The sequence below is a fragment of the Quercus lobata genome, chromosome 3 (assembly GCF_001633185.2).
Source record: "Quercus lobata isolate SW786 chromosome 3, ValleyOak3.0 Primary Assembly, whole genome shotgun sequence".
Classification (NCBI taxonomy): domain Eukaryota; kingdom Viridiplantae; phylum Streptophyta; class Magnoliopsida; order Fagales; family Fagaceae; genus Quercus; species Quercus lobata.
Window position 1 is genome coordinate 54,386,903 of NC_044906.1, and position 102,360 is coordinate 54,489,262.

A 102,360-nucleotide genomic window follows, 5' to 3' on the forward strand; every position below is an offset into this window, starting at 1 on the left:
CCTAATGCATAGAGTTTGTTATGTGTTTTACAATTAGCTGACGACCAGTCAAAGAAACCAAAATTAGGGTTAGAAAATTACATCTTCTTCACTTTTGTCTAGGAGACTTTGACTATAAAAGCTACACGCCACATTTTAATCAATTGATTGAAAGTGACCATAAGGACATGTTATTGTCTTTGAGAGGTAGAAAAAAAGCTAGTCAACCTAGCTTTCATAACGTGATATATGTAGTTATGATCCTGTTAACGGATTCTTTTAGGTATTCATTAATCAATTATTTTAGAAAAAAAATTTATGAGAAATTGAAACAACGATAAAAAATTCCAGTTATTTTTTATTTTTTTCATAAAAAAATTTCCAAAATGGTTTATTAGTAAATGTCCCAAGGGTATCTATTAGTAAAATCTCTTCTATTATTTTATTATTTGTTAATATTTTTGTTAGCAAATTCAATTGATATAGGAAGAAGTTTTCAAGAAAATTAAGCGAGGTCACATTACATCCTCAAAACTTTTGTCACTTTGTTGGAAAAGTTAGTCATGCACTATGGTCTTTGTGGTCAATATATTGTCTGCCAAAATTAAGGCATTGAAAATTTTAGATAGAGATAGCATTTGACTAATTTTACCTATAGATGATGACCAAAAAACTACATTATTTTTGTGTAGTGCTGTTCATATTACTTCCAATATTATCTACTTATTACACACACTTTACTATGGATTCCAATATTTTTAGATAAGTAAGTTTTGGTCCTAAGGGAGAGGGGAGAGGAGATTAATTCTCATGTTAATATTATCTTCTTACACTCACTATTCATTCCTTTTAAATGGAATTACTAATGGGATTAGAAAAAGACTAATAATAAAAAACTTCCTATTCTATTAATGACAAAGTTTAGCTACAAAATTGGTTGTAGCCTAAGCCTACAAACTAACTCAATATCTTTTATTAGAGGTGAATTTTAACAAATCAACTATTGAATTACATTTTTTTTCTTATATCCTCCATGCTTACAAAATTTCTAGAAAATTAAAGATCAATAACTATATCATCAATAAATTATTTAAATTGCAAGTTTTTGTAGTTTAAAATCATGTATAAAAATATAATCTTTTAGATCTTATAGTAAATTATATCTATTTGGCACAAAATTTGATATGTATATTAAGAGTGTAAAGAACATATAATCTAACGGTTAAATTTTCAAAATATGTAGTAATGTTAATGATATTGAGTAAGGTTGTACCCTTAGACTATAACGAATTTTGTATCTAAACTTTGTCCTTCTGTTAATTTCTTTTGTTAATTGTTTGCCTTTTCTAAAATATTTCTTTATTACATGCTTTTGTAATGTATCTTATAATAACATGCAAATTAATTTGAAATCCTTAAAATACCTTAGAACCAGATATGAAAGGATTATGCTCTAATATGATCATGAAAAAGTGAGCAAACTGTAATGCAAAGAAAAACTTGCAAAGAGTCTTGTAATGCAAAGAAGTGTCAATTGAGTTATAAAATCCTTGGCAACTAATAAAAAAACCTATTTTCTACAGATAATTGTGTTTAAAAGTATGGCTTTTAAATTTTGAGACTTCTTATTGGAAAAAAATCATGACAAAGTGAGCGAACTACAAAATTAAAACTTATATAAAAGTGCTAAATGAGCTATAAAAGTATAAAACACTTGACAAAATAAAATTCATATTTGAAACAGATAATTGAAGAAGTATGGCTTTCAAAATTTTAATACAAAAAAAAAAAAAAAAAAAAAAATCCTGACTCTAATATGTAACTATTGCAAACCCCTTCAATTACTAAATTTGTAGAGTTACGAGGAAAGAGTTTTTTGATAAGACAAAACTTAGGTATAGTATATTAGGTGCTCATTACCTTATGTGTTGTTCTTTTGGTTTCTCTCTTAGAATTCAGTCATGTGACTACTTAACTAAAAAATACATTTTCATCTCATAAGAAAAAATCCACATGATAGAATCTTAAAAGGGAAACCTAAGGAATAACTCCTAAGTACTATACCTAAGTCTTGCTCTTTTTGATAGGATATTTTGCCACCTCAACAATCAAAAAATGCCACCGCTAAAATTACTTTTAAATAAAAACAACAATTCTTAAGCCTTTTGAGAAAATATATTTGGCATTTGTAATGCTTAGGTCCATTACACCGAGAATACTTATTAATATTAGTAACATTTGTTAATGTTTATCACTCAAAATCTGTTAAAAATAATCCTCCCTTCTTTTTCTTGTTTTCTTTTGAGGGGAGAAGGACAGAAGATTGTAGCTAAACTACAATGTTCTTGGTTCTTTTTATTTTTCAGAGTACATTATTTTTAATTATTATTATTATTTTTTAGGTATATGGGGAGAGAAGTGAAAAATGAGGTTCAAATCAACATATATAGACACAACAAATGATGTAATTACACATGAAATTTTACTCTTTATCCACATGAGGTTATCTTAATTAGATTTCCACAACCCATCTCTATTAAAAACAAGGCTAAACAGTGGGTTCCAGTTAGCTCAACTGGTAAAGTCTCTGATGGTTGTATAAAATATCTGGGGTTCAATCCCCACCTACACCAAAAACTGATTAGTGTCTTGGTCTGATGATAAATAACTATCATCAAGAGCAGACGCCATAAGTTGAAACTTTCTCTCAAAAAAACAAGGCTAAACATGCAATTTTGCTCCACTTTTATGTCTCTCTCTTCCAAAAACGCAAAATACATAAAAATATTAGATAAACTAAGATAAAATAAAAATTCAGCAAAATACTTGTATCATGGGATTTCAAACCACAGGTAGGCAACTTAAATTTCGATCAAACCTTAGACGGATAAAGTGTCAAATTTCAAATCATAGATAGGTAACTTAAATTTCAACTAAATCATTAGTAGGTAAGTTGTAATTTACCCAATTAATTTTATTGACAGCTTTTTATATTTTTAATAAAAATTTTGTCAAAATTTTTTTCATTTAGTTTATTAACAATTTACCTAAGCACAATCTATTAACAATTTTCCTAAAAAGCCCTTGCTAACGTTGTCCTTTATAAATTTATAATATTTGTGTGTCAAATTTCAAATCATAGATAGGTAACTTAAATTTCAACTAAATCATTAGTAGGTAAGTTGTAATTTGCCCTACTAATTTTATTGACAGCTTTTTATATTTTTAATAAAAATTTTGTCAAATTTTTTTTCATTTAGTTTATTAACAATTTACCTAAGCACAATCTATTAACAATTTTCCTAAAAAGCCTAACGTTATCCTTTATAAATTTATAATATTTGTTTGTCAGGAGACATTTTTGTCTTGTTTGTTAGGAGACATTATTGTATTTTAAACGTAGAAGAAAAGCTAGTCAAGTCAATAGAATCTACCTATCATGATTCATGACGTGTTCTATATTTTCTTATTTTACAGACTCTTTGATATTTTACAGTTCCTTTAATTTTTCTTATTTGATAGAATAACCACTCTGAGATGTGGTTGCACATGAAATCATGGGTATTGATTTGGAATGCCACTGAAAGATTTTTTTTTTTTTTTTTTTGAGATAAAAGATATAATTTTATTTGAGTAAGAGAACTATAACCAAATTACAAAGTCTGGCCATTGAAAGAAATTTTTGTTTGTTTGTTTGTTTGTTTATGTAGTATTATAATTTAAAATCATAGTCGGATTGCAAGAAGCTAACAAGCAAAAATTGAGATCAAAAGGCTATATAGATAGTAGAATTTTTAAAAATCAAAATTTATTAGTTTAAAATTATAATTTAGTGACTGGAATGTAACACAAAGGAAGGAATTTAGTTACAAAAAATAAACTAAATATTAAATGTTAGAGGGAATTTGTTTTTCTGCTTATAAAAAAAATTGTCGTCTTCATATATATATATATATATATATATATTTTTGATAATCTGTCTTCTTCATATTTTTATGGTTACAGGAACTTTTTAATCTAAAACCTTCTAAATATAAATAACTTTTTAATATGTTATCACAATCGTGTATGGAAAGCAATTCCAGTCAATACTGATGACTCATAGATTCAATTATTTCAGACCTTTCAAATCAATATATTTAAAGCCCTTGAAATCCAAATTGATTTAGACCACAAAAAATAATATAAATATCCAATTACCTTTATTCCTTTCAAATGGTTGTGTGTATATAAATATCCTCACAGGTCATTAGTTCTTTATCTCCTCATAACACATAAGCCACCCAATTTTCCATTTACTTCGTCTGCTGTAAACATGTGGAAAATGAATCAATACCTGCCCTTATTCCTTATTGCCTCTTGTTTGTTCTTCATTTCACATTCTCAAACTATTTCTAATACTTCCTCTCAACATCGTTGCCTCCTTGACCAGAGCTCTGCTTTGTTGCAACTGAGGAAAGAATTTGTTGAGAAGAGAATTTATTATGATGAATATGATCTGTTTGATTACTATAATGGTTCGTATCCAAAGATGAAGTCTTGGAAGGCAGACAGTGATTGTTGTTCCAACTGGGATGGGGTCACATGCGATGCACACAACGGCCACGTCATTGGCTTAGACCTCAGCAAAAGCTGGCTTTGTGGGCCTCTCAAGTCTAACAGTAGCCTCTTCAGGTTGCACCATCTTCGAAAACTCAACCTTGCCCTTAACAACTTCTCTTCCTTCACCACAATCCCATCTGAGTTTGGGCAGCTTGTGAGGTTGACCCATCTTAATCTCTCTCGTTCCTTCTTACATGGCCGAATCCCGTCCGAAATTTCATGGCTCTCCAATTTGGTTTCACTTGATCTCTCTTTCAATTATTTTCAATACTTTGTTGCTGCTGATTATCATTATAAATTTTTGAAGCTCAGAAGAATTGATCTCGAAGCACTTGTCCAGAACGTGACATATTTGAGAGAACTTCATCTAGACGACGTGGACCTTCCATGGTCACTACCTCAGTCCCTCGCAAATTTGTCTTCCTTGACTTCTCTTTCTCTGTCTTGGTGCATTTTGCTTGGCGAATTTCCCTCAGATATTTTCCTACTGCCCAAGATACAAGCCATTGATGTGTCAGGTAACAACAATCTCACTGGTTTTCTTCCCAATTTTCGATCTGGTAGTTCCCTAAAGCAATTGCGTCTTTCCTCCACGAATTTTTCTGGAGAATTGCCCAATGCAATCGGAAACCTTAAGTCCTTGAACTTTTTGGATCTTTCTGGAACAAATTTTTCTGGGGAATTGCCTGAATCAATCGGCAACCTTAAATCCTTAAGCCATTTGGATCTTTCTGGGGCAAATTTTTTTGGGGAATTGCCCAATTCAATCGGAAAGCTTGAGTCCTTGAATGCTTTATATCTTCGCTCAACAAATTTTTCTGGGAAACTGCCCGATTCAATCGGCAATCTCAACTCCTTGAATTATTTGGAACTTGATTTAAGTAAATTTTCAGGAGAAATTCCCCCTTCTATTGGGAACTTATCACAGCTTACTTATCTTTCTCTCTATTGGAACAATTTTAATGGTCAGCTTCCATCCACATTAGGAAATCTTGCAAAACTCACTTCTCTAGATCTTGGCTATAACCTTTTCTTTGGCAAAGTACCATCTTCACTGGGAAATCTTACACAACTAGAAGAATTATTCCTTCCATATAACAATTTTGAAGGCAGGTTCCCAGTTTCACTAACAAATATTACCAAACTCACTAGGATAGGTATATCAGGAAATCAATTGAAAGGGTCAATCCCATCTGAAATAAGTAAACTTACTAATTTGTCTCTCCTTGCCTTGTCTTATAATTCACTCACAGGGGCTATCCCTTTGGTTTTGTATACAATGCCTTCATTGTCTGAACTGATTCTAAATCAAAATCAGCTTACTGGCCCTCTCCAATTCCAAAATATCTCTTCATCACAATTAAATATCCTGGGATTGAGTGGAAACAAATTGGATGGACCGGTTCCAAGGTCAATTGCCAATTTCACTAAGCTACGAGAGCTATATCTTTCTTCGATCAACCTAAAGGACAAGATGGAGTTAAACATATTCTTCCAGGTTAAAGAGCTTCAATATCTCGATCTTTCAGGTAACAATTTGTTGGTTTCAAAAGAAAATATCAATTCAACCCACCCCAAAATTTCATATTTGTTGTTGTCTTCTTGCAATTTGCGTGAATTCCCTGATTTCCTAAAAGCCCAAAATGAATTGAATACATTAGACCTTTCCAACAATAAAATTGAAGGTAAAATACCCAAATGGTTTTGTAATGTTGGAAAAGGGACACTACAATACCTGAATCTTTCTTTTAACCTTCTCAGCGGTTTTGAACAACCGCTAAAAGTTCTTCCTTGGAAATTCATTATCTATTTAGATTTACGTTCCAACATGTTGCAAGGGTCACTCCCAATTCCCCCATTGTCTACATCATATTTTTTTGCCTCAAACAATAATCTAACCGGGAAAATCCCTCAAATGATTTGTAAGGTGAATTCCCTCCAAGTCCTTGATATTTCCAACAACCAGCTGATTGGTCAGATTCCACAATGTTTCGGTCACTTTAGCAATTCTCTTTTAGTATTGAATATGAGAAACAATTGCTTTCAAGGAAACTTGCCTAAATCATTCATGAAAGGATGCAGTTTGGTGACACTTGACTTAAGTCACAACCAAATACAGGGGAAGATTCCACGATCATTAGCACAATGTCGAATGCTAGAGGTCTTAAATCTTGGAAATAACAACATTAATGATGCATTCCCCTTCTGGTTGCAGTCTTTGCCAGAGTTACGAATTCTAGTCTTGCGAACAAATGGATTCCATGGTCCTATATGGACTCCTCATACCAGTTTTGGCTTTTCCAAGTTACATGTCATTGACCTCTCTCACAACAATTTCTTTGGTAGGTTACCATCAGAATGCTTTAAAACTTGGAATGCAATGCTAATGGTCCCTACCAAAGATTACTCACAACCTGAATACATGGGAAGTCAATTTAATTATTATGAAGACTCAATGACAATAGTGAATAAGGGGTTAGAAATATTTTTGGTAAAGATCTTGACCATCTTCACAGCTATTGATCTCTCCAATAATAGGTTTTACGGAGAAATTCCGAATAGTGTGGGAAACTTAAAGGGACTAATTTTACTCAATTTATCAAGCAATAGCTTCATAGGCCATGTCCCTTCATCCTTAGGGAACCTAACTTCACTTGAATCGTTGGATCTTTCTCAAAACAAGCTTTCAGGTGAAATCCCTCAACAACTAATAGGTCTTACATTTCTTGAATATTTAAATTTGTCTCATAATCAACTTATTGGTCCAATTCCACAAGGTGGACAATTTTGGACATTTGAAATTTCAACTTTTGAGGGAAACTTGGCATTGTGTGGCTCTCCGTTGCCAAAGAAATGTGGAATTGAGCCACCAACTTATGAAACAAGGCAAGAATCGTCAATAGTAGAAGGATTTGATTGGAAAGTGATTGTGATAGGATATGCCTGTGGATTGATGATTGGACTAGTTATTGGGCATTTTGCCACCTCAAGGACAGATTGGTTTGTGAGAAATTTTTGAGTGCACTTACGAAGGTGAAGATGAAGACAAGTAGAGGCAGTTACTCTTGATTTATAGTGATTGTAATAATTGTACCTATGTGTGGAATAATACGGATTGTCACCATCAAACAGTACATGGCCAGCCCGATCCAGGCCTTGATATCTCTTATAGCACCTTCCAAGGTACTCTACCTCTTTCTCAAATGACGCAGTATAATTCTTTTTTTTTCCTTTTGTAATTTTTAAAATGTTTTGATATTAGGAATAGAATTCTCAATTGAAAAGGAAGTGAAACTCATATCACAATTTTGGCTTCCTAGAATATGATATATTGATTTTGATTTCATTGTAGGTGCTATATATATATATATATATATATATATATATTATGAATATACATTTTTTTGGGTCAAAAATTCAATTTACAAGTTGAAAATTTGTCATTTCAGTTTGTTAATTTTTACAAAATAGTCATTTTAATTCTTTTGTCTATTGTGAACTAAAAACCACTGTTAACTTTTCTAAAACTATGTTTTTTTTTAAATCATTGTCTAATGCTACAAATGTGAATTGGTATCGTTTTAAGAGTTATCTGTGTTTTACCAAAAAAAAAATGCGACAAAGGTAAAAATACAATTAAATTAAATTTTGTAATATGAGTTCGTTAACATTCTCATTTATTGTTTTTAAGATGAATTTATACTTATACAATTGTTATGGCCTATTTAGATGGAGCTGAAGGGAGGGGAGTATAGTAGAGTTGGTTAGAAATTTGTTAATGTATCAATATCAAAGATGAAGTTCCATCATCCGGTACTAGATACTTTCTCCCCAAGGAAATCTGATCATATTAGTCCGCATAAACAGCATATGGATAAGTTGACGTGCATGCTTACTGATTTCCAGGTTATCTTTTACTCTCATTTTTGTGCCAAACGCTTTTGGGAAGGTTGTAAATATTTGTTTGATGCTTATAATTATGTGATAATCATCAATGATGTGTGAATTTACCATTAGGCAGACCCAAGTTGTGATGCATATATAACTTCACCAATTTGGATATCATCAACAATTCCAGCTTATTGGATATGGCAATTTCCAAGTGAATTTGAGGCTTCCTCACATCAGAATGTTTATTGCAATAAATGTTAAAGTATCTGTGAACTTGAGGGGGATGCTTCCATAGATGGTTTGTTTGACTTCACAGTTATATGATATAAATATTCAAGATTTTTATAGCTCAATGTAAGAATTGTTCTTTTGGGTTTTGCAGAGATTCTTAACCAGCAGTTTAAAAATTATTCATCCCTTTCAAAAACCCGTTTAGAAGTGAAAATGGTTCAGTCACTTGCATCAATATGGGAGGTTTGTTTTGGTCACATCCATTTGCTGCTTTTTATGAGTTTGTTGGAATTTTATCTTGTTGGTCATTCATTTGATGAAATTCTCCTTGGTGTTCTAGGAGTATGAAAGGACTGGAATGCATAAGGTGACAATGCCTCCTAATCCTGGCCTACCACCTCCACAGGATGTTCTTAAAACTCTTTGGCTAAGTCTTGAATTTGTGAACAAACTTATTGAATTTTGTAGTGAAGCAAAAAACTCTTTGACTCTGACTCCATTTGAGAAAAAATGTAAAGTTAAAGCAGTCAATGACATCATCAATTGATGAGGGAAACTTGGTTGGAATTGGACATGTTAAGCCTAACAATATAGATGGAGAATTTGAAGAATGCTAAAGAAAAAGAAATAATTGGATCTTTGTCACCACAAGTTTTCAATATGTGTAGAAGATGGTCCAATACTCACTAAAGGGAGAAATACAAGTATTGAACCATTGTCTTGAGGTTGAATAAATGTGGTCATCAGCAATTATTGAAACATTAGATCCAAAGGTAATTCATCATGAGGTTGCATGTTTATCCTCTTGGATATTGGCCTTTTCACTTTTAAGCATAAGTTTTCTTTTGATCATGTGACATGATGGGGTCCTTCACTATATCGGATATTAAAGCTGCAATACTGTCTTATATACCTTTTGGTTTTAGTGTTTTCTTAAACCCCTTCTCTCTCTCTCTCTCTCTCTTTCAGATTGAGATATTCAGAACTCATGTAATTGTACCACAATGGTGTTTGTTTGTTTTGTGAAATAGTGTTCAAAATTTACTAAACATCTCTCATGTGTTCTTATAATCCATGCGTTGTATTCAGGCTGCAGATAAGGAAGCCCTCTGTCTTCTACAATGGCTAGCCACATCTCAGGTTGATGAAGATGAACTTGCTCGTGAGACTGGAGAAGGCCAATAAGGATTGTGAGAGCAAGTTTCAGGAGTGCCAAGACATTCTTAATTCAATTGCTGGACAGCTTACTTTGAAGCTGATAGCAAATGTAACATATGGCTATACAGCTGCTGGATTTAGTGGTCGCATGCCTTGTGCAGAGCTTGCAGACAGTATTGTTCAATGTGGCCGTAGTACCCTTGAAAAGGTAATTTCATTTGTGAATGCACATGATAAATGGAAAGCTAAAGTTATTTATGGTGATACTGACAGCTAGTTTGTCCTCCTCAAAGGACGCACGGTCAAAGAGTCTTTTCGAATTGGGAATGAGATTGCCTCTGCAATCACTGCTATGAATCCAAACCCAGTTACTTTGAAAATGGAGAAAGTATATCATCCATGCTTCCTCCTTACTAAGAAACGCTATGTTGGTTACAGTTATGAGAGCCCAGAACAGTCTGAACCTGTATTTGATGCTAAAGGCATTGAGACAGTACGCAGGGATACATGTGGAGCTGTTTCCAAGACACTGGAGAAGTCGTTGAGACTCTTTTTTGAACATCAGAACCACGCTATGCAGAGCGAATACCTTATGTTGTAATCCATGGGGAGCCAGGGGCCCGCCTCATTGATATGGTTGTGGATCCATTGGAACTTTTGGCAATGGATTCCCCCTTTAGATTAAATGATTTATATTACATCAGCAAACAAATAATCCCTGCTTTGCAGCAGATATTTGGACTTGTTGGAGCTGACTTGATCCGGTGGTTTATAGAGATGCCCCGCCCAGTCAGGGAAGCCTTTGCTAAACGCCCCTTCTCTGCTCCAAATGCACAACAAACTAGAATTGATTATTACTATCTCTCAAAACATTGTATACTTTGTGGTGAGTTGGTCCAGGCATCAGCCCATATTTGCAATCAAAGTTTGCAAAAGGGTGCTTCTGCTGCAGCAGCTGTGATTGGAAGAACTCCAAAATTGGAGAGAGATGCAACACCTTGCTGCTATTTGTCGACATTGTAGAGGCGGTGACTGGGTTGTGGAAAGTGGAGTCAAGTGCACTTCACTAGCGTGCTCAATGTTTTATGAGAGGCGGAAAGTTCAGAAAGAACTACAAAGTCTTTCTTCTGTTGCTGCAGATGAAGGTTTCTACCCGAAATGTATGGTTGAGTGGTTTTGAGCACTAGTCATTCCAACATGTTCTTCGACAGTAGGAATTGAAAGGAAGGATTTTCCTTGTTCAATATTCCAATATTCTCCAATCCACACATATCTCCATTCTTTGAATGAGGTTACTGTTGTACTTGTACATACCTTATTCTTTACTTAGGGTCCGTTTGGGAGTTTATAAAGGAATGAAATGGAATTGAATGAAATGATCATTAAAGGAATGGAATGGAATAGAATGGAATGGATTTAGTAAGGAAAGGAATGGAATGGAATGTGATTTAAAAATCTTGTTTGGATGTTATAAAATAAAGGAATGGAATGGAATGGAAAGTAAGTAACGCTGTTTGGGAGTGACATTGGAAGGAATGGAATGAAATCATTTTATAATAACATTACTATTATACCCTTCATTTTAAAGAACATAAAAAATAATCAATGAGAACTTATAATTGCTTTGAAATGCTTAGTATTTAGTGGATGATGTAAAACTAGTTAGCCACAATTGGGTCTGTGTTAGATTATTGAATTACAATATTGTTTTGTCAAGGTGAATAGATTGTATCACGCTAATCAATAATTTAACAGATGAAGATAATGGCATGAAAAATTAACAATAGTACAATTTCTTTATTTCAATTTGCAAAATTTTTTTAGGGGTTGCTAGTTTTAGATTGGATCTTTTTTGGTTGGTATGCTTTACAATGGATTTGATAATTTAATACATCTCCATCTCCCAATTTAATTAAGGAAAAAAAAAATTATTGTAGCTAAAAAACAAGTTATGTATATTTCTATGTTGTAAAGCAATTCATGCATCACATATTTATTCTCAACAAAATAAATATTATCTAACAATGCAAACAAATATCTTAAAAAAAAAAAAAAAAAAAAAAAAAAAAAAAACTCCAGTAATGAGTCATGCCAAAACAAAACAAAATAACATAATTCATTCCAAAACTCAGGTTGGCCAAAACTAAGGTTAGAGCTATTAACTAATTGGATGGTTGACTTAAAACTGCAAGTGTACATAACACACCACTTGCTTCGTAAATAACAGAAGAATCAAAGAGGAAACAGAGTAAAAAGCAAACTTGAGTTCTCTAGCGGTTCTCAGTTTCAAATTCACAGCAGTTCTACAGCAATTTTCCAACAATTCTCACTTTCAAATTTCTAAATACAATTTTTTTTTAGCTATACAAGTAACATCAGTTTTCGTTTCTTTTCACTTTCAAGGTTTTTTCGTTTCTTTTCACTTTCAAGGTTTTTAGTTGTACAAAATGTAGTTTGTTTTGGTTTTTAGGTGTACAAAAACACTATATATCACTCTCATGAATCACTAGCAAATAGTTCATAAAAATTAAAAAAAAAAAAAAAGAAAAAGACTAGCAAACAACTGAAAAGAAAAAGAAAAAGATAGACATACTTGGTTTGAGCAATATCTGAAAATTGCAGGAAAAAAAAAAAAAAAAAACCAGCGGCAGCAGCTTCACTTTGTAGAGGACGGACAATATTGTGCAAGAATTATAGCTTTATTTTTCTTACGGCTGAATGAAAAAAAAAAAAGGTTGATATTAAAGGGGTATTTTAGAGATTTTAACAAAAATTTCATTAAACCCAAATTCATTCCCTCCCATTCCTCTCAATTTTGAGGGGAACAAAAATTTGAGGTTTTGAGGGAAAAGGGAGGAATGAGCATTCCCTCCTAACCATTCCATTCCCTCCCACTTAAACTCCCAAACAAGGAAATGGATATTCCATTCCCTCCGTTAAAACTCCCAAACAAGAGGAGGGAAGAATATTCTAAAAATATTCCTTTTATTCCATTCCATTCCATTCTATTCCCTCTTCCCAAACGGAGCCTTAGTCCTGTGTTGTAAGTTGTATTTTGTGTTTTTTAGGTGATTAATCATATGTTGTATATAACAAAGAAGTCTGATGCCCAATGTAATCCTCTGTTTTGCTGTGATGTTAATACCGTGCCTTGCTGATACAAAAGTGGTCAATGCTAGTAACCCACAAGACTCTTATACGTTGTTTTTTTGTACTTATACATAGCAACAAAGAAGTCTGATGCCCAATGTATTTTATGCTCCGTTTGTTTCATTGGAAAATGTGAAAATAGTTTTTTACATAACTATAAAAAAAATAATAATAAATAAAAAAGTAGAAACAAGTGAAAAGAAAACTATCTTTGATAAACAAAAAAAGTATAACTAAATAAGAAAATTTAGGAAATTATTTTTTAACTCATTTAAAATTACTACCGAACATAGAAAAATGAGATAATTTTATAAAAAATATGTTTTGGAAAATGACTCATTTTTGTAGTTTTGATGGGATTTATGTAGTGGTTTGCATTTATGGTTTTTCTGGGCTGAATAATAAAGTATTTTAGAGTAAACACAACAATCATTAGAAAGAAAGTGTGGGTAGAAAAACAAGTATGCCATGAGGTCCTATCATTTAGCTCGTCTAGTATGGCCCTGGAGACGGTTTAAGCTCTCTCTCTCTCTCTCGTCTAGTATGGCCCTGGAGACGGTTTAAGCTCTCTCTCTCTCTCTCGTCTAGTATGGCCCTGGAGACGGTTTAAGCTCTCTCTCTCTCTCTCTCTCTCTCTCTCTCTCTCTCTCTCTCTCTCTCTCTCTCTCTCTCTCTCTCTCTCTCTCTCTCTGCACAAACCAGTCTAGCCATAACAAAATTTGAGACCCAAAATTAAAGTGATTATTCTTGTTCGAAATGAACCAAAACCTTCAAATTTTAAATTCACTAAAATGTTAGTTAAGCTTAACAAGAAAACTCAGTTGATTATTCTTAAATATAAGACATTTATGAGTTGGAAATTGGAATCATTTATCATCTTGGTCAAGTAAAAGGCTCTTAGAAAATATACAAAAAAAATTACATCTAGGCTTTTATATATAAGAATTTATAACTTAAAAAATAGATCTGGTATAAGGAATGAAAATTATGAATTTATTAAATTCAAAGTTCCTCTCAACATCAAGATGTGTGATACACACCAATGAATCTCACTTAATCTAAAAGAAATATGACAATTGTATGAGATATCACCTCTTTTGAAGGGTTTGGAGAGAATCTGTCATTCTCCAAAGTTCTTATAGTAACTCTAGTATGGCAATTAAAATCTTATTTATTACACATTGAAATGAGTGGATTAGTATCTGCCTTACCATCAAAATTATAAAAAAAATAAAAAATAAAAAAATAAAAAAAATAACTGTCACCACTATAATATTTCTTTGAATTATTAACTGGGCAAAATTCAACCATTATTTTTCAAAATAGATGGATATGATTTTAAACATTTTACAACAGAGTTACTCTAAAATCTCTAGAAGATTGTCAACCCTTGAAAGCTTTTACACTTTGTTTGGAAAAGAGGGATAGGAGGGAAGAGAAGAGAAATGAAGGAAAGAGTAACATTTCCATTGTTTTACTAGCAAGAAAGAAGAGAAATAATGAAGAAATTGAATCACTTAGACCCACACTTTGGTTTTCCATTTCCGCCTAATTTGGGCAAAAATTGAGGGAAACACAATTTTTTTTTAGAAAAAAAAATTGCAGCAACAGAGTTTGACTTATAAGTGCTTCAAAATTAAAAATTTTCCCATTAGTTTCTTCTTCTTCTTCTTCAGACCCTCCTCCTCCTCCTCCAAAACCCTCCTCTCTCTCCGCCCGCCTCAGCTTCGTCTTCGACCAAATCGACACCATCGAAAAACAGCAGCATTCCCTCCTCTCCCAAAAGGATCAAACCCTCCAACGCATCCACGCTTGGCGCCAATCCAGAAACCCCCAAATTGACCACCCACCTCATCCCCAATCGCAACTAGGGTTGGGGATTGATAGCAGCAGTGGTAATGCCGATTTGGTATTGGAGGATGCGAATGAGAAGGTGAAGAAGAAGGAGGGGATGGTGGTGGAGGTGGTGCATCCATGGCCTGAGTGGATTGAGCTGATGGAGAGGTTGGAGAAATTATTTGAATGATAAGATTATTATTGACTAAGTGAGCATTTGGATTATGAATAGTATTGGTTTGGTCTATGGGAATGTTGAATTGTGCAGAAATGGATTTGGTATGGAGTTACAGGTTTTCTTTGGTTTTGAAAATTTGGGTTTTGAGTGTTCTGTGGAAATGCTTTTGTGGGTTTTTGGTGGATGGGATTTTATTTATAGTATGGTTGATTACTGTTGGTTTTTATGAATCATATCAAATGGCTTTATACTGTGATCACCTTTTAGGGAAATGATCATGATGCTAATAAGTGTCCTTTAGGTTGATTTGATCCATTCCATGCTTGCTGTTGCTAAAAGTAACCAAGCTGTTTCTTGTAGTAGTGAATGTAGGAAAAGAGACAATTCCAGCTTTTGAGTCTTATAACTTTATTGTTGTTCATCAAATAAAACAACTTAAATCATGTAAATCAAAGTGAGTGTCCGCTAGTTCAGTTGCTAAAGTTTCCTGTCATCAGTCATCACACATTAGGCTTGAAATTGAATCCGGCTTACACTAAGGGTGAGGGTTAAGGGAAGGAAGAGTTCTACCACCTGTTGTGTGCCTCACAGACCTAATGATCCTTCAAATGGGACCAAAGAAAAAAGTCTTACTTTATTTTTTCCACAACCAATTTGAAGGAAAAGTGAAAGGATGATATGCCCCTTTTAGTTGATTAGTGTTTGACTGAGGTACTGAACCCACTTAAGTGCCCAATTTATTTTCTAGGACTCTATTAATGCATGTGATGGATAACAATAAAGAAATTAATGCCACTTTGCTTTGCAAGTGCTGAGACAGAAAATTTTATCTATGAAGATGAAGACAAGTAGAGGCATTTGCTCTAGATTTATAGTGATTGTAATAATTTTATCTATGTGTGTAATAATACAAGTTTTATTGAGTTTAATGAAATAATTGTAGTGATTGATACAATTATATTTAAGTGTACAATAAATAACGCATGCACTCTACCATTAATATTGCATTGATTTCCATCACCATAGTATAATACAAATCACTAAATCACATTTACAAATAAGGAAGTAAACCACAAGGGATAATCTAGAATCATGACCATTGTTAGAATCTTTGCATACGTTAAGTTTTAAGTTTGAACCTTCATGGACAACATGTGACACAGTTCAGACCATTTGGGTAAATAGCAATTCTCTCCATGGACAACATGATAAGAATTTTTTTTTTTTTTTTAATTTTTTTGATGAAATAAAATAAGAATAATAATCCCATATATATATATATATATAAAAGAATAAATGAATAATAATCAGAGGAGGTTAAAGTGTCATTTTCAAATATAGAAGGGGGTTTTTAACATTTCCTAAAGCCTTATAAGATGTTAGTGTAATTTATTATTAAAAATAAATTCCAACAGTGGACTACGGAGAATTTAACAAAAGAAATGGGGACAAAATTGTTATATTCACATTCTCTGGGATTACAACTTTGCAATAAGCTTTCAAGTTAATATCATGACTGCCTGTCTCTCTAATTTGCACCTAACAAATAGAAACAAATTTTCATTTTCCCTCGATAGACCCCAAATTCAAAACCTTCCTTCCTCCCTCTAGGCTTCTATTCCATTCCTTGAAGCAAGTTCCCATGGCATTCCTGTAAATTCAAAGAGAATCAGCGGCAGATTCAGAGTCAGATATAAACGCCTTCAGCGAAAGGATTGTCACCATTGACCACTACATGGCTCTGCCGATCCATGGCCTTCGTCTCTCTTATAGTACCTTCCAAGGTACTCTACTTTCACTCTCAAACCATTTAATTCTTCTTCTTCTTTTTTGTAATTTCTTTTATTGTTTGATATTAGGAGTAGAATTCTCAATTGAAAAGAAAGTGAAACTCATTTCACAATCTGATATATTTATTTTGATTTCATCGTAGTTGCTAAATATATATATTATATTATTATGAATATTCATTTTTTTGGGGGCAAAAATACAATCACCAAGTTGAAATTTTATCATTTTAGTTCTTCTGTTCTGGCCATTGTTAACTGTTAACGACTTCTAATGTTACAAATGCAAAACAGTGTCATTTTAAGAGTTAACATTGCGATTTTAAAACTCAAGACGTTGTTTTGCATTAGCAACTCTTCATAGTGTTTTTTTACAAATGCTCATTTTGAACCCAGAACTCCTCGTAGCGTTTTTTACAAATGCTCATTTTTATAATTTTAGTGGTGTAACTGTATTTTTATCCTTTTGTTTTTAAGATGAATTTTATACTTATGCTTATTGTTAGAGATGTTAGGAAAAAAAAGGTTTAAACTTGTTGTCCCCACACTTACATGCAGAGCAAGCATACTAATTCTAGGTTAGTCTAGGGTTAAATTAAAATTGGGTTCTCTAGTATATAACTCTAAATTTGTCAAAGTAAAAAGATTCTAAAAAGAAAAAGTATATGAACTTAGGATTATGAGAAAAAAGTAAAGATGGTGTGGACTGGGTGAGGGTAATATTAAACTATTTATAACTGCACAGATTGTAGGGAAGAATTTAATAATTCCTAATGCTTACAATAACTAGGTAATAGATTTTTTTTTTTTTAAATTAAAAAAAAAAAGTGTTTAAGAACCCCTGAAGACTCTTGCACACTTTGCTGTGGTGAAAAATTGTTTTAAGTTAAAATGTAGTTATTCATTTTTCCAAGGAACCAAACCTAGGACTAGGAAAATGGTATTCATAGAAATGTACAAGATGTGTTAATTTGCTTCTCTAAGTGGATTCTTGAATTCTTGAAGGTGGGAAAGTGAGTGAGGTTCCTGTTATAAGAATATATGTTTCTACAGTGTCTGGTCAGAAGACTTGCTTGCACGTCCAAGGGGTAAGATCATTCCTGTTTTTCTGGCGTCTTATTGAATGATATCAAAAGCTTGGATTCGTCAGTGTTCCTTGAATACAGTAGTTGAAGTAGGCATATCAAAGTTTATGAAGTTATATTTTTCTCCTTTTGGTTATGTTGAGAAAATGGAGGAAAATTAGGACACACGTTTTCTTCTTTAATCTCAAAATTTAAGTCCCACCTACTTTGAAGTGAAATTTGGTGGGACTTAGATTATATTCCAAATCCATCTTTCATTTTTCTCTCTTTTCAATTGCACACTGGAAAAATATATTTCTAAAAAATTTTCTTTGTTTTCATTTTCTGGTGGTGAATAAGCATTGTGCTAGAGGTGATTCCAAAGGGTTCTTCTCTAGAAAGGGTCCCTACGTTATTAAGGAAAAAAAGTTTGAAATAACAGAGATCGCATGCTATGTAAAGCAATAATTCATGTATAGCAAATAGTAGTACGTCAAGCATATGAAAAGTGTTTGAAATTTACTCTTCCATTTTTTCTTTATTACTACATCATTATTCTTGACTAAATTACCCATATTTTTTTGGAGGTTTTACCCTATTTATATGTGCCTTGGGGGCAGATATATCGCTTCAACCACACTAGGATGGTAGATAACATTTTTTGAATTTAGCCAATGGAATAAAAATTGGATTTATGTAGCTGGTCCTAATTAGTCAGGATCAAGTGTTTTTTTTTTTTTTAGTTGATATTCTGAATTTTTGCTATATTTTTTATTTATCTCTTAATTTCATTTTGCATGTGATATCCTCTTCCATCCTAATGTGAAATTAAGTTTGTCTGTCCTAATGTTAAAATGTTCTGTGCTTTTTGTTGTCTGGTTTTCTGCTTTTTCTATGCTTTAGATATGATTCCTATTTTAAATTTCTGAGTTTATCCTTTTTCTTGTTAATTTGCATAGGTGATGCATACACACATGCTGTATCTCTTGCTCTTGAGAAAGCTTTGAAGGTATGCTTGGTTGCAACAGGTTTTGTTCTAACCTCTGTCCTGTTTGTAATTGGTCTTTCTGGAATTCGTTGCTGATCCTGTAGGTATCAATTGTATGTTTTTGCTTTGGCCTGAACTCTTACAGCTTAAAGGTAATGCTGGTTCAAAGCAACAGCATGTATGTGGTTGCAGCCTTGTCTGAGCAAGGAAATTTTATGGTTACCATTCATCTGAAGAGCTGTTTGTGAAAATAGATTTGTATCCAAACATTATACTATCTCTCTTAGAGTTCTCTCATATTCATATAATAGTTAAGAGTATGTTTCTTGAACACCTTGACAAAGATATAGCTATTATCCACATGTTGTCTCCCATGCTGCCAATCTTCTTTTGGTACACTTCCTGAACCTTTGACTGATGCTCGGTTGTTTTTTGGAATCCTTTTGTGGTTCTCTTTTTACTTTTTTCTTTTTCATCAACCCCTTTATTGATTCTTGCTCACTTAGAGGAGCTTTTTTCCTTTGCCACTGCTCTTTCATGGCATTTTCATCTTCTGTACGATACAAAGATTCTTGACTTAAAATGCATAGTTGTACACTTAAGGTTTGTGTTGTAGACTTTTAAGAGTGATGTATATTAATCACTGCCCTCATTTCAAAAGTTGCAACCAATTGGTTGGTATTTGCTGTGACTTTTGCAAGTTAGATTAAGAAAAGTATTGTTTGTAGAAGTTTTTGTGCTGTTCTTGATAGAAGTTTACAGCCCCATGAATTGCATATTCCCTTTATTCTCCAGTTTCGGGTAAATGCATCCCTATGATTGAATCATTGAGGAATTTTTTTTTTGGGAGATGTTCAATAAAAAATAAAACTGTGGTTCCCAAATGAATCTTGGTTTTGTGTTCCTCACTAGACATGAATGAGGTGAGTTCCATTGTGATGCTTGTGGCTGACTCTCGATTGAGATTCATTATTGTGCAATATTTGAACACTTCGAGTCCATTTAAAAACAACTTATTTAGCTGAAAGTGAAAATTTTTGCTGAAAGTATTGTAAATAAAGTTAAAAGGTAGCTGAAATAATACCGTGAGACCCATGAATAGCAAAAATAAGCTTAATAATAAAAAAAGTTGGCTTTTTAAGCTAATGGCAAATGCAACCTTCAATTCATTTTTTTATTGATCTACATTTTATAAGATCTAAGCTTTTCTTTTTGTCAAATTGATTGTAACTTGTACGGGATGGGCCATATGCATTTATCAAAGATGAAGTTCTATCATCCAGTACTGGACACTTTCTCACCAAGGAAATCTTATCATATTAGTTAGCATATGGATGAGTTGACTTGCATGCCAACTGATTTCCAATTTATCTTTTCTTCTCCTTTCTGTGCCAAATGCTTTTGGGATGGGCTTAAATGTTTCACTGGTGGTCTTAATTATGTGAAATCACTAATGATGCGTGAATTATACCACTAGGCAGACCCAAGTTGTGATGAATCTTAAAGTTCACCAATTTTGATATCTTCGATATTTCCAATAGGCTCATTGAATATGGCAATCTGCTTTTGAATTCGAGGCTTCCTCGCATTATGATGTTTATTGCAATAAACATCATAGTGTCTAGGAGGAGTATGAAACGACTAGAATGCGTGAGGTGGCAGTGCCTCCTAATTTTGGCAAGGCACTTCCAAAAGATGATCTCTCAATAGGTCTTGAATTTGAGAATAAAGATAAGGAATTGTATGGGGAAGCAAAAAACTCTTTAACTCTTGACTCCATTTGAGAAAAATGTAAAGTTAAAGCAGTCCATGACATGATCTGCTGATAGGGGAAATTTATTTGGACTTGGACACATTCACCCTAATTGTTGGGAAAAACTACCCATTTCATGGTGAGACCAAAGTCTCTCCCAATATTGTCAACTAAGTGTGAATTTACCAACACAAAGGTAATGGAGGTTAGACACAAAAAATACTGAGCCTAAGCTAGCAAGATATGCAAAATGGAATCCAAAAGACAAATTATCAAACACTTAGAAGGCCTACACAATGCACACTCAAGAATTACGCAGTTCGGCGCTAAACATATATCCGCAAGTCAAGTGCCTAATAATCCACTATAAACAACAAGTTCCAATGGTCTTTTACTCAACTTTTATAGCACGACTTGAGTCTACACAACAAACTTGGAGAAATATAAGGTTATGTCTTTAGGAGTTTTACAAACCCAAATCCACCACAATGAAATCTTCCAAACAACTAGTTGAAAGAAACCCCAAACACCTTTGAGACACTTGCTTCAATAGGTTTCAATGGCCATGGTAGGAGAAAGTTAAGGGGCTATTTGGTTTTTGTGTTTCCATCACTCATAACTCAAAAATTGTAGAATCCAGGAGAGAAAGCTTGTTTGGATTTGTTTTCAAATTTTGTTTTCATCACTCAATTCTCTGATTTTTTAGTGATGAATTATGGAAACTGAAAACACATTTTAGGTGTTTTCAAGCTATGGAAACAGAGTTATGATGACATTTTGATAAATACACACAGCTTTTGAAATTCCAGCCTCAACTTTTGATTTTTAAGGGTTTTTTTTTTTTTTTTTTTGAAACAAAGCCAAGAAACCTCCAGCTGCAACTTTTGAATTTTTTTTTTTTTAAATTTTTTTGAAACAAAGCAACAGTCAGAACTGAGTTTAAGTGCCAAACGGGTGAGGTTTGGGAAATTGGGGTATTTTAAGTGATGAGTGATGAGTGACGAAAATTGAGTGAGGAGTGATGAGTGATGAAAAAAAAAAAAGCCCCTAAAACTCACAGCCAAACCCTTGGGTCTTTCTCTCTTTTGTGTATTTTACCATCTCTATGTTTTGCTGCTGTGCTCTCTCTGATGTGCTCTCTCTAAAAAGGCTTAAGAACATGGGCCTAATAAACACTAACAGAGCCCATATGGGCCTGGACCTAAAAGGCTTAACAGAATAGATGGAGAACCTTTGAAGTATTCTAAAGAAAAGAGAAACAATTGGATCTTTGCTACCACAATTTTCAATATGTGAAAAGGAAGATGGTCCTATAGCCCACTGAAGGGAGGGATACAAGTATACCACTATTTGGAGCATTAGATCCAAAGATTACCACGAGTTCACATGTTTTTCCTCTGGGAGCATTTACACTCCCAAGCATTTTGGTGCAGTTGTGGAGTTTTTAGCCGATAAATCATGTGAAACAAATCAACAATCCATTTTGCTAAGTATGCTTATTTAATTAGTAATTAGTCATTCATCTAAGTCAGGGTCTTGTGAAGAATTGGCTTCTTTCATATTGTGGCCAAATAAATTTTGCATCCCTCCAAACTTTGAAATTGGTTAAATCTTGTGATAGACAACATGATTTTTTCAATATCTACATATGAATGTATAATAATAGAATGAGTTATCTTATGACAAAAATTGCTATATGTACTGCAACTTTTTACTACAATTTAGCTATAGCTAGTGGTAAAAAAAAATGGACGTTTTATCTCTCACAAACATTAAAGCACCTTAATATCGTAACAAGTTCTACATTTTTTGAGTTTCTAATTGGAACTAAAACTATTCTACAAATTAGTACCGAATTGTTTTGATTAGGTCCTCTCTTTAAATGAGAGCCAATTTCCTTAGAAAACTCTGCTTCTCGTGAAATTATAGGCTATCAATAATTTGGATATTGATTACCAATATAAGTACCCATGACTCAATTTTCCATCTCCTACACTTAACAAATTTCAGCTCATTTAGGGTCACCAATGAGGACATGGAAGAATCTCCTAAAGAGAAAAGAGCTTGTCATTGGATGGTATGGATATAAGTCCAAGAGGGAGGATGAAAATTGAGCGGGGGTTTCATCACATTCACAAAAATTTTTGTCAAGTGGACTTGCAGAAAAGTTAGTTAATATGGTCTTTAACGTACATTATCTGTCAAGATTAAGGCGCTGAAAATTGTAGATAGAGATAGAATTTGACTCATTCTTTCTATTATTGTTGGACTGAGATTTTCATAAATAATAGCTTATATATACTTATATAAAAAAAAAAATAGCTTATATATATATATATATATATATATATGATGTTTCTCAACATTTTGTGTTGTGTGTGTGTGGAGAAACCTGCCCTTGATGGGATTTTTGATAGATAAGGTGATTTAAGTAATAATATGGTGTACGGAGTAGTTTACTAGGATATAAAATATACCATTTCCTAAATCAACATGTTGCCTTGGAAAACCATCAGAGGTGGAATTGTTTGAAACTTTTGTCAAGTGGGCTTTACAAAAAGCTAGTCAATATGTTGTCTGCCAAGATTATTAAGGTACTTAAATTCTAGATAAAGGCAGCTTTTGAATAATAAAATAGTAGTAACAAAAAATTTTTAAATTATAATACTTAATGCTTACTTTTAGTATTTTCTAGTAAACATGTTTGCAAAAAACAATGGGTGTATATTGGTTTGCTTGTCTTTTTTTTTCATATTACATCCGTGTTATTTATTTATTTATTTTAAGGTAAATAGTGTGGGAGAGGAGAGATGGAATTCAAGCCATAGATATAATATGCCATAAAAAAATGTCATTACACTTTGGAACTTTTTTTTTTTTGGTAATTCAAGATAGTAAAACAATCTCCCCTTGCTTGGGAAGGACGCCATTTGTTAGAGATATAAGTATATAACATCATTGAAGGATATGAATGAGGCTAGACGAGGGGGATGAGAATTGATGGGTGAACAACTTGATGGGGGAATGACGCCATTTTATCCTAATATTTCTATAACTCTTATGGCCTGTTTGGAAGTTTAAAGAATGAGGAGAGTAGAGAGGAGGAGAGTAGTGGGGATGAGAGTAGAGGAGAATAGTTATTCTCCATCTTGTTTGGATGTTTTTAAAATTAATAAGGGAGAAGGGAGTAATTAGTCATTTTTCTTGTTTGGATGTTTTAAAAATTATGAGGTAGAGGAGAAGAAATGATTTAAATAGACAAATTTACCCTTATTTGAAAATAAACTTGTAATATTGGTTTATGATTAATTTATTAGAATAAATAATTATTTAATCAACGTTCTCATTCCATCAAATACCACTAATAAAAGTATAAAACTACTATTAACTATTATAAAATAATTTTTATTACCTCAAAAAAATTATAATAAAAAATCAAAAACCTCCCCCAATTTCCTCAACTTTCCCGAGAAACAAATAATTCCCACAGTTTCTCACTCAACCCAACTTGCCTCACTTAATGAACCTACATAGATTGGGTCAGGCGGGTTGGCGAGTCTGGCACATTTTTATGAACAATCATATCCTTAGCTATTGTTATTGGCTACTTTTTAAATTCAATTATTATCTTTAGCCATACGCTTATTTGTTTCTTGTTCAAAAAATATGGGCATGTTGCTCAATGAAATAAGTCTTTGACCCATCACCCATTAACTACATTATAATCTTTTTTTGATATTGTGGCAGGAATTCCCCAACATCTAGGTAGAGTTTGCTTTTTACCAAATCAACCAATGCTATCTACAGAAGATCTACCATGGCCGATTGGAACTCTTCCAGCAAGAAAAGCAAGATTCAAATTTTGGACCAGGACCTTGGATCGATCAAGAACTCTTAGATGGCTCCTAGTGAATTCCCTTCCTGATGAATACATAGATGGAAAACATACTCAATCGGTCAAAAGCTCTCAAGATCATCCACGTGTGTTCTCTATTGGACCTTTGTCTAACCATGTAATGTCCAAGAACCCCAGCTTTTGGGAAGAAGATAAGAGTTGCTTAGATTGGCTAGACAAGCAAACGGAAAATACAGCTGCTCTGTTCTTATATACGGGAAACAGAGTGTAACAGAGTTTGGGGAATTCACCCTCCCTTGTGTCTTGAACAGCTTCTTTGTTCTTATATACGTTAGATAATTACTGTATACTAGCTAGCCGTTGGATGATTGTTACAACTATCCCACTAAAATTGCAAGGCCGTGTTGCTATTTGTTGGGAAGATTTGTCATTTGTAGTGTTAAATTTTCTCAGGAAACAAACAAAGATTATTTATATAATCGGTTTATAATTTTGTTAATTTAGAAATGATAAATTGAGGAATTCATTTAGTTAATAATTTATCTACTCTACTCTCTTTCCAAATCTTTCCAATTTGGAAGAATTAAAAATGATGGGTTAGAGGTAGTTGAAATCCTTCCAAACCCCTCCCCCTCTTTTCCTAAAAAACTTTCAAACAAGGTAATTGAATTAATCTTCTTCCCTCTACTCTACTCCCCTTCCTTTTTTAAACATCCAAACAGGCCATAAAGTTTAGTGTGGCACGCATGCTGACACAAAACTAAACGCTGACGTTTTGTTTAGTGATTATCAATCAAAAGAACACCAAACGGTGTTGTCCCAAACTATATAGCCTTTGGTTCCCAAAAAGTCTGTTACAGATACAGCGGAGCATGCAGAAAATTATGTTATAGGAGATTAAAGTTTGTTACAGGGTTTTAATTACAGGGTTTTAAAGCAAAATATTTTCCAAGGGGGTCGATTTTTGAAGCTCATGTAACAGGGGGGTCATATGCCTGGCAGAGTATTCTTAAAGCAAGGAAGGTGATTTCGAAGGGTATGAGGTGGAGGATAGGGGATGGAAAAAACATAAATATTTATAATGATAATTGGCTGCCTGGGAACGGCTCGGCCAAAGTGGTATCTCCTCATGTGCCTACACTGGAAGGTGCACAAGTTGCTGCTCTCATCAACCCGGACTCAATGACCTGGAATCAGAATATGTTACAACAGCATTTTTTAAGCTTTGAGACTGACAGGATAAAAACCATCCCACTGTGTTGGACAGTACAGAGTGATCGTCTACTATGGCCGTTTTGTGGTAATGGAGATTACTCAGTCAAAACAGGGTATAAGCTCTTGTGTGAGGATGAAGACTTGGGTGCCGCGTCTAGCTCGGACAGGTCGGAGCAGGCTCTCTTCTGGAAACGCATTTGGAGACTACGGGTACCCAACAAGATAAAATTGTTCCTGTGGCGAGCATGTTCTAATGCTTTGCCCACAAAGGAAAATTTGAAGAGGAGGAAGATCCTGGACGATGCTAAATGCTGTGCTTGTCTCTCGGCACAAGAGTCCACTTTTCACACCATATGGAGTTGTGAGCTGTTACAGCAAATATGGAGCCCCTGTTTCAGCTGGGTCCGAACAGAGCATCCTCGAGTTCAAGATATGCATGAGCTTATTCACCTTGTGGGGCAGCAGACTGTTGATCTTGAGCTGTTTGCAATAGTGGCGTGGTTTATTTGGAACCATAGAAACCGGTTGAGACTGAATGAGAAGGGAATAGCGACGGATAGAATTCTTAACGCAGCCAAGGAGTATCTTTCGGACTTTCAGTTGAAATTTCTGCAGACCGTAACAAATCTGTCAAAGGCGAGAATAAGGTGGAGACCTCCGCTGGGTGAATTATACAAAAAAAATTATGACGGGGCTGTTTTCAGTGAGTCGGGCGAGGCAGGTATCGGAGTTGTAGTGCGAGATGCAGAGGGGTTGGTCTTAGCGGCCCTTGCTGAAAAAATTACATACCCGGGGTCAGTGTTAATGCTAGAAGCCTTAGCTGCAAGACGGGCGGCAAAATTTGTTATGGAATTGGGCATATCTTTATCGGAATTTGAAGGGGATTCGGAAGTTGTGTACAGGGCATTGCGGACAGCGGATTGGAGCCACCCGTACATTGGTCAGATTATAAAAGACACTCTGTCTATTGTGGGTTCACTCAGAACCTTTTCTTTCTCTCATACTAGGCGGCAGGGAAACTGTGTTGCCCATGCTTTAGCTAAGAGAGCTATTATTTCTTTTCCTTTATTAGTGTGGATGGAGCATGTTCCATCTGATGTTGAACAGCTTGTTGTTTTTGATTCTGCAACTAGTTAATAAAAGTTCTTGATGTTGATTCTAAAAAAAAAAGGGTTTTAATTACAGTGTTATTAATGTATTAGTGAATCGGTGTGAGTGCGTGGAACTATAGAATAATATTCAGTTTTTACAATCTCTCTCTAAAGCTATCTGTTTCTTTTCTCAGAATTTTCCTTTAAATAGTTTCTCTCTTTTTCTTTCACTTTCTTTCCTTGATCAATTGTGAAATAGTGTTGCTTTGCTTCAATCTCTATCTTTTCCAAAGATTAAAGGTTTACAATTTTTCGAATTAGAGGGAAAAAAAAAACTTTTTGACCACAAGATTCACGTGTAAATTAAAATAGAATAAATGGTTTTCACATTTCAGTGCAGTTCAGTCATGGTCTGCCACAATGAATGAATGCGTTGAAATAGTTGCAGATAGATTAGAAAGTGGAAAAGGAAAATGGTATTGGTAGGTAGTAATCAATTTGGCCATAATTGACTATCAAACTTTGTTTAGAATTACATTTTGGCAGTGTTATTCACATTGGTTCATTGTTCTACTATTATCTTCTCATACTGGTAATCAAAATGACTATTTTTGTGCAACGTTATTCACATTCTCTCTATTTTTATGAATTGAATTCTAGTTCACTACATTGGAAAATATTTTTCAGCGTGTCTGGCACGATTTTAATCATGAATTTATTGAATTTTTTTTAATTAAAAGATGATATCTCTAAATGTTTCATAAATTGAACAAAAATTGTGTATCAAGAACTGTTAATCAAAATTCAATTCTAAAACTATTATAAAAAGAAGTATACGTTAGAATTAATTAAAAGTGTGGTATCTAATTAACTCAATCGGTAAAATTTCTTGTCAGACAAATAATAGATCTGTGGTTCAAATTCCACTTACATCAAAACTAATTAGTGTCTTGACTTAAGTGACCTTCCATCATGAAAAATTGATAGAAAATGAAAGCAAGCTAAATAATAAGATATAAATGATTAAATCTTGTTTAAGAACCATTGATGACAATTGAATAGCACAAGCCAGGGTAAAAACTTATTTATGGAATAGTTTTTTTTTTTTTTTTGAGAAAGTATTTATAGAATAGTTAATATATTCTTTTAAAAAAAATAGTTAATATGAATTAGATAAGAGTAAGAGAATTATAGATATATAATTCATAACCGGTTATTATTTTTTAGAATTTAATTCTATCAAAACTTATTATAAAACACCATACGGCATTTTCTAGTTTAAAAAAGAATGTCGTGTTAGTATGTGATTGTATGATAGTGTAATGAGTAAAAATTATTTGAACTCAACTACAACTTATTTTGTAACTTATTTTGTTTTCTAGACTGAATAGACTCACTGTAGTTCCAAAAAGATAAATGTCCATAGGGAGCCTAGATCACCTCCCAGCATAAATGTCCATAAACATCAATACATATAAGAATCTCCCAACATCATGTTATTGAAGTTAATTATGATGAACGGTGGCATGCATTTTTCGAAACTACAAATCTTGAAGTCCTTTTTTTATCTTTTAATCTCTCAACATTACGGTTATATGTTGGTTTTTTTTTTTTTTTTTTTTTAATATACTAAAGGATTTGAACCTATACCATCATCAAACCTAATGCATAGAGTGTGTTACATGTTTTGCAATTAGTGGACAATCAGTCAAAGAAACCAAAATTAGGGTTAGAAAATTACATCCTCTTCACTTTTGTCTAAGAGACTTTGACTATAAAAGCTAGTCGACACAATATTTTAATAAAACTCTTGGCAACCAATAAAAAAACCTATTTTCAACAGATAATTGTATTTAAAAGTATGGCTTTTAAATTTTAAGACTTCTTATTGGAAAAAAAATCATGACACAGTGAGCGAACTACAAAATTAAAACTTACATAAAAGTGCTAAATGAGCTATAAAAGTATAAAACACTTGATAAAATAAAAATCATATTTGAAACAGATAATTGAAGAAGTATGGCTTTCAAAATTTTAATGCATAAAAAAAAAAAAAAAAAAATCCTGACTCTAATATGTAACTATTGCAAACCCCTTCAATTACTAAATTTGTTGAGTTATGAGGAAAGATTTTTTTGATAGGATATTTTGCCACCTCAACAATCAAAAAATGCCACCGCTAAAATTACTTTTAAATAAAAACAACAATTCTTAAGCCTTTTGAGAAAATATTTATTTGGCATTTGTAATGCTTAGGTTCATTACACCGAGAATACTTATTAATACTAGTAACATTTGTTAATGTTTATCACTCAAAAATATGCTACAAATAAACCTCTCTTCTTATTCTTCTTTTCTTTTGAGGGGAGAAGGACAGAAGGTTGTAGCTAAACTACAATGTTCTTGGTTCTTTTTTATTTTTCAGAGTACATTATTTTTAATTATTATTATTATTATTATTATTATTTAGGTATAAGGTGAGAGAAGTGAAAGATGAGGTTCAAATCAACATATATAGACACAACAAATTATGTAATTATACATGAAATTTTCCACTTTATCCACATGAGGTTAACTCCGTTAGATTTCCATAATCCATATTTGTTAAAAACAGAGCTAAACATATAATTTTACTCCACTTTTATGTTTCTCTAGTCCAAAAACACAAAAAACATAAAAATACAAGGTCAAATAAAATAAAATAAAATCCAATAAAACACTTGTGTCATGGAATTTCAAACCGCATGTAGGCAACTTCAATTTCGATCAAATCTCAGCTGGATAAAATATCAAATTTCAAACCATAGGTAAGCAACTTAAATTACAATCAAATCATAAGTAGGTAAGTTACACTTTGCCCAATTAATTTTATTGATAGTTTTTTATATTTTTAATAAAAATTTTGTCAAAACTTTTTTTATATAGTTTATTAACAATTTCCCTAAAGAGCCCTGTTAACATTATCCTTTATAGATTTATAATATTTGTTTGTCAGTATTTTAAACATAGAAGAAAAGCTAGTCGAGTCAATAGAATCTAGCTATCATGATTCATGACGTGTTCTATATTTTCTTATTTTACAGACTCTTTGATATTTATCCCGTGTCTCACACATCAAAATCTTAGTATGATGTACAGTTCCTTTAATTTTTCTTATTTGGTAGAATAACCATTCTAAGATGTGGTTGCACATGAAATCATGGGCATTGATTTGGAATGCCATTGAAAGATTTTTTTTTTTTTTTTTTTTTTTTTGAGATAAAAGATATAATTTTATTTCAGTAAGAGAACTATAAGCAAATTACAAAGTCGATCTGGCCATTGAAAGAAATTTTTGTTTGTTTTTTTGTTTGTTTGTTTATGTAGCATTATAATTTAAAATCATAGTCGGATTGCAAGAAGCTAACAAGCAAAAATCGAGATCAAAAGGCTATATAGATAGAAGAATTTTTAAAAATAAAAATTTATTAGTTTAAAATTATAATTTAGTGACTAGAATGTAACACAAAGGAAGGAATTTAGTTTAAAAAAATCGACTAAATATTAAATGTTAGAGGGAATTCGTTTTTCTTTTTATAAAAAGGATTGTCCTCCTCATATTTTTATGGTTTCATAAAGGAACTTTTTAATCAAAAGCCTTCTAAATATAAAGAACTTTTTAATATGTTATCACAACCGTGTATGGAAAGCAATTCCAGTCAATACTGATGACTCAAAGATTCAATTATTTTAAACCTTTCAAATCAATATATTTAAAGCCCTTGAAATCCAATTCGATTTAAACCACAAATAATAATATAAATATCCAATTACCTTAGTCCTTTCAAATGGTTGTGTGTGTATAAATATCCTCACGTATCATTAGTTCTTTATCTGCTCATGATACTTAAGCCACCCAATTTTCCATTTACTTCCTCTGCTAAAAACATGTGGAAAATGAATCAATACCTGCCCTTATTCCTTATTGCCTTTTGTTTGTTCTTCATTTCACAATCTCAAACCACTTCTAATACTTCCTCTCAACATCGTTGCCTCCCAGAGCAGAGCTCTACTTTGCTGCAACTGAGGAAAGAATTTGATGATGATTACTATGGTGTTTCTAATCCAAAGATGAAGTCTTGGAAGGCAGATAGTGATTGTTGTTCCAGCTGGGATGGGGTCACATGCGATGCACACAACGGCCACATCATTGGCTTAGACCTCAGCAACAGCTGGCTTTCTGGGCCTCTCAACTCTAACAGCACCCTCTTCAGACTGCGTCACCTTCGGAAACTCAGCCTTGCCCTCAACGACTTCTCTTCCTCCACCACAATCCCATCTGAGTTTGGCCATCTTGCATGGTTGACCCATCTTAATCTCTCTCGTTCCTTCTTACATGGCCAAATCCCGTCGGAAATTTCATGCCTCTCCAATTTGTTTTCACTTGATCTCTCTTTCAATTATTATGAAACATATTTGAAGCTCGAAAGAGATGATCTGGAAGCACTCGTCCACAACATGACATATTTGAGAGAACTTCATCTGGATGAAGTGAACATCTCATTGTCACTACCTCAATCCCTCGCAAATTTGTCTTCCCTGACTTCTCTTTCTCTGTCTGTCTGTAATTTGCTTGGCGAATTTCCCTTAGATATTTTCCTACTTCCCAAGATACAAGCCATTGATGTGTCAGGTAACAACAATCTCACTGGTTTTCTTCCCAATTTTCGATCTGGTAGTTCCCTAAAGCAATTGGATCTTTCCTCAACGAATTTTTATGGGGAATTGCCCAATTCAATTAGCAACCTTGAATTCTTGAGCCATTTGGATCTTTCTAGGGCAAATTTTTTTGGGGAATTGCCCAATTCAATTGGCAACTTTGAATCCTTGAGCCATTTGGATCTTTTTGGGAAAAATTTTTATGGGGAATTTCCCAATTCAATCGGCAACCTTAAATCCTTGAGTCATTTGGATCTTTCTAGGGCAAATTTTCTTGGAGAATTACCCAGTTCAATCGGAAAGCTTGAGTCCTTGAATGCTTTATATCTTCTCAAAACAAATTTTTTTGGGAAACTACCCGATTCAATCAGTAATCTCAACTCCTTGAATTATTTGGAACTTGATTCAAGTGAATTTTCAAGGGAAATTCCCCCTTCTATTGGGAACCTATCACAACTTACTTTTCTTTCTCTCCAGGAAAACAATTTTCATGGTCAGCTTCCATCCACATTAGGAAATCTTGCAAAACTCACTTCTCTAGTTCTTCGCAATAACCTTTTCTCTGGGAAAGTACCATCTTCACTAGGAAATCTTACACAACTAGAAGAATTACCCATTTCATATAACAATTTTGAAGGCAGGTTCCCAGTTTCACTAACAAATATTTCCAAACTTACTACTATAGATATATCAGGAAATCAATTGAAAGGGTCAATCCCATCAGAAATAAGTAGACTTACTAATTTGTCTTACCTTGACTTGTCACAAAACTCACTCACAGGGGCTATCCCCTTGGTTTTGTATACAATGCCTTCATTATCTGAACTATATCTAGATCAAAATCAGCTTTCTGGCCCTCTCCAATTTCAAAATATCTCTTCATCACAATTAAATTCCCTAATATTGAGGGGAAACAAATTGGATGGACTAGTTCCAAGGTCAATTGCCAATTTCACTAAGCTGCAATGGCTATATCTTTCTTCGATCAACCTAAAGGACAAGATGGAGTTAAACATATTCTTCCAGGTTAAAGAGCTTCAATTTCTAGATCTTTCAGGTAACAATTTGTTGGTTTCAAAAGGAAATATCAATTCAACCCACAACAAATTTTCATATTTGTTGTTGTCTTCTTGCAATTTGCTTGAATTCCTTGATTTCCAAAAAGCCCAAAATGAATTGGATAGATTAGACCTTTCCAACAACAAAATTGAAGGTAAAATACCCAAATGGTTTTGTAATGTTGGAAAAGGGACTCTACAATACCTGAATCTTTCTTTTAACCTTCTCAGCGGTTTTGAACAACCGCTAAAAGTTCTTCCTTGGAAATTCATTGTCTATTTAGATTTACGTTCCAACATGTTGCAAGGGTCACTCCCAATTCCCCCATTGTCTACATCATATTTTTTTGCCTTAAAGAATAATCTAACCTGAAAAATCCCTCGAATGATTTGCAACGTGAATTCCCTCCAAGTCCTTGATATATCTAACAACCAGTTGAATGGTCACATTCCTTAATGTTTAGGTCACTTCAGCAGCTTTCTTTTAGTATTGAATATGAGGAACAATTGCTTTCAAGGAAGCATGCCTAAAACATTCATAAAAGGATGTATGTTGATGACATTGGACTTTAGTCCAAATACAGGGGAAGATTCCACGATCCTTAGTGCAATGTCGAATGCTAGAGTTTCTAAATCTTGGAAATAACAACATGAATGATGCATTCCCCTTTTGGTTACAATCTTTGCCAGAATTACGGATTCTTGTCTTGCATGCAAATCGATTCCATGGCCCTATATGGAATCCTTATGCCAGGTTTGGCTTTTCCAAGTTACATGTCATTGACCTCTCTCACAACAATTTCTCTGGTAGGCTACCTTCAGAATACTTTAGAACTTGGAATGCAATGCAAATGGTTCCTACCAAAGATGAAGCACAACCAGAATACATGGGAAGTCAATCAAATAGATTTGATGGAGAAATTCCAAATAGTGTGGGAAACCTAAAGGGACTAATTGTACTCAATTTATCGAGCAATAGCTTCATGGACCATGTCCTTTCATCATTAGGGAACCTAACCGCACTTGAATCTTTGGATCTTTCTCAAAACAAGCTCTCAGGTGAAATTCCTCAAAAGCTAATAAGTCTCACATTTCTTGAATATTTAAACTTATCTCAAAATCAACTTTTTGGTCCAATTCCACAAGGTGGACAATTTTTGACGTTTGAAAATTCCTCTTTTAAGGGAAACTTGGGATTGTGTGGCTCTCCGCTGTCAAAGAAATGTGGAAACAATGAGACACCAACTTATAAAACAAGACAAGAATCATCAATAGTAGAAGGATTTGATTGGAAAGTGGTTGTGATAGGATATGCTTGTGGATTGATATTTGGAATAGTTATTGGGTATTTCTACACCTCAAGAAGGACAGTTTGGTTTGTGAGAAATTTTGGAGTGCACATACGTAGTTGAAGATGAAGGCAAGTAAAGCCAGCTACTGTAGATTTATAGTGATTGTAATCATAGTTGTCAAATCGTGAATCGTATCATGAATCGTTTTTTCATTTTTATGTATCGTGTATCGTATCGTATCGTGTATCGTAAGATATACAAACACTATATAAAATTTATAAAACATTATACATATACATATATTTATTATAAAATTGAAACATATGCAAATAATGACTACTTTAATTATCACTTATGTTAAAGTATTTGACTAAGCTAACCAAATAAACCAAATGGAAATATATTTTTAACATCCATATCCAAAAGATAAAAATATCCATATCCAAATTTATTAGAGTTCAAAGTCACTACATATTATATTAGTCAAAATATTTTTTTTCCTAATCATATTCATTACTGCCTAATCAAAATCATCTCCATAGTCCAAGTCAATGAAGTTATCATCTTCATCATCTTGCAAAATCATTACATCATTGGCATCTTCTTGTACGTCTTCTTCATCATCTCCAACATCCACTATCTCTTCTGGTTCTTCAACTTCAATAACTTTTTCTTTACTTTTCTTTTTGGCATTCAAATTTCTTGGACCTATAAAAATAATAACAAAAAATATATATTGTCAAAATTAGCATTTTATTCATAATATAGAAAAGAAAATTTCAATTTGCTATAAATTTATACCTCTCTTTCTTTTTCTACTACATCCTTCCTCATTAACTTCAAAGCATTCATGAATGTCCATCCATGAAGTATCTTCTGGCAAGCAAGGTTCTTCCTTTTCGGTAATCCATTCATCATCAGATTCCATATCCGATAGACAAATTGGATCATATGAGTCACCATTCTCTTCTCTCTTTATTTGTCTCAACTCCGAATTAATATTATAGTTTACAAACACCAAAGCATTCACTCTTTGTTGCTCGAGATGATTTCTTTTTTTAGTGTGTACATGATCAAAAGTACTCCAATTTCTTTCACATCCCGTTGCACTACAAGTTAGGCTTAAGACACGTATAGCTAAGTTTTGAAGCTCTTTGCAATGTATTCCATAACTTTCCCACCACAAAAGCTACATTAAGATGATAATGATAATAACAATAGCACATACCTGGCTACTTCTTTGCTCTTGTAAGTATAGTCATTTCTTTTCCAAACAAACCCTCAGCTTTATCAAATTTCTCCAATTGTAGATCAATCCTACACCTCTCTAAAGTTGTAGGACACATCCTTTCAATCACTTCATAAAGTCCAACTCTCACTTCTTCATTTGCAACGAAGTTGGGATCATAATGAAACCTATCACAGTTTTATATCTTATAAATAAATAGGCATACAAAATGTAAAGATAAAGATTAAAATATATAACAATTCAAATAATGAACTTACTTAGGATTGAGAAAATAAGCTGCTACATGTAAAGGCCTATGAAGTTGAAGCTCCCATCTAGTTTCAATAATTCTCAATATAGGTCTATATCTCCTTTGCATATCATTAAAATTTTTCCGGATTTGCTCTTTTGCTCTATCCATAGCTTCATATATGTAGCCCATTGCTGGTTTTGCATCACCATCTACAAGCCTTAAAACTTTTACTAATGGGATCACACATTTCAAGCAAAATTTAATAGCAGGCCAAAACTTTGGATCACTCAAGACAATTAATTGGACATTAATGCCATCACTTTTCTTTGCATAGGGACTCTTAGCCCATTCCTCAGATGCAAACATAGACCTTAATCCAATCTTTTGTTGATATATATTCTTCAAAGTTAAGTAGGCAGTGGCAAATCTTATGACACCTTGTCTTGCCAATTCCCTCCCTTTTGTATATTTTCTCATCAAATCAAGCACCCAAATATGACGGTAAATAAAAATAGTGATCTTCTTTGCTTTTTTTTATAGTATTTGCATGCACAGGCAAATCACCAATGTCATGAAGCATCAAATCAATGCAGTGGGCAGCACAAGGATTCCAAAAGATCTTAAGTCTTTTTTCCATTAATTTTTCACCAGTTGAAACATAAGCTGAAGCACTATCTGTCACTACTTGTACCACATTCTCCTCTCCAATTTCTTGCACCAAAGAATCAAGCAATTGAAATAAATTTTCAGCATTCTTGGAAATATCAGAGGTGTCAATAGATTTAAGAAAAACTGTTCCCTTTGGACTATTGACAAGGAAGTTTGTGATAGACCTCTCTCTATTATCCGTCCATCCATCTAACATTAAAGTGCAACCTGTTTTTTTCCACTCATTTTTATACTTATCCAATGTGAAGTGCATATTTTCTACCTCTTTTTTCAAGAAAGTCACCCTTGTTTCATGATAAGTAGGGAGTTTCAATCCCTTGCCATAATTAGCAACTGAATCCATCATTTTTTTAAACAAAGGGCTCTTAACTAAATGAAAAGGTATAGCATGAGCATAAAAAAATCTACAAATAGCCAAACAAGTTGCAGTACGATCTTTCACCAAGGAAGGTAAAGTCACTTGTTTAGAATTTGATTTCCCTTTTAAGTATGCATCCATGGTTCCCTTTTTTGCATTATCACCACCAATCTTTTGTAATTCATCTTCTTGAAGACATTCAACATCAAACTCATCATCAAGTTGCTCATTTTTTTTTTAATGTTTTCCAAAAGTTTGGCAAAATAATTTTTAACATCTTCGGGCACCTTCAAGCATGGTTTAACATCCTTATGTGTATGTGCTAAATGGTTTTTCATTCTTATGACTTCACCCCAATATTCATTTAAGCAATAATTACATTTAAGCTTAAGCCTACTTGTCTTATCATCATTGATACGTAGACAATGATCCCAAGATGGATCTTTCTCCTTATTTCTTTTCCTCCTATCACCCTTTTTTTTATATACCTAAAAGCAAATATGAACACATGAATTTAAAGTCAATCAACAATTTTTATGTACACAAATTAAGCATCACAGTCATAGTTACACTATCACAAATTCACAGCATTAATATTAACATTACAAAATACATATATAAATATAAATATATATATATATATATATATATTTATATATATATATATATATATTTATATATAAACACTCATATACATACATTGATACATATTCAGTTATACTAAACTAATTTTTATAAGCCACTCGGTTATATTAAACTAAATTAACTAATATAATATGTTAATAACAATAAATAATTACAATAATTTTTCAGTATAAAGAATTAATCAAAAAATTTTATTAAGAAAAAGAAAAACTAACCTTACACACACAGTGGACCCAACATGAGGCAGCACTTGTTGTTGTTGTTGTCTTGCTCTAGTAGCATGTGAGAGTGTGGGACTTTTGGGTTAGGAAAAGGAATAGAAGAAAAAGACAAGATTGTGGTCCTTTGGAGCTTGTGGTCCCTTGATGAGAGATCTCCTGAAACTTGATGATCTAAAAGTTAAAAAGATGAAAACAAATAGAGAGGAAGCCAAAGGGGTTTTGGGAAAGTTGAGAGCTTGAGAATTGAGATACAAAGGAAAAAACGTGTGGGTGAATACTGAGTGGTGTGGCTATGTGGTGGGTAAATATATTTAATTGTGGTTTAATTTTTTTAGGGCTAAAAAAAAAAAAAAAAAAAATTAAGAAGGCTTTTGTATTGGGCCAAAATACCAAAACAGCCCAACTTGCTTTTAAAAAAATGGAAAAACGTTTTGGGCTAAATTTGGGCTGAAATTTTGGTTAAAAAAGCCTATTTAAGCCTATTGTTTATGTATCATCCGATACAACCGATACGTACGATACATACAACTGTATCATCCGATTCATATGCACTTACGATACGTATCAACGATACAACACTTTTTTCAAATGATACGATACGTATCGTACGATACGTATTGCGTATCGTATGATATTGACAACTATGATTGTAATAATTGTATCTATGTGTGTGATTATATGGATCATCACCATCAACCACTTTGTGGCCCTGCTGATCCATGGCCTTGATATCTCTTATAGCACCTTCCAAGGTACTCTACTATCCTTGGGTAATTTTTAAATCTTTAATATTAGGAATAGAATTTAGAAAAGGAATTGAAACTCATTTCACAATTTTGGCTTCTTAGAATATGATATATTGATTTTGATTTTATTGTAGGTGCTAAATATATATTATTAATATACAATTTTTTTGGGCAAAGATACAATTGCCAAGTTGAAATTTTGTCATTTTAGTTTCTCAACTTTTACAAAACTGTCATTTTAGTTCTTCTGTCCATTGTGAAATGAAAACCACTATTAATTTTTCTAAAACAATGTTGTTGTAAGTCATTGTCTAATGTTAAAAATGTGAAATGGTGTCATTTTAAGAGTTATCGGCGTTTTTCAAACTACAATGGATAATAGGACTAAAATGAGAACATTAAAGGACTTATATTACAAAATTTAATTTAATTGTATTTTTACCTTTTTGTTTTTAAGATTATACTGACTTTTACTGTTATGGCTAGTTTAAATGGAGTAGAGTAGAGTTAGCAGGAAATTGGGTGCATTTATCAAAGATAAAGTTCTGTCATCCAGTACCAAACACTTTCTCACCAAGGAAATCCGATCATATTAGTCCGCATAAATAGCATATGGATAAGTTGACTTGCATGCCTACTGATTTCCAGGTTATCCTTTCCTCTCTTTTCTGTGCCAAATGCTTTTGGGATGGTCGTAAATATTTGTTTAATGCTCATAATTATGTGATAACCATCAATGATATGTGAATTTACCATCAGGTAGACCCAAGTTGCAAGTTGTGATGCATCTTTAAGTTCACCAATTTGGATATCGTCGACAATTCCAGTTGGTTGGATATGGCAATTTCCTAGTGAATTTGAGGCTTCCTCACATGAGGATATTTATTGCATAAAACCTCAAAGTGTCTTTGAACTTGAGGAGGATGCTTCCATGGACGGTTTGTTTGACTTTGCATATGTGACGTAAGTTTTTTAAGATTCTCTTTATAGGTTAATGTGGGAATTGATCTTTTGGGTTTTGCAGACTTTCATAGCCAACAGTTTAAAAATTATTCATCCCTCTCACAAACCCATTCAGAAGTGAAAAGGGTTCAGTCACTTGTACCAATGCGGGAGGTCTGTTTTAGTCATATCCATTTTTTGCTTTTTAAGAGTCTGTTGACATTTTATATTGTTCAGTCATTTGATGAATTTCTCCTTGGTGTTCTAGGGGCATGAAAGGACTGGGATGCAAGAGGTGATAATGCCTCCTAATCTTGGCAAACCACCTTCACAGGATTTTCTTAAAACTCTATCACTAGGTCTTGAATTTGAGAACAAACTTATTGAATTGTGTGGTGAAGCAGAAAACTCTTTGACTTTGACTCCATTTGAGAAAAATGTAAAGTTAAAGCAGTCAATGACATCACCAGCTGATGAGGGAAATTTGGTTGGACTTGGACATGTTAGGAGAACCTTTGAAGAATGCTAAAGAAAAAGAAATAATTGGATCTTTGTCACCACAAGTTTCAATATGTGAAGAAGATGGTCCAATACTCACTGAAGGGAGGGATACAAGTATTAAACCATTGTCAATTGATGAAATGCGGTCATCAGCAATTACTGAAACATTAGATCCAAAGGTAATACCTCATGAGGTTACATGTTTATCTTCTTGGATGTTGGGACTTTTCACTTTTAAGCTAACTTTTCTTTTGACCATGTGACATGATGGGGTCCTTCTCTATTTTATGGTATTGGAAATGGAAGCTGCAATATTGTCTTCAATGCCTTTTGGTTTCTTTTAAGTGTTTTCATGAACCCCTCTCTCTCTCGCTTTCTATCTCTCTCTCTCTTGGACTGAGATATTTAGATATAAATTCCGATGATGAACTTATTCATGAGACTGCTCTGAGTCCTTTATTGCTTGCAACAACCATTGATAATAAGCTGGAGAATGCTAATATGGACCATGAGAGCAAGTCTCAGAAGGAGTGTCAAGACATTCTTGATTCAATTGATGACTTGATTGACTTTGAGGGCCTGAAGGAGAGAGCTTCTCATTGCTCTAATCAGAACCATTCTTCTATTTGTTCATTAGAGAGAATGATTCCACAAGTAGATGGCTCCGTGGATGATCTATTCTCAATTCCTTGTGCTGGATCAACAGGAAATTCATCCAAATCAGAAATGAAGAATGAATTTGAAGGGTATTCAGAGTTCTAGTCATCCCAAGATTTTGGTGCTAGGCTCACCATTAAGCACAAAATAAAGCAATCTAAATGAAGTTCATTTCCATTTTCCATGATGCAAAAGGAGAAGAACGAGTTGGAGGCTGTTGGTCTCCACATAATTGATGCATGTGGGCTTTTTATTTTATTTTTTATATCCGATGCATGTGTTCTTGAAACTAAAGATCCTATAGGTACAAGTTTTTTGGCTAGTAATGAGGTAGGAGAATTGTGCAGATAGTTCTATGAAAAGTGGAGATACCTATGTTCTATATTCGGTCCTTCAATTTGAAGAAATCTCTTGCAGGCCAGCAAACAAATTTCCATGAGGCTTATAAGGTTAAAGTAGCACATTTGGATTCTTCCTTGTATGAAAAACTGCCTCTTTTGTATAGCTGTGACTTCTAGACACGGGCTAGTAGGTTGAAGGAAGGCTGTTCTGTTTCTCATGAAAAAGTTGGTGATAAGATTAGAATAGGAGCCATCACCGAACCTATGGATTCCACCACAAAAGGTCCTCAAGTGCATACAAGACCATGGATTTGTAAGCCCATGACTACAGTATCTAAAGCATTCATGGGCCATTCTCAAATTTATAATGTTAAAAAATCTGACTTTGGTATAACTCCCATGGCTATTGAGAGATTTTAGCAAATAGATGTTGCTTCAAGCTGTTTGCAAACAGGTATGGTTGAATGTGAAGTGTTTGGTGCAGATTGTTCCATGTATGGAAGTGGCCATAAAGATGAACCATCTTTGGGGTGGGTACATGATAAATCTTTTAAGAATCTTGCAAGCACAAATGCCAAAACTGACTCAATGGATCTGCAAAATCAGAATTGTGTTGGTAGAAAACTAGTAAAGGATTTTGTTCTGTCTGGGCTTGGCAGTTCAAAATCCGTAGTCGTCAACACTCAAGGATAATTTACAAAATTAATCAGCATGACCTTTTGCAAGAAACCCCCATTACAGACTGGATAGATGGCGTATCTAAAAATGCTTCATTTACACTTACCATCTTTAATCCGAAGGGGGATAATTTTGATGGATTATCAAGTTAAACTTTTTGTTTCTTGATTGCATGCAATTTCTCCAAAACAATTTCTTACTGGTCACTTCTACTTTTTTATTTTTTTTTGGGGGGGGTGGGGGGTATTGTGTTGGTGGTGATTGATCTCATCTTGTAGTGCAAGTTTTATAATATGTCTGACCAACTTATATCTTTTTCTTGTTAGGGACAATTTTTGATGATATTCTCCCTTTCTTTGAGGAGGACTGTCCAGAGAAGCGAAAGTTATGGACAGTCATACTAGAATCAGTGGCTCTGATTCCGATTAATTTATCATGGGCAACCTTACTCACTGTCAAAATGGTGGCTCTTACTTGTACCTCTTAACACTAGTATTATCACTTGTATATAGATGGCTATCCTGTGATGACAAAGGTTATCTAGAACTAGTAGATTTTTTTTAAAAAAAAAAATTTATCTGTTTAAGACTTGAATTAAATGTATTAGCTTCCTATTATTTATTTTTTTAAATTTCGAATGTGTTAACCTTTTGGTTTTGGATTTTCAGATGCTTCTCGAGGGAACAATGCAGTGTCAGTGAAGCCATAGCTTTTGAATGGTAGTATTATTTGTGTGATTTATATGATTTCTAAACTATCTTCTGAGTTTCATATGTCCCTCATAAAGTCTAGAGCTGAGCAACCAACATCTTGACATCACTTAAAATTCCAAATAGCCAGTTTTTGTTCTAATTTCCATCAAAGTAGGAGCAAATTATTGTACAAATGCGCAACCCCCCTGGGGGTAAATAAAAGAAGAAGATACAACCAAAGATCTCTTCACCCTTAAGCTTTGTTTCTCCTTTAGGTTCATTAATTTTCTTTTAATTCAATGATAATTGGAATGGTAAGGCGCTTTCCGAAGTTTGAGTGAGATTAGAGGGTTGCTTGCTCAATTCTAAAATTTAGGAAGATATTGTAACTTTAGGGTGAATGTTTGCAAGCTACCCATGTTCTTTTGTGGGAAGAAATACATTTACATTTGCAAATGAGAAACTTCTTATCTATTCTGTGACACTTTGCTAGTTCAACTAGAAGTTTGATTGATTCACAGAGTTCTTTGCTTGATGATTATGATTTATGAGAAGACACAAGCTAATGATTCCAACAAGGATATGCCCAAATCTAGTTCTGGATCTCGTGTGAAGCCTATTTTGGAGCATTTGTATCATGAAAACCCCAAAAACCTTAAAACGGAAAAGTGTGCATTTGGTGATGGGGTGACAGCGATAATGAAGGGTGGAGGAGGTATTGGAAAAGAAAAATCATGCTCTGATGTCTCAGATTTCAGGACCCTGCAAGCATTGGTGGTGGACAACAATTGACATTGTTAAGTAGGTATCAGACTACTTTTTTATGTTTGACATTTTTGCAAAACTAGATGTGCTTTTCTAAATTATTTTCAAAATATATGTTATCTCAAACCTAAATCCCCTGGTTGTTTTTTTTTAGAACATTCCCATGGGTTTGCATGCTTAAAGTTTTTCATGATTATTCAAAATACTCTTCTATATTGCTGTACAATAAATATTTATAATAAAATTGTGATATTCATGGTCTTTCTCTTTCCTTGGGAAATGTATTGGATTATGAACCCATTGTGGTATGTCTTGGTATACTGAGACTTATATTGTAGAAGAAGAATAGTGTTCATTCTTATGATTAAGAATAATTTCCTCTCACTTTTGTTTCTTTCTAGAACCACATAATTAGAACTTTATTTCTGCTTGTCATTACATTTGGATCAAATGATCTGCCTATAAATTGTCTCTTACAATCTTATAATGGGAATTGGTTCAAGCAGAATCCAGAGGAGATCTCAGACTAGTTCCTTGATTTGATGCCATCAATGTCAAAATGATACAGATTCCATTCTTGAAGTTTAGGTGCTTTTGGGTAGTAAAACTGAAGCTCTTAAGAGGTATGGTTGATGATAATCAAATCGGGATTTTATGTAATTTTTTCTTCCACTGCTTGTTTTGTGGTGAGTGTGACTTGATGTTCTAAATTTTTTGTAATGTGGGCAATTGTTGATGGATCTGAAAGTGAAAAATCAACTCATATGTTCTCTGCTTCATTTTGTGCTGGAAATGTAAATGTAAGAGAATGAAATAATTAAATCTTTTAATAAAAATGCATTTATTTATGGCCTTTGAACTTTCACTAGTGCTAGTAAACTCCAGCTCAATGGCATTCCCTTCTCACGTATGATGGGTAAAGGGTGAGATCATGAGTTTATAACAATTTATCAATTAAAAATTAAATACAATTGAAGTAAAGTCCACTTAACTAATTTTTTAGTCACTTTTACCCATAAACCGATTCTGGTGCAAATAGCGACTTTTATTTTGTTACCCTCAAGTCAAATTGAGAATGGGAGTTGACCATGTGAATGTCACATGGCCATTAAGGGGTAATACCCAGACTCATGACCTTGAAAAAAATAAAAATTTTCCTTAAATTTTGGTAAAAGTTGGATGGGTGTTGTTGTCTTCATGTTTAATTGCAATGGACAGAATTATTGGAAAAGAATAAAACATCTTCTGTTTGGTATCTTCCCTCCTATTCCTTTTGATGAAGATCTATTTTCCTTCCTCTCTTTTCAATTCTTTTTTCTTTGGCCTAGTAAAAGTATTAACTATTTGTAAAAGGTGGGGAAAAGTGAACAATAAATAAGAACAAGGAGAACCCATACAGCTAATGTTACTTTCTAATGTATTACTCACCCTGCTTGAATGTTCCTCATATAACATTCATCGTACTGTGTGTGTATGCTTGTGATTTTTACTAGTTGGTTGCTTTGTGTTTTTATTTATTTTGACCAATTAGATCATCTGGAAATTACCTTGTTAGTTAAATTTTGGTGGGATATTTTTACACATTTTTCCTTATATCATAACATTTTACAACATAAAAATGGAATGACCTATTTAAATGTTGTGTTTTGCACATGACTAGGTATGTTGCTGCCTCCTGGAATGTTATAGTTGGTTTGGACTACTTCATGGCCTTTGCCATAAACATTTTTTTATGCCTTCATTATTTTCTTTTTATGGAAGATCACTATTTTTAATCGCTTTTCATAATCTTCATATATTTACAGGACTCTAGATGGAATATGTGGCTGCAAGATGTTGGTTTTCTCTGAGAAGTACTTATGTAGTCAATTTATGAAGATTGTCTGCTCATCTGACCCAGATATTATAATGGGTTGGGATATTCAGGGTGATTCTCTTGGTTTTTTGGCAAAAAGAGCTTCACATCTCGGAATAGGTTAACTCAATAACATATCTAGGACACCATTTGAAACCAAGATAGTAGCTGGAGAGTTAGAAATTCCTGAGGAAGGAATTTTTGAACAGTCAAATACTGATCCTATCATACTAGAAGATGCTATTATTGAGGATGAATGGGGTTGAACTCATGCCAATGGTGTTCATGTTAGTGGTAGAATTGTCTTGAATGTGTGGCAATTAATGGGTGATTAAGTTAAGCTTAATAAGTAAACAAATGAAGCAGTAGCTGAAGCTGTGTTGAGGCGAAAAATTCCATCACTTCTTCGTCACTAAGTACTGAAAAAATGGTTTTCTACTAGGTGTGTGTTTGGGTTGGACTTGTTGCGTTGCGTTGCGTTTCTGTTTTTTTTTTTTTTTTTTTTTTTTTTTTTTTCACGTGTTTTCATTTGGAGTATTGCGGTTACTGTTCAATGAACAGTAACCGCAATTGTTGACTTTCTGCAGTGAACAGTGCACATATGCACTGTTCACGAACCCACAAATTACACTTTTTATCAACTTTTTCATTAAAAATGGGTCCCACGGTACTATTCACACATTTAAAAATTATTTTGCTACAGTGTTTTCAGTTTTAAGTTTTCAGTTTCAGCCAAATAAGTTCTATCCAAACAGACCCTAGACCTAGACGAGGAAGATTTAGATGTATATAGATTATTTTATAGAGAGAGCAAGATTGAACCTCGAGATAATGAACCAACTAGATATGGTAGGATACAAACTTTGTCAGTTATATCAAATTTTTATGCAAAACAATGGGATCATTTTTAACATAAATATGCTAATTAAATTTGCAAAACATGACTAATGACCTAGTCTGGTCACCTAGCAAAGGGTACCACTAGATTGATTCATTGAACTAAATTTTCAATAATTGTTGTAAGTTGTATTTTGTGTTTTTAGGTAATTAAGCATATGTTGTGTAGCAACAAAGAAGTTTGAAGCCCAAGGCAATGTAGTCCTCTGTTTTGCTGTGACGTTAATACAAAAACAATACACCATGAGCCCTAGCAATTTAGCTCCTCTAGTATGGCCTTGGAAACGGTTTAAGCTCTGTAAATGTAGGTAGGGTAGAGGTAGGAATTTTTTTTTGGGGGCTAAGTTTCGACACTAATATATTTATCAAGACAACCCCCACACACACGTTTTTTTATTATATATATACACTTTTTTATTTGATAAGTTATATATATACACACACCCAACCAAAAAAAAAAAAAAGCTTAGTATTTTCAATTAAAATTATATTTGGTGACGATCTTGCATAAAATAAAATTTATTTTTACCATTTTCACAGTGAAATTCTTAAAATTTTTCATTTTTAATAAAAACTAGTCGCTAACCTATGCGATGCATAGGAAATATACTTTGAAATATCTGTTTAAATACATTGTATTCTCAAAGGTTTTCAAAAGAATATGCATGTTAACAACTTCTATCTTTTTCAACTTCATTACAACTCGGTTGGAGAGAGAGAGAGAGAGAGATTGCACCTATCAAAGTATCTGTTTAAACTCCTTTATTAAAAATATTCATCCATTGGATTCATAATAATGCCATAGTCCCTCACAATAAACCATATGCTCCAACCCTTTGATTACAGCGATCCTTTAATGACCACTGCTTCTGCCATTAAAGGATCATTCAAATTAAATTTGTATGTCCAAGCTTTAACATAAGACTGCATTTCATCTTGAGCTACTACCCCCAGAATTGAAGCACCTCAACATTTAAACTTGATGAGTTTGTAAACCAAAACATTTATGTCATACTGCCATGTTGCACATATATATTTTTAATTACAAATTATCCTTGCACAAAAAGATCATTAAAAGTACTTAATCATAGCATGATTCTCCATGTAATATAGCAAAGAAACCATTGGTAGATTATCCAGTCCTTTCCAACTATCTTATGGGTCTGTGCATTTATATTACAAATCATTTAACTTGCCTTTATGCTGTAAACTTGTAGTTGTTTCTTTCTGCAGATTATGCATGAATGAATGTTACAATTATCTACTTCCTTATAGCATGTTCTCTTCATATCAACCACACCATGGATCTCAAAGAAGGTGGTATCCTTGACAAATGAAAACAATAACTTGGTAAATGCTGGTCGGGCAAGTCTCTGGCTGTGAACCATGAAGTGCACAGTTCAAGATCTCATGCCCAACGGGCCTTGGGTCAAACATAGTGGCACAGATCTCGAGCCCATGGCCTTAACAGGCTTAGGGCCCGACTTTGGACAAAGGGGTTGGAACCATGGGCCACACCGTTTGATTGAAGTTTGTGGCCCAAGTGGGCCTGGGGACCCTTGTGCCGTACATTTTGAATTAAGATCTTATTCTATAATGGGATCTTCATTAAAATAGAGCTCATCAAAATAATTAAAGTATGAATTTGTTGGCCAATAATCTTGCTTTATAAATGACAATATTACATCACAACCCAAAGGATAGTATTCAATAGCAAGCATATTTTTCATCCTCGACTATGAATGAATTTTATCTTTACCTCGTCGAATTCTAGAAATTGTATTCGTTCCCACCAACTTAAGGATACCGACTAAGTTTAAACAAAATAAGTGTAACTTTTCTCTCATTAGAAATATCCATATAGTCAAATAAATCCTATATATCAAGTGACCACTTAAGATAATCTTCCTTATAATACAAGGATTAAAAGGTGAAATTCTTTTATCAAATCCAAAATCATTATGACTGGTTCAAGAGGAAACTAACTTACCAATAGGTTGGTAGTTATATATTTGTGATAGTTATCTCTATTATTTCCACGCCTATGATTCTGAACAATCTCTAATAGTGTGAGTGCTTATTGCACTCTACCTAGTACTTGCTAGGTGCATTAAAACTAAAGGAATTTGTCTCTTGTAAGGAATCCTTTGTGAGTTTCGTAACTAAAATTGCTACCAAACTAGGATAAGAACTATACTTTGATACCAACTAGTCACAAACTCGTGCAATGCACAAGATAGTTTTAAATCAAATGTTAACATGTTCAGATTTAAACATCTCTCTAATTTCAATTATTGAAAGCTAAATTGACTCTGATATAGGATGAAACATGTAATATTATGAAGTAATATTAAAAATGAGATAAATACAAATATTATGAAGTAATATATTACAATAATCATAATGTACTTTTACATTTGGTTTAATAAGTATTACAAAAGAACATCGCACAGGAATGCTACTAATTTTTTAATTAACAATAAATAAAAATTATATCCATAATAGGACATGAAATATCATTATTGTCCCAAAAGATGACACATAAATCATAGTTTTAAGCTGAAGCTCCTTCCAACAGTTTTTAATTTGAACATAAGTCCCAATACCATGTATTTTTGCTATGGCTTTTTTTATTTTTCAATTTCATTTATTTCATGACTTCCACTAAATATTCAATGTATTCATTATATTTAAAAAACGTTGAAGTAAAGTTGTATCCTCAAATAACTAAATAAAATAGTTTAATTCGATTCTGTTTCAATTTAAAACCAAATTGTGCATAAAAGCAAAAAAATTTCCTTTGTTCCACTATGTCTTTAGTACCAAAATCACAAATCCATTAAAACCAAATTGTGCATAGAAAATCTTAGAGATTGAAAGACAACTTTAAAGTGTTTTTTGTATCTTCTTCCTTTGTTGCTTTGTAGTAGTCCCTGAATATGCCCTTTTGTTTTCCTTGAGTACAGATGTTGGTGTGAGTTGCACATTGCTTTGAACATCAAGTTTTTGAAATTTTGTACAATCACCATCTTCTTCAGTTGATAAGTTGTTGCTACATTCATTTGAAGTATCATTGATGTAAGCCTAGCAATAGAACAGGTTGAGGAATGTATTACAACATATACATCTTAAATATCATCTTTGTGATTTTGCTAAATTAAAGAATACGTATTTCTGCCATTTTATCAAGCTGAATTGCTTTGTCAATTTCTTTGAAAGAGTCAAAACGTTTCTTGACGGAGTAGAATTCCCATCCATACTTGAGATTATAGTCATTTAGTTGTATTTTTCTTCTTAATTGAAGAAAAATATAGCATTCACATACTAACTTTAGAATAATAAAAAAATAAAATAATAAAATAAAAAACATGACTATTTGATAAAATACAAATTGTACATAGAAGTAATTAAAACAATAGAAATCTTGAGATGAAACAATTAAACCAAACATAAAACCAAGTTTGAGATAACCAAGAAACTTAAATATGCAATCATATTCCAATTTCAAATTCTTTCTACAAACATATTACCAATAAATATGCAATAAACAATACAGAATAAAGGAAAGACTAGTAAATATCTGACTTTCCTCGTCTTGTAGTTGAATTACCAAGTAAGCCAGATATCAAAATGCTAAATCCCTACTTGCAAAACAGTAAGAATCCAATTTTCAACCAAGAAACATTAATAGAAGAGAAATAGTGTTGTGCAGAAAGTTTGAAACAATGCAGTGTAATGCAGATTTTATTGAAACAGTGCAGGGTAGTGCAAATTTTTCTTTTTTAATCTCCTTCATATCATCAAACAATTTGATTGTGAGAGCATGCAGCTTACCCTCATAAAAAAATAAAAAAATAAAAAAAAATGAGAACTCTTCCTATATATGTTATTTTCTTCAAGAATTAAATAGATTAGCATAAAAATTTTAATGATTCTATCCAATGAAAAAACAATCACCTGCATCACCATAGTTGCTGCTGTTAGCTAACTTTAACTCATTTTTTCCATAGTGACCAATAATTTATAGAGGCAAAGGAACCCAGATATTAAAAGCAAAAGCCTAAACTAAATCCTCTAGTTGATTTAAGAATTCCATTTTGTTTTATACAGTTACTTTCAGTTATAGTCTTGCAACCTTGCAAGTATTTGAATGTATCTTATCTAATAATGTATCTTATCTAATCAATGTGTCAGCTGCATCATACCTTGCATGTCCATATGTTCATGTGTTTGAAGACAAAAATAATGTTGTTGAGCAATACAATATTCAATTTTGAAAAACTAAACAACACTGAAAAACTAACCTCAACGTACTCCACACCAATTTTGCTAAGATTATCAAGAATGTTGTGTGATGAAAGCAAGTTGATAACTCCACCTCGCTTAGTTTCCACTAAACAAATTCAAACCCATAGCTCAATTTCCACACACAAAAATTCAAATTGATTATCACCATTTTAATATCTATTTAAAATATTGAAGATGTAACTCACTTCAAAAAATATTATCGTCAAAACACACTACTAAACTCAGTTACAAAGTTCCAAATGTAAGACTTATCTAAGCGTGTGCACAAACTCAATTACAGATACAAAAGAAACACAACTAAAACAGCACATATTAAAATAATAAGCCAACAGTAAGCTGTTGAAGTTACAGAAACCAATAACTGTCACATAAAAAGCTGAATAAATCCCTCTAGAATTACAAAACAACTGACTTCACCATCTGTTGCAAATGCAATTCACAGAGTTCCATCTTTGGGATAGCCCAAGACAACAAAGCCCCACATTCTAATACGGGTTATAACGTATCACACCACTTAATTCCAAGATACATCTTTCAATTTATGATACAGAAGAGAAAATAAAGCTCAATACAGAAAATTTTATCAATATATACTCAAAAACATTTTGCAAAAAATAGTAAATTGACCCAAAACTACCTACTCAAATCAATAACACATTCACAAAAGAAAATTCCCGAGTATATGTATAATGGTGTTTTTGTTAAGGAGTGAAAAGAAGTGGAGCAACTATTATGACAAAGAATTCCATTAGCGTAATCATATTTATAATGAGAGTAGCAGAACACAAAGTGCTTTAGAAAATACCAAGTACTGACACATAGGTGGCTAAGAAAGTAAGTCCACTTAGAAGCACTCTGCTTCATGGAATAGGATATTCTCCAATTACTAATTCTCATGGAACAATGAATTTTAGACTCGAATTGGAAACATCAAAAGAAACAAAGGGAAATCCATAAAGCTAGATTGTTGGGGTCATCTATAAAAAAAAAAAAATATATATATATATATATATATATATATATTCCATTGAGAGTGAAAGAAGACCAGCTATTTCAAGCATAACCTAATCTTTAAAACCTCAATAGTTCTTTTCATCAAAGTGAACTAATTCTAAATTAATTTGAAGTAAACAAAAGCAGATCAAATCCTAAGTCATAATTCTAACATTAAATTGATTGAAAGCAAGCATAAATGCAGACCAACCATAGACTACCACTAAACAAATTCAAACCCATAGCTCAGTTTCCATACAAAAAAAAATCAAATTGATTATCGTCAAAACACAGTACTAAACTCAGTTATAGAGTTCCAAACCCAAACTCAATCAATTACAGATACAAAGAGAAACACAGCTAAAATTACAATTTAATCAACTCTAGAATACAAAACAGAAATCAATGAAGCTGGGGTAAAAAATCTCAGAAAGGCTAAGAAAAAAAGCTAAGAAATCCAAATTAAACGTATACCATACCTTTAATCCTATTGCAAAAACTAAAATTAACAACAATTTATAGCATAATAACATATTACCAGTAAATTTTATTTATTTCAATCAACCTAAACAAATAAAGACCAATAAAATTATGGTATATAACACTAATAACCTAGAGGTCAGAGGTCAGTTCGTGCTTTGTGTTTTTCAGGGAAAAGATGGAGAGGTTGAGAGAGAGTTGAAGATGAAGCAGATATCTTCGATTTTGCACGGGTTCAACATTAATCAAAACCAATTATCCAAATACCTAAATTAAAGAAAATCAAACCAAATACAAATACCTAAATCTAAGATAACAAAAATTAAAATACCTGAATCTCCTAACCTAAGGAAATAAATATTACAAGAGAATGATCTATGTATATGAAAGTCTGTCGGTCGTGAGTAGCGTCTTTCTCTTCAAAATGAGCATTCAATTTATCCTTTCACATGTCTTCCTCTCCTTGTGATGATCATAAGTTAATTCTCGAGAAGCAGGTATGTCCTTTGAAGCAAAGAGCATTATGTGTGGAAATCTCTTGTCATCATGATCGTACAGGACGTTTTGAGCAAAAAGGTTAGGAGAACTACTATGATTGATAAATCTTCCCACATTCCCAGATTGTGTTGCGTCGATAATGTAGTCCCCATCAACTGAAATTGATTGTGAACGCCAAGGGATTCCGTTTTGATAGTTATCTCTATTGATTCTTCGTTTGGCTTCCTCATCATGAAGGATTTCTCCAATGTACTCGCATATAAAACTTCCTGAAGGAATATAAGATAGTGTTCTAACACCCCATCCCTTCAATTCAGTCTTGAAAATCTCTAGTTTGAAACGGCCATCAAGTTGGCTCACTCTATTCATGCAAGAGGAAGAGCACTTACATGAAGGACCACACTCATAAACAAGGGACTTCTTTTTAACAATACGTCCTTTGCTATCATATGATATTTCCCCTCCATTTCTCATGGCACAAAAACATTTGTTTGAATCCAAGCATCCATCTATGCAATCACAACCAATTGGTGTGAACAATTTGTAGAACTTTGGATAAATAATATTGGCTATGTAATGGAAAAATGGAGGTCTCTCATCATCTTCTGCATTCACTACACGAATGGGAAGCTTCTCTTTTCCTTGTGAAATATCATTCACACAAGAAATATTTGCATTCACTGCACGAGAGGGAATCTTCTTTTTTCCCTGTGAAATATCATTCACGCAAGAAATATTCTTCTGAGCTTTAGACTTTCTCAATTTGCTCAATTCTTCCAAGGTAAGCTTTGGTTGTCCTAGAATCCTTTCGAAGGAAAACCTGAAGACAAGCTTACCAAATTTCCCTCTTTTTTGCCAATAATCCTTCACGAGGTACAAGCCACAGTAGATGTATAAAGATTCTGAAGACTGTTTGAAACCACGAATTACCCTTACAGGTTTTCCAGCTTCTAAACTATTCTTCAAAGCAAGATTTCCACGTGTGAGTTTCTGATCTTTTGGTACCGTACATCCAACCCCTGGATTTCCACCTTGACCTGTATAAGTGAAGGAATCAACGGATTTCATGACATTGTCATATCGACCGGAATCAAGAATGCTTGTGGCATATAATTTTCCATCCAAACCCTTCAAGAAATCGATACCACTTTGAAACTGATGATGAAGACCAATGACATTCATTTCAGCTGCAGAATAAAACACATCACCAATTTCAACTCCGGGAACGGGTCCTATTCGTTTGCTCTTGTTAACGCATTTGCCTTCCATCTCAAGCTTCATTGCTACTTTTCTCCCAGTTGTACAGTTTCTTTTTCCTGCCTTCGCCATCTGTTCTCTCTGTTGAGCCGCAAATGATTTTCTATGCAGCTTCAAAACCTCCTCCACTTGTTCGCGACTTTTGTTAGCTTTGGAATCCTCGGAGAAAGCACTCTGTTTAGGACTCCAAACATCCTCTTGTTCTTTATTCCTGTGGATTTTTTTAGCATCTCGACCACAATTACCATCAGATATTAATTGTTTGTATTCTTCACTAGACTTTCCATTGAAGACACCAATTTTAGAAGAAGTAAAAATTGGTTTTCCACAACCAGGACTAAAATGTTCTCTCAAACTTCTTGGTGAATACTTTCCTGAGGAAGTTTGGGACGACTGAGGAAAATTAAACTTCTTTGAGTGGGCAGCACTTCCAAGTGTCTTTACAGTCAAATTACGATCTTTAATTTTACATCGATCAATATGAGGCACATTGGCTGTTAACTCTCTTGGCAGGTTTTGAATAGCATCAATTTTAGAAGATGTAGAAACTGGTTTTCCACAACCAAGACTAAAATCCCAGAATGAAGGCATGTCTCTCAAAATTCTTGGTGAATACTATGAGGAAAATTAAACTTCTTTGAGTAAGCAACACTTCCGAGTGTCTTTAATCTTTAACATATCGAGCTACAAACTCTGTTGATACTCTTGTCAGCTTTCGAATAGCATCAATTTTGCGCTCAGAGTTGGAAGGAAGTCCAAACTCTCCTTCTTTTGTAGCCATTAAGAGCTATTGTTTGATTTTTAAAAGTTGTGAAGGAACACCTATTTAAAAGGAGATAGATTAGACAAACTGTATGTCAGTGCCCAAAATTATAAATGAAAATTAAGAATCTATAAATAAAAATTAAGCATCTATAAATATATTAGCAAACTTAATTCAATCTTTAACTAGGAATGACAACAAGTCAGGTTTGGGGCGGATTTCTTTATCCCCGAACCTGCCCCACCACTTGTAACCCGAATCTGCCTTGTTAACTAAAATTTTTTTTTTTTTTTTCACACCCATACCTGCCCCTACGGGCCCCCACGGCCCCACCCCACCATGCTCCTTCAGGGCCCAATCTAAAGGCCCTAAACTGTGGCCCAATCAAGACATTGCTATCACAAATCACAAAAAATCATAAAAAATAATAATAATAATAAATAATAAAAACAAACAAACAAAACATATAAAACAACCCAAGTATTTCCTTTTTTCATTGAAATCCAGTAGTTGTAAATGAAAAGGAGATGATTTTATTACAAGAACTATATTACATGAACCCAATAATAGAAATATTCAATTGGTTTAGATATGGAAACGAACCCTAAAAAAAAAAAGTGGAGAACAAAACCATGACTGAGAGAGTGAGTTGTCGTGAGTGATAGAGGGAGAGTTGGCATCGACGGCGTTACAACAAGGTAGAGATGTAGGGCTGAGAGAGTGAGAGTGAGGCCGTGAGGAACTGAGGCTGGGTCAGTGAAAGTGAGAGCTTGAGGGTAGTGGAGGGCTGAAAGAGTAACAGTGAGGCCATAAGGGATTGAGGGTTGGTCGTTGAGGGTGAGGCCATGAGGGACTAAGGGTGGGTTGGTGAGGGTGAGCCCATAAGGGACTAGGGTGGGTCGATGAGGGTGAGGGTCAAAGGGTGAGAGTGAGAGCTTGAGGGAGGGTGGAAGTTGAGAGAGTGAACGTGAAAGTGATTAGGGTTTTCAATATAGTTAGGGGTATATATAAACTTGGGTATTTTAGTATTTTTAATTTATACGGGTCGGGTCGAGTATGCATAATACCCACACCCGACTCGAACTCGCTATAGTTTGAATTAATAAAACCTAAACTCACCCCTAATGTTTCATAGGTCTGGTGAAACCCGCCCCATTAGGGTCGGGTCGGGTACCCGCGGGCCAGGTAAATTTTGCCATCCCTAATCTTAACCAATTAACAAGACTAACGTTGTTCATCTAAATGGTTAAACATTGATTTTAGTGAATTAAAAAATATTTAATTTTTAATAGTTTTTATTTCAATTATTGCCAAAGCAACTAAACATGAGAAAAAAAAGGTATCATATACAAAATTAAAAAACCAAAAACAAAAGCAAAAAGAGTTTGGCAACTAAACATGAGAAAAAATATCATACTTAAATTTTAAAATTAAAAACAAAAAACAAAAACAATAGGACTATTTAAATACTATTAATAATATATTTAATATTAAAAATAAATAAATATATTAATATAGAGAGAATGCGCGGTGCGGTGTAGTGCACTGTTACTTGTGTTATGATGTAGTTATGCCATTTTGTGAGTAGTTTTGGTGCGATTTATACTGCTGCTTGATGAACACCCCGAATAATAGAACTCTATTTTTAGTTGGATAGCCTTGAAAAGGCCAAAAAGTTAAGGAATAAAATCATAAATGCTATAAAAATACAAATCAGCACACCACCATCCAAAATAAATAAATAAATAAAGGTAAAACAAATCCTTCAAAAGAAAATACTAGAATAATAAGAAAATATTCACCATTTAAATACATATCTTAAAGAGATTAAAAACTGTATGCAAAAAAAAAAAAAAAAAAAAAAAAAAAATAAAAAAAAAAAAAAAAAAAAAAAAAAAAATAATAATAATAATAAATTAAAAAAATAAAAAGAAGAAGAAGAAGAGAGAGAGAGAGAAAGCACTGATAACAACCACCACAATATTAATTTTCATCTGGTATTCGATTAGCAAAGAAAAAGAAGAAGATTTAGAATGAATAAAAAATAAGTTTCAGAAAAATATAATAAAGAAAACAAACTCTATACCTGTAAAAAGAATGAAGCAAGCAAGTGCGCACTCATGTGGTAAAGAAAAGAACACCACCCTTTGTTTTGAAATAATGCCCAACTCTCTCTCTCTCTCTCTTCCTCTTTGGCACTCACTCTCTGATTTCTGAAAGCATAATATTGTGAAAAACCTAAGCATACTGTGTCTTTATATAGGAAGGCCTTAGTCCCAGTCCTCTGTAGACTAGAAGTCCAACGAGTTCAGTATTTTTTTTCAAAATTGAAATTATTCCTAAACCGGCTCTGTCTCCGTGATAATCGTTTCTTTTACACCACGCAAGTACTAAAAAAAACGAGGGTTTTTTATGGAAGTATTTATCTAGTGTTATGCGGTGCAGGATAAGGATGTAGACAACATTGGTTGACGCGTCCCACTGTATTACACGTCTCAAATAGGTCCAATAACATTTCGCCAAATCGGCAACAAGGAACCGACATTGCGTAGGAAATTGTAGCGAATTGTGATTCATATTATTATGAATTAAAAGGGTGTGGTTTTTCTTTTCTTTTTTCTTTTGAATCTTTACATCTATATATTATGTTTTATTGTTTCTCAAAATATATATATATATATATATATTTTGTTCTATTAGGGATACTATAGATTATTATCACTTATCAGTATATCAAAGAGATATTTTGTAAATATCTCACAGAAATTTCAAAGCCAAGATTAAAATGGTAAGGAGAAAAACCTAAAAATAAATATTGTGTGCATCTCACGTAAAAAAAAAAAAAAAAAAAAAAAAAAAAAAAAAAAAAAAAAAAAAAAAAAACTACGTACCTAAATTCCTCTAGAAATTAAATATAAAAAAAAAAAAGATTCAAAAGAAAAATAAAGACCTTTTGTATAAAATTATTTCACATTAGTAATCAATGAAAAAAAAATATATTACATTAGCAATGGGCATAAATAAAGCAGTATTAACTCTTTAAATAAAAAAATAAAAAAACTGTATTCATGTAACATAAAAAAAGGAATATATATACACACACTAGCCTCTGAGCATGCACATTTGCAGCTATTATAATTTAGAAATATATACTTTTTTCAAACAAATAAAAATGATAAACTTTAAAAATGAGCAGTAATTGTAATTTCTTTTTTGAACGTGAAGGGAAAAAAATTCTAAATTTTAGGAGTTATATTTTTGAATTCAAAATGAAATTTGTTATTTGACATTTATGACCCTATTTCTAAATGAAATTACTCTTCATTAATGAGGATATTTTTGAATCACAAAAAAGTCAAATTGAAAGAGGAGAATCTTCTTTTATTTATATATATATATATATATAGAGAGAGAGAGAGAGAGAGAGAGAGAGAGAGAGAGAGAGAGAGAGAGAGAGAGAGAGAGAGAGTGTGTGTGTGTGTATAAAGCTTTTGTATTTATCCAAAGAATTGATAAGGTAGAAGAAGAAAACTGATAAGAACAATTAAAGTATTATATGGATCTAAAAAAAATATTGCTATATTTTCATTTTTATTTTTTAGAGAAAAATTGTTTCAATTTAGTGCAATCATTTAGCACAACCATGGGCTCTAAGCCCCATATTAATATAACTATGGATGCATAAGTCATTGGAGCTTGCTACTAATTTTGTTTCATCCTCGAGTTAATATTTGAGATCTGAAATCTTCTGTACCAAGCAAACAAATGTTTGGAATACTAATTTTTTCCACATTTGCAATTCATCACTTGAACTACAAAGAAAATTTAGAAATCTTTTTCTTTGTTTCATGCAAACGACAAGATCCATCAAATAAGAGTAAACTCCATCAAATATGTCAACCCCAATAAAATCAATATCTTGTAATATTATGTGTTTCTAGAAATCAAATGGATTATATAACTTATGAGTCATGGGCTTACCATTTGTTTTCATTTTGAATTGATAATCTTCATGGACACTACAATCTTGATTTCGACATCCATCTCTATAATAGGATCTTCATTAATATCCACCAGAATCTCGATTTTAGGATCTTTTTCTATAATATGATCTACATAATTTTTTTTTTTTAAATTCTATATTTTGTTATTTGACTTCTACATAATCTTCAAGGAATGTATTTTCTTCAACATGCAATTCCCCCCCTCTCCTTGACGGTGGATTAAAATAGAGCTCATCAAAATAATTCAAGTATGAACTCGTTGGCCAGTAATCTTGCTTTATAAATGACAATATTACATCACAACCCTAATAATAAAATTCAATAGCAAGCATCTTTCTCATCCTTGGCTAAAAACAAATTTTATCTTTACCTCGTTGAATTCTATGAAACTGTATTCGTTCCCTCCAACTTAAGGCATACCGACTAAGTTTAAAAAAATGTGTAACTTTTCTCGCATGAGGAATATCCATATAGTCAAATAAATTCTATATTATCAAGTAATCACTCAAGAACATCTTTCTTATAAGAACAACCATTAGAAGTTGCAATTCTTTTATCAAGTCCATAATCATTTTGAATCTAGTTTGAGAGGAAACTAACTTACCCATAGGTTGCCAATTATATCTTTGCAATAGTTATCTTTATTATTATCGCCTATGATTCTAAATCGTCTCCAATGGTGCCATCTTAGTAAAAATATTTGTGAGTGTTTGTTCTTAACCACATACTACTTGCTATGTGTCACATTGAAACAAAAGGAATTTGTCCCTTGTAAGGAATCCTTCGTGAGTTCCTTAGTGAATTGCTACCAAACCAGGATAAGAACAATACTTTGATACCAACTAATGTGGGAAAAAAGCCATAAAAAATAGAATACGTCTACCTCAAGTTAATATCCTTGAATCCACCAGGAAAATTCTAGAATCCACCAAAAAATAAAAGAAAAAATTCTCTGAAAACTTTATTAATATGTGTAGAGTTACCAAGCCCATAAGTTGGGCACGAAGGATTTGTTTACCAATATTGTATCTCGACCTTACACGTATGTGTGAATAAATTGAGAAGATGGTAGACACGGGTAAGAGGAGTTGCGCCCTAAGCACACCAACAATGTGTACCATGCACATCTACAAGGTTATGAGGATAAGGGGGACACATTCTGACGTACTATGCTGGACATCGAGCAGTGCTGCACCGGACCTCCTCACTTGTTAGCATCTTGCTTGGACAACACAACAATCAACAGGCACATATATCTCTCTCAATGGCCTGGGGAAAGGACAGCCCACGACCATGGCTGGCCTTGTCCTTCCCTTTCCACTCTTCTCCTTCAAGTGATTCTCTTTCCTCTAGCAGGTGATCTTGTACTATCACTAGTTGTCCTTGCAAACCAGGTGCCTTTCTTGTACTATAAAAGAAAAGGACACTAGTCATACTAGGAAAGGAGAAACAAGGAGAGCAAGAGGAATAAGAGGAAAAAGATAGAAGCATACATTGAATAGAGGGTAGTGGAAAAAGTGCAGTGTTGTAATTTATTGGTTTTTTTTTATCAGAAGAATACAAAATCCTTGCAGGAGTAAGGACACCACACTACAAAAAAAAGAGTCCTATACCCACATTTTTAAAATGCGGCTATAGCTCCTGAAAACGTGACTATAGGTTAATTCGGGCTAGGGCTGCATTTTTTATAGTTGCGTTTCTAGCCATCGTCTTAAACTTGTAACAACAGGACTTTTGGCCAAAAAACCTTGCTCCTCACCATGGTTTTTCACCCCCTATTTTCTAAGGGTTTTCCACGTAATCATTTGTATTTATTTTTTATTGTTAGTTCATCCTCATTGTTCCCTTGTTCTTAATGGTAAAGAAACACTATTACAAAGCTTTGACAAATGGTGTTTAAATGTACTAGGGTTACGGTTTAGAGCTGTTTATTACACATTATCTAAAAATCTAATTTATACATACAATATGAAAGTTGTTCTTAATTTTTATTTAAGAGCTTGGCTCTCGATAACTTGATTGATAAGAAAAAATATTCTAAAAGAGATCTTAATTAATACTCTCCCATAGTATGACTCTATTTTGACAAAAAAAGCATTAAGAATACCTAAAATCAAGTAAACAATAGCCTTACCTAAGATTTTGAAAATTATATGAAAATATCAAAATTAATAAATAAAAAAGATTATATGTCATAAACTATCCTACATGAAGAGTTATCATCATCTACAATAAACAAAGCTTAGTTCATCACACTAAGTTCATCTTTTATGATGTTACGGAAGCTACAAGAAAACAAACACGTTAGCTTTTAAATGAAAACCTTGTATCCACAAAGGGTTCTTTGAATCTACAAGGTGATAGGGTTCTGGAATTTACCAAAGAGAAACAATAGAGAAAAGTGTAGACACCTCATTTCATTTTGATCTGTATCCAGCCCCCCCCCCCCCCAGTCTCAATGATGAGAAATCATATTGCTACCAAAATTATCAACATTGTGTGTAGAACCCAATGAGGATGACAAGCCTAAATATGACTTAATATTGTTCAAACACAAGCCCAACTATGAAATATGGAAGAAACCCAAGGTCCAAAAGCCCATTTTGACCTAATTTGACCGAGGTTGACAAAGAGTGCATATGCACCCAATCTGTGGCGTACACACTCTCTGGACAGAAAGCCTCAAATCACTTCATTTTCATTTAGGTGAGATTCTAAGTCAACCAGCTTAATCAACTGGCTATCCAAACATCTCATCAAACCCTAGACACCCATTTCCCTTATAAATACCCCTATTTTCAACATCCAAATGGTCAAAAAATTAAACCCTACCAAAACTTTTTCAAAATTCCCTCAGAATACCTAACCTAGAGTTTTAAGGCTAGAAGGGCAAAAGGGTTGAGTATTAAATTGATCTTTAAATCCTTGTTGATTTGAAGGTAGCCTCTTTCTCGCTTTTATTCAAACTTCTAGTTGGTTCAAGCTTGCAAACACATTATTTAGGGTCTTTTAGTCAACCCTAATAAATCATTCAACCCATCCTCCCATACATATAATTGCAGTAGTTGATTTCTGATAAGGGGCTGGTCAAAACAATATCACTGTAAGTGCTAGAAGGAAGAGATGTGGATCTTTCCCATGTTCCACACTCTCCTTCTCGATTCTTGTTTCTTTTATACTTCTCGTTGTTTTTAAGTCTTAATATGTTGTTTTACATGTACATAATCAAAGAACATGTAAATCTACCTCAATATGTGTACGCATAGAATAAGCTGCATATACATCCATATCCATGTGTACACACTTTTTAGACGACTAGGGTTCTTGCTTTGGTTGTTTTTCTAAGAATCTGTTTTAAACGTACACTGATAGAAGAGTGCATACACACCTTTCTTACTACTTATGCCAATTTGGGCCCAAACTAGATGCCTTGCTTTTTATGTTCTATTTATCATTAATGTCATGTTTTATTATCTTTCCATATTTTTTTTACATGTCTTTAATGTGTATATCCTAATTTATTTTGTTTCCTTTTCTATGTGATAATAAATGCAAAATACCCAAAATATCTTTTTTCTTTCCTTTTCTATTTCAAAACCCTAATTCACTCTCTCTTCACTCTCATCCAATCTTTAATTCTGATTTGAACCCAATAAGGCAACTAAAAGTCTTAGAGATAAGTAAGGAAATATTCCAAACCTTAGAAGACTTAATTACTATTAAAACTTAAAGTCAATAGTCAATAGTCAATTAGTATTCAATTTATTTGAGTCTAATTGGCTATTCAAATATAAGGAAAGTATTACAAGGGGACTTTAATGCAATCAAGGTAATTGATTTGAATTTACATAGTAATATTAAAAGTCAAATTAATCAAGCCCTAATTGATCAAATCTTCTTTATCCTTAAAAGATACAAATCCCTAATGTCAAATCAAGACAACTTAAGTCTAATAAAAGAGAAAACATACATCAATTAATGAAGATTCCACTTCAATTAATACTTCCTTCTCATAGGACTTAAACACTCATTGGAGTAAGACTCTCAACTCTGTTTGGTATCCACATGCACATGCATGATTGAATATATGCATGCACACACTTGAATGTCTTGCCATGCTTTCATCCTATTGTCTAGCCATGTTGTCTTCCATGTCATGCCTTGTTTCTTTAAGTTCATTGGCATGAATCAGTTTCTCCTTCCATGATTCGTTGTATGTATACATGCTTACATGTATATGTCACTTTCCATATTTATCTCACCTAACCTATAGACTACACCTAAGTCTAGACGCAAATGCACACTTTTGAACCTCTAGGATAAATCTACCTCCTGTCCAAATCAAGCAACAATATATAAAGGCCAACTACAGCTAGTCAAGCTTGGGGTGCCTAACCTCTTTCCATCACGTTATAGACATCTCATTTTGTACCCCTTACAACTTGAGCCCTTGTTCTCCAATGATGACATCACTTGGAGTCCCAAGGTTGATTTAGAACCCAATCTTGTGAATCTTTAACTTGAAAGATGTTTTGGTAAGAAAAATGGGCAGGAAAACCCTAAGCATGTGCACGCGTGTTCGCTTTAAGTATGTGCACGCATACATCAAGCATATGAATGCATACCTCATGTATGCACATGCACTTAGGGTTTTAGTTAACTACAATGAAAGTATTTGGACATAAAATTTTGTAAAGTGAATCCCATATCAGCTAGGAGCCGGCCTACACCCCTTATGATCACTATAAAAAGGCCCCAAATGCTCTTTTACCAAAACACATCAAATTTACTAGAAAATAGTGAATCAAAAATAGAGTTTATTCCAAATATCCTCAAGTAAAAGGTTTACTTAGGGACTACTTTGGTGTTAACCTTCGAGTTTTAAGTTTAACTAATCTTCTTGGATTTGTTCTTGATTAGACTGAGAGGAACGATCAAATTAAAGCTCTAAGGAGTTCTAGTATTTGAGGTAAAGGTCTAACTTTGTCTCTCTCATTTTTGTTTGTTTACTTGTTTTTCTTTGTGTTTTATTGCTTTAATATCTTGTTTTTTAGTTTAGATCGTTTACTTTTCATATTAAAAGCATGATAGGTTGCTAGAATTCTTGTTTTGCTTGCTGTTTTTGGGCATGTATGCGTGCGCGTGCTTCATGCATGCATGCATATACTTGTAGCATGCGTATGCATGCACATGGGATGCACACGCATGCTCATGGCCCAGAAACCCAGAATTTGTGTTCTTTAAGTTTTATTTGCTTTGGTAAATTTTAATCACTCTTATTTTCTGTTTGACTTAGTATTGCATGTTTAAACTATAAGATCAGTAGAATAACATGTTTTACTTGCTTGTGATTGATAAATTAAAGATTAGGGTCTACATGTCTTGGATGAACAATATGAACATGCACATGAACATGAACATGCATTGATGCATAGGTGCTCTAATGCAGTCAGGTAAGTGAGATAAGTAATGCATAAATCATATGAGCATGCATTTGATTACTGTAATATGAGTTGATTGCTTATGACGGATAAACATGATGAATGCTTTGATGATTGAATATGCATGTGATGATTCTTAATGCTACTGCCTTGTGAAAATGACTGTATGTTTTGCATGTTGCCTTTGGATATTATGCATGAACTGATTAGATGAATGGTAGGACTTTATACTATGTGTTGTAACAGGATGATACGTCATGTTGAGTGCTAGATGTATGTTAAAATATGTGTGAGTATAGAATAACATTTTAAAGGATCCTTTGATGGGATTAGGATTTGAAACAAAATGAGTGGAGGCCAACTTATGGGTCAGGTGGAGTTAGGTGCCTAACACCTTCCCATCCCTATACATAAACTTTGGATACGTGCTCTGGTAAAGATCAATCATTCTACAAGAGTGCTATATACATGGTTCCTAGACCTAATCTAGGTAACAACTCCATTTACACTCTCTACTCGGTCCACCTTAAGCCAAGATGTACTTCACATGAGGAAACCACGCATCACAGGCGCTTGCACCCATACCTATACCATAACTCTGGACCTTGTCTGGTAGGAAGACCTTCATGAACTCAATCTTTGGTTCCTGGACATATAACCAAGTGGCGACTCCTTTGCTTCTTTTTAAGAGGCACCACAGACTCCTAAGCTCATGTCAGTTTAAGTCTGAAATAGCTTTTATGGAGATTATGTATCATGCACCCCGCTTTCATGAGAAGGAACTGATATGCCGATATGTCATCTAAAGGGAGTATGGATCACGGAACTTACAAAAGTCTAAATTTTTATTAATCTGAAAACTAAATTACCTAGGAAACCACAGTGCATTTAAGGATGGGCTCCTTTCCCCTTTTTATTTCTCCCGTTATCTTTAGTTTTAAAACGGATGCATTACATTTTGCAATTATCTAATCTAAGGGTGTTCATTAAGCCACGTCACATGAGCAAAGTTTTATCCCATTTAATAGAGATTAACACAAAACTCTGCTTCCCATGCTCAAAATTTTCACAAAAAACCATTCCACTAAAACCTTTGAACAACCCACTAAAATATTTAACAATTCCAAAATCTTCTGATCATTTGAATTCTAGCCTAGCAAAGAAGATTTGCTTTCTATTGAGTATACCCAATACACAAATCTTCACATCATTCTAGCTTTAATGAGACCACAAAGCAATCCTCTGTCTAGTGAGACCACAAAGCAAAACCCCTATTGATTTCAACAACTTGAATGGAATTCAAAGTTCTGAATTCCAAGAGGTGCTCAATCATTCTTTGCATTATTTCTTTGTGTTTCTTTTTTTTTTTGCATAGTTTTTATATTCTTTTGCTAAGTCTTTAACTGATACCCTAACAAATAATTGAGTTCCCTATTTGATTTGGATTTGTTTTTCTTTTTTTCTTTTTGCTTCACTACTATTTTAGCTTTTAGACTTTGAAAATTATTTCCTAAGTAATCAAAACAATTGCAATCAATATTCATGAATCTGATTTGACTTCCTTATCTAGTATTATCAAGTATTTGTCCATACTTATTTTACTCATTGCCATGCTCAAGTGATTATATCTAGTAAGCATGGACATGACATGGGGTAAAGTGCTCTCGTCAATGTACAGAAAAAGGGATTCGTTCAATATTTTGTAATGCAGCAAGTAAACACAAGTATTCAATTTCTCATTATTTGTTTTATTTTTTTATCATTAACTATTTTATCAATAACACTAACTTGTTTTGCTTTAATTTGCTTTTTGAATTTCTATTTAGGTGTTCTCTTCTTTTCAAAGTTACTAGTCAGTATAATACCTATAATTAGTGATGAACAAATATGCCCTAAAGGGGATAAAGAAAATGAAGATATTTATGCTAATACTATGCAGAATTCTGATTGTCAAGGGAAAGTATCTGTTTGAAAAATGGAGTTTGACTCAGAAGAGCATGCTCACCAATGGTATAATGAATATGCTAAAGAAGTTGGATTTAGCATTTGAAAGAAATGGAAGAATGAGGATAGATTTAGTGGAGTAATATCAAGTAGAAGATTTGTTTGTTATAAGGAAGGCTACAGAAAAATAAATAAATAAATATAAAAAAAAATACAAGCGAGTGGATGTGAAAAAGACGAGAAAAGAAACTAGAACTAGTTGCTTAGCAAGACTAACCATTTCTCTTCAAGCTAATGGAAAATATCAGGTCATTGATTTTGATTCAAATCACATCATGAGTTAGTGGATAAGTCATTTGTACACATGTTACCTTCTCAAAGAATTATTACTGATGTTCAAGCTATTGAAATTGAGTTGGCAAATAATTCAGGTATTCAGCCTAAACTAGCACATGAATTGATGAGTCGTCAAGTTAGAGGTAGAGAAAATCTTGGTTTTATTAAGCAAGTTCATAAGAATTATTTGAGGAGTAAGAGGAAAAGAGATTTAAAGCAAGGTGAAGTCGGGGCTCTTTTGTATTATTTTCTTAGTCAAGTATCAGAAAATCCATCATTCTTTTTTTGAGTTCAAATGGATGTTAAAGATCAAATCACTAACATATTCTATACTGACGCCAAAATGATTTTAGACTATGGTATATATGGTGATGTGGTATTCTTTGACACAACTTACTAGAACAATAAAGAGTGTCGACCTTTTGGAGCATTTGTTGGTGTAAATAATCATTATCAGCTAATTGTATTTGAGGCCTTTTTATTATATGATGAAACTAGTCAGTCATTTGAATGGCTATTTCATACATTTTTTGAGTTTATGTCCGATAAAAAGCCAAAGAAAATGTTTACTAACTGAGATCTTACAATGGCAAAGGCAATATCTTTAGTGATGCTAGAGACTTATCATAGATTGTGCTTATGGCATATTTATCAAAATGCTCTTAAAAATCTTAATCGTCTATTTAGGAGCCAAAAAACCTTCAATGTTGATTTTAGAGGTGCATATATGATGGTGAGTATGAAGAGGAGTTCATTAGTGCTTGGGAGAATATGTTGGAAAAATATGATCTTCAAGAAAATAATGGTTGCAAGATCTATTTTAAGTGCAAGAAAAGTGGGCTATGGTGTATGGGAGAAATACCTTTTCTATAGGTAAAAAAAGTACACAGCTTAGTGAGAGTTTCAATTATCTTTTAAAAGATTATTTGAAGTCTGATTTGGACATTAGTACAATTTTTTAAACATTTTCAAAGGGCTGTTGATGATATTCGTTATAATGAAGTTTGTGCAAACTATGACATGAGCTAAAAATTTCCCACTTTGAAGGTTAATGTTCCTTTGCTTAGACATGCCAGAGATATCTACACAAGAATTGTTTTTATTATGTTCCAAGATGAGTTTGAAAAGTCATTGATGGTGGTTGTTGACACTTTTCATCAAAGTGGACCAATTTCTACGTATAAAGTTCATAATTGTGAAGGTTCCAGACAACATACAATTACATCTTCAAATGGTTTGATTACATGTTGTAAAAATTTTGAGTTTGTTGGAATTATGTGTAGCCATATTTTGAAAGTACTCGATGAGATGAAGATTAAGTTGAAGATCCCTGAACAATTCATATTGAAGGGATGGACCAAGAATGCAAGAGCTAGAATTGTCTTGGATATTCATGAGTGTGAGGTACAAAGTGACCCTAAGCTAGAAATGCAAGCTTGTTATACTTATGTTAGATTGATGGGTAAAGCTACTGAATCTAAAGAGGCATTTGATTTCCTTCTAAGTCATGCAAGTGAGTTATATGCAAAAGTAGAAGCATATTTAAAGATTGAATCTCCAAGTGAGACCCTTACGCCTTCCTCAACAACTTGTGAAAATCAGATCATTAAGAGCACATGTACCGTACAAGCAAAAGGTTTAAAGAGAAAGGAAGTTTCACATGGGAGAAAACGGTTGAAAGGTTATCTTGAAAAGGGAACTAAAAAAAAATAGAAGCAAAAGAATCCAAACTCTCACATCTAGCTTAACTCCTCCAACCGCATGTTCCACCACCATGACATAAACCTCAAATACTTATTGTGATTTTATCCCATTGTTGAATATGTCACTAGAATTGAGTGTGTGCAAGAAACTGATGCTACTTGATACCACGACATAAATTTTCTCTTGAAAAAACATAAAATCAAAATAAATAAATAAACAGAATCAATATGGAATTAAATTTTTGAACTATTTTAGATGCTACCATCTCATAGTTTTACTTATTTAAGTAACTAATTGGAGGTTGGATGATTGCAGAGGAGGGAGTGATGCCCAAAACAAGATCCTTTTTTCTTTTTTTTTTGTACAGCCATGAGCTCCATCTCCTTCAACTTAGAAGCTTATGCTGTAGCCAAACTGCTTGCATCCTTTGGCTACCTCAAATTGCTCTTCATTGTTTTATTATTTTGGTAGAAGTAGGACATCACATATATGCATTGTGTGATAATTTTACAACCAGTGGTGCTAAGTTTTAAGCATGAAAAGTAATCTTTTTTTGGCATTGTTTATGATATAGGTTTTGGAGAAATTTTTATAGCATCCAAGTTGAAGAGATCAAATGACCCATTGTTCCCTTTCTTGTGTCTTGAGAGAAATTTCTTTAAAGTTTCTTGCAAAAATGTATGGTTTTAAAAACCGGTAAGGTGAAAAAATTGAAAAGGGGACTGGTTACTGATTTTCTAGTCCTAATAGAGTCTGACAGGTGATCAAACTGGTGACATCATAAATAATTTAATTAATAATTTTAAATTAATAAAATTAATATATATATATATATATATATATATTTATGTTTTTTAACTAAGAATATTCAAGTTAAACAAATATATAAAATTTTTAAAATAATGTAAACTTAGTTTTCGTGTATTAAATTTAGGAAATAAAAATAACAAAACTCACAACCCATATATAAAAGTTTATAATTGTTAAGAATCAAATTAACAATATATAATATATATTTATCATTATATATATTTAATACTATATATATATATATATATATATATAAAGTACTGACATGACATGGCCTTCTTTTCTTCTTCTTTTTTTCTTCTTTTTTTACCCTTCCCTTACCTTTAATGAGTTGTCCTGTAAAAGTCACTTTGCTTATCTCAAGAACTTGTAATGTGGCTGTAGGAGGTGTGAGTCTAACAAGACAGAGAAAAAAATAAAAACAAAAAAGAGTCATTCATTCTTCTTCATTAATACTTCATCTACCCCTTCTTTTCATTAATACTTCCCCTACTTTCAAACTTCCATTTCTCCTTTCAAACTTGTCCCTTCGAAAAGCTAAAGCCATTCTCCTCTTTTGTTTTAACTTTGAAGTCTCTTACGTTACAGTCTCACTCTCTCATTCTCTAGGTCTCAAAGTATTTTTATTGCAAAATAAAAAATTTTAGGAAGTTGATGCTACCAAGGTAATTCATATTTACCTAAAAAATAATCAAGAATCATATTTTAATCTTTAGTTCTTTACCTCTCTCTCTTTTCATTGAGTTTTTTTCCTTCCCATAATTTTGGGTCATCATTTTTATGGGTTTTAGGCTGGATTTGAAGGGGGGGAAAAAGAAACTTTTTGAAAAAAGGCTTAGTTTTAGTTTTCAACATAACCGGCCAATAACCGATTCAATCATACCGGTTCCCGATTTTTACGGTTGAACTGGTCGGTTCCTGATTATTCTCAATTTTTGGATGTTTTTCGGTTTTTAGTTATAACCGGACCAAATTAGTGGCCGGTTCTTGGTTTAACCAATTGGACCAGCCGGTCCAGTCCAGTTTTTAAAACCATGCAAAAATGTTTGTTTTCTTATGCTCTCTTGGAAATTTAAAGCTCAATAGTATAACTACTATTGCTTGTTTAGACTTCAATTCTTAATTACGGCTTGATTAATTTTATGATTAACATACTTAATACGGAATATAGGTGATTAACAAATTAATCAATCGAAGCATTCAACAATTGCATGGATGAACAAAAAAGTGCAATGCTAAAATGGAAAGGGAAGTGGATAAAAGAATAGAAAATTCAAGATAACACGGTGATATGTTATCGAATAGGTAAACCAAAGAATTTGGCATAAAAACCTCTCCACGGCCCTCCAAGCTGAAATGATCCACTAGTGAATAAATTAGAGTACAAGGATACCAAAAAGACCCTTCAAGCCTAATCTACCCAAAGTACTTGAGCCCTCCAAGCTCCAACTACCAACGGACTTCTCGAAGTCTTGTCTTCACTAGCTTTCCGGATCCTGCAATACCACCCGATTGCACCGCCAAGTCTCACCGACTTATTTTGGCAAATACATAATGCTTCTCAAGCTCCAAAACACTCTATACACTCTGAATAGGTGTGGATTGTGTTTGGATACAAGTATTCTCTCAAGATATAACAATAGGAGAAGGGAGAAGAAGAGACTACAAGGATTTCTCTCTTGAGAATGTATAGCTCTCTCTAACAAGGTGGGTGTTGTAGAAACCTCTCTTTAGGGTTTTCTTTTGAATAGCCTCCCTAAATTTTTGTGGGTAATAAGGGTATATACAATGTGGGTGAAGGGTATAAGAGTCACACGTAAAATTCCAACTGCCAGTGCATCTCGCAAGTCATCTCGCGAGTTGGCCTAGTCGCGAGATGAGTCGTGAGATACGTTGACTCTTGAACTTCCACATGTGCTCCTCACATGGCCTTTCGCGAGTACTAAGTCCCGAGCCAATCGCGAGATCAAATATCTTGAGCAATCTTCACCAAATTAATTCTAAACCCATTACAATTAAATCCCACAAAATACAAGAAAATAAATTAATGAAATTACAACAATTTTTTTCATGGAATAAAGCCAACATTAATGTTATGTAAAAAACCATAACTTAACATAAATTAATGAAGTATTAGCTATGTCTTTAAGTAATTTTATACTCAATTTCTTAACTCATCTTTATGCCAATATGAGATAAGCAATTGTGCAGAAAAGTGCAATATTCCAGTTGCTATGATGTGCTGATCTTGTAGCTCATGCAGCAAAGTATTTCCCAAGGCTTGCACTCAAAAAGGAAAGCAAATATAACATCACTGTCATAGTGATGACTCTAGAGAGGCACTATGAAGAAATCGCAAGATTCAAACACAAATTTAGTCCATTTGCAACTCTAGAAGCAAACAAATTTTGTCAAATTTACTCCATAAAAATTTCCTACAATTAATTTTTTTTATACCTATTCTATAATATCTCACACAAGGATACAAATATTGCCTTGGGAAAATTTTTTCAAAGACAAAACAAATATAGAGAGACCCCATTTGTACTAAACTCCAACAAAAAAATTTCATTAATCAAGATAATGTACAATAACAGTTACATGAGCAACAAATACCATGCCCAACCATAGAACTAAAAGTTGAAAAATAGCAAGCACAAGATTAGGCCCATCAAAGCATTTTGTAACTTGCTTGACCATTCTCTAGAAAGGACTGAATTCTTCTTTCAATGGCTAAGTGTCATGCAAAAAATGAGTGGTTGCTGACAAATTGATACCCTTGGTGAGGTACTTTTACCCAAAAAAAAAAAAAAAAAAAAGCTACCACCAGCCTAGCCATTTTCACAAACACCTTCCCAGCATTTCAAGGGTACCATTTCTTCTCTTCACAAGTTGCTCAACTTAGTCCTCAAGGGTAGTACATTTCAATAAGAGAAAGCAAGCTTTGATGTGCTAAATGGTAATGCAAAATGAAGGAAGTCATAAGTATATTGATACTTTTTCCATAACTCAAAAAAGAGCTCAAGCTTTAGCAAGAAATGACTTCTTTGGGAGTGAAAAGCAAATTAATTTCTTCATTCATATCTATATCAAATTTCTCCCTTTCAGAAGAATACACGATGCAAGCGTTCTCTCCAATAGGTTGGATGCCTATCTTAGATCTTCCCATTTCAAAAATTAAGGAGAGGAAAAAGTAAGAAATACTATGCAAGAGTGATGTTGAATTTGTATCAGAAATATGAGAGAGAAGGAGAGTGATGTTTAAGGATTTTAGTGGAAGGAGTCAAGGAGAGCAACTAATGTGTTTTTGGTGTTTTTGGTGTTTTTGGTGTTTTTGGTGGGTTAATTATGTGCCACTAAACAAAAGGAGTTTTTGTGAAATATGATGTGTTTGATAATTGATCCTTAGATTAAGTCTTGCCAGATGTAATACATCCATTTTAAAACTGGAGATAACAGGAGAAATAACAACGGGAGAGGAGCCCATCTCATTGTGGGAATAAATGCCCGCGACCATGGAAAGTATTCCTTGGCCTAGGGTGGACCATGGCAGAGGATGTAAATGGAGTCGCCACCTAGTTTAGGTTTAGGAACCATAAATATAGCTCCATTTGTGGAATGATTGATTTTTACCAAAGCACATGTCCGGAGTTTAGATATGGGGATGCAAAGGTATTAGGCACCCAACTCTACCCAACTCGTGGGTCATCCTCCACCCATTGTGTTTCAAATCTTAATCTCATTAAAGGCAGATTTAACATGTTATTCCAACTCACACACTCTAACATGCATCTAAAAGAAAACAACATGGCATAATCATCCCCGAGCCTAACATTCATCTATGATGGCATTAAGCATTCAATACCAAGTGCAGAAACAACTTAAGATAGATTTGAACAAACATGTCTAGACATCCAAACATCAAAACCATGGTATTCAACCAAGCATATTCATGTTCATCAATCATATCATGCTCATCATCCAAATTTAGTGCATGTCCATGTAATTATGCATGAATTACCTCACTTACCTCGTTGCATCACAACACCTATGCATTAATGTGTGTTCATATTCATATGCATGTTCATGGTATTCAAACAAACCAAAACCCTAATAGGCATAAAAAAAGATGAAACAAAACAAAACAGAGAGACTAATACTTAGGGATATGAAATCTAGGTTAAAAAAAAGGCTAAACATGTAAAGAAAACAAGGAAAGAACAAGTAGAGATGAATTAGGGTTTCCAAGCACAAGTATGCGTGCACATACATATGGCATGCATGCGCATCCCAACTGTTTGCGTATGCACACTTTGAGTTTGTGTACACACACTTGGAGCATGTGTATGCATACATGAAGTATGTGCACGCATACATGCCCAAATCCTAACCCAGGAACTCAGAACAAAAACATTAAAACATATATATACAAACACAAAAATCAAGAAAAGTGAAAAGCCAAAGTTAAAACCTTTATCTCAACACTAGAACTCTTTAGAGCTTAATTTTGACCGTTCCCCTCAGTTAATCTATTCACAACCAAATCAAAATAGAAAACTTTAGAACTCGAAGATCAAGACCAAAAAATGTCTCAATAAAGTAAAATTTGACTTGAGGATATTTTATAAAAAACTCCCTCTTTGATTCACTATTTTCTAGTGAATTTTGTGTGTTTTGCCACCGTTTTTGTCTGTTTTTGAAAAGGTGCCTTTTTTGGCTTTATATAGTAGTAAAATAGGGTTTTGGGGTGGCTCCCAGATGATGTGGAATTTGTTCCAAACCAAAATTAAGTGCAAAAGGCTTTCCTTATATGGTTTCTAGAACCCTAGCTTCGTACGCATGCTCGTGCATGGGTGCACATGCCATAAGCATGCACATGCTTTGAGTGTGCGTATGCAAACGCATTTTCAGTGACCTTTCTTTTCCAAAAATAATTTTATTCTTCCAAAAATAAGTTATATTTTCCATAAACACTTTCCTCGAATCAATTTTCACGAAATTGGGCCCTAAACCAACCTTGGGCTTTAAAGTACTATCATCATTGGGAAATGGAGGCCCGAATCGTAAGGGGTACAAAATATAGTGTCTACACTCGTACATTTAAATAGTAAAAGTAAAACCTAGGACGGCTAGGAAAACACCTAGAAAATCCTAATTCTCAATAATCATGTAATTAGGTGACAAAATAGTATTTTTTACCAAGAATTGCAAATTTACGATAACTGCGAAAATTGAACTATTATCTCTAAGAGACGTCCCAAAACAAACGGAGATCTTATTCTACCTTTTAAACTAAAAGTTATTAAGAAAAAAATTATTACTAAAAATGGCAAAATCATTGTTTCTGGTGCCTTAACGGAGGAATTCGCCAAAATTAAGATAAACCTTGTGACCTGGTCACAAGTCTTGATTAGAAGATCATTTCCCTTCAATCATCCAAATTTCATGCAATTCTGACATCGTCAATTAGAAGATCATTTCTCTTCAATCATCCAAATTTCATGCAATTCTAACATCGTCGCCCTGAGAAGTTTAACCAACACCTTTTTGATCTTGCGCCATAATTTCCGACACTCTCACTGCTCCAAAAAGGTCTGTGCTGTCTAATCTACATCATTTTAGTTTTAAAAAGGCTAAACTTATAAGTATGAACACTTTCTAAAGACCTATGAACTATGAGAAAATCACCTAAGGAAATAAATATTAGAAGAAAATGGTCTATGTATATGAAAGTCTATCAGTCGTGAGTAGTGTCTTTCTCTTCAAAATAGGCATTCAATTTGTACTTACGGCTCAACGATTTCTAATAGCTTTTCCTTTTCACAAGTCTTCCTCTTCTTGTAGTGATCGTAAGTTAATTCTTGAGGAGGAGGTATGTCCTTTGAAGCAAAGAGCATTATGTGTGGAAATCTCTTGTCATCATGATCGTACCAGACGTTTTGAGCAAAAACATTAGGAGAACTACTATGATTGATAAATCTTCCCACATTTCCAGATTGTGTTGCGTCGATAATGTAGTCCCTATCAACTGAAATTGATTGTGAACGCCAAGGGATTGGCGAACCTTCTTCTTGAAAACTACCTTTTTGATAGTTATCTTTATTGATTCCTCGTTTGGCTCCCTCATCATGAAGGATTTCTCCAATGTACTCGCATATAAAACTTCCTGAAGGAATATAAGATAATGTTCTAACACCCCATCCCTTCAATTCAGTCTTGAAAATCTCTAGTTTGAAACGGCCATCAAGCTGGCTCACTCTATTCATGCAAGAGGAAGAGCACTTACATGAAGGGCCACACTCATAAACAAGGGACTTCTTTTTTACAATACGTCCTTTGCTATCATATGATATTTCCCCTCCATTTCTCATGGCACAAAAACATTTATTCGAATCCAAGCATCCATCTGTGCAATCACAACCAATTGGTGTGAAAATTTTGTAGAACTTTGGATAAGTTACATTGGCTATGTAATGGAAAAATGGAGGTCTCTCATCATCTTTTGCATTCACTACACGAATGGGAATCTTCTCTTTTCCTTGTGAAATATCATTCACACAAATATCTGCATTCACTACAAGAGTGGGAATCTTCTTGTTTCCTTGTGAAATATAATTCACACGAGAAATATTCTTCTGAGCTTTAGACTTTCTCTATTTGTTCACTCCTCCCAAAGTAAGCACTGGTTGTCCAGGAATCCTTTCCATGGGAAACTTGTAGACAAGCTTGTCAAATTTCTCCTCTCTTTTGCCAACAACCCTTCACAAGGTACAAGCCATAGTAGACGTATAAAGATTCTGAAGACTTGAACCCCCAGATTACCCTTACAGGTTTTCCAGCTTCTAAACTATTCTTCAAAGCAAGATTTCCACATGTAAATTTCTGATCTTTTGGTTCCACACGTCCAACCAATGGATTTCCACCTTGACCTGTATAAGTGAAGGAATCAGTGGATTTCATGTCATTGTCATAACGACAGGAAACAAGAATGCTTGTGGCGAATAATTTTCCATCCAAACCCTTCAAGTAATCGATACCACTTTGAAACTGATGATGAAGGCCAACGACATTCATTTCAGCAGCAGAATAAAACAAGTCACCAACTTCAACTCCGGGAACAGGTCCTATTTGTTTGCTCCTGTTAACCCATTTGCCTTCCTTCTCAAGACTCTTTGCTAATTTTATCCCGGTTGCACTGTTTTTCTTTCCTTCCTTCGCTATCTGTTCTCTCTGTTTCTTAGAGAATAAGTTTCTAAACAGCTTCTTAGTCTCCACCACTTGTTCGCGACTTTTGTTAGCTTTGGAATCCCCAGAGCAACCACTCTGTTCAGGATTCCAAACATCCTTTTGTTCCTTATTCCGGTCGATTCTGATTTTTTTAGCATGTCGACCATAATTATCATCAGATATTAATTGTTTGCTTTCTTCACTAGACTTCCCATTGAAAACACCAATTTTAGAAGAAGTAGGAACTGGCTTTCCACAACCTGGACTAAAATCACACGTAGTAGGCATGTCTCTCAAAATTCTTGGTGGATACTTTCCTGGGAAAGTGTGGGACGACTGAGAAAAATTAATCTTCTTTGAGTGGGCAGCAATTCCAAGTGTCTTTACAGTCGACGCTGTTGACACTCTTGACAGCTTTTGAACAGCATCAATTTTGCGCTTCGAGTTGGAGGGAAGTCCAAACTCTCGTTGTTTTGTAGCCGTAGCCATTAAGGGCTATTGTTTGATTTTTAAAAGTTAACGTGAAGACCTATTTAAAAGAGAACGATATATTAGACAAATAGTGCAGCAACATATTATGAAAATACTGAGCCCAAAAAATATACATAAAAACTAAACATCAGCCAATACGTCATTATAATTGATTCAAACTAGCTAACTAATTACCAAGTAATTCAAGGGCTTTTTACCCCTAAAAAAAAACCGTTGATAGTGTAGAAGAAATTTATGAGTGAATGCTCATAAATTTATAGACAAGATTGCATCATTTTAGAATGTATGCGCCCATAGGTACAAAATATTAAATTAATTAGTATTGGATGCGTTGGGAAATTGTCTCAAGAGAGAGGGAATATAGAGTGTGAAAACAATTCAAAGGCTTTTCACCCCTTAAAAAAAACCGTTGATAGTGTAGTAGAAATTTATGAGTGGATGCTGATAAATTTATAGACAAGATTGCATCATTTTAGAATGTATGCAAGGGCCCATAGGTACAAAATATTAAATTAATTAGTATTGGATGCGTTGGGAAATTGTCTCAAGAGAGAGGAAATATAGAGTGTGAAACCAATTCAAAGGTTTTCACCCCTTAAAAAAAACTGTTGATAGTGTAGTAGAAATTTATGAGTGGTTGCTCATAAATTTATAGACAATATTGCATCATTTTAGAATGTATGCAAGGGCCCATAGGTACAAAATATTAAATTAATTAGTATTGGATGCGTTGGGAAATTGTCTCAAGAGAGAGGAAATATAGAGTGTGAAACCAATTCAAGGGCTTTTCACCCCTTTAAAAAAAACCGTTAATAGTGTAGTAGAAATTTATGAGTGGATGCTCATAAATTTATATACAAGATTGCATCATTTTAGAATGTATGCAAGGGCCCATAGGTACATAATATTAAATTAATTAGTATTGGATGTGTTGGGAAATTGTCTCAAGGGAGAGGGAATATAGAGCGTGAAACTAAGAGAGAAAAAATGGATTTTCGTTTGGAAGGTAATGCAAGGAGAGAGACACCAAGGTTTGAGTTTAAATCAACAAGAATTTGTGAAGCTTTGTTTGATGTTGTAAAATGCCAAAGAAAGAGCTGCCGCATAGAGAGAGATAGCCAAGGAGAGCTAGGTGGAAAAGAAAAAGAAGAAGAGAAGAAAGTTAGGGAGGAGAGAGCAAAGTGTTGCCGTCTTTAAAAAGATAGCCAAGGAGAGTTACATGGAAAAGATAAAGAAGAAGAGAAGAAAACTAGTGAGGGGAGAGAGAGAGAGAGAGAGAGAGAGAGAGAGAGCAAAGTGTTGCTGCCTTCAAGATAAATAATTAGCAAAGAAAACCGGGAAAATTTTTCATTAACCATAAGACATACACTAATGGATTTATTATTATATTTGGTGAATCTCAAGTTAGGCATAAACTCGATAATTATTTTAATTGATTTGATAATGGTGAATTGATTCAAAGTTTGTCCCATGGTTTTTCCTTCAAGAAGAAAGAGTTTTCTACATAAATATTTGTATTCTTGTGTGTGGTTGTTATTTGCAATTGGTAATATTAGTGATAAAATAATTTGGGACCCAACCGGATGGAGTAGGTCCAACCCACACACGACCCAATCAGACATGTATGTGGTAAAAGGCCCACGTGGATAAGACATGTGTTATTGCCGTTGAATTAAACTTATGAGTCATGCATTGAAATTTAATAAAAGAGTCATTGAATATAATTTAAAACATGAAACAACAATATCAGATAATTTATTTGGTTTTATGCCATGAAAATATACCATGAAGCTATTTTCTTACTTCAATATCTAATGGAAAAATATAGAGAGACCTGTAAAGATCGATATTTGTATGGTTTTTATTGACATAGAGAAGCATATGATATGATTCCTAGAGAGTTTATGAGTTTATGTGGTGGATTTTGGAAAATAAAATTCCAATAAAGTATATTAAGTGATGAAGGGTATGTATGATGGAGCCATAACCAGTGAGAATAAGTGTAGGTGACCTAAGACTATGTGTGTGTGTGTGATGAGAAGAAGTGCTAGGCTTCTAAACAAAAAATATTTAATCTATGGTTGAAATGTAGAAAAAAAAAATCACTTTTTTAATTAAATTGTTAACGGTAATACAGGCTACTGATTCAAAGAAAAGAAGAAGAAGAGAGAAAGCAGAAAATCATGTCTCACTATATTCAAACACTTAATTTTATTAATCAACTCTCCATCTACTTTGAGAGCATGGGCGGCATTAGTTTACGCTCAAGGGGTTCAATTGAACCCCTTGAGCATAAACTAAGGCCGCCCATGCTCTCAATTGAATCCCCTGACTTGAATTTTTTTTTTTTTAAATTATATATAAATATTGTTTATTAGTATAATTTACTTCTAAAGATATGTACTCTGGCTTAAATCTTAGACACCCTAACGACATATCAGCCCAGCCCAAAATCAAACAACAATATAGATCACAAGTCTCTCTAAGAGTAAAAAGAAAATGTTTGTAAGTCGTAGATATCTCTTTTATTATAAATTTATATTATATGTGTGTGAGTGTATACCTAATATTGATTGTATGTGTTATTTTTTATTTCTTATTTTGTTATTTGTGTAAATTGTGATGTATGTGAATGTGTGTTGTGTACTACAAATAAAATATAACTTTATTTAATTTAATAATTAGAAAATACGGAGGGTTTGTTACATGTGTGTATATTATTATTATGTTATAATAACTTTTTGTTATAAAATTAGTCATTCAAGAACCAAAATAGTAAAATTAGTAAATTTTTAAGCATTTTATTAGTTATGTAGATACTTAGTATATTATTTATGTATGAATGAATGTGGCTGTGTGGGCCAATTTAATACAGTGACAATGGGTGGAGTTTTTTTATTTAATTTGAAATATTTGTTATAAAAATAATAACAAATAGATAATGACAGCTTCATAAAAATTAAAAATGTTATACAAACGTAATAAAATAAAATGGTCACATTTACCAACATTAACAATAAATAATGACAATTGATAATAAACTATATTGTAATGGTTTTAAAATATGAAAACTCAAAAAAAAAATTCTAAAACTTCATATATTTACTTCTTTTTTGTCAATAACTCATTATATTCAAATTCTTTTTTTTATTAAATTTTGTTTGGTTCAAGTTTCTTAATGACCCCTGTACAAAATTCCTAGAGCCATCACTGTTTGAGAAAATCTACATGTAAAATTTACCACACCAAATAAAATAAATAAAAATCAAAGTAAAACAAGTCCTTCAAAAGCAAATACTAGAATACTAAGAAAACAGTCATCAATTAAATAAATATCCTAAAGAGAATAAACACTGTTTTGAAAAATAAATAAATAGTAAGCACCGGAGAGAATAAACACTGTTTTGAAAAATAAATAAATAGTAAGCACCGATAACAACCCCCACAATATCAATTTTCATCGAGTATTCGATTAGCAAACAAATAGAAGAAGATTTTGAACAAGTAGATAAATAATGAATCACAAATAAGTTTCATAAAAATATAATAAAGAAAACTAAACTCCATACCTGTAAAAAGAATAGAACACTAAGCTCTCATGTAGTAAAGGAGAGGTAATGTGCAAAACAGCAATGCAAAAGAATTGTATATAGTTAGTTAGGCAACGTTTGAAACAATAAAGGAAAGTAGCATCTCGAGTTTCTAAAACTTGAGATCCATATTAGAACTCGAGTCCAAAAGAGTCGCCTTGTGAGTGTGAAAATGCCACATAGATCTCGAGGCTCGAGTTTCATGCAAAAAAAATTTCACCTATAGTGGCGTTTTTAAGCCTTTCAGTGACGTTTTAAAGCCTTATAGCGGCGTTTTCCTGGGAAAATTTCTTTCGTAAGTACAGATTTATGGAATCCTATAGTGGCGTTTTTAAGCCCTATAGTGACGTTTTATAGACCTATAGCGGCATTTTTATTCAATTTATGGAAATCGAGTCTTTAAAACTCGATTTTCAGCTTAATTTTTTTTCCACTTTTAAGTGATGCACTTACAAATCGAGACTTAAAAACTCGATTTTTATCTTGTAACTCGAGTTTTAGACACTCGAAATGCTAGTTTTCAACATTGTTTTGAAACGTGACAATTAACTAAATTTTTTAATATTTATTGTTATTTAGAAAAAAAATTCTAGTAAAGGACACCAACCTTTGTTTTGAAAGAATGCCCACCACTCTCTCTCTGATTTCTGAAAGCATTGAGAAAAACCTAAAGCATACTGTGTCTTTATATAGGCAGCTAAGGCAGGCAGGCCTTAGTCCTAGCTAGTACTTTGTAGTTTGTAGACTACTACAAGTCCCACGAGTTCAGCATTTTTCCCTAAACCCTAATTTCGTGATAACCGTTTCTTTTCCACCACGCAACTATAAAAAAAAACGAGGTTTATGGTAGAAGGATTGATCTAGTGTCATGCGGTGCAGAACAAGGATGTAGACAACATTGGTTCAAGGGTCCCACTATATTACACGTCTCAAATGGTCCAATATCATTTCGCCAAATCGGCAATTCGGGGGAACCAAACATTGTGTAGGAAATTGTAGTGAATTGTGATTCATATTTTTTGTGTGTATATTTATATTTGTTTTATTAGGGATCGTATAGATTATCAGTATATTCCAGAGATATTTTGTCAAAATATGTCACAGAGTTCCATAAATATATATATCACAGAGATTCAAATCAAGTTTAAAATGGCAAGGAGAATAACCTAAAAATAAATATTGTGTGCATCTCACGTGAAAAAAATGTGTGTATCTAAATACCTTTTCTTAAAATTAAAAAACAAAAAAAAAAAATCTTATAAAAAAATTAATTAAAAAAATATTACTATAGCAATGGCCAATGGGCACAAATAAAGCAGTATTAACTCTGAAAAAAAAAATTCCATAAAAAAATAAAAAAATAAAAAATAAAAAACTCGAAAAAAACGCAGTATTCATTTAAGTTGTATTTTTGTTATCATCTTATGTTTTGTGTGTAATAAAAGAAGAGATCCAATTTATTGTTACTCAGATAATTAAATATACAAATTTACAGTGGAAGTGCCAAAATAATTGGGTACAATTAAAAATGGAGTAGTTTTTCAAACTTCTCATTAACTTTTATTTTTAAAAGAAAATATGTTTGGATAGATAAAAAATAAAAAATAAATAAAAAGAATGATATGCAGTCAGGTTTGGGATGGGAGAAGCTTTTTCTAAACCTAAACTTTTGAAAAATGATATACACGAAACTTATCCCAAAAACATTTTGAAAAACTTAAATCCATCCTCAACCCTCCTCCCAGACATATTGCTAATAGAATACCATTATAATTCACAATTCAAACTACTAAAACATTAAAAATATTAACACCCAAAAAAATATTCATTTGATTTTCTGCCCGATGATTTTTTTATATAAAACAAAACATAGTGTTTAATTTGTGTTTTATATATTCATGTAATTTTCAAAATTTTAGATTTAGAGTTATTACTTTCCTTTGATTTAAGTGTTTTTATTTTTTAATGTTTCCCTAGTCAAAATATAAACCTTTTATGGTAATTGGTAAGGTATTAATTAGAAATTTAGAATCTTTTTTAAAATAATTTTACTTGTCAGTCAAGTTTTATGATTATGTAAAAAAAAATTGAAGCCTATGATTTCTTTTGTTCTTGAAATTAATGTGTTACATTTCTTACAGATATTCCGTTATGTTGGTTGGCACGAGAGCCATGGTTTTGCTTGGCTTGATGGCTAACAAAGGGAACAATAGCAAACCCGTTGATTGAACAACTTGTGTGCGCGAGATATTGTATTCCTGTATTTAACATGCATTTCACTCTTTGATGGTATAGCATACAAAAGAAACTTCATGAATTGAATCCTTGAAAAATTGAATATCATTTAGAATATGCAAAGATCTATAAGGATTGTAATGTAAATATGTATCTAAGGAACTTATGCACAATGCAGCATATTGGTGGAATGGTATATTGCTGAGAGAGAAAACATCATGGGGAGACATCAATTAAGTAGTTACTAAAACATATAAGAACATTGTTTAACTCAAAAGCTTAAGCTTATGAATTTGGGTCCAACTATTATATCAACCACTCATCTTTGTCATTATTATTCAATGTGAGACTTTACTTATACATATATACTCAACAATCTCTCATTCATGTGTGAGTCATTGCCTTTTCGTAGGCATTGAGTCCATTTTGTGCACCACAAACAAATCCTTCTAGCTCCCTTTTGCCTATGGGCTTTTTCATATACCAATGCATCATCCATAGGCCACTCCTACGCCGTTTATAGGAACCATGTGTCAATCATGTACCCTTATCCATGGAAACCGGCTCTCGCGTCCATGTCCATGGGAACCTCACATTGCATTGTGATCTAGCACCACAATCGATATTCCTTTGTTGGGCCGATTTTCAATATCATCTTTGTGTGGGCTTTATACACATGCACCATGTCCCTATTCCAGCTAAAAAGGGGCCTTGATAACCTTTCCACCTTACAGTACACCTCCATAGGGTTTAATACCACTTGTTACAGAGATAACACCATGGGGGAACTCCAAATGAGTGGTTAATATAACATATAGAAACACCACTTAACACAATAATTAAAGCTATGAGTTTGGGCCCAAATATGTAAATTAATCACTCACCCTTATCATTATTATTTAAAGTGAGACTTCATTCACAAGTTATGTGTATACCCAACATGTACAATATCTTGGAAACCAAATAGGCCAGTTTTAATTTTTTTTCATAGCCAACAATGAAAAAAAATGATGGTTGATTTTTTCTTTCCCTTTAATTACAATGAGATCATATTTTATATAAGTAATAGTTTAATCTCAGCAACCATTCATCCTCTTCAAAAAAAAAAAAAAAATGAAAACACCCATTGTGGGCACCAACACGCATGGGTCCGCTTTTGGGAAGTGCGCCTCAGCCGAGTAAATTAGGGCGGAGAAAAATGAGTCATCACCTAGTTTTATGGTCTAGGAACCATGTATATAATGTCCTTACGTGGAAGGACTTGATCTTACTACTAGAGTATAAGTTCGGAGTTTAGGTATGATTTTGGGAAGGTGTTAAGCACCCAAAACCGCCTAACCTGTGGATCGACTTCTACTCATTGTGTCTTATGTCTTAATCTCATTAAAGGTACATTCAACATTGCATTCTAACAATCAACATGGCATTTCATCCCAAACCCTCACATACATCTATCATGGCAAACATATCAAACTTTGCATACATCTACCATATATATCATCACATTACATCCAAGGCAGGAACATGTATATATCAAAGCAAAAACAAGGGCAGTAAACAAATCATATTATCATTCAAAGCATGGCATATACATGTTCATCAAAGGAAGATAAAGCTCTTATAACAAACAAATGGATGTTCATGTGAATGCATGACTTACCTTACTTACCATACTGCATCTCAGCACCTATGCATCAATGAATTGACATGTGAATGCATGTTCATGGTATTAAAGCAAGAAAATAAAAGAAAACCCTAATCTAGCATGTTAAAGACAAACAAACAATTAAACAGAGGAACAGAGACTTAAAAAGCATAACGAACAAAAAAATAGAAGCAAAAAACCTGAATTAGGGTTTCTAGACACGAGTATGCGTGCGTATACATAGGCCTACGTACGCATGCAAGTTGTCTGTGTATGCATGCTACGAGTCTGCGTACACATACAGAATCATGCGTCACAGACATGCCTAAAGAACCCTAACTCAGAAACACATAAAACAAAGCAAAACTTTAAAACAACAAATCTAGCAACCTAACATGCTTTTAAACACAAAAACAACAAAAACCTAAAATAAACAAACATATCTAAACACAAAAAAAAAAAAAAAGAAGCAAAGAAACAAGATTAAAACGAGATTAAGTGTTGGTTTGGATATGAATTATTCACGTTTGCGTTTACACTATTGCACATTTCAGCCTTTTTTTTTTTCTTTCTCAGCTGTGCCACGATTGTTGACTTTGGTATCAAACTTATTGCACACCTCAGCAACTTGTCAGCACTTTAATCAACTTTTCAACGTTTAAAAATTATTTTAATTAATTTTTCAATACCTTTTACACAACTTTTCAACAACTTTTCAGTTACGGGACCCACAAATCTCATTTTTTAACAATTTTTTCATTAAAAATGGGTCCCACGATACTATTCACACATTTAAAAATTATTTTGCTATAGTGTTTTCAGTTTTCAATTTCAGCAAAATAAGTTCTATCCAAACAGACCCTAAAAGCAGAAATGAAAGAAAAGAGGTTAGAACATATACCTCACAACAAAAAACTCTTTGGCTTGATTTTGACCGTTCACCTTAGTCAAATTTATTCACAACCAAATAAAAATGATTAGTGAACTTCAAAACTCGAGGATCAAGACTAGAAAAGGTCCCAATCAAAATAAAATTGACTTGAGGATGTTTTGTGAAAAACTCTCTCTTTGATTCACTATTTCTAGTGAATCTTAGGTTTTCCCTTAAGATTTTCTAATGTGTTTTGAAAAGGTACCATGTATGGCATTATGTAATGAGAAAATAGGGGTTTGGAATGGGTCCCAAACGATGTAGGATTCGTTCCAAACCTCAACATTAATGCAGAAAAACTTGCCTTTCATATTTTTTGGAACCCTAGATGCGTGCACAAGTTCATGCCTGCGTACTCGTGCATCAGACTTGCGTATGCAGATTGGGGATTTCCTTAGCCTTTTATTTTCCAAAAATAGATTTGTTTGCTCATAAAAATTTATGTTTTCCATTTTAACATCTCTCAAGTCAATTTGTAATCTGATTAGGCCCTAAACCAACCTTGGACTTTAGAATTTTAGCATCATTGGAGAACAGGGACTCGAGTCGTAAGGGGTACAAAATGCGGTGCCTACACCCATTCATTGAGGAAAGATAAGATGTGTGGGGATAATATTGAAATAAAAAGATTCATACCAAAAGTTTGCTTGATGCTTGTGCATCAATTACTCAAGTGAAGCCATCACATTCATGCAAAGGAAATTTTGTTCTAAACATTATCACTCAATCATTCAACAATTCAAGATCCTCGCTTGAAAATTTTAAATGTTAATGAATCCCAAGTTCAATCATTAAAAGAAGATACACTTTTGAAAACTAACAATTTGAAACCAAATCTGAAGGATAATATTGAAGCCAAACAAGATCAAGCCTTGATGGAAGTTATTGAGTTGGAAGACAAATGCGTTGATTAAATATCTCTTGCCAAATATATGTTCTTGAAGAGGCTAAAGAAGAGACTTTGGAGTTGATTGAGGAAAATGTTAAAATTTATAAGATGGAAATTGAAATTTTGCAGTCAATTAAGGAGAATGATGTAGACACATCATTTTGTACCAGTTAAAAAATTCAAATCCTCAACCCCATTTACGAATGTCACTAATGGGTGATTCATGTGTTCTTGATAATTTAGAAGTAATCACAGGTCACAAGTGATTGAAACTATTCAAAAGGTCTTGCTAGAAAAATGGCTTTTGATCCCTTGTTTGCTCATATCTTTCAAAACCAAAATAAATTTTTAAGTGAAGCTTTCTTTCATTAGATATCCTTGTCTTCAAAATGAAAATCATTTTTACCCAATTTGAATTTAAAATGAGTGGTATTTATAAGACTTTATGAATTTGACACGGTTGTGTAGTTTGTGGATCACTATTATTTGTACACACAACAATGCCAAAAACCCTAATTTTCACTAAATGATCCTTAGTTGTCGTATTTTATCCTAATGATGCCATCCACACCTTTTAGGACCTGAAAAACACCATTTTGAGGCCAGTAAACACCTATAAACATGCCTCCATTCAAAGTTTTTTTCCAGAGCAATAGAATTTTTGGCTACAATCTCGCTAAAACCTTGCTAAAAATAACGTTGAATATACCATGAGAGACATTTTAGAGGCATTTTAAAAATACTACAAATTGTTCAAACCTATAGCAGCACTTTTAAAACATCGCTAAAAAGTAAGATGACAAAAGCTATAGCAACGGTTTAAAAACCCCACTATAGGATTGATCATTTGTGGCATTTTAAAAATATCCCTAAATGTATTTTTCTAAATAAAAAATGAAAATGGCTAACTATTTAGTGGCGTTTTATAAACTACCGCTAAAGGCTTTTAAAATTTAAACGTTGTTAAATAGTCTATTGTGACGGTGTTATAGCGACGTTTTTAATCGTCACAATAGAAAATGCCACGATAGACCATTATCTACAGTGACATTTTATTCTTTATTTTTCCTTGCAACTTTTTACAAACGCTGCTTAAACCTAGTTTTTTATTAGTGTTCATTATTCTAATTCTCTTTACATCTCAACACTAAGCACAATTTTAGTCCATCAATACTTCTCCCTAGGAGTATTTTGCACAAAATTCATATTTAATCTTGCCTCCCAACCTACATAGCACCTAATTGACATGATATCTCAAATTTCATAACTCATCCTACATAGCATCTCTTGTGGTCAAAATCTAAGGTCTCTTACATGATATTATGTATTTCGTTGTTTCATGCCATCTCTTGTTTGATCTTATGGTAGATTAATGGTTATGACTCTGATAGATCTTATGGTAAATTTGAGTGTTTAGGTAGATTATGTTTTTGAAGTTTTATGATGTCCGTAAATAAAATTACTTGTTTGCCATGTTTGGTCTGTATTGATGCTAACCTTGTTATGAAATGTATTCATTTGTCATATGTGATTCCCTCACTTATTGCCCAAATCATTTAGATTGGGTCAACATCGATATATGCCTCCTTTTATAGTTTTTTGGTGTAAACTATGTGTTTCTGTACAAGTGTACGTACACCTCCTTGAGGAATGTGTGCACAAAGGTTGTGCACATACCCTCTAGGTTGAGCACGTACCCTTGGTGATGTAAAGTGAACACCACATTTTGCAACTAGTGATAAATTAAATGTCAATAGAAAATTGATAATTTTGGAAATACAAGGGTAAAATTTCATTTTGAATTTTAAAAGAGCATGAACTTAAATTGAAACATCATTGATGAGGATAATTTTTGACTGGTCGATATGGGAGTGCCCAAAAAGGATGACCGACCCCCGAAAGGGATGATCGACACCAAAAGGGATGACTAACCTTGAAAGGGAAGGTTAACCCCAAAAGGGAAGACCACCCTCAAAAGGGATGATCAACCCCTAAAAGGGAAGATCAACCCTTGAAAAGGGACGATCAACTCATGCACTGACGGATCAGGTAATCCTTGATCCTGACAACCCATCCCCTAGGGTTTCCATGGGGTCCACTCACGCATCCTTGCATGGAAATTACTTGCACATTATGACCAAAGGCCCTACCGCGCAATCAGATCTCTTATATATGGAAGGTGATCCCAAGCATCTTAGGACCCTTCTCTCTATAAGGAAATTCCCCTGTATCAAGGGATTTGGGTCAACTCTCTACCACTATATAAACCACAAACCTTACCCTTCTTGAGGTATGTGAATTCTCCCTAGCTCTTGCACTATTGAGTTCTTGGAGAGTCTTTTATTACTGACTTAACCTTCGGAGGTCTTTGGCCGGTACCCCACCGGTGCCCTTTAATTGGTTCTTCTCTTTTGTTCTTCAGGTACATCCATTGGCATATGTGTGAATGATCAACTCACTAATGGTTTTTGTGCATCAACCATCATCAACACTTAGAATCATTGTTGTGAAACCCTAACCAGCTGATTCGACCAAGTTAATCGAGATGGTTGTTTGGATTATGGTTCAGCCCATATATTGTTTTTGGAAAAAAAAAATACTGAAATTAGCCATCTCCAAGTTTCGAACTTGGCTTATCTAGGCTAACATGTATGTAAACTATTAGTCCACAAGTTTTGTGTTAGTAAGATATAGAAAATTATTATATATAAACACAATTTATGAATTAAATATATTAAAAGAATTAAATGACACATCATGGTTTGACCTTGGTTGAAATCCAGTCTAACCTCAAAAATCTTAAAACTCTCAATTTTATGGATCTTTGAATGTCTAGGTTTCAAAACCATGCCTAGAGTAAAAGTGTAGATTGACACTTCGATCTAGAGTTGAAGTGACAATACATATATCTAAAACCCCCAAATTGGCACTATAGACACTCAATTTTGCACTCATGATTTTATCAAGGAAGATGACTGGAATGACCATTCGTGTACCCAAAATTCATGATTGAATTACATGCATTGATTTGTCCATTGCATGTCTGTGAGAGACCATAAAAGCTAGTGCCTCTCAAAAAAGAGAGATTTTTTAGAGCTTTTTAGGGCACCTCTCTGTTTGGGTAAATGATGTGGAGTTGCCACTTATTTTTTATACAAAAAATAAGAAAAACTAAATATAAAAAATACATAACTGAATTGTTTCCTTCTCATTGCTTGAATAAAAAATACATATTTGAAAATTTGAAAATTACATGGCTTTTTGTCCTAGTTACAATCCACCAAATAATTACATGGCTTTTTGTCCTAGTTACAATCCACCAAATAATTACATGGCTTTTTGTCCTAATTACAAACTACCAAAAACAAAACAAAGATAAGACCAAGGTCTACTATCCAAAGACACTAAATTCGAAGGCTAAGTTATGGAATGGGAAGGTGTTAAGCATCCATTCCGCCGAGACAGAGTCTGGTCTTTTAGACTTTTGTGACCAATGTACCCCTTTACGCATGCTATGAATGACATGTTGCACATATGACCAAAACTAAATCACACAAATTTATTTATGAATGTATCCTCTTCTTTGTTAAATAAATAAAAAAAAAAATCAAATCTGTTGTTTGTGAGTGAAAAGAAAATTGAGCTTGGTTTATAAAAAAATCAGATGTGTTTTTTTTTTTTTTTTGGGTGTAAAAAAAGTGGTTTTTGGAGAGAAAATTCAAATCTGTTTTTATTTGATTGAAACAAATTCTTTTAATTTAAAAAATATCAGAACTGTTTTTGAGAACTTAGAAAATATGGTTTTTGATTTGTAAAAGATCAAATCTGTTTTGTGATAACAAAAAATCAGATTTGTGTATTTAAAAAAATCAAATCTGTTTTTATATGTGTAAAGAAAATATGAAAAAGATTTTTTTTCTATGAAGAGGATTTCATTGATGAAATAAACTTATGCCACATGAATTAAATAAAACAAACACAACCATTCATAATCTTTTTCTTTATTTCAAGAATCTGCTATGTTAAAAAAAATTAGATATGTATCTAAGGAAGATACAAAACAGTTTTTGATTTTTTTTTTTTTTTAAAAAAAATCAGATCTACATTTAAGGAAGATATAGATCCATTTTATGTTAAGAAAAATTCAGATCTACATCTAAGGAAGATGCAGATCCGTTTTTATTTGAAGAAAAAATCAGATCTAAATCTAAGGAAGATGCATATACGTTTTTATTTAAGAAAAAATCAAATCTACATCAAAGGAAGATGCCAATCCATTTTTATTTTAAGAAAAATTCAGATCTACATCTAAGGAAGATGCAGATCCATTTTTATTTAAGAAAAAGTTCAGATCTACATCTAAGGAAGATGTAGATCCATTTTTACTTTGAGAATAAGAATTAATTACATGCAGATCTTTAAAATTAAGAAAAAGATCACGACCATGATAAGAAAATCAAGAACATGCTTTAACAATATAATTTAACAATTCATGTGATGGATACTTGAAACAACTAAACTAAAAAAATAAACAAACATACATCATCACAATAAGAGAAGCATAAAGAAAAAAAAAAAAAAAGGGTAATTGGAAACAACCTCTTACATGGAGCACTTCTTCTTCTTGAGAGGATGTTTTAGGGTTCAAAGAAATTTATTCAATTATCTTTGAAACCTAAAAACCCTAGTTTAAGAGAGAATATCAGAAAAAGGGGGGGGTGAGAAATTTGAGAGTATTAAAAGGTGTCTCCCCTAGAGCGTAAAAGAATGTACTGAATTTTGAGATCTAGTCTCTATTTATAGAGACTGGGAATGCTTAAAAAATAAGCAACGACTAGTAGAATGCGAATCGAGATGCAAATTTCTGCGAAAAAGTCGAAAAGGGTGTGCCTTATCGGCACCCAAACAGAGTTGGGCCAAAGCCCAAAAGAGTGCAATTCAACACTTTGAAAGTATGCCCTGTTTCCGAATCGGACCGTCAGATCGAAAGAAATCGCATGATCAAGTTTGCACAGTCAGCATGCATTGTGTCTAGGTAGAATCAACCACGTATAATTAATTTAAATTAATTTTGATTGGTTAGACAATTGAAATTAATTAAATAATTTTGTGATTGGTTGTTAGTTAGTGTCAAAAATAGGTTGGCTTGCATGGGAATAAAGGGGATAATTGGATAACAATAAAATTGTGGATAATCAAGACTTTTAGAGTATTTATCTACAAGATAATTGTTGCTTAAAAGACCTGAATTATCCAGAATAGAGTTTAATTTTTAGAATATGGATTAAAAACACATCTAAGTGCAAGTTCCGGCTCAAAAAACGAGTCCAAAATGTACTAGAACTCAAAAGCAAGTTTGGCATTCAACACTTTTGGAGTGCCGATCGGCACAAACTCAAGCCTCGGCCCGAGGACACTTAGATTAAGATAAAACTCATCCCTTTCAATTTTTTAGAGATAAGGACGCACCCCAGTTCGTATTCTGATCATCTAGCTATTTTTTCGAGCCTCCCAACCTCTATAAATAGAGGCTGCACCTCAAAATCGACACACCTTTTCACGCTCTGAGATTTCCCCTTTTTCAGACTCTCCTTTCTATTATTTTCTCTCTTACGTTAAAGACATTTTAGAGGCTCTAGCCTTAAGAATTTCTTTTTTGTAAGTAATTTATTTTAGGTTTCAAAGATAATTGAACAAATTTCCTTGAACCCTAAAATATTCCCTCAAGAAGAAGAGTACATCTATGCAAGAGGTGGTTCTTTCTTTACCTTTTTTTTTTTTTTTTTCTGTTCTGTTTCTTTTTATTTTGATGATGCATGAGTAAATCTTCTTTTAGTTTTAATTTCCAATGCTTATAACATGTATTGTCAATATTTGTTTTGTTAAAATATGTTCTTGATGTTTTTATTGTCATGATCTATTTCTTAGTTTCAAAAATCTACTTGTTATCACATCTTTTTCAAAATCAAAAATTGATTTGCATCTTCTTTAGATGCAAATCTGAATTTTTTCTCAAAACAAAAACTGATTTACATCTTCATCAGATGTAAATCTGAATTTTTTCAAAATCAAAAACTAATTTGCATCTTCATTAGATGTAAATCTGAATTTTTTTTCGAAATCAAAAACTATTTGCATCTTCATTAGATGTAAATTTGAATTTTTCAAAAAATAAAAATAGCTTTGCATCTTCATTAGATGCAATCTGGATTTTTTTCAATTCACAAAAACAGATTTATGCGTGTGTTTGCTTAAAAATTATTTTATATTTTGCATTTTTGGTTGGGTCCCACGGCACTGTTCACGACCCAGCCAAACTTGTGAAAAACACATATAAGCGGTACATACTAGGTCCCACAACACTATTCATAGCTTAAAAATTATTTTGCTACAGTGTTTTTAGCAATAAGTTTTCAGTTTTCAGCAAAATAAAGATATACAAACAAACCCTATATCTTCTTTAGATGTAGATCGGATTTTTTTTTTTAAATATAGCAAATTTTAAAATTAAAAAAAAAAAGTCATGAGCAATGATGTTTTGTTTGTGCTGTTTGATACAAGTAGCGTAGGCTTATTTCATGAATGTAGTTCTCTTTTTAAAAATTCTTTTTCTTATTTTATTTCACATAAATAACTGATCTGATTTTTTCTAATTCTCTAAAAATCTAAATTTTTTATTACAAAACAGATTTGATTTTTTTTACATACAAACCAAAAACCAATTTTTTTTTTGTTCTCAAAAATAGATCTGATATTTTTTAGCCAAAAAACCTTGTTTTATTTAATAAATACAAATCTGACTTTTCTTCTCCAAAAACATTTTTTTTAGCCTATACCAAAATGGATCTAATTTTTTTATGAATCAAATCAATTTTTATTTTACTCACAAAAACAGATCTGAATTTTTAACAAAGAAGAGGACACATTCATTAATAGGCTTATGTGACTTAGTTTAATTAAGTGTTTCATGTGTGCAATATATCATTCATATCATGCATAAAGGGGTACATTGGTCATGAGAGTCTAGAAGACCAAACTCTGTCTGGGCGGAATGGGTGCCTAACACATTCCCATTCCGTAACCTAGCCTCCGAATTTAGTATCTTTGGATAGGTAGACCTAGGCTTTATCTTTGTTTTTCATTTTGGGTAGATTGTAACTAGGACAAATAGGCATGTATCTTTGGCAGTTTGTGACTAGGACCCAAAGCCATGTAATACTCAATTTATCAAGTTTGAATTTTTTATTCAATCAATGAGAATGAAACAATTCAGTCAGGTATAGTTGTATTTATTTTTTTTTTTTTCTTATTTTTTTGTATAAAAAATAAGTAGCAACTCCACACCACTTACCCAAAAAGAGAGGTGCCCTTAAAAGCACCCAAATCTCTTTTTTTGAGAGGCACCAAGTTTGCGGTCCTTCACAGTGGTGACTCCGCTAGGGATGTCAAGGGTTGAGCTTCATATTAGACTTAAGTAACCAAATGTGTGCCCTTGTTTTTGCATGGTCTTGCATGATATTGTTGTTTGTTTGTTTATTTTTTTTTGTTGAGATATTGTATGATATTTTGTTGTATGTATTTTTTGTTAAGAGCTTTCCCTAACTGTCATAGTGTGTGCCATCAAAACAACAAATATGTATGCACCCCTTTCAACAACAATGTGGTGATAGTAACCATGGATCACCGGTCTTCATTAGATTCGGGTACCCAGTGGCAAACTCACCAACTCATAGTCTAAAGTCACTGGATCATTTCTTGTTGACTGTAAAGGACGGACCATGCGGTTTGGACCAACGCAATGTTCATTACATTACAAGCTGGGAGGTGTAACTTCCTAGCTATGAGAAACAATGAAACAACAAACCCACCCTACAACGTAATGACTTAGAACCTACCCTTAGGCTGGTCCATGTTAAAATTGCATTGCATATTCTATGTGCTTGTTTGGTTGATTGATTGATGTGGATGGGGACCTAGCTTTAATTAACCCGACCAAGCCTGTCATTAGGGGAGAATTTGGTCAAGATCCGAAGGAAGGCTGTAAAGAGAACCTAAGGCCGACAATCAAGCCAGTAGCTCCAATTCCAAGCCCATCACTCCCATTACGGTGCTGAAGCCCGTAAGCATAAAAGATACTCCGCTGCTACAACATCACAATCCCATATTCGACCTACAAGATAGTTCAAGCCATAAGAAGTCTAAAGCTCCTCACACTATGGCAGAAGAGGGAGAACATCCAAACACCGAAGTACCCATGAACACTCAAGAGCTAATAAACACCATGGTAGCTAGTCAAATCCAATTGAGGGAAGACAATAACCTTAAGGTGCAACAGTTTCAGAATATGAAGAGTAACCAAGAGGAGAACAAGGCTGACCATAATCCACCAACCACGGAGAGTGAGACGAAGATCAACGAAAGAATGAACAAAATGGAAGAGATGATTAGAAGAGCTCATAAGATGGAAGACTTCATGAACTACCAATCCCTCTCACTTTTCCCAGATGTGAGACTGCCTCCTAAGTTCAAGATGATGACCTTGGACAAGTTTGATGGGACCGGTTGCCCAAAGTCCCATTTGAAGATGTATATGAGGGCCATGCAGCCCCTAGGTGATACTGAAGAACTACTTGCTCAAATGTTCCAAAACACTTTGAGTGGAGCCGCTCTTAGGTGGTTCCTCAACCTAAATGACACTAGAGCAAGGAGTTGGGAGGACATCTATCGTGAGTTTCATAACCAATGCAAATACAACATAGAAGTGGACATAACAAGGAGAGATCTCGAGACCACGAAGCAAGAACCGAAAGAATCTTTCTCTACCTTCATTACCAAGTAGAGGTCCAAGGCAGCACAAATGATGAATAGGCCAAGTGAAGAAGAACGGTTAGCTATGGTTGTAAAGAATTTATTACCTGTATACCATAAGTACTTGTTTGCCCAATACTTTCCTAATTTTAAAGTTTTGATTACCACTGGAACCCAAATTAAGGATGCAATAAATAATGGCATTATAAAGAATGATGACCCACCGAGGCTTAAAAAGAATTTAGGATCTAATTCTAAGGCTGCAAAAGTTTCTAATATTCATAAAAATGATCCTTATCAACTGATTGCACCCATGCAAGTATCACGAGGGCCACTCCCAAGGCCTAGGATGGAATTTCATGAGTTGTATATGCCTATGAGCCAAGTATTTGACAAGCTAAAAGCAAAAGGGTTATTGAAACCCTTAGACCCAAGACCAATTCCAAACCCTCTACCCTTAAGATTTGATGTGAATAAGAGATGTGCCTACCACCAAGGCCCTGGCCATGATACTGGCAATTGTTTTGGCCTTCGTCATGCGATTCAAAACCTAATAGACAACAAGGTAATTGCACCGCCTACAAGGCTTGACATTACTAATAATTTATAGCCCAATCACAATTTTGGAAAAGGACCAAGGATTAATTGCCTGATGACCGAAGAGGAAAGTAAAGAAGACCCATCTGAACTAATCTATGACCTACCCGAATGCTTTATGATGACATGGGAAGAATTGATGGATAGGACATCCACTACAGGATATGATATATAGAGTGAAAATGTACCAGAAACTAAAAATTACTCAACATCCACAAATGGGGGGAGACACTTCAAACCCCAATTTGATCATCGGCCCTATAGTGAGCTCTAATGTTATGGTTCCCAAGACCTCCTTTCTACTATTTTCGTATGCCCTCACATGCTGATCAGTAGGCACAAAGTCTCCAATGCTTAGACCCAAGAAACTTGCAGTCTTTAAAGGCCACACGTTTAAAGCACTTCCATCATCAATGAGAACTATCGGAGTCCTCTTGCCTTTAGCATCTACGGTAATGTGCAACGATTCATAGTGGTGCTTCCCCTTCTTTGTCAGATTCTTGTTAGAGTAGGAAATAGTGAGTTCCCTACTTATGGACCCAATCATAGCATTCAGATCTTGGGAGGTTGTGGTTGTGGGGACTTGGATTTGGTTGAGAAGGTCTACCAGATTTCGACGATGTTTGTATGAGGCCATGAGTAAACCCTACAAGGATATGTTGGCTTGTGTCTTCTGTAGTTGTTTAAGGACCTCATCTTCCTCAGTGGGTGTTTGTTGGGTGGCCTTGTTCAAGGCTTCTATTGGGTTATTTGTCTCCAAATGTGGGGGTTTGAAATGTCTCCCCCCTTGTTATGTGGGCAATTTTTGTTGGGTCATTAGGATCGGTATCTTGGGGTTTGAAGTGTCTCCCCCCATTTGTGGGTATTGGGTTGTTTGGTTGGGGTTTGAAGTGTCTCCCCCCATTTGAAGGTGTTTGGTAGTTTGATTGGGGTTTGAAGTGTCTCCCCCCATTTGTGGATGTTGAGTAATTTTTGGTTTCTGGTACATCTTCACTCCAAATATCATATCTTGAAATGGATGTCCTATCCATCAATTCTTCCCATGTCATCATAAAGCATTCGGGTAGGTCATAGATTAGTTTAGATGGGTCTTCTTTACTTTCCTCTTCGATCATCAGGCAATTAATCCTTGGTCCTTTTCCAAAATTGTGATTGGGCTAGGGATTATTAGTGATGTCAAGCCTTGTAGGTGATGCAATTACCTTGTTGTCTATTAGGTTTTGAATTGCATGATGAAGGCCAAAACAATTGCCAGTATCATGGCCAAGGCCTTGGTAGTACGCACATCTCTTATTCACATCAAATCTTAAGGGTAGAGGGTTTGGAATTGGTCTTGGGTCTAAGGGTTTCAATAACCCTTTTGCTTTTAGCTTGTCAAATACTTGGCTCATAGGGCATATACAACTCATGAAATTCCCTCCTAGGCCTTGGGAGTGGCCCCTGTGATACTTGCACGGGTACAATGGGTGCAATTAGTTGATAAGGATCATTTTTATGGATATTAGAAATTTCTGCAGCCTTAGAATTAGATCCTAAATTATTTTCAAACCTAGGTGGGTCATCAATCTTTATAGTGCCATTATTTATTGCATCCTCAATTTAGGTTCCACCAGTAATCAAAGCTTTAAAATTAGGAAAGTATTGGGCAAACAAGTGCTTATGGTATACAGGTAATAAATTCTTTACAACCATAGCTAACTATTCTTCTTCACTTGACCTATTCATCATTTGTGTTGCCTTGGACCTCCACTTGGTAATGAAGGTAGAGAAAGATTCTTTCGGTTCTTACTTCGTGGTCTCAAGATCTCTCCTTATTATGTCCACTTCTATGTTGTATTTGTATTAGTCGTGAAACTCACGGTAGATGTCCTCCCAACTCCTTGCTCTAGTGTCATCTAGGTTGAGGAACCACCTAAGAGCGGCTCCAGTCAAAGTGTTTTGGGACATGTGAGGAAGTACTTCTTCAGTCGCACCTAAGGGCTGCATGGCCTTCATATACATCTTCAAATGGGACTCTGGCCAACCGATCTGGTCAAACTTATCCAAGGTCGTCATCTTAAACTTGAGAGGCAGTCTCACATCAAGGAAAAGTGAGAGGGATTGGTAGTTCATGAGGTCTTCCATCTTACAAGCTCTTCTAATCATCTCTTCCATTTTTTTCATTCTTTTGTTAATCTTCTTCTCACTCTCCATGGTTGGTGGATTATGGTCAGCCTTGTTCTCTTCTTGGTTACTCTTCATGTCCTGAAACTGTTGCACCATAGGGTTCATGTCTTCCCTCAATTGGATCTGACTAGCTACCATGGTGTTGAGTAGCTCTTGAGTGTTCATGGGTTCTTCGGTGTTCGGATGTTCTCCCTCTTCTGCCATAGTGTTAGGAGCTTCAGACTTCTTGTGGCTTGAACTGTCTTGTAGGTGCAACAGCGGAGTATCTTCTATGCTTAGGGGCTTTAATACCGTAATGGGAGTGATGGGCTTGGAACTAGAGCTACTGGCTTGAATGTCGGCCTTGGGTTCTCTTTGCAGCCTTCCTTCAAATCTGGACCAAATTCTCCCCTAATGACAGGCTTGTTCAGGTTAATCAAAGCTAGGTCCCCATCCACATCAATCAATCAACCAAACAAGCACACACAATATGCAATATGCAAAGCAATTTTAACATGGACTAACCTAAGGGTAAGTTCTAAGTCATTACGTTGTAGGGTGGGTTTGTTGTTTCATTGTTTCTCATAGTTAGGATGTTACACCTCCCAACTTGTAATGTAATGAACATTGCGTTAGTCCAAATAGCATGGTCTGTCCTTTACAGTCAACAAGAAATGATCCAGTGACTTTAGACTATAAGTTGGTGAGTTCGCCACTAGGTACCCGAATCTAATGAAGACTAGTGATCCATGGTTACTACCACCACATTGTTGTTGAAAGGGGTGCATACATATTTGTTGTTTTGATAGCACACACTATGATAGTTAAGGAAAGCTCTTAACAAACAATACATACAACAAAATATCATACAATATCTTAACAAACAAACAACAATATCATGCAAGACCATGCAAAAACAAGGGTACACATTTGGTCACTTAAGTCTAATATGAAGCTTAACCCTCGACATCCCAAGCGGAGTCACCACTGTGAAGGACTGCAAACTTGGTGCCTCTCAAAAAAAGAGATTTGGGTGCTTTTAAGGGCACCTCTCTTTTTGGGTAAGTGGTGTGGAGTGTATAAAAAATAAGAAAAAAAATAAATACAACTATACCTGACTGAATTGTTTCATTCTCATTGATTGAATAAAAAATTCAAACTTGATAAACTGAGTATTACATGGCTTTGGGTCCTAGTTACAAACTGCCAAAGATACATGGCTATTTGTCCTAGTTACAATCTACCCAAAATGAAAAACAAAGATAAAGCCTAGGTCTATCTATCCAAAGACACTAAATTCAGAGGCTAGGTTACGGAATGGGAATGTGTTAGGCACCCATTCTGCCCAGACAAAGTCTATTTTTCTAAACTCTCATGACCAATGTACCCCTTTATGCATGATATGAATGATATATTGCACACATGAAACACTTAATTAAACTAAGTCACATAAGCCTATTTATGAATGTGTCCTCTTCTTTGTTAAAAATTCAGATATGTTTTTGTGAGTAAAAAAAAAATTTAATTTGATTCATAAAAAATTCAAATCCGTTTTGGAATAAAATAATATAAAAATGGTTTTTGGTTTGTATGTAAAAAAATTAGATCTGTTTTATAACAAAAAGATCTATATTTGTAGAGAGCTTAAAAAAATCAAATCTTTTTTTTTTTTATGTGAAATAAAATAAAGAAAAATATTTTAGAAGAGAACTACACATGAAATAAACCTACGCTACTTGCATCAAACAACACAAACAAAACATCATTACTCATGACCTTCTTTTTATTTCAAAATCTGCTATGTTTAAAAAAAATCAGATCTATATCTAAAGAAGATATAAATCTGTTTTTGTGTTAAAACGTTCAGATTTGTATCTAAGGAAAATACAAATCATTTTTTGTGTTAGGAAAATTCAGATTTGCATCTAAGGAAGATACAAATCTGTTTTTGGTTTTTGAAAAAATCAAATTTGCATCTAAAGAAGATACAGATCAGTTTTTATTTTGAAATTTTCAAATTTACATCTAATGAAGAATGCAAATCAGTATTTATTTTGAAAAATTCAGATTTGCATCTAACGAAGATGCACACCAGTTTTTATTTTGAAAAATAAAAAATTCAGACTTACATCTAATGAAGATGCAAATCAATTTTTATTCTAAAAAATTCAGATTTACATCTAATGAAGACGCAAATAGTTTTTATTTTGAAAATTTCAGATTTACATCTAATAAAGATGCAAATCAATTTTTATTTTTGAAAAAGATGTAATGATAAGCAGATTTTTGAAACTAAAAAAAAAAAATAGATCATGACAATAAAAACATTAAGAACATATTTCAACAAAACAAATATTGACAATGCATGTTATGAGCATTAGAAATTAAAAGAATATTTGCTCATGCATCACTAAAGTAAAAGAAATAGAAGAAAAAAAAAGTAAAGAAAAAAAAACTAACTCTTGCATGGATGTACTCTTCTTCTTGAGGGAATATTTTAGGGTTCAAAGAAATTTGTTCAATTATCTTTGAAACCTAAAATACCTTGCTTATAAAAAAGAAATTCTTAATTCTAGAGCCTCCAAAACGTCTTTAATGTAAGAGAGAAAATAATAGAAAGGAGAGTCAGAAAGAGGGGAAATCAGAGAGCTTGAAAAAGTGTGCTAAATTTTGAGAGGCATCCTCTATTTATAGAGGTTGAAAAAAAAAAAAAAAACGTATGGGAGAAAATCCTTAAAAAAAAAAAAAAAAAAAAAAAAAAGATTTGGATAGGAATTAGCTGATTTTTCAGATCAGAACAAGTTTCAGTATTTTGATCATATCTTTATACTCAAAATTCAGATTAAACTGAAATTTTGATAGCTGAAAGGAAATTTGATTCGCTACAACTTTACCAGAAATAGCCCAGTCCGAATTTTGAGTTCTACTATGCCAAAAGTCCCTTGGAACGTGAATAAGAAATTTGTTACTTGATTAGCACGTTTTTGAAGTGTTTTCCAACTCTAAGACTGTATTTGGACGAATTTTAGAGTTATTTTCATGATAAACCTCATTCCAAAGTGATAATTAGGATTTTTAAAAAAAAATTATTTTGAACATAATTATCCTAAAAGTCTAATTATCTACGGCCTTTAAATATTATCAGCTTATTTGTTTTAATCCCATGCAACAAATCTTACTTTAGGAAAAATACTCCACCAACACATATATTCATTTAATTAATTTTAATCATTAACAAATCAAAATTAATTTCAATTAATCACACGTGATCGGCTTCACCCCATACAATGCATGCAAACCGTAAAAACTTGATCTCGTGATATCTTTTAATCCGACAATCCAATTTGGGAATCGGACATACCATTGCGACCGCTAAAACCTTGTTGATGATAATTTTCAGAAGCCCAATAGAAAGAAGAAGCCCCGCAACATGGGCAGAAAAAAGTTAGTAAATGGGTAGAAAAACCATTAAGCCCAGTGGCAGGAATAATGAATTGCAGGCCCATGAAATAAACAGATGGGCCTTAAGGAAGTACGGGCCTAAAGGAGCCCGGAAAGAGAGAATAAGCAAACTCATGGGCAGTATGTGATGTAAAAAAGTAAAAATAGGCCACAGTAGGCTCGAAGTAATGAAAGTAAGGAAAGTAAGGGGTTGATGGAAAGTCCATGAGCCCCAAGGATGAAGGATAAGATAATTGGGCCAAGGAAATCCAAAGGAGTTAGTAAAAGTCCATGGGAATGCAGAGTTAGAAAAAAGGCCAAAAGGGCCCAAGGAAAGTAAATGGGTCAAGGATGCCCAACGTAACCAAAAAAAACCCAAATGACTAAGCAACAAGCCCAAAAAGGCCCAGCAGGCTTGGGTCAAATAACGCCACAACAGGAATGGCAGAGTAGTACGGCAGGACACGCAAAAACTGCAGAAAAGAGCAAGAGAGTGGGCTGAAGGAGGAAAAGCCCACGGCCAAGCAAAAGCCCAACCCCGAAAGGAGCAGGCTTTAAAGAATGAGAAGCCAGAAAATGGTTCAAGCCATAAGAAGCCAAAGATGGGCGGCAGGATGTGCGAACAAGTCTCCAGACCACAGCAGACACATAAGCAGCAAGCAGATTTTGGATATACATGAAAGTGAAGCACGCGCAAAGTCCAGACATCACCAACTTGTACCCAGCCAATACGGGAGGTGGTGAAGTCATGGGTCAGAGGTAAGAGGGCATGATTTGACGGTGGGGAGAGGGGAAAACCTATTTTGGGGTTCCTACTCAGACTCTTTTGGGGGAAATGTCCTGCTATAATGACATACCATCCAAAGGAAGCAAGGATGATCTAGGACCACTAGGTACATGCCATGAGGGATAGGAAGAGAGAGAGAGCACTCACACTGTAACACGGCAGGTAAACAAAGAAAATAGCCTTCTTTGTCTGGTGTTACAGCCAGCACAGGTAAGTGGTGGTGGCTGAGTGATTGGCAAACCAGTAAGTGGCCGACAAGGACACCCAAACCAGACAAAAGTTGTTAAAGGCTAAAATAGTAAAATCTGGTTGCAGCGAGCACTATAAAAAGGGGCCTTGCTGTGCACAACAGGGGAGGACAGTCAGGATCACAATCACAAAACACTGTAATAGCAACCTCTAGAAGAGAATCACAACAAAATAAGTAAACACTGAGAAAGAAAATGAAGAAAAAAAGAAAGAAATGAAAAACTAGGAAGGATAGAGAATAAGGAGTATAGAATGGCAGGCATGCACCAATAGGTTGATCTTCTCTCTCCCTCTAAAGCCCTGCTCTCTATCAAAAAAGACAGAGAATCCTCATTAAACATAAACCATTCAGGCCCATTCCCTCAAAGCAATTAATTTCTTTCCCCTAGGAGATTAGTCGCGTTGAGGAAGTGGTTTACCTTCTTGGTTTCAGCTCCGCAGCATTACTTGGCATGGCAAACTGATTTTTCCCTCTTTAATTCAATAACCCCATTATTATTATTCCTCATTTATTTCTCTACTTTCGGCCTACGGGGTGCCTCTTGTCACTCCCTTTTATTCATTTTGTCTACTATTTCTTGTATTGTCTTTATTATATTTGCCTACCATAACTTACCTGCAGTAGCTCTGCCTGCCATGGGCCTGTGATCAAAGCCTGGCAAACGGGGCATAGTTTGTGCACAAGCCGAACCAAAGTGAGTTACAGTTTCACTGGTCCCGACTCCCTTACTCAGAACATTTGGGCCTAGTACCGCAAGAGGCAGCCCAGCCCAACATTGTAAAAAATGCCCACTACAAACCTCAAGATCATTTTTATAATATGCAATAAATGAATTAATGCATGTAATGCAATCATGAATTTTTGTTATATAAATGGTCATTCCAACCATCTTTCCAAATTAAATCATAGGTGCAAAATCAAGTGTCTACAGGCACTTCAAACAAACTCCTAATATGGAGTTTTAAATAATTTGCTTGATTTTTCAGATGGCTACACTTATCTTATTATCCTGGTGATAAATATTATAAGTTAGATAACCCTAAAATGAACGAGTCCTAATAGTTTACTAAGGGCATGTTTGGTAGCTATTCCTTTCTAAAAAGCCTCTTCCCCTAGCTATTCCTTAATACATGTAACAACTTTTTAAATTATTATATTTTCAAAAAATAAAATTTTTCCATATGCATAATCTTTTACTAACTTTCTAAACCTAACAATGAAACTTGTGAATAAGAATAGTTATCCCAATTACAATATCTTTTATTTCCAATAATAAAAATTATTTTTCTTAAGAGTAATCTTTATTCATGGCAACAATCGTGCTTTAAGGCTCTGAGTCTCTTCCTCAATAAATAGGTGTAGACTCGACACATCTGGGGAACCAAGAGCTGAAACTTTTTATTGAGAGTTAGAAATCTAAAGGAGGGTGGTTGCACCATATCTAATGTAAACCCACAATCCTAAGCAGGAAAACACTATTTCTTAATGGAGAAGAAAAATATGGGCTTTG

At 33.6% G+C, this 102,360-nt stretch overlaps 5 protein-coding genes and 1 long non-coding RNA gene across 11 annotated transcripts; 3 read left to right on the plus strand and 3 right to left on the minus strand.

Annotated features, from left to right (window-relative positions):
- Positions 1–4,237: 4,237 nt before the first annotated feature.
- Positions 4,238–10,331, plus strand: LOC115982267 (receptor-like protein 32). Of its 6 annotated transcripts, none has more exons than XM_031104819.1 (6): positions 4,238–7,764; positions 8,311–8,770; positions 8,855–8,946; positions 9,044–9,476; positions 9,793–10,069; positions 10,155–10,331. In XM_031104819.1, the coding sequence occupies exon 1, from the start codon at positions 4,295–4,297 to the stop codon at positions 7,598–7,600; it is 3,306 nt and encodes a 1,101-aa protein (XP_030960679.1). In that variant the 5' UTR covers positions 4,238–4,294; the 3' UTR covers positions 7,601–7,764; positions 8,311–8,770; positions 8,855–8,946; positions 9,044–9,476; positions 9,793–10,069; positions 10,155–10,331. The 6 variants fall into 6 exon arrangements, with proteins under 6 accessions (XP_030960679.1, XP_030960677.1, XP_030960676.1 ...); XM_031104817.1 differs by having other exon boundaries at positions 8,311–8,487; positions 8,599–8,770; positions 9,793–10,331; XM_031104816.1 differs by having other exon boundaries at positions 8,311–8,487; positions 8,603–8,770; positions 9,793–10,331.
- A 6,253-nt stretch (positions 10,332–16,584) lies between these two features.
- On the plus strand, positions 16,585–19,235 carry LOC115982269. Its single transcript, XR_004089579.1, has 4 exons — positions 16,585–16,809; positions 17,818–17,900; positions 18,836–18,904; positions 19,010–19,235. It is a non-coding gene; the product is annotated as an uncharacterized LOC115982269 (long non-coding RNA).
- Positions 19,236–30,706: 11,471 nt separating this feature from the next.
- On the plus strand, positions 30,707–33,947 carry LOC115981078 (receptor-like protein 7). The gene is made up of 2 exons (XM_031103263.1): positions 30,707–32,690; positions 33,226–33,947. Exons 1-2 carry the CDS (start codon positions 30,707–30,709, stop codon positions 33,945–33,947), a joined length of 2,706 nt encoding a protein of 901 aa, XP_030959123.1.
- A 1,112-nt stretch (positions 33,948–35,059) lies between these two features.
- Positions 35,060–36,323, minus strand: LOC115981079. The gene is made up of 3 exons (XM_031103264.1): positions 35,873–36,323; positions 35,334–35,766; positions 35,060–35,243 (listed from the first exon to the last, which is right to left on the minus strand). The coding sequence occupies exons 1-3, from the start codon at positions 36,321–36,323 to the stop codon at positions 35,060–35,062; spliced, it is 1,068 nt and encodes a 355-aa protein (XP_030959124.1).
- Positions 36,324–51,399: 15,076 nt separating this feature from the next.
- LOC115978625 (histone-lysine N-methyltransferase, H3 lysine-9 specific SUVH5-like) lies at positions 51,400–55,746 on the minus strand. Its single transcript, XM_031100458.1, has 2 exons — positions 55,661–55,746; positions 51,400–53,633 (listed from the first exon to the last, which is right to left on the minus strand). Exon 2 carries the CDS (start codon positions 53,400–53,402, stop codon positions 51,489–51,491), a length of 1,914 nt encoding a protein of 637 aa, XP_030956318.1. The 5' UTR covers positions 53,403–53,633; positions 55,661–55,746; the 3' UTR covers positions 51,400–51,488.
- Positions 55,747–73,599: 17,853 nt separating this feature from the next.
- Positions 73,600–75,529, minus strand: LOC115981080 (histone-lysine N-methyltransferase, H3 lysine-9 specific SUVH5-like). Its single transcript, XM_031103265.1, has 2 exons — positions 74,572–75,529; positions 73,600–74,414 (listed from the first exon to the last, which is right to left on the minus strand). The coding sequence occupies exons 1-2, from the start codon at positions 75,527–75,529 to the stop codon at positions 73,600–73,602; spliced, it is 1,773 nt and encodes a 590-aa protein (XP_030959125.1).
- Between the last annotated feature and the right edge of the window lie 26,831 nt (positions 75,530–102,360).

Coding starts and splice junctions, on each gene's coding strand:
- LOC115981078 (XM_031103263.1), top strand. CDS start 30,707: ATGTGGAAAATGAATCAATACCTGCCCTTATTCCTTATTGCCTTTTGT. Junction 32,691..33,225: donor TTCCAACAACAAAATTGAAG/GTAAAATACCCA, acceptor AATCTTTGCCAG/AATTACGGATTCTTGTCTTG.
- LOC115978625 (XM_031100458.1), bottom strand. CDS start 53,402: ATGCCTTCATTCTGGGATTTTAGTCTTGGTTGTGGAAAACCAGTTTCT.
- LOC115981080 (XM_031103265.1), bottom strand. CDS start 75,529: ATGGCTACGGCTACAAAACAACGAGAGTTTGGACTTCCCTCCAACTCG. Junction 74,415..74,571: donor TGGCTTGTACCTTGTGAAGG/GTTGTTGGCAAA, acceptor ATATTTCACAAG/GAAACAAGAAGATTCCCACT.
- LOC115981079 (XM_031103264.1), bottom strand. CDS start 36,323: ATGATGGATTCAGTTGCTAATTATGGCAAGGGATTGAAACTCCCTACT. Junction 35,767..35,872: donor TTTGATGCTTCATGACATTG/GTGATTTGCCTG, acceptor AATATACAAAAG/GGAGGGAATTGGCAAGACAA. Junction 35,244..35,333: donor GCTTATTTTCTCAATCCTAA/GTAAGTTCATTA, acceptor AAACTGTGATAG/GTTTCATTATGATCCCAACT.
- LOC115982267 (XM_031104815.1), top strand. CDS start 4,295: ATGTGGAAAATGAATCAATACCTGCCCTTATTCCTTATTGCCTCTTGT.